The sequence below is a fragment of the Osmerus eperlanus genome, chromosome 19 (assembly GCF_963692335.1).
Source record: "Osmerus eperlanus chromosome 19, fOsmEpe2.1, whole genome shotgun sequence".
Taxonomy (NCBI): Eukaryota; Metazoa; Chordata; class Actinopteri; order Osmeriformes; family Osmeridae; genus Osmerus; species Osmerus eperlanus.
Window position 1 is genome coordinate 7,586,406 of NC_085036.1, and position 129,629 is coordinate 7,716,034.

Here is a 129,629-nt window from a genome sequence, read left to right on the forward strand (position 1 = left end):
ACGCACGTGCTGTCACATGGTCTTTTTGATTTCTTTTTAATCCGTTTTTTTTTGTTATGACTGTAATCACACGCAAAAGTTTTTTTTCTTCCGGGATCGAACACGATACGCATTACCCAGCCTCATCACAGACAGGGAACTAAGATGGAGGAAGCACGACTGAACACACACACATGCAGCTAGCTGCACTAATGTAAAGGATCACAAGGCTTACCTCTGTCTGAAGTTGGAATCCCATTATTTCAAGTATCATTCATCAAGCAGCAAAGCCTCGCAGCCTTTAGGCAAAGGAGGCATGATGAATGCCTAGCATGGGCACAAACAGTTTCCTTTCAGTCTTTGAGATGGTAATTATAACTGCATATTGTGTCCCCAGAGATCCTCTGAAATTACTGGCTGGGACACTGGGTGTCACCTAAACAGTCATCCACGATACATCACCGCTACAACAGCGGACTAAACGCAGCGCCACAAAGTCACATGGAACCTGTCTCTGCAACTGTTGCAATGACTAATGTTTCGAGGAAACCAATGCATTGCAGGGCCGGTAAAGACACCAAATGTTTCATTAGACGCGTGCATTTGCATGTCAAATGCTCTCTGCTATCTGAGTGGGTATGAACATCTGGCAGAAGGAACTTGGATATTTATCACTGACAGTCAACTTTGCCCCTACTGTACTGTACAAACACAAACCACAAGAGCCTGCTCTGCACTGCCTTGCGATTTATTTTCGATTCGGCTGCAACTGTGGCGAGTAGGGTCATTGCGTCGACTGGTTCTTGACAAGGAAGTGGCCAAACTGTTCTATATTGGCCACAACCTCTGCAAGGCAAAGAGGTGAAAGCATTGGTCTTCATAGGGTGCCTCTTTGAAGAGAAAGATTCGAGGGCACAGCCATGGGAAATAACACAGAGCCCACTTTAGCGGTTCTGTCATGGTCTTTATGGACCGCCTGATGGAACATAATTGACTACAGGTATTGTGATCATAGTCATTTCTGCTGAGGCGCATACTTTCATTTTGTTTGGAGAGGCCATGCCGACTGGACTCTCGCCATCTCTCTCTCTCTCTCGCGCTTTCTCTCCATGTCATTTTGTTGTTGGAGCAGTGCTCCAGTCCTCCCACTTTCCTTCCCAACCTCCATCCCTCCTTCCATGACACTGCTTCCACTTTCCCTTGTCCCTCTGCCCCCCAATCTCTCTCTCTCTCTCTCTCTCTCTCTCTCTCTCTCTCTCTCTCTCTCTCTCTCTCTCTCTCTCTTTCTCTTCCCCTCTCTTTTTCCTATCGTAGTGGGATTTGCTTCCCTTGGATGAATCCGGTAACAGATGGTGCTCATGGCTTATAGGTTCTGACTGGCTCTGCATCTGAGGGCTTATCGCGCTGTGACCTGGCCAGTGTGCTTCCGGAAACATCCGGCCAATGGTTCATATCTGTTTATGTGGAGCAGGCGGACCTATGGGACCCCAGTTTCTGGTCCGTCGCACAGGGGGGCTGAGCGACCATTGCCCCCTTCCCTCTGTTTTCTCACTGGGGGAGGCGATATCCCCCCCTAGTTTGACCCCCCCCCCCCTCCAGGAAGGAAGCAAAGAGTCACTGAAAAGAGCAATTTAATATCATGGCTGTGCAACTCTGAACATTGTATATCCTATCTGTCCTCCCATGCAAGGCACTGTGGGTGTTCTAACCCACCATGTGCTGCACAGAAGGGAGATAACGGAATAGAATCGGTGGGAAACAGGAAGTGGTATGAAAATGTGCGGAGGAGATCAACAACACTCTGGAAAAAAGGTTGTAGAGATGGGGAGAACTCCAGCGAGAGTTTCATCTGTTATGGAGCACTTCATAGATGAAGCTCACTGTTTAGAACCGAAGCGGACACAGCAGTTTCCATGGTGACCACATGGCCATGTACTGTACGTAAAAAGGGGCCGAGTAATATCTTATTAAGCTGATGACATTACATTTCCCATGTGACCCACCGCAGGACTATCTCGTTTTCGTGAGCGCACGACTTACAAATCTTACAACCGCAACATTATGGTTCGTATCCAACTGCTCTGACATCACATTCGATCGCTTCTGACAGGTGGCTTTCGGCCCGTGGCTTAATCGGATTGGCTCGGCACCACAGTGGGAGCTGGATGGAAGACATCCCAGGCTCCAAGGTGTTCCAAGGAGAAGCTTAGAAAGCACCAGTAGGTGACACTGTTCCCTGTAGATGGCAGAGAAACCCACCTCTCTTTCAAAACCCTCCACGGTGCGTGTGTGCGCGTGTAAATGCCTGTTTTGTTGTGTGTGTATGTGTGCGTACGTGTGTCTGTGTACAGGAAACCAGGTTACCTAACTTTCGTGTTGTCCTTGTTAACTCCAGTACGCAGTCTTCCAGTAGTGAACACAAATCCATACATGACCAGCCAGGCAGTTCACATTTTACTCAGACGAAGGCCAAAAAGAAACGACGTCAAATGCCCTTCGGTGTAGGTGCACCTCAGAGTAGGATACAATGAACAAGCCCTCTGGTAAAACCGGAATACTGTAGTTCCTATGCTGACAAATGAAATATGTGTGTGGGGTGCAGGGGGATGGTCAAGGGCACTGGTTGCCTGAGCCCAGGAAGTTGTGTACCCGAAGCGCACAAAGTGTCACCAGCCAATCATCATCCGTTTAGCCCCTCCTCTCATCTTCCCTCACTTTGTCGAGCTCCTCCTCCCTCTGGTCTGCTCCCCCGGAGATCGCACATTCCTCCTCTTTGTTACTTCCTCTCTCTCCTGTCTGCTATCACCTTCCACCTCTCTCTCTCTCTCTCTCTCTCTCTCTCTCTCTTTCTCTCTCTCTCTCTCTCTCTCTCTCTCTCTCTCTCTCTCTCTCTCTCTCTCTCTCTCTCTCTCTCTCTCTCCGGGCCAGCCTCATCTCTATTCCTCGACAGAGAACCTTTTTACATCATTCAAGTTTCATTCCATTCCTTCTTGAAGGTGATCCAACTGGAGCCCTCCACCAATGGAATGCCAGTTCAACACCAAGTCAATTAGCAACTGATGGCTTCTCCCTCTGCCCCACGAGGAGCATTCAATACCTCTCCCACCTCGCCCCTGTTAAAATGGTCCAAGCAAACTAGATAGTTCAGTTGTCATGAGTACAGTGTATGCAAAGTGACAAAAATGTATATGCAAAGTGAGCTAATGCTCTGAGATCTACCCACTTCATACTTTATTCATAGCAGGCGCCAAGCCTCCCTAAGCCAATGTTTGACGTTTCAGCAATTTTTGGAAAATGCAGCCTCCCCCACAATATTATTGGTTTCTGAGCACCCCCCTCCCCCCACACACACACACTTCCTCCCCCCCCCCCACACACACTTCCTCCCCCCCTCCCCCCCACACACACACTTCCTGTCCCCCCCTCCCCCCCGCACACACACACACTTCCTGTCCCCTCCTCCCCCGACACACCCACACAATTCCTGTCCCCCCCTCCCCGCACACACACACACTTCCTGTCCCCCCCTCCCCCCACACACACACACTTCCTGTCCCCCCATCTCCCCAGTCCGCGAAGCCAGCTATACTCTGCGGGGTTACGCTCAACGCAGGAGTAGAGTAGCATGCGATCCGCAGTCTCACTTCCGTCCCACTCCGAGAACAGCTTCCTCTTGCCGCGAGGTGTCGAGGGACAGGCCAGGCTGTGCACTTCGACAGGCTGGCTGATGAATAGTTTAGAGAGTTCCATTCCCTAACACTTCCAGGGCCCGACATGTCTCCCCAGCATCCGGCGTTCCCGCTAATCTCCTCATGACTGATGGAAAGGCTTCCGTAAGCATCGGGGAGGCATGAGTGGGACGGAGTCTTGTGACAGGGAACCTCAGAGAAGGCTGTTACAACGTTGTTTGTCTAAGTGTTTGTTTTGAGACATTAGCCGTCACGTTAGCTATCAGCACTGGAAAGGAATGAACCGACAGACGCAAAAGATTGTGAATCCCGGCTCTTAAATCTTCATGTTGTTCAATTCAGGAAATCTAATGGAGAAAAAGAGTGATGGACAATGATCCTCTCTAAAGGTTTTGTGTGATATGTACAGTACACAGATATTCATTGCAGCAGTTCCTGGGAAAGTGTCTTTCTTCAGGTTTTAAAGAACTAATGGCAGCATTTTCATAACTTTAGAGAAAACACTTTTAGAGAAAAAACACACAGGGCACAAGTCATTTGACATGAAAAATAAATAAAAAACCTTTCCGGTTTCTTTGTTACTCTATTTACCATGTCTTCATCTACAATGTACCTTCTCATATATTTTCAGCCTCCATTAAGTCAATATGGCAGGCAAGCCTCACAACAAATGACCAGCCATTCCTTCTCCATATGTAGCCCCGTCTGCTTGGACTAGCACAGCGCAGCAGAAATCAATGGTGTTGTCAGCTTCTACCCCATCAGTTCCTGACGCTCATTCCGAGCTTTCATTCTCCTCCTGGCCCCATCATGGCAGGCGAAGGAGTTGGGAATGAGACATTTGTAGATTACTTTCTGATCCCGCCCAGAGTCGAGCCCTGTGTCAGAGCAAACAGATGATTTTCACATGTGGACAGGAATCACACTCGCTGAAAACAATCAACGTCAGCTCATGGTCATGGCTGACTGTTTATCAGGGTTGCACGGATGGACAAGAGCCAGACATTTGTCTGTAAATTGTTTTGGGGGTGAGCAAGACTACATAACAGAGGAGTACTATTGACGAGTGTCTGCAATAAATCTCCCCTCTCTAATGACAAAACTACAAGTGAAGTGGGGTAGGGGGGGTAGTGTACAAGTGCGTAAGTTGATTTAGAAGCATTCAATACGAATCAATGTTCTCCAGTATTGCATCATCTCTCAATATATAACTAGGCTCTACATTACTGTGGCAATAAGTCAGAGTGTGTCATGAGTACCCTGGAGAAGGAGCGTTGCGTATGGTAACAATATTAGGTTTCATTCATTCGGGCCCGAACGAACCACGGCGAGAAGAAGTGGGTGTTATTTCAGAAAGGTCACATGCGTGGCAGCTTCATGATTCACAAAGCGACGCGATTCACACGGTGGATATAACTGCAAGGACTCGACAACTTCTGTCGCTGAAATGTCACATTGTCTTATGCTCTCTTGCCATTTCATGGGGGGACGGGGATGGACGCGGTACACCCTGCCGTTCTCATTTCATCTCTCTTTCCTCAGTGGCATTTTCGAAATAATTGCCCAGAATGAAGACACTAGCCATTACTTGAGACATTACTTGAGACACATTGTTGTATTTCTTTCGCTAGTGAAAAGAGACATTGCTTTCCCGTCAACAACAATAGAATTCTGTGCTGAACTGGTTCTAATTGGGCTACTAAATGTGCTAACTAGGAAGCTGAACTGTCAGACGTAGCCAACAACAGAACAGGAAACGCTTTCTTTCACAGCCCACGACTCAAAACATCGCTGCCACGTGCGTCCACATTTTTCCGACGGGCTGTTTCCGGTGACGTGTATTCTCTCTTTGATCATCGCCAGACCGTGTTGCTTAACCTGTCAAGAAACACCCGGAATGTGTAATTGAATGTCGTTCACCCTTGAGGCGCAGACTCTGTGCATGAGACGAAGTGTCTCCGTGGCTCTACCTCGCTCTCCAAAACATCTCTCCTTCAAACGGAGTCTCCGTCCCCAGAGCTCCCCCCCTCCACGCACAGAACAGCCACTAGACAAAGACAGCATTTACAGTAGGACTTCAATTGGGTTCGAACGCGGGGAAGCGCGGGGAAACGCTCTAATCGCTAATCGCTAACACGCTAATCTATATGATCTCCCTGAGCAGCCTATATTTGCTCAGCAAACATAATGAGCTGCTTGTGTGGCATGGAGAGCGACGCGCTGCAAACACTGGGCACCAATAGAGACACAGCCTGCGTCCAGCTCGCAATCTGCCATGCCGTTTGTGAGTCACCTTGGAAAAGCCATAAACAATCAGACCAAGATCGTTATCTACGAGGCTTTGAGGTTTTTCCTTGAGGCCTCACTTTGGAGTGTCTGTCTGTTGTTAGAAATTGCCAAGGTTAGCAAGGGTCATGCAAGGTTAGCGAACAGAATTGGCTTTGGACTCAATAAATGGTTTTGTTGAAGAAAAGGGTTGTAGACATGATCCCCTGCAAAAAGCCGACATTTACAGAATATCTGTGCACGACACATGCAACACACATACAGTTGAAAACAGTTTGGTCAACAGGCCAACCATTGCACACCCAATATGTATAATATATAACACATAATGAGTATAGAACCGCTCTGGTAGAAAAATAAAAGCCAAACCAGCAATGTGCTGCAATAGCTAAACATTTGTTTTGATGTGATTTGCCCCGAACTGCTATCTGGTCTGACTGCTTTTTAATGAACACCAATCATATTTGTAGTGGTGGGCAAAATTCCTCTCCAAACACAGCTCGGATTCGTCTTTTTCTCGCTAGCATACAAATATTGATTAGCGTTACAGAGGACAAGTGCAGTGTGAAGGGAAGAAATGACTAAATGTAAGAAGAACAAACGTGTTACTAATGCCACGCAGAACACCAACCGCTCATGAATATTAAACACTCATCTAGGCTGCAAGCCTAGATGAGTGTTTCACACAGAGAGAGAGACGAGAGAAGCGAGAGAGAAGTGTGTGTCTGCGTGTGTGTTTAGAAGAGAGCGATAAGTAGGGCGAGAGAGAGAGGTATGGAGAGAGAGAGAGAGAGAGAGAGAGAGAGAGAGAGAGAGAGGGAGAGAGAGAAAGAGAGTGAGAGAGAGAGAGAGAGAGAGAGAGAGAGAGAGAGAGAGAGAGAGAGAGAGAGAAAGAGAGAGAGGGTCAACTTGGTCAAATGATGAGCAAGCAACAAAAGGTTTGAAAGCACGTCATCCAAACCAAATGGTGGTTCTTCTGGGACCTTGGAATCACCTTCCAGCTCACCTTCCAGTCTCAGCTGTGTGGCTCTCAGAGCCTCACTACATCCAGGCCGGTAATGCCTTTCCGTAGAGGAGCAACCTCCGAAACAGAAGAAGAAATCCAACCCTAGAAGACTGCTGTGCTCTGACGTTGGGGGGGAGGGGGAGAACCCATCAAGCTCAAATGTTAAAAAATTACTTTCCCTTCCTCACGGGACCCCCCCCCTAGAAATGACTTTCTCACCATCTTATTAACAGCAAAGCCAGCTTGCTGTCCCTCCTGCATTGGTGCTGGAGATTGCGTTTACACTACGACTCCCAGGATCCACTGGTAGCCGTAATGTGTTTTCAGGCACTGTCACGCCAATGACAAATGCTGTGGAGACGCCTCCAATTTCGAGTGTGTTTGAGTCCGGACAGTACTGTTGGAACAGTATTGCACCGCAGGGACCCAAAAACTGCACATTAACAGGACCCGCTACAGTAGATAATGTCACCTAATGATTCCATCACTGTGCCATTGATGGATTACAGTTAAACAGACTTTATTAGATGAAGGTACTGTGAGTGTGCTACACTGGACAAACTCAGGCAGATCCCCTGCAGTTCACAGCTACGGGGCATGATCACCAAATGCTTGAGATGTACAAATAATCACACTCCCACGCAGGTTAACAAATGCATGCCTCCTCTCCACCCCCATCTCACACTGCGATCTGTGGAAAAAAACGATCGATAGCGTTGTATCCACTTGCACAGAGAGGGATCTCGGTGTGAAACATGGGCAAAATAACTCGACGTTGATACTGATTCTGGTTGAATCTATGTTGTGTTCGACCTTCTCAGAATAATGAACATATCCACACCCACCACGAACACAAAAAAAACGTCATCCCCACCACCTCCTACTCCACCTTCACCAACATCTTATTCCTTCTCGAAGCCATTTCCATGTCAATGTGTCCAAAGAACACCTTTGTTGTTTACCCAAGAACTACACAAGCAGTGAAGAGGAGGAACGTTCCGGACACCTTCCCAGCCTCCGCACCGGTAGCGGCTCTCAGGTTGGGGGAGTGAGTGGCAGCAGTCTACTGGGCATTCGTCTCTACACAGGTCAGGCGTGAAACAAAGCCAGCTGGACCCCAACAGTTACTTCCTGAGGGGTTCCTGGACAAGGGCAGTCAATAAGGAAGTAAATTACAGAGCACTGGAGGGTGTGCAGGCCGTTCATGTGATATGTGAGTGGAGACAAAGCTTTGGATTGAGGGTCTGATAAGACGAGGGTTAGAGAAAATGCAGGCTAGGGATTGAGAGCACACAGAAGGTATGGAGGGATAACCTTTGTCATGTTTATTCTGTTTCGTCTGCGTTGTTTCTCAGCACTTACAACTTCATCTCCAATGGCTATCGCTTTGGTTTGGGTCTTTGCGTTCCCAGTTAGATGAGTTGGTCCATTCTTAGCATAGGGTCCACATAGCTAACCTCCCTAAATTGGCATCCACCAACCTTTGAGGTAAAAAAATATCGCTTGTTATCACTGCCTCTGTTTCTCTGGTGAGTTCCAGCCTTCAAGGTTCTCTGGGATGCGGAAGGGTTTGTTGACAGACTCTGAGTCACCCCCCTACTGTGTACATAAGTGGCCAGGTAGTCTATCCTTCCCATCAACCTATAGTGCAGATTTCCTCTGGGATTGTTCCTCCGTTCCTGTGTCTGTGTGTTCCTGCTGCATGTCGGGGTCACTCTTTGCCCTGGTGGATAAATACTACACGGTCTTAAAAGCAAGAACTGCGCAGTCATCGATGGATGACCAAATGAGACATTTCCCGGTGGAGTGGCATTCATGTTATTATTCTTAATGTGGACTCGGGGTGTTATTTTGATCTGTGGAATTGTAGTTTCATGGATGTTCCTTGTCTCTGTGTGAGATAATTGGCTCTCTAGGATAGTTCTTTCCAGACAGACTGAGTGAGACTGCTGTCGAGCAGACTATCATGGGGGAGGGTGAACTGTAATGCTTGCGGGAGTAGTGATGAGGAAATGTCAACACAGCACTGGCGAGGAAGGGAACTGCAGGACTTGTCGGGGTCCTTTGGGGCCACACCAGGAGTAAAATATAACACAAACAACATAAATCCGACCGGTGGTCTTACCCTAACAGCGTTACGTTTGTGATAATGAGCTAGCTCATTAATCAAACGTAGCTAAAGTCAAGCAGCAGGGCAGTGCTTGCCGTGGTGGCAGGGGTGCCCATTGATTTTTCACTGGACACGTCAATACGTTGCTTTTTCTCGTCTGATTTTGGACAAAAACAGACAAGGATGTCGTTCTAAAACCCTCATTAATTCAGATTCAATCATGTCGCTGCTAAGTGAACATTTGCATCAAAAGCACAGGTAATGGCATGCACAGCTTCCTAGGTCTTCCAATCAGCGTCCTGCATTCCAAACATGGAGTTTTTGCAGCCTTGAATTGATGATGTTTGTCTCTCCAGTTTATCAAACAATTAGTCCTCCCCCTGAATTCAATACTTACGGCCGACTTAGTATTCCGCACATGATGCTCCATGGATTGGAATGCGAATGTGTCTCCCCGGTTCACCTTGTTCCTGTGTATGCAGTGTACTCTGAGAGCCTGCAGGCCGGGTGGGCTGGACCAGAGGAACAGATCGACTATGGAGGAGCATGGATGTCTGACAGGGGAGATTGAGCTGGCCTCGGAGGAGCACACAGCTCTGAGGTGGAGCACACAGCTCTGAGGTGGAGCATACAAATGAAGAGCTGTCAGAAGGGCTGGAGGGTCCGGTCTCCTCCTAGGCCACCCAGTGAACTGACACGCACGCGATGCATCGCAAGCGGGCGCAGCGCTGACGTTCACGTGGACATCCTCGCTCGGCCCCCGCGGGGGGCACTCGTGCTGGATGCACACGCGACGCAAACACTGCTCCCACTCGCGCCGTCACAACTGTAAGCGGCACAAGGTCGTTGGTACGGTTGCTCTCCTCGTTCCAAAAAAAAAGCGTTGTCGTTCTCCAACGTGTCCAGTATCACATTGCCTTTGGACCAGTCGGACCTTTGAATTCCGGATCATTTACATTATTCAGATGTGAGGGGGGACTGCAGGCAAACGTTTACAGTCATTGGGTTTGAAAAGAAATGTGTTCTTTGAACTGAAAAACAGTGGGAGCAACGCAGAGTCTTAATTGAATCTCCTAGCCAGCTGTTGGGCCTGAACACTCCTTCACTGAGCACGTCATGCCTTTGTTAACCGACCTGCTCCAGGACGGTTGCTGCACTTTGGATCTTAGGAGCTCCTGTGAGGGTGAAACGTCATACTAAATAACTATAAATGAGAATGCTTGTACTCCTATGATGACGTACTCATGAGGGGAATTCAAAGATTGCAATCACCTTGTGAAGCAAAAGCTCAGTTTACACTTACTGTAGCTGGTTGTAGATCTTTTTTTAAGATGCACCAAGGTAAACCAAACTGAGGCAGTACATCTCAGCTATGATTGAAGCACCCTGTTATTTCATGGCAGCCCAATACACTACGTGTCCTGCCAGCAGAGTTATTGTTGTTTACTACAAAAGAGAATTATGCTTGTGTGAAATTCATTGAACTTCATTCCAATTATGGTTATAGCAACTGAGTACAAATGGCTATATATTTTTTTAACTTTCACTGAATATTCATGCTCCATGTAAAACAGATTTAGTTGACCCCACATATTACACATGCATTTTCACACACACACACACACACACACACACACACACACACACACAAACACACACAATCCACAAACACGTGAAGTGTTAACAAGTAAGGGAATTGGATGCACAATTGGCTCACTTCCAGTGAGTCTAATTTAAGGTTTTAATAATTTGTCTAATTTGGGTTCATTAATGAATGTACTGTATCGTGAAAGCCACCATCGTTCTACTTTTGGTGCCATATGGTAATGCTTCAGAAATCAGAAATTCAAAAATCACTAAGCAATATGATGTATGACACTGAATGATGAAACACCCAGTGCTTTCTCATATTTCAGTGGTGTATAAAACACTCCCAGTGGGTCTAGTCACAACTCCCTATTGGCCTCTCCAACATCCAATTATGGTTTAAATATTGCAGTTGATAATTAATCAACGTGAGCTACTTTTCAATGATTGATGAATTTCCTTCCACATTTACCTTAATTATAATGTCTCTGATGCACGTTTTTACCAAGGTTGCATTGTCTCTGATGACCTCTCACATGTTTAAACAGGTTACATGTTGTAATTACCTTGTCGATTGTCTTTTATTTCGACGGTAATATTCTCCCTGAGGAAAAGCTGGAGGTTAATAGCCTCCCACTGTTGTGAAGGTATCTGCTTCAGATATGTGTTCACAGACACTTGGATACACAAAACCAAAACTGTACGTGAGGGAAAGTCGATGCTTTGCTGTAAACGCTCACATATTATACGCATCAGTCCCTGTGGAGTGTGCCATTAAGCAAAGTGTCAAGGAACGAATATAGAAGTATTCACGCCACAGAAATCAACCCATGGAGTTAGGCAAAAGCCTACCTTTCTTTGGAGACAAACGTACCTTTAGAATTAATTATATTTGGTTTAAATGTTATTGTCTTTCCAAAAAGAAACGTACTGTAGGTCCACTTTTATCTCCTGTGAGCATAATTGACTTTTTTAATTGAAAGATTGCAAAAGAGGAGGGAAAAAAACGATTTATATGCAAGCAATTCAATTTCAAGCTAAAATGAAAAAACTTTTACGGATGCCTTTGGAATGAGCGAAGCTAGTTCAGGCATGGCACTCGGGCAGCGCGTGCCATATCACCCATCGCGGTGTTCTCAGCCCATAGGCTCAGCTTGATAGGCGGCGCTATAAAGTCGCACACATGCGCGCACACGCGTCCTCGATTACCTTTGTGTTCTGTTGCTGCCTCCCACCTCCATCCCCTTCTCCCCCATGTTGTCTGTCTGTTCTCCCCGTGGGGGATTTAACTCTTTGCTCCCTGCCTCATGTCATGCAAGCTGCAGTGAAGGCAGGGAGCGCTTCCCCATGTACATCCATTCCGCCAATGTTAAACCATTTGTCATGTGTATGTATAAATGGTGAAATCAACCATGTGAGTGTCTTGACTGAAATGTAATTATTCCACACTACAATGGCATTTGTATTTGATTTATGCGTTCCATTGATAATGGTGGTATGCAAGGCTGTGTTGTGCAGGGAGAGAGCCTCCTTTTCATGCGACCTGAAGGAATTAGTTTGGTCACAGCGGCCTGTGTTCGTTTCCCAGTAAAGGACTGGTTATCTACAGTGGAAGAAATTAAGGACACAAAGAGAGCCGTTGGCGGGGAGCTGAAGGTCACCTTTGTCTCATAAACGCTTGTGACGATAGGAAATTAGGAGAGGCCTGATCTCTTCAAAAGTCATTTTCATTCCATTATTGCCAGTCACAAAGAATCAGAAAAGGCGCCACTTCAAACAGTTTGAATTGGAGTAAATGAAGCTTCTCTCCACACCATCAATCATTCGTTTCAAACTTGGTTCACTCTTTCTGTCATAGCATTTCAGTCCAAAGGGAGAGCAAATGGATTACATGATTATTTTCCTCATTGGAAATCATGGTAGGTCCCCATAAATCGGTCAATTATTCAAAAAAGGGAACAGTCACTGACATGGTCCAAGACACTGCACATCCGAAATGTTGCAGCCGGCTCCAAATCTCGCATAATTTGACACCAGAGGGTGAAACATCACCGACACATCCATGCTTTTTATCATTACGTCATCTACAACCCAAACCAATATGCATACACTCTCCACAGAAGAGGTCAGTCAAAACAAACAACACGGATCGATTTGAGGGAACCTATCCCAGCCACAGAGCCCTAGATCCAATGAAAGCTCCTCCATCTCAGGGTTCAGCCAGTTACAACCCCTCTGACGCGCCTCATTTTAATTACTGCCACAGCAACTCCTGCTTTCAGAACCCTTTCAATAAAGCCACCTCCCCCCCTAAATTCAATTCAGCTTTCTGGCAATCCCAACGAGGGATTGGCTGTTCGCTATGTCTTATTGAAAGCTTTGCAACTGACTTTTCATTCCCACTCCCATGACACCCCCCTCCCCCCCCCCCCCCCCGCCCCTCACACAGCGTTACATTATTGCTCCAATTTTTGGTTTTCAATATCCGAAAAGCTCAAGCATTGGACGGTGTGTGTGTGAGGGGGGGGGGGGGGGGAGTGGTGAGAAACTTCTAAGTCATCTTAGGTCGGCTACGGCGGACGGGCAGACAGTCGGGGGTGGGAGTGAGGCGTGGTGTTGTAAGGCAGTGCAGTGTAGCTCTGGACAACAGTGTGTCCCCACGGTGACAGTCATTACATAAATGACTTCTAAAAGCTTACAGAGCTCTCTGGGCTCCTTAGAGAGGAAAGGCTGAGGTCAGCGGAGGACCTTCTGTCCCTGCTCCACGGGGAAGGAAGCTTGTTTGAAACAGCAACTTCAAATTCGGTTTCTCTCACTCTAAAATGACTTTGGCAGTGCCTGTCCAGTCTTTGCATGGAAGGTTAGTTCCAGAATCAAATTTTAGACATAGAGTAACAGACATTTAAACAACTTTTTTTTGTCATTACATTTAGGTCTACTCCTTGAAATAGGAGCGCTGGATTGATGATTGGAGCTTGTCTTCATCCATAATAATAACAGATCTAGCTGATGTTCCAACAGCTTTCTCATGATTTGGATGTTTGCATAAAAAACGCATGTTCAATGCAGTGAAGCGTTAGCTCAGTGAAGGAAATGGCTGGAATTAATAAAAGACAAGCCCTTCTAAAGTGGTGCAGTCCTAAAGCTCTAGAATGATACAGTGTTCCTTCCAGAGAATGTTATCACGGGACAAAACACGCTACACCGGAACGCAAGCTAAAATATCCAAGGTGAAGAACCACCTCATACTTCATCGTAAACATCTCGATAGGTTACCAACTGCCGTGAGTGAAGTTGGCCTTAGCCATGGCCTTGGTGGTAAACATTACAGTGTGCTTCCCGGCCCTTTCTCCCCATCCTGCACAGGTCTAATTGGTTCCTCTATAATCTATCAGGGGGGGGAGTCACAGCTAGAGTTATCAGATGAACCCTGTGCTCTGCCATTCTCCCACACACAGATCTATAGAGTGGGTCAATGTCCACAGCATCGGCTGTTTGCTCCAGCCTGACATTGAGAGGAGCCCATTACTGTAGACCACACAGTGGTGCTTTCAGGTACCTGGGCTCTCACGTGCACACTGGATGGGTTCACGCTGCCGCTACAGGAGAGTGATCGTTGTTCATAAAAGGAACAGCGATCACTGAAGAAGACCGACGACTGTGTGCCTTTATTATGCGCTTTGAAAATGGATATCAATCTCGAAGTCGAAAGGGAACTCGAAATATGATTCAATCGTGGCCATGCCACATTATCTCTTTAAGCAATTTGTCATTCTTATGAAGGGGCCAAGGTAATTCCAAGACAATGCCCTTTTTTCTAGAACGTTTTGGAATGTACTTTAATGTGATACGTATCATTCACTGGGCTGCCCTGATGGCACACTGCTCAAATGCACATACCATGAATGACCACAATGCTGGGGCCAAAGGGTTTGGTTCGAAACCAGTCTGCGCCACTCCCTGTATGTTTTCTTGTCCTCTCTACGTCTCTCTCTACCATTTCCCATCTCTCAAAACGATATCTAGCCCATTAAAGCAAAAATGTAAATACAACTCTGGACCCTGTTTGATCTTTATTCATTTGTTGGGTGCTTGGAGAAATACACGGGGGGGATTTAGAGGAGTCATTCAACAACGTTGCAGAATTATTTTTCGAAACTTCCCTCACGAGGCCAACTTCCCTCACGAGGCCAACTTCACCCCTGGATGAGAACAGAACATAAGGAATGGTATATTCTACAATCTGACGGCGATATATGCACAGGGCACTGCCTGCATCGACTCAATATAAATAAGCAATAAGCAATAATCTAAAATGAGCATAATGCAATCACTGCTGAATATGGCATGCTGAGATTGAATCGGGGAGTGAGCGGTGATGAGAGGAGGAAGGAGCCTGCTGTCGCTGATGAGGTAAGAGCGCACGCTCCACAGGAACCGTCTGTGCCACGGCGCTGTGGCAGAGCGGACAGCCAAATGGCAAACCACTACCAAATGGACCCTTGTCCCGGCCAAAAGGCACGGGGGGCTGAGTCAGAGCCGCGAGTTTTAATGATCAGAGGAACCAGACGCGGCCACAGAAAAAAATGCGACGTCAAAGTCCCCCCCGTGTGTCTTTGCTAGACGCACATCCTTCAAATAGCTGCGGAAATGTCACGAAAGATGATGTCAACAAGAGGTCACGGGGTGGGTTTGAGAAGTAAACAGTCGGTTTTCGGAGATCTGTGTGAGTCATGTGAGTCAGGTGGCTGAGCAGTTAGGGAATTGGGCTAGTAATCTGAAGGTTGCTGGTTCGATTTCCGGCTGTGCCACATGACGTTGTGTCCTTGGGCAAGGCACTTCACCCTACTTGCCTCGGAGAGAATGTCCCTGTACTTACTGTAAGTCGCTCTGGATAAGAGCGTCTGATAAATGACTAAATGTAAATCTGTTGGTAGAGTCTGGTTCACCTGGGCGCGCTCACGGGGACCATCCGGATTGCAGAGGTAATCTTAAAGTGATGGTACCCAACAGATATGGGGTCAACTCTATACAGAGTCATGGTAAGTTGACGACATTCTCTGTGAAGCCACCATCTTTCACTTTGCCACTGTTTCTTTGGTCCATTATCACATCCCTCCTTGGCTTCCCCTCAGAGCAAAGACTTCATGGAAAGCAACACCTTGAAGATGAACGTTTAAGCACTCTGAACGTGTCGGATTAAGTGGCATATGGTCCCCCCATTGTTCTGTCCTCAGGCATCAGAACTCCCACAGCAAGCATTACCTCATACCCTACCCTGGCTACACACAGAGAGAGCCTCGAAAAACAGTCAGGGGTAAAATGTCAACCGTGGCAAACTTTCTTTCTTTTTTTTTAAGGACAAAACCAAATCGATGGCGGCAGCAAAAGGCATCGACGTAAAGGTCACTAAGCTTTAATCATCTCCATACAAATGAGGGTGTTTATTCATGACTGCAGATGCGTCTCTTCAGACAAATGAGAAGCTGTGGACACTGGGAAGCTATCCTGGGGTTTCATGGAGTAGCTTGAGATAAGAGCGTCCAATCCACACGACTCTTGATACGATAGCTGTCTTCTTTCCACGCTGTGATTATTATTCTGGAGCAAGAAATACTGGGCAAATGAAGCAAGCCTTTTTCGTCCAGCTGTTCATCAATGTCGGGACAGCAAAGAGAGAGAGAGTCTGAATCTTTACCACGTATTTGATTAGTTCTGTCTAAGCATAGTATCGCCACAATCATTGCATTTGGAACGGATCCCCTATTCGGAGGAGTGGGCTCAATAAAGTGTTGTGTTAGAGCTTTTGTGTGATGAAACATTGACGTGCTACATCTGTTACCTGTCATGGCCTTCCTTGGAATAATCGGATCATCCGAGGCGCAGAGAAAGTGAAGGCCTTCCGAATATCATCATAGTACGCGATATCGCCTGGAGCTCACCAGGCGATCAACTCCAACAGTGAAATGAATCCCCATCAAGAATCCATTCATGTGTCTCGCGACACAACATTGTTGGTGCTTTTAATTTATAAAGCGTATTTCCTCAGACAATGCATGATCTATACAACCACTCGAAAACTGCAAGCTAGAGCATGTCTCGAGGAATTACTTTGGTGGATAAGCTTGGGGAACAAATCAACAGCGAGGATGCCTCTTTCTACCAGCAGTTTGACTCAGGACAATCTTATTTTAAAAATCAGTCTGTATTGTTTCTCTATGGTGGGATTGGGATTATATATTGTTTCTGCTGTCACTGGCTAGTTAAGATAATACCTTTAATGAACTGCAATCATCAGAGAAAATGTTTATAATTATATGTACAGTACCAGTAAAAACTTTGGACACATTTTCCCAGAATTCAAGGTGAGACGTTTATGACATGTGGTCATTGCTAACACATACAAACGTTTCATACGCCATTTCATCCTTTCCACCCTTCTGACTTTCCATTTCCATCCCCCAAAAAGACATTACTGCAACAGCAGTCACTGTAGTATGAGGCTCTGATGTGATGGATCACAAATATGTAGAGGGTAAAGTTTAATCAGGTTTTGTTCATGTGCTGTCACGCAATGCAATTAGTGAGAGACTGGGTTTGGATAGCCAGTGGTAATCATGGATATCATTGCAATCAGAGTTGCATAATGTGATGCTGTCGTGCACCAAAAAATGGACCAAGTCCAAAATCCCAAATAAGTGGTGTGTACGTGAAGCAGCTTTGTACAAAATCTTGCCCGATTTAAAATATTTAAGGTGTGATTGGATGAGTTTAAACATTTTGGGATGCTTTTCTCTGGGATCGTTTTTCTTGGTCCATGGCAATGGTAAGAGACAGCATTTTAGAAGTGCTGAACACTCCTAATGTAGACACCAGCAGGATCTTGGCTTCCACCCACTGGAGAGTTCAGTTCCGGCCTTTGTTTCTGTCTGCCGGGCCAGATGAACGTGTAACTAACTATACAGCATTTGTTTCCAGCAGGGGAGCTCAGTGGTACCCACCTGACTAATGCGATCTGGATCGTGGGCTCACAGCTTCCTCCTTCCTTCCACATGCTCTTCAGCAGGAAACGGACAGCACATCCATGTGACCTCATCCTCCCCCCCCCCCCCCCCCCCCCCCGAGAGGGCTGCAGATGTCAGCTCTTGGACCGCGGACAGACCTCACGGTCGAACTCAGCCGAGAATGTTTTTCTTCTTTCTCCAAGTTGTTGTTTTTCACGTGGTACTGCACAATGGAGACTTAATAGCAGATTCCATCGCACACGTTCCCGCATTGTGCTGCGACAACCATTTGAATCGATGTTTTTTTGGGGACGGGATTAACACTCTGGTTCTCCGGTTTTCCGGTTCAGACTTCATATTTACCTCTAATTGCTGCAGTTAAGGGGCCCTCTTTCAGAAGCATGTTCTACAATTATCCTGGTACCTGGCAATCCTCACTCTCCTCAAGCATCAGCGTACCAGCACCTGGGGTTGGCTTCTGTTGCCAAACATTGAACATGGGTGAGAATAGGGAGCAGCGATCCTGTAGGAGGGCATGCGTGTGCGGGCAAGCCAGCAGATGGTGAGAGATCGTGGCGAGAGAAATAATGGATCGACGGCCATGCCCACTGAAGAAAAACACAGGGGAGAGAGAGGGAAATGTGTGTGCCTGCGTGTTTGTGTCGACACGTGACAGGATCCCGGTCCGTGCCCCCCTGGTGGACGGTTAGAGCTCTCATTTTGGTTCAGCTCGCGCTCTCGCCATCAAAGGCATGACCTATTTGCATAAACTGTGTGCAACCAATCTGAAATGGGCAGAAGAATATGCATGCAGCTAGCTGTGTACGTGTGTGTGTACGTGTGTGTGTACGTGTACAGGCATAAGTGCATTATGCCTGTACACGTACACACACACGTACACACACACAAACACACGCGCACACACTCATTCACATTTAACATGGCAGGCCATGTGATTAAAATGTATGATGAAGATGTGTGAGAGGTCCAGGATGGATGCAGGACACATCAAAGGCCCAGTCTCCCATTGCAAACACTTGCGCGGCTAGTCGATGCCCTTCTGGGGTTTCTAAATGTGTTCCGGCACAACCCATCTTCAGCGAAAACCACAGCCTTGGGGCCCGTGGAGAGGATACAGCAAAGATGGCTTTGAGCCTATTTGAAAAGATGCTTTCTCTACCCTGTACTCTATTTGCAATTGGACCGAGGACCTATAGCTTTAGGGATGTTCCTCATCACAGAATCAGCAGGAAACCTATTAAAAACGATACACTGTAGGTTCAGAAGATGGTATCCCCAATGGAGAGGAGAAGACACAGGATGGGGTGGGAGTCCCACATCAAATGGCTTTGGCAGCCTCACGGCAGCACTAAAGGCAGCCCTGCATGACTTTCAGAACCGTCCCAATCTGTACGCGTGGAGGAAATGGAAGTCAGATAGCTGTTGAGTATTGTCTGGAAATGATGAAACCGTTGGATGGAAGTGTGTGTGTGTGTGTTTGTGTGTGTGTGCGTACGTGTGTGTGTGAAAGGGAAAGACAGACAAACGGGGAGAGAGAGAGAGAGAAGGAGGAGGAGGGAGAGAAAGAGAGAGAGAGAGAGAGAGAGAGAGAGAGAGAGAGAGAGAGAGAGAAAGAGAGAGAGAGAGAGAGAGAGAGAGAGAGAGAGAGAGAGAGAGAGAGAGAGAGAGAGAGAGAGAGAGAGAGAGAGAGAAAGAGAGGGTTAGAGAGAAAGAATAAAATATTTATGATTAGAACAGAAGGTTGTTCTCAGGGCACCTCAGAAACATGGTACCCTAGCAGTGTTGGATAAGTGTGTTTATTTCCCATTCCCCTCACAGGCTTATCCAACTCCCAGGCCCCTCTACCAGTTTCAGTGGTGCTATTAAGACAACGATACACAGAATAATCTTAGGTAGATTAATTTTGTTTTTCCTCATTCCTCCTGGGTCATTGGGTTGCACAGTGATAACTAACAAACACCCTATTCTGAATGAATGTTTCAACATAGAACAATACGAAAGGGACAACGACATGGGTGAGACTTGCTTGTAGGTGTCTGCTAGTTTGTTGGTTGAGTTGGCACAGAGCAGATGTCAGATTTCCACCGCAACAGCCAGACACACATTCTCTATATTCAGACACACGGTCCTGGCAGGTTTACGGGAGCATGCGAAGGCCAGGAGCTCTCCTGCTCTCTGGCCATGACGGCAATTTCCTGGACTTGTTCTGTGGTTCAGAAGACCCCTCATCCTTGGGGAGGAGAGCAGATTTCGACGCGGTGAGAGTTCAGTGGTGTCATCGCTGGATGACTCCGGGGCTGACAGACGTGACTGTCCCCGGCACTCGAGCGAGTGTTGTGTTTACACAGCTTGAATTGGCCCCGTTCGTTAAGCGCTTACTCGTCATGATAATGTCAGTCACATCTCGGAACAGCAGTTGGATTCCTCTCGCCTCTCTGCCACCTGAAGCTGTCGGAGCACCTCTACAATTCACCTCCCAAGAGGGACATTTCAAAACGAAACACCCACATGTGCACCCTGATGCGTGGACCGTGCTTGATGACGTATATCAAGCGTTCTACACTCGTTGAGGTTGACTGTTGTAAACATCCGGTCTGCTCTCCATTCATGCCAACATAGTAAACGCCTGTGGAATGTGTCAAGACAGTAATCTCTCAAATGGGACAACTCACGCCGTTCTGAAACTCAGGAATGATACCTTTACATTTAGTCATTTAGCAGACGCTCTTATCCAGAGCGACTTACAGTAAGTACAGGGACATTCCCCAGAAGTAAGTAGGGTGAAGTGCCTTGCCCTAGGACACAACGTCATTTTGCACGGCCGGGAATCAAACTGGCAACCTTCATATTACTAGCCCGATTCCTTACCGCTCAGCCACCTGACTCTCTACACAGTTGAAACGCAGCATAACTGAACCACGCGTGTACAACTACTTCCGTGAAAAAAAAACTTCTCAGACAACCACTTTCACAAAAATACCAAGCGCTCAACCATACCTCGGCCTGAATTTATACAATATAGTGCCGCGCACCCCAAACATTGTTTCTGAGAGCAGAGCTAAAGCCGTGCCTCTGTGTGTCTCTGTAGCTCTGCGTTGAGTCTGCAGCCTGGAGCCGAGGAGTGGCAGCCTCTGTAGACCGGCTCCAACGCAGACACGTGTCGACGCATGTGGCAACTTCAGAGACAGCGGAATTCGCAAGGAAGGTGGGGAAAAGTAGGAGAGAGTCGGTCCGAACGAAGAAACGTGAGGAAACAAAAGGCACCTCGGCCTTTTGAGAGAGAGAGAGAGAGAGAGAGAGAGAGAGAGAGAGAGAGAGAGAGAGAGAGAGAGAGAGAGAGAGAGAGAGAGAGAGAGAGAGAGAGAGAGAGAGAGAGAGAGAGAGAGAGAGAGAGAGAGAGAGGACATAGAGATGTTAACACTGATTATTTATTTTTCAGTCTTCAAGCCACCGTTGCCATGCTGGCTCTACACCATCAGGGAAGCAGCTTTGATTCTGTTCTAGCTGGGTAGAAAACATGGTCTGCCTGCACATTGCAGCCTGCTCTTCCCAATGTGACTGCCACCACAGCAATGCGACTTGAGGTACTGTACTGTGCTTGGCTCGTTGGCTGCTTCCGACCTCATGAGAAGACAGTGCAGGGTTATGTCTTCCTCCTAAATAGATCCCTTACATACAATACAGCGTCGTCCTGTTCTTAGAACAAGCCCGCTTGTCTTTACCCCACACGCTCCTAATTACTGGATCGTTGATGTTGAAGGGCATTTCTCAGCTGTCCACAAGGAATAATGTGAAGAACACAGTGGTCAGCCCAATATTGATCAAATGTGGTCACAACACGAATAGGTATAGCTCTGACCAAACGGATTCGGTCGACACCTGACATGATGATCAAATGATTTGAACCAGCCCTGATGTTCTCCACTTAGTAGGGGCACTGCACACTGTACGGAGCTACATCCTGTTCCTCCAGTAAATGTCATATGGATCTGGTGATTACCACGGCGCTAGGGTGCAGGGCGGGAGTTGTCGTGGGTGACAGTATCTGTGCTCTAATCAGAATGTTAATTAGTGCGGTAGCGGCGGTCCATTAATGTGTATTCTTCCTAATTAGCAGAGGAAATAAAGGATGCTGCTTGATGTTCGCGGTTGGAGATAGTAAAATGCGTCAACAAAACAGGAGGGGGAAAAGCGAGGAAAAGCTGTGCATTTCACAAGAATGTTCGTTTATGTAATTATTGACTGCCACTTTCAGTGGGACAGCTGGTGTTGTGTGATGACATCAGTACCAGATTCCTTTCAAACCCAAGTAAAGAATCATACGATAACAAATAACAAACACAAACCCTTGGGTTTTCGAATTGAACCGACAGCATGACACAAAAAAAAAAGCTTGTGTCTGGTCGGTCAACAAAAAAGAGACATACCAAAATACTGCAGTACACCAATACGCACACCATCATCCCACACACAGTAAAAGGGGTGAGATGGGTTGGAGCCAGTGTGTGGGTCTACAATAGATGATGAGCCATTTCCATCTGTTTTCACTGAAATACAGAGTTGCCCTTATTGTCGGGTGAGTCACCCCTTGCACAAAATCATGTTTGTGTTATCTGGGCCGAGCATGCCTTGTTCCCATTGTCAGTGCTACGCGAGACACAAGGTAATCCAAGAGGGGGTGGGGGGGATGGGGGGGGGCGGGTCTCTGGGAGAGCAACAGGAGCCATCTCAAAGTCAGAGTCCCTGTCCCTTTTGTTCTTTTGTGACCTTGCCAGGCCTGCCCACACACCAGAGCCATGACTCACGCACCTCCTCGTACCTCGTGCATCCAGGCCAGCTCGACTTCTGACGGGGACATGGTGCTGTTTCAGATCCCAGGGAGGGAGTTAAAAGGCATTAACTGTATTGAATGACATGCGTCGAAAGAACGAAATCAAGCGGAAGCGTGAAAACGGGAGGCCGACAGGACGCGTAGGGGGGCTGTGCCGGGTGATGGAGGAATACGCTCCATTCGGAGAGCTTGATCTAACAGAGCAGAGCTCTGACACGACAGTCGTCCACAGATCTTCCCGTATGTCCATGTGTCTAGTGTGCAGGCACAGCCGATAAATAAACATGATCTAGCGGCGGCATGCGCCTTTTTTTACACTTCGAGTGGTTCATCCAATTAGCTGCTTATCCTTATGAGAGTCCATAGATCAAAAGCACAGTCTGTTTGGAGAAAGTACATCACACAAAGTGAAAAATACATCACAGTGACAATGATCTGACATAGTCTGCTTTCAGATGCTGTGCTTTGTGATGCTGCTCATCTGTTTTGGTGATTGAAGTTGATTCATTATTTATCAGAAGCATGACGTATTCTGATGGTGACACATTTATATATTGTTTCCTTTGACAAACGCAAACAGCTTGTGAAGATCACCATAAGGCCGAACAGGAATGCGAAAGCTAAGATGGTTACACAAGTCGTACAATAATGCATTGGATGTGAACACAATGCCAAAGAAGACATGGATGCATTTATGCCAGCTGAGTCAGTGGAAGTTCCAGACCATGATGTTCTACAGTGGGGTGTTTCATCCATTAAGAGAACACTGCTGAGTTCTGCTTGGGGTCCCAGAAGTGGAGCACACATGGGGTCTGCGCTCGCACGGGAATCGCATTTGCCGCCAAACAGAAGTGAAAAAGCACTCTTCCAGCAGATCTCCAGTCCGGGCCCCTGCCCGCCCCTGTTCTCCCCCGAGCTATCCTGCAATATTATGCACTCGTCACATATGTCTTTGACTGGGACTAAACAAATAACATCGTCCACAAAGACCCAGTGAGTGTGAAAACCGCTTTCGGATGCTCGGCTTCGCGTCTGAAGATGGCTCAGCTTGACCGAAAAAGAAAGAGAGAGAGTATGATCATCTTTGCTGTGCAGTATACCCTAACTTACATATTCATATTCAAGTAAACGCATATAAAGAACACGCACTGCATGCATGCTGTTTATCTCTAAAGGAAAAATAACGGGAAAAAAGCCAAGCTATTCCTGAATGGATGTAAAAGCACTACCTGTGTGGGTTTCAAAACAAGTAATGCATGTACGAATAACCATGAAATCAAGGTGGTCTGACAAGCTAAATGTTCTGCAAGGTGCGAGGCATGGGTGTGTGTGTGTACATATCTGTTGTTGACTCTGAGTTGTCGTGACACAATGCCTGGTGGTCGTACTGCAAACCAATTTCCCCACGGGGACAAATAAAGCCTCTATGTGTCTAAGAGTGGGGGCTACCTTGTCTCTAGGTTAGATGGGGTAAAAAGTAGTCTGAGCTGGTCCGGTCCCCAAGTAGCTGTGCATTCTAACAAAATACTATAAAACCTTCCCCAAACGTCCGTTGCCCGGCACCTTAAAGTGCTTGTTAAATATATATAACGTCAGCGGCTACATCACTTTTCCATTCAGTGTACCTGGGTGGATTCTCTTCCTTGTCATCAGACGTGGAAGGCTCTGTAGGGCATATTGCTGAGGAGGCCACATGTTTCACTGCACAGGGCTTTCTTTGAGCGGGTTACTGAAAGAAAACTAGCCGTGTTCTCTGCTGACTCCAGAGGCCACCGACATTGTTTGAGATGACTCACATAGTGCTTGGTACGTTGTGTTAATTTCTGTTGTGTCTCCAGAAATATCTGAAACACGTATTATGGGTTGCCTGCTTCCTAGGTGTCTTTAGAAAAGGCTCCAAGTACAAAGGTCAGTTTAGAATTTTTCCAACGAGGGGCAAATTCCAGTTAACAAAGTTTCACCTTGTTTTCCCAATACAATAGAGCTGTGAGGGATAACCACATCCATTTGTCCTGAGTTGGAAGCTTATATTTATAACAAAGCTGCATTCAATTATGTTTTTTTTTTATTCATTTGGCATTATTTCAATTTCAAGAGTTACACTCTAATCAACAAATGGTTAGTATTTACATGCAGAAATCGTCTGCAAGATATTTATATGTATGGGCATATATACATGTTATAATTGTATACATTTTTGGGAATATAAATGACATTTCCTCACAAAAAATAATATTAAATTCCTCAAGGGGAGCCTACTCCTGTCAGCCCCTTATTTTTAATTAAAGACACAGGAGTGGGTACAAGCTGCACCTAGGCCATTTAAAGTGAATTATTTCGCATTTACACAGAATGTTATGAACCATACATCAGATCCACAGACAATTAGAACACACTGGCCATAGCAATTAAAATAAGAATGTTGTGAAAATGTGAGGTAGAGCATAGTTAGCCCCAACATGTTGTGTTCTTGAGTGGAGATTGGCAGTTTGTTTACCATTAAGTGGTGCACTGTATGAACCGTATAAGGCTAGTTAATGATGCTTGTATGTTTCCGACATAAGCATCTCTCCCAATTTAGATGAAGAGTGAAAATCGAACTTTCATGTGAAGCAACAGTCATTATATCAAGACCAACCCCAGAACAGGAGCAGTGATGCCCCAAAAAATAAGGATGTGGAATCATCGATTCAGAACTATTTACAATATTTATTGACAACGTATTTTCTCCATGGGTTTTTCACGTATTAAAAACACAGAGACTATCTTTCGCCTTTCAGTAAAGAGATCTTTTTTTTTTTTTATAATCTGGGAATGCTCTTGTGAGTGGCACATAGGAGGAAAGGGGGCAGGAAGGGGAAGGGGGGGGGAGGGGGAAGGGGGGGGAGGGGGCAGCGATGCCTGGAGTGACACTGGAGGGAGCGCCAAGGGCGCGTGGCTAAGGCTTCTTCTGTGAGTGTGTGCAAACATACACTGTCACCAAGATGTGTCATTTGGGCTCGGACGTCACTCCGCCCCCCGTCGTTTTGCCAAGAGGACTCTGTTCTTTATACAGGAGTATACAAATATAAAAATATATGACAGGAAAAAAGCGCTGTGAAGTACAAACACATAGTCAAAGTGAAGAGCCTTGATGAAGCAGACCTTTTGCCAGTGTTTGACGTGCCTTCAAAACGTCTCACTGGCTGACATACATACAGTTCACTCTCACACGCAAGCGCATCATACATTTATAACACACTGCAAATACGGTCATAAACCAAGACGGTTAGTACTGTAGCATTGTTGGGCAGATCAAGACTGGTCTAGAACACTTCTGGATTTGTTAGTGCTAAGTGTGCGGACCTGAGATGGGTGGCAGAGAGAGAGAGAGAGAGAGAGAGAGAGAGAGAGAGAGAGAGAGAGAGAGAGAGAGAGAGAGAGAGAGAGAGAGAGAACACAGGTTATCAGAGACAAATCTCCTTGTCTCATTATTCTGTGTGTACTGTATGTGTGTGCAAGTGTGTTTATGTGTGTGTGTGTGCACAACAATGTACCGTATGTCCTGTATTATATTTATCGGATCATAACTAAAAATGCTTAAAATCTTGCCGACATATCACATATATGCTGCAAAATATTATCAACTACATTCTCGCCTTTGATAATGCTTTACAGAAACGGTGCTTTGAGTAACTAGAGCAAAATGAAAACAAGTCATTGTTTCACTCAGTGATACTTTTCAAAATATTTACATTATTAGTTTTACATTATCCACCTTAAACCATTAAATTGCTTGCATTCCCTTCACAGTACAGTACAAATCGGAACGTTGAAATGTCTTTTCATAGGAAACCAGCTAATATGTACAGGAATACCAAGCTCAAATTGATATTTACTGACAGATCATTTTATATATACTCCTGTTTGAACATCTTTTGGGACGCATTCTTTTATAAGCCCAGACCCCAAAGGTGAACCCTGTCCAACCATTAAAAAATTACAACACCAATATTAAGTTATTATCTATAATAATTTACATGAATTCCTAATTAAGCATCAACAAACGTGACAAACATCCTCAAAGTGAGTGGGTGGGTGAGTAAGAATGTATGGCTAGAAGACATTATATTTGAATATGAATAATTCATGGTTTAATTTAGAATAAATGTAGAATAAATGTAGAATAATGTAGGATAAATGTTCATAGAAAAACAATGTACTGATGCGTAGAGTTTCCAACAAATAAATGAGTTTGGAAGCTAAATATATCTCTATTATATCATTAGTCTCCCATATGAAAGATATGCACATGAGATCAATCATGGCCATATGCTCACAAAACCTGCAAATGACATGATGACACATGCGATTCTCTCCAAAATGCAGACTTAGTGTTATGATTATCCTGATAGTACTCATTGGTTGAATCATTTAACATGAGAACTATACCTTTTTTTTTATTTCCCACCCCTTAATTTAAAATCCTGTGTTTCATACAATAGCATTACAGCATCAGTGGCATCCTTGTCTTGGATTGTGGCTATGAAATGATACATTAACTAATTAAATATGAGTGTAACATGAAACATTTGCCCATGCATACTTGAGAAAATACATACAAGGAATAAGCTTATGGAATGCAATAATCATTTTAGTTTTTACATATCTGTGATGTTGAAACGTGCAATAATATGTGTTCATCAATGACACTACCTCTCAGTTAAACAACAATGAGATGTATTGGATGATAGCTTCCTGGATAGCTGTTACCCATCATGTAAGGGATCTTTCAACTAACATCAATATGAGAAACACAACCGAGTTGTTTCTACAGTTTGTGCACATCATGTTCCTGTTTCAATAAGGGAATTTACAAAAAGTTTCATGAATAAATGTATGTCAATTTCGAATTTTGTCAGCTCTCAAGCACCAAGTGTTGCAACACCATCTGTACAGCCTCTATGGCTTTTGAAATGTGAAGAATTGTAGAATGTTTCTGTTTCTAAATGTTAATTCTACTGTACTGGCATTGTATGCCATTTGAGGGGCACTCCTGAGTCTCAACAATGTAACAATTATTTAGAACGAAAACAAGGAAACTGACAGGAAGTCTACCTTGGTGGGATGATAGAACAATGGATAGAAGACACAATGTCTTGTCGAGATATGATGTCAGTCTCTGGTAAATGGATGTTTGTAACAATGTTGTGCTTGTGTTGAGTTCTGTTGTTCTCTATTTGAAATGTATGCAAAAAAAGTCACCAAAAGTCACCCGCTCAATCAGTGAATATGATCTATGAAACCATCTAACCCTGACTACAAATGTCAGCTAAGGAAACAATCCCGAACCGAGTGTAGCTAATATGTTCCAAGTAATTCAGTGAGATAAATTCTGGTGTGGGCTTCATTGCTTTTTAAACGAAAGAATACAGGGCATATTTACATTTAATAGTGGGGGAAAGGGGAGGAAATAGTGGCTTGTGAGGCAAATACTTGTTTGGTCATGATATTCCCATGATAGACCCCTTAACTGCTGGCTTAATGTCCTGGTATTCAAAACAAACTACAGCAAAAGTGTACTCTTACCACATATTAATAGCAAAGGTGAAGGAATAACCACTCTTCCTTTTGTCATCTCTCAACTTCCTCCCTTATTCCCTCTGCCTCTTAAGCCCGCCTTCCTCTTTCCCTGGGTTAGAACACCATATTCTACTTAACAGAGTTGGAATGTTGAATCTCTCAGCAAATAAGCTGCTACAACAAAGATGCTAAATCATTAGACTAAGGCATATCTGTTCGACGTGCTGTAATGTTCAATGTAGACCTTTGAATAACCTTTATCAGCCAGCATTGTTTGTCAGCTTTAAAGGTTTGGAATGATGTTTGTATTTCATTGTTTAATCTACATTATCATACAGTTTCTTTAAATTGAAATAATGCTTTGAAATTAACAATACTCTATCAAAGTAGAAAAGGTTGCTTTTTCATAAAACCTCCAAACTATGATATTAATATACCTTAATATAGACTATGAAAATGTGAAACTTCACAATATAAAGATAAAATAAAGTATCGGATACAAATCATTAAATTTCTGAAGGAATGACTTAGAAAAAATTATGAATGTCGACGTATGTAGTACTTCAAAGGAGCAATAGTCATGGGATCATTTTGAACTATTATAGCTCTAACGTTTTGGCAACAAATCAGATACAGATTTAAGAAAGTAAAAACATAAAAATAAAACAAACATTTATAAATGGAAAAGTACTTATTTCACTAAATATTCGACTTGTAAAATTAAAAATTAGAAATGATAACTCTGGAACAGGCACCATTATGTTCTTAATCTCTCTTCTATAAGGTTTGTCTGTGTTAGCCAGCAATTAAGGTGTTCCAAGGTAAAATGGATTCAGTCCTGATTTTGTTTTGTTATAGTAATTCAGTCTTGTGTTGTACGATCACACAGCAAAATTAAACACAAACAGGAGAATAAAACGAGCAACAGAAATGGTTGCACCTTCTTATTCTGCTGAGTCCTTTTAGTTGACATAGTAGAGCCAATAGACGATGTTGAAAAAGGAAAAAACGGTGGGGAAGATCACTCTCGACCACTTGTCGATAGAGTTTACGTCAGTCAAGTCGGGGATTGTGATCTTCAGCTGGGACGCGCGCCTCCTTAGCCGGCTCTTCTTCTGGGTGACGTGGCGCTCCAGTGTGTTGCGTCCAAAGTTGTGTCTGGCCAGGCCGGCTTTGCGGTACTGAAGGGTGGAGGTGTCGTAAGACAGCATGGTGTTCCGCGGGTCACTGAGGCCGAGGGTCAGCTCCGAGGCTCCCATCTCGTTCTTGATCTCTATGGTCCCCAGCAGGATGTTTTCATGGGGGTCCATCTAGAAGCAGACCACACATTAGACACCGTGAGCTGCACGAAATGACCACATATATTTTCTACTGATATTTTGTATGGAATCATTCAAATTCGAAATCAAAACACAATACAACACCACCTAAGCCTGGGAATTAGCAAATGTATTCTTCTGTATACTGATGTATATACTCAAAGATGTACAAACTAACCACAAAGGTCCTCCCCCATAATTACACAGCCAAAACAACAAATTAAAGATAAAACGTCTTGCTACTTGATATGGCATGCAAACAATCAAGGGCTCAAGAGAATGACTGAAGTGGTTGAAAGAGCATCAACAACACTCCACATTGTAGTTGTATTTCTTAAACATAACACTCACTGTGCATACGGGGACGCAAAACATACAGGAGTAGGGCTAACATTCAAAACAGAGATGGAAATGATGGGTCAGGAGGATGAGAAAAAGTATGGACAGCAAAGACATGTAGGAAAGGAAGGTTAGGGGATACTCTGACAACCTGAACAGGGAAGGAAACTTGACATCTTTATTTCTAAATGATGTGTAGTGCTTTCTTTCTAACATATATGTACTTCATTCCGTTGCCTACTATATTCATATACATTATGCACATGTGTGTACATGTGTAGTGGCAGAAACAGTCAAGGGAAAGTTTGATTCCTCTGTCTTTGAGGTAACACAGTAGGGACGACTGAATGATTGATGGAAACAGGAGTTCTATTGAATGCATGATTGAAAGGAAAAACACACTGTAGAAGTAGTTTTAGAGTTCTAGAAAGAAAATACAGAACATTGCATATGGTCAGTCTCCACTGTGTGAACCAATACCTTATTCTTTTGCTCGCCTAGTCCCATCGCTGCATCGTCCACAAAGATCGGTTCCCACATCGAGTCATGAGCGTCAATTTCCCTCTGTTTCATTCTGGCATACAGAGTATCTTCTCTTTGAACTACATTTCCCACCATCCACTGCAAGCATACAAAATCATCAAGGTCACATGAACTACATTTTACAACAACCACTGCAAGTATTCAAAACCATCAAGGTCACTTGGATCAGTTGCTTTAAGACACTACTCATTTTCCTATAAACATTTTGAGTGGTGTTTTGTGAGAAGTTTACATTAACGTTACACTAACTACCTTATTACTACAATACCTACATGTAGGAAAAAGAATGTAAGTATATAGGATTGCTATGTAATTTAATTATATTTAATGTTAGTGGTGTAGGTTATTACAAAGTGTAAGAAAGCACTGTATGAGGGTAGGATGTAAGGGGTAAGTGGATGTTGTAAAGGAGCATTTGAGGCCAAGTTACCAAAACAAGATCACTGTTTTGGGTGACACATACTTACCTAGTTTCACCTGTGTAATAACCACTAAACCATCATGAAATGTAACTGCATATCAGTTCTTATACTGTATGACTACAATGTTGTTACATTAGGTCTTGCTATGTAGTGACATCATATTTAATGTAACCTCAGTGTAAAGTGTCCCCCAAATCTTGCTATGTAATGCAGGGAAATAAGTGTGTAGTTCAATAGTTAGGCTTAGTGAGTGGGATTCTGAGGCTCAACTGCCCTTCAAGTACGATAGTGACTCTACATTGGTTTACCAACACATTTTCCTACTGTCGGCATTCCATTAGCTTTCAATCCATTTGACTTGATTCGGATAAGTTATTTTCCAGTTGACAAAGTTGTTTCCCTGCGTCTGTATCCAATGCCAACTCAACTCCTTCTGAAGAACTGGCATCTCCTTTTCTCCTTGATGTCACCTCTGAGTTGCATTCATCCAACCCTCCATATGAAGTGGGGACATTCCTTTTGTGAGTATGTGATTAACTTTTGTCTATTTTATTCCCATTTATATACCTTTCAACTTTTGAGACGGTTATATAAATGATTAAATTCCTCTTCATTGAAGTAGAAAGAAAACATCACATATTCTGAGAGTCAAGTCATTGCACTGCATTCATTTGAATGCAATGCAATGTGAACACTGCAATGGGAGTGTGATTTTGTGTCTGTGTGTATGAGTTTGATTATGATAGACAGAGATAGAGAGAGAGAGAGAGAGAGAGAGAGAGAGATAGAGAGAGAGAGAGAGAGAGAGAGAGAGATAGAGAGAGAGAGAGAGAGAGAGAGAGAAAGAGCGTGAGAGAGACAGAGACAGAGAGAGACAGAATATGCCTTACAGTTTGCAATCCCATGTTTGCCTGAGCGTGTGATTGTGTGCTCGTGTGTTCGTGTGATCCTAAACAACACAAATTGAGGTCACAATGGGGATATGAGAACAGACTAGACAGGAACAACTAGCAAAGCTATTACTAAAGTACAGGTAAAGCATGGCCATTCGAGACATGAGCCATATTCAGCTACAACTAAACTTTAAGGCATACAGCCACAACGAGAGTTGAAGCATTTCGTTACCAACACAATCGCAGTGTTGTGCTTGCTTTCCTCAGGACTTTCCTACTTCACGCCATTTGTCATACTGAGGGTAGCTATTGTTTTTAAATCCACCATGTATATGGTGTGGAGACTGACACTTCTTGATGACACTTCCTTTTTTTTTACTAGAAGCAATACTAGTTTCTCTGAGAGGATGGTGACCTGTTGCATTATTATACCATAAAACACTGGAGATGTTCTGTACAATACTACTCTGAACCAGAACAGTAGAGTACAGGGCAGAATGCTGTACCTTATTGGGGTCCATTCTCATCTTCTCGTTGTTGGCAGTGGCTGCTTTCTCTGCGGCTTTCTTCTGGCGCTGGGGCCCTCTGCCGAAGAAGATGTAGTTGACCAAGGCGTACTCCAGTAGCGCCAGGAAGACGAACACGAAACAGCCCATCAGGTACATGTCGATGGCCTTCACGTAAGGGATCTTGGGGAGGGTCTCTCTCAAGTGGGTGTTGATGGTGGTCATAGTCAGCACCGTGGTGATACCTGGGGAAAGATACAGCCCGCAATAAGTCCACAAAGGGTCGTGCAGTGCATGCTCAGGAAATGAAACCGAGAGCATGTCAAGGTTCACATTTTGGCAGCGAGTTTTCATCTAGAGCCTGGCTCATTAGCAGAGACCCCCCGAAGAAAGAGTCTGTTTGGGAGAACTTTGAGAACCCAAGCTGGGGGTCAGAGAGCAGAAGGTGACCACAGTATGTTCCATCCGAGGTGTGAGAAGTTGTCAACCGACCGCTGTGACTGACACAAACGAGCCCTCCTGCTTTCCCTGTCTTCATCTAACGAACCGTGACAGTCCCGGATGAGGTCATCTCAATGCTGATGTCGGGTTTTATTGAACAACTGCTGAGGAACAGCATAGCGCCGCTTCCCTTCTCAGATGCCTGGACTCACACACATTGGCGGGACAGAATAAGTACAATCCCACAACGGTTCATATTGCTTCTGTGCAATCAATAAAATACAGTATGCTCAATTGATGAGATGGGATTAGAAGTAACCGTACATAACCCAAATCAATGTGTGCCTCTGAGTCAGTAGAGACCTGTCAGGCCAATCTGGGGCCGCTAACACGAGCAAGGGATTCGATTTATTCGGATTTTGATTGCAATTGCACAGACTCCAACAGACACACCCACAACCGTGCATGGTAACAAACACAGCGGGCCGTGCTAATGCCTGGAACCAGGTCAGAGAGAGAGATAGAGAGAGAGAGAGGGAGAGAGAGAGGGAGAGGGAGAGAGACTAGGGGTGGTCTACTCTGGCCTGTGTATACTCCTATCTACCTGCCTCCATTATCAAGCATTAATGCTGTTTTTCATTAAATCCTGTGCATGCCTGCCCCTTGGATAACTAAATGCAGGTCAGCCTCCAATCAGAGAGAGTGCTTCTTTTGTGGAGGGCTGGCTGGGGACGGGGGCTGGGGGCCGGGGGGCTGGGGGGCTGGGGGACGGGGAGCCTCCCAGACACGGAGCGACGCGCCGGGTCTAATGCAGAGGCCACGTTGGGCCTGGCAGGCTTGCGTATTCAAGGATGACAGCAAGAAATTGGAACTTCCAAAAAGCGCAGAGGCACTCAAATCAGAGTGAAAACAAATCACCCCAGTCATCCATCACTCTCCTTCAAAAAGCATCCGTCCCTTGAGTACCCCGGGGAGTTCACCAATGCTGCTGCAGCATTATGTCCTGGTCTCTCACCGAGGGGAGGGTGACAGTGAACGTGTAACGTACATACAGTACATTTGGATCTAGATTTTGGGGGTATTTCCTCAGTTTTTCCTCTGAGGAAAGTCTGAAAGTACTGTGAAGCAAAGTCTAGCTGGGACTTGGAAAGCAGTACATAGTTAATGCAAAACCGGCCATGGACACAGTATTTCCCTGTAAGGTTTAGCAGAACAGTTTTCCAGTGCACCATGAAAACATTTGTACTTTGGAAGTTAGCTTTGTCTGGGGGGTTACACTCTTACCCTGTACTGTTGCACTGTCCTACACCATACCCACAGCCTTCATACATCCTGTCTAGGTCTCATGTTCGTCATAGCATGCCTGAAGCTGTATGAGAGCGCAGACAGGTCACGGGGGCATGCAGTCCGTACCCAGGGCTACTCTAGCGGCTGAGGCGTCGTAGTTGATCCAGAAGGAGACCCAGGAGAGGATGGTGATCAGGATGGAGGGCATGTAGGTCTGCAGGATGAAGTAGCCGATGTTCCTCTTCAGCTTGAAGCTGAGTGAGAGGCGTGGGTAGGAGCCTGAGGGGGGGCCACAGAGAGAGAGAGAAAGAGAGCGAGACAAGGATGAATTGAGCAAAACTGACTCAGCGTTGCATCACACACTTCCAACATACAACCCTATCTCCTGGGCTTCCTTCTGTTATCCTATCTTAGAGGCTGTTATATCCCTGTCTTGTGTGGCAGGTTCTGTTGACATCCTCCTCCTTCCCCCCATGTGGGGATTTCACTACGTTGTGTTGATATGCAGGCGTATCTGTGGCTGCCTGGACGTCCCCCCCCTCTCTCTCTCTCTCCACCTCCTGCCTTTCTCTTCTGTCTCTCCTATGTTCTGGACAGAGAAGGAGAGATGCTCAGCGAACAAGATGTTGCCTCTCCATCTAACGCCGTGGCGTCAGCATTTCCCCCGAGTCGCAAGCCGCGCCTGTGATTAAACGCTTCGTCTTTGTGTTCTACTGTGGCGTGGCTATCTGTAAGCGTGGGTAAAGGCCTGTTTTGCGTTGTGTTGTCGTACCAGGGTAGCAACGGGGGAAGCAGGCGTAACATAGAAAGCGTTTGAAGAAAGGACTGCCGCAGAAGCATTCTGAAGACAGACTGAGCAGAGGGAGAGGGCGGGGGAGGGGAGGGAGGAGACAGATTTGCATATGATGTGTACCAGAGAGGACCAAAACAAAGCCTCCAGATGTACAAATCTCCAGTGAGCAGGTCCACAGTCGGCTCTGACGTCACCGGAGCACGTTCCAACGCTCCCTCCCAACACGCTTGCTTACATGGAGCATTTCCCCAGAGGTGTTGCACGAGCGTGTTGACGTCTGCCACGAGCGATGTGCCGGTATGTGCTGTGTGTGTGAGGAGGGGTACATTTACATTTAGTCATTTAGCAGATGCTCTTATCCGGAGCGACGTACAGTAAGTACAAGGACATTCCCCTGAGGCAAGTAGGGTGAAGTGCCTTGCCCAAGGACACAACGTCATTTTTCGCACAACGGGCGAATCGAACCGGCTAAAGGTAGCATTGGGCTAAAGCCAAGCGGTTCTGCTGATGCGTGCGCCGGCGGGACCCTCGGGTCACCGTTGTCGGGCGTCGGCCGGTCGACCCGAGAGGGAATCCTCCACACCGAATGCCGTCTCGCCCACCCTCCCTCCCTCCCACCCTCCCTCCCTCCCTCCCTCCCTCCCTCCCTCCAGCACGTAACCACACTCCAGGACGCTGAGCAAACGCACGTAGCCGTTTCCTAACGAGCTCCGAGGAGCTCTGGACGCAGCTCAGGAAAACATGTGAGTCCTCCAGACAGTCTGCGTGGGAGGCACACTGTCCTTGGGTCATTGTGCCGCTCTTCATTCAATGGAGCAGTTTACCAGACCATCTCTCCGCGCCACCGCCGTCCCTAGACCTAGCTCCCATAAGTAATGGATGAATATGAGAATGTAGCAGATGAATAAACCATTCCGTACAACAACGTTTGCAGGTTGAATAAGTCATAAGCGGGCTGCGTCTGACGATAGGGGTGGCCCTTCCTCCAGCCTGTGGGGCCTGTTCTAGTTTTTGCTGGGATGGGCGGCGACGTCCTACATCTGTTACACCCTGTGACCACGGAGTCCCCTCTTACTCCGACACCGCCCCCCTCTCTATCAACACACACACCTTTAGAAATGGCATTACTCTCACCTTGATTGCACTGCCAAACAAGGAGGCCCGGACCTCAAAATAACCTTTAAATGGAAGCACTTTATGAACCCATACTTAGAACAAAGTGTTTAGTGTATGTGTGTGCGTGTGTGGTTGTGTGTGTGTGCCTGTGTGTGTGTGTGTGTGTGTGTAAACCATCCGTTCCCATAATTGCCTATCCACAGTGTCCACAAGGTCCATTGGAATTCACTAGTAAATAGTTATTTTGTCACACAATTCCCAGAATATCTGCTTTATGTTTGCCTTCTGATATTCGTATTTTTAATTAGGGGTTACAAACTGTGATGTGAGTCACTCGGTGGGTTACAATTTTGAGGGCCGAGTGCCGGCATATTTTGTTTTCTAGATTCGGTCCGTCGATATTACCTGTTGAGAAGACCACGTTCTTGGAGATGAGTTTGTGGTCCACGATGGAGAACTGAGGGAGTTCGATCCTCTCCACCCCTGTCACAGCGTGGTCACCACCACGCCAGTAGAACTCAATATCATCCGTGGTGTATCCGTCTGTAGAGGATACAGAGTGAGAGAGAGAGAGAGAGAGAGAGAGGTTCTCTGATCAGATGAGAAGTGCTGCAAAAGTATCCTCATCACCGAGACAGACAAATGTCATTTCCTGACTAGATAAGGCTTTCATGGTGGACACTCGGTGGATGTACATTATTCATGGTTTCTGAATTATGAAAGGCACGTAGAAATGGTTAAAATGATGAATTATAAAAATAAAGTCATTGCAGGGTTTTACCAGTAATCTATGTTCTGCTGTGGATTAGGGAACATTTGAACATAAATGTACAGTGTTGTTCGTGTTTTTCATTTGATCCTAAATCATTTATACCGATACCGTAAGAACTACTGACCCAAAACAACACAGACTTTGGGACAACCTGTACTTCAAGTCCTGAAGTCATGAATATTCATTTCAACTAAACCACACTGTCACTCGCTAAACTTGCTTGACAAAGGCCTGCGACAGTGTCGAATCCCTACCGAAAAGGGGGAAAAAAAGTCTGTTAGACCATAAAACTGGGCCTAATCCAGTCCCTGAGAGGCTTCCTAGCCCAGTGCTGTCGTCACGTCTTCTGATTCCAGAGCAGAGTGGGGGCTCACTTAGTGAACAGTAGTGAGGCTCGAGACTTCAGGCGTATGGGAGGAGGGGGGCATTTATTAGCCCCCGACACCCGCTGCGTTTCTTGTTTCCATTCTTTGCTTCCGTTCCTTCATCCCCCACCCCTCCTCCCACCTCTCTTTCTCCCCTATCCCTTCCATCTCCTTCCCTCTCCTCTCCCTCTCCGTGATGTAATAACTATGACAGAGAATGGAGGCTAAGGATAATTTGCCAAGTCAGGCTCAACGACATAGAAACAATGGAGTTATGTGGATCAGAGAAGCCCGATCAACCAAGCATAGACCACAGCCATCCAGCCTCTACGCAGGGATGGATGTCTAGAATGTATTCAATGTGTTACGTAATCGTTTTTCTTCCGTTCATCATCGGTAGCTCCATTCTTTGGGGGTAGTGGAAGGAAGATTTGTTGGAAGGAAGAGGAGAAGAGAGGACAAGAGATCCACAGGTAGGGTTTCCCCAGTGCTGTCAAAGGTACTAACGTAACCAATCCAGCGTTTGAAACCCCGGTAAAGCCTGGCTGACTTCACTTTGAACTCTCTGGGAGAGATAGTCAAGCTACAGTAAGCCGGCACAAAGTCTCTTCACATGCATTCTCAGGACTAAGAGCTTTGACAGTCCAAAAATAAATGGAATTGATTACGATAGCATCAGCAGAGATAGCATATAATACTGAAACCCATTTAACAAAGGCTTGGCATCTCACGGCTGCATATGACTGGAGGCGTCTTTACGGAGCTTCTGAAAGAAAGTCGAAATCAATTAGTTTTATTGTGCGGGAAGGGATTGTGGGAAAGAGTTCCGGGTGAGGGGTTAAAGGGTGGGCCTTATCAATCAACAAACAAATCAGACCGAATTTGATGAATTCTGTTCCCTTAGTTCAGTAAGTTTGCGAGTGGGATCTGATTCCTTATGAGTTGGTTTTGAAACAAAACATGAAAAGGTGCATGCCCATGAACATACTGTTAGGGGATACTTCCAGAAAACTCTGACTTATGTCTAACGACTTCACTTTACCACAACACTTTATTCCTACCTAAAAAACAAATCACGTAGTTTGCACACAGCCTTTGGGTCTCATTCTCAGGGTTGGGAACATCCAACGTATAAAGCCTTAACAGTGCACGCTCTGGGAATATTGCCTATTTCCGAAGACAAACACCACCAAAGCCTAAATTCAGAGCAACAAGCTCTCCCCTTGCATGTGCTTACTTAGAAGGCTCTACTCTTATAAACACTGCTCAAATGAATGTTTGATATACCCCCGAATTCAAAGCCACTTTAATCATATTCCTGGTGTCCAATTAAAAAGTGGCTCACAACTCCTGTGGTACCCAGCAAGCCGTCTTCGGCATCTAAGGCTCGAGAATAAGCCTCAGCGTACGAAGAACAGGTCCCCCCCTCCCCCCCAGAGGACATTTGCAGATTCTAAAACAGGACCCCGAGAGCTGCACAGGCTCCGTACCATGTGGACCGCTGGTGCAGAAAAGTGGCACAATTACTTGTGGAGGATGTGTGGACGTTCGGATCGTTTTGTCGTGACAACTCGTGATGACAGCGTAAAAGAGCCTTGATGACAGGCTGACACTGACACACATCTCGAGCGGGAAGCCATATCACAGGTCTGCAGTGATTGGCTGTGGAGAAGTCTGGTTGGTGGACTCACGGCACACTGGCAGCTCGCTCGTCTCAGTCGGGTAGGGTGTCCCTCAACAAGTGCAATTTTCTCTCCGTATTTCAGAGGTAGCTGTTTCGATGTGGCCATGTCTCGGTGAGGAGCCAAATTGGTCTATTCTGGAAATGGTGTCCATTACACCACACGTCGCTTTGAGGAGTCAGACTTGGAGAAGGTCTCAAGATGGCTTTATTTATTAAAAAAAAAAAATCTTTAAGGCTCGTGGTCAGCATTCTGTATAGACCAGTATTCTATTTATACAAGGCTGCAGTCTGCATTTACTCAAAAGGAAAACATTAACAGATACATATTTATTCAAAATATTATATATATTATGTATTTTCTTATTACACAAGGACCTCACCAGAGGGAAAACTGCCTTCTACCCTGGTTGGACTCTAATGCGGATCTAATGCGGGGAGTCAGATGGCTGAGTGGTGAGGGAATCGGGCTAGTAATCAGAAGGTTGCTAGTTCGATTCCCGGCTATGCCAACCAAATGATGTTGTGTCCTTGGGCAAGGCATTTCATCCTACTTGCCTCGGGGGGAATGCTAAATGACTAAATGTAAATGTAAATGTAATGCATTTACTGTGTAACTAGGGGAACATGTCTGCTGAACTGCAGCCGTTTGACACCAAGGCCTGCTCCTCTCTTCCACAGACAAGCAGGGCATATGGCTTGTACACAACCTACAGGACATAGTGGAGACTGAGACTATAGCAACAGCGAAACATGCGTAGGCTGACAGGAGTGTGGCTCGGCAGGTTCGGAGCCTCATGCAGTAGCGCTGACAGGCGGCCCTGCCATGCTGCCCCAGTGAAGGGGCCCAGGTCAGGGCTTGGCTGAACCCCGCACCATTCCTCTGCTGCCGTAGCTCCACAGGTCTGCTCCTGCCAGACTCCTCTCATGCTCACGCTAACCACGCTCATGTGATGTTTCCCAAGCACACAACGTCACTCACGAGCTTGCTGGCGATACACCCGGAACAGGGATGTACCGCAACCCTTTTGCTTAATGTACTTGAAGGCAAAATTGGACCGTGTGCTTGCTGAATCCATTCGGCTAAAAATGGCAAACAGCTGGCGCAGACATAGAACGTGACAGACAGTCTCATCTGAGAGTGCTCATCCTCTCCAAGGCGAAGGAGTCCTCGCTCAGGATTTCATTACGATCAAATAAAATCTCAAGAGTGAACTTCATTACTTGAGAGCAAGCTGGCTAATTGCACTCACACTGATTGTATTACACTAGTATCATACATATTACATCCATACAGTACAGTGCTTTCTTACTGGTGATTACAGGAAGAACATTGAGTGGCTGAGTAATTAGCCCAGATAGTACTGCTAGCTGTGTGCCTTGGCATGACTGTGCACACGCAGTTTTTTTCTTCTCTTTCTCCACAGAACTTTAATGATGTTTCTGACTCCTCATCCTCCCATCCCCCTGTTCCTTCTTCTTGACAGTACTTTCATCTTTCTCAGCTATCAGATATCTTCCAAACTTTACATACGCACCGACCCGGGAGATGACACGAGAAGGAAATTGAATAATCACAAAGTTACTCCACAGAGAGCTGACAGACTGCTCTAAAACAACCTGCGTGTCTGAGTGTCATTGAGCCTGCGGTTGCAAATAACTGTTCATCACAAACAAACCCATTTTCAGAGTCTTTCAGCTCCTACAAGAAGTTGCCTTAAGTGAGAATGTGGTTAAGAGAGGCGATCCGGTGTATAATAGCACCGCAGACAGAGAACTTCCTTCATCAGCGTCTTTTTTCCACAACGCCTTGCTCTTTCCCTCAGGGAGTTCTAATTATTATTTACAAAATGCCCTTTAAGTTGTTGTCGTTGCACACGTCCCCCTAATTTCTCCTTCATTCAATAGGCAGGAGACCTTTCCTCAAGTAACGCCCCCCCCCCAAAAAAATGTATGTGATTAATATTCTATTACCATGTGTTAAATGGTTATGGATTAGCTGTATCCGATGAATGAACATTTCCTGACAAGGAAGGAAGGCAAAAACAAACTATCTAAGGTGCCGTTTGCATAAGGAAGCAAAAGCCATAACTTTGCTGACACAGCTTGTTAGTCTCTGCTTAAAAGAAGAGAATTCAATCAGGACGTTTGTGGTCTGTAACAATTACAAAAAGGTTACCCGAATGCCATGAATATTTGTGAGAGAGTTCTGTTCCTCCTGCCTGTCATGAGCTCACGAAACCCTGGCCGATCTACGCTGGCGCTTCCCAAGTAGCAAAAACGCAAGATTGAAAGCATCAAGCTGTCAGGCTCTCCGAAGAAATGCCACGTAGAGGATAAAGAGAGAGGGCACAAAAAAACAAGAGAAAAGTTAGTATGGAGACGAAAGACAGAAAAAAATCGATGTTGGAGGAGGGATCAAGGAAGCGATAGAAGAGAGACACTTGTGAACCGAAGAGAGGAAGAGGAAGGAACAGTGAGAGAGAGGGAAGGTCAGCAGTACTGAGTCGAGATGGACAGACAGGACAGTCAGATGGAAGCACCCGTGGATTTCTTGGCTGGCGTCGTGTGGCAGGTCCACAAGTCTAGACTCTCAGAGAAGTGAGGGAATATAGGAGGGGCCCTTTGATTTCCCACTAGTTTCATCAGGGGGGACGCACCACACATCCGCTCCACACTTACATGTGCGGTGAGCTCAGCTATTAGCCAATAGCTTGAAATTGGCTAATAGCTAATTGGCTAATATATTGGAGAATTGTCTCTTACCCAATGGCGGTGCTGGGCTGCTGTACAATGACAAAGTTCTCGGAGGCCTGTTTGTGCACTCAACGCTCTTTCTTTCTGTTCAACCTTTAATGAAATCGCCTAGTGAGCCGTGCTCCAACAATGGTTGTCGAGACCGTACTGGAAGTCACATTTGCTTTCGCTGAGCTACACACTCGCAGAGGCATTCCAGGTCCCCAATTAGATTTGATTAGGACAGTTTTTGCTCACTGCTCCCCCCGGCGAGAGCGAAAGTGAGTGACCACTGTACCAGACCCTGCCGGGGACAAAGGTCAACCTCATTAGGATAATGCAGAAAAGGCGCTCCCACCTCGTGCTCCACGGAACCTCCAAAATTGCCTCTGCGTTTCCGAAGGTGAAACGTCGAGGTGAAAACTATCTTTGGCAGCTGAAGTAGGCTCGCTTCACCGGGGCACGTAAGGATAGCGACACACGACGGGGATACAGACGATCTTGAAAAGTAAACGGTGAAAAACAGGCTTTCACCTCCACACGAACAGAGTTTTGTCTTTATTCCTCGTGCGACTTTGTTGAGCGGATATCCCCGAATTGCTGAGTTGACGCAAAAGACAGACTTTAGCGTGTCAGTGCCTTAGGTGTCTCTGTCAAATCTGCTGACAGGAAACCATGGTAATTTTTCCTCTACGGCCCTTAGTTTACTGTAGAATCAACAATTTCTCCGTACGAAGGCATGTTTCTAAGTAGTTTTCGCTGTCCGGGCCTTCGAAAACCTGTGTCGGAGAATTAAAGCAATGGAGGTGGGTTGAGACAGGGACAAACGGAAGACACTCACAGCTCTCTATCTCCAGTGTGCAGTTCTGCTCATCCAGTGGATACCTCCTCAGGTCCATCATACAGGCAGCTGTCGTTGTAATCCTGCAGACACACAAGGTTAGTCAGGGTTAGGACCACTACAGACTATGAGGCCCACTGCGGTAGATCAAGAGGTTCTCAGCATTGATGGTGAGAACCTATATTTACCCTCTAATTGTGTACATTTAGTCTTTTTTTTTTGGTGTGTAAGTGAAGCCATGGTATCAGTACAGCATAGAGCAGGGTTAACAATCACAACCAGGAAGTGAATCACCCATCTCACAGATATGTATGCGATGGAGTGAAGGGAATATGGTTAGCTAATGGCCATGCTTTTTATAGCAGCTGGAGGTTCATGCTAATAAATGGCTTTTATATCCTCTCGTTTTTTGGAGATAAAGTTAATCGCAGAATGCCAATGATATTGATCCCAGCTGGATCGTAACATATCTCTGGATAATCTCTGCCTTAATGAGCTTCTATGCCATCATAGCCTCCCATCCAGAGGTGAAAGCATGATATCAGGCTTGGATAGAGCATAACCTTCAGAGCATAGAGACACTAATCTGATTTCCTATCAAGGGTTGAGGCGACACCTCAAATTTATCTTGGAACTACAATGGTCTTTGTCCTCTCAGTCACCTAGAAAACAGCCTGGTGCCTGGAAATAACAGCCTCGCACATACTAAGTCCCCTGAAATCTCCCCAGTGTGTTAAGAACGTGACGAGTGAATGAGCAGTCTCCTATGGTAGCCCTACAGTACATGATGCTACACACCAAGGTGCCGCCTATGGAATGCAGAGCCAACTCGGATCACTCCCAGTGTTCTAGCATTTATTTCCGGAATAATCCTAGCCTCTTCCAAGACGCCAAGACAGATAATTCCCACGATGATAAAAGGGGGAGTGAGAGACAGTTTTGGAGTGGTTGGGTTTCAAGTCAAAACTATTTTTTTTATCTCACAAAAGTTCTTAAGAGCCGGAATGATTTCAGTGGGAAGAATGCCTGAGGTGAGAATCGGTTGGCATAACTGAAGGAGAACAAAGGAAAAAGAGATGATGTGAACTTGTGAAGTGAGCAATTGAAGATTTTGGTATCAGCTCAATGTACCATGTTATCAGTGTTGAAGACTGTTTAATGACTTTGACAATTACCTCCTAAAACAGATGTGTAAGGGTATATGTTCTGCTAAGGCACTCCATGCTGTATTGGAAAGAATACTCAGTATTATTCAAAGATTTACATCTTTTATCATTTACAAATTAGCATACCAGAATTTCTCTTACCCTGCAGTGTTCATTAACAAAAGGTCTCTGAATTATGACCACTTGTCAAGTTTACCCACACATAGTACTTCAAATGACAAATGGGAATCATAGCAAGTCTGCGATCTATGAAATTGATCTACCTTTCAACCCCTGCTCATCAACCCAAGTTGCAAAGCAAAAATACCATTAAGTGTGGATGTAGCCAGCTAAATTGGATATGTATATTGGTACATAATTAAATCGGTCATTGATAATCTGCATTTTTTGTACGTAGGAAGCCTAGGACAAGCCTTACTGCTTGCCCACCAGAATAATCTGATACAGTAGTAACAAATTAACACATGATCAAGATAATGTGTCCCATTCTGTGGTTACGTGATTGGTTGTCAACAAGCCAGCTATGACAGAATGCCTTATGTAAGCCAAATGTTGTTGTTGTATTAGACAGTGCCATGTGCCAGAACACATTGCAGCTCCGACTCGGACTCCGATCACCAAGGTCACCTCAGTTCACCCGATGAGCACTGCGATCCAAACAGAGAAGTTGATTTCATTTTTTTTGTTGATGTCCTTTACTTCTCCAGCATTCATGAGTTCCTGTGTGACCCAAGGGGGACAAAGCACCTTTTAAACCAAATGAGCTTCCATGTTTACTGGGGCGTAAAGGGCACATGGGTTTAAAGAGTGCTCAGAGGGCTAGAGAGGTTTTAATATTACGAGCAACAACCTCTGAAAATGTGTAAGGGATGTATTTTTTTTAACAACAAACACATATTTCCCTCAAAACGCAGTCTTTAGAGATCATTAACAAGGTTCACACAAAAAAACAAGTCTTCGTCACAGTGAATTGACTAGAGCACTTTATATGTAAATGACTCGGCATGGGTCTCACACACAGGGGGCCGGCCATGCGGGCATGGACGTCATGAGTGGATGTGGTCCTGTTGTTCGTTAGACCAAAGTGACAGCAGAAGGCGGTCATGATGCGTGATAGAGGCCCACTCTTTTTGGCCCGGTTCCCTGCTTTGAAGCCACATTGGGACCTGCACGTCATCACAGGTCATCGTCTAAGCCCACCTGACAACACGGACGAATCTGTGCCAGCGCAGGAGGCTCATCTTCGGCTAAACACTTCCCCAGTTGCCATGGAGATAATCGGAGACCCCTCCCCTGACAGCCCACATACCTGTCCTGTATCACTGCATCCCCTACAGCTGTCTCTCTACCTGCAGAACCTGTCGACACCCCACATCATACAGTAGAAACACCACAGGGTTCCACGTACATGTCTCACTACTTTTGCTGTTCCTGCATCCCTGGCCTGGTAAACGTGAGCACTTGCATGCACAAGCGTGCATATTTAGAGCGCACTGCTAAAGCACCATCCTTTTGCCTTTACTGCAAGTTAGAATACAATCCAGTCAATGTCAACAGAAGCCGTGTATCTAGGCTAGGAATCTGTGTCACCAAGAAGGCCTGAGGGATATCAGGGTACCGGACTAGCAGTAGTTAAATGGGCCACCTTGGTCTGTGGTTCTTTTGACCACAAGCCTGATACATGTATCTGTCAAAGCCTAATTTGGGTGGAAGTATTATACAGTCTTGTTTCTGAGAGCGTCCTGGATAAACCTGGATGAGTTAATTAGCCTCAAATTAATTATGCATTACCTTATCATTAAATGTCATTATTAAGCTGGGTCACTGCTTAGACTAGAAAAGTAACCACAAAATATCATCACAAATACATCTCAGGGACAAACACAGACATTCTGCTCTAAAAGGGAGAGATAATGGTGAGTTGTTATCACGACGGCAAACAAAAATAATGACTGTTTTTCTCAAAGTGGTTACAAAGCAGGGAAATGTAGTTACTGTCCTTTAAAAACATGATAAGTGAGTCGGATTCTCAAGTTTGCAAACAGGTGCCGGTATTTCTATTTGCAATCAGCCTGCTTTAAAGACATAAAAAAAACTAATTACTGATGTTCAAACTCAATCTGCAACGTTGATGCCAGGGATAAACTCTAGTTTATGCTGTACATGAGGATATAACACCGCACAAACAACACAATTCGTCAAAACAGAATACTTTCCATATGTATCCGGTTCAAACTAATTGCAGGAAGAGCCCATGCTGCTTGTACATTTCCTGGTGCAGAAAATGCCTGTTAAATGAACCAAGCTCAAAGGGACATAACATGCTAGAGTGATTGTGGACGTGCTCTAGGATCTGTAAAAGATCATGTAGGGTGCACGAAGTATGTATCTATATATATACACAGTACCTATAGTATGTGTGAGAGATTTGCATGAATGCGTCCCATATAGAGAGCAGCTCCTCCTCTGCGCCAGTGGGAATCTGATCATCACCCATCTACATCCCCCGTAAAACAGACACCAGGTCAAACGCAGCTTTCCACCCTCTCCCGTCGTCTCACGAAAATCCCTTCCACACGGGAACATATGGAAAGCGAGGTTTTTTTTCTTCATTTAAAAGCGTGGATTTACCTAAGATGGCTTGACACTTGAGTTCATGTAGAGCGGTCCTACGGCGCGCGGGGGGGGGGGGGGGGGGGAACGAGACAGCACTACTCCTGTCGTGAAGGCAGGACACCTCTCCTTCAGATAGAGTGGGTTTCCCTGGCACTACCAATGGCAGGGTAGTGGTGCTGTGCTGCTTATTATTACACGCTCCAGAAAGTCTGCCCCTAGGAGTGAGCCTGTACTCTCCCTGTCTTTGTCAGCAGTAAAGCCTCTGATGCATCTGCTGCCAACGATGTGGCCCTCTGGTTCTCTGGATGCGGGTAACCAAGGGTCAAATTGCCGGCCACTTGCCAGCAACTTCCTGATCTTCGTAAAGATGGAGGGAGTCAATGATGTAGAACTCGAGCGAGTCGTTTGAACTCACTCTTCGACAAAGATTGCATTTGGGCCCTGTGTGGAAACTGAGGTGAGACTGTTTTTGGACAGGGGGGCTTTACGGTATACCGTATTTACAAGCAAGTAGTACCATGACATATTTACAAGGAACTGCATGGGTGAACCTCTTTCCTCAACACACAGTGTGTTCTTCTGCGAGTACGTGAGAGGTGTGTGGGTGTATACCTTTCAAGCTAAAGCAACCCAAGACGATACTAGCTTCTGAAATACAGTGGCCCTCAGTCATTCAGCTCCTTTGCACGGGCGATGCCAGCTCCATATGGTCACCCCACCACCAGTGACCTCGAGAATCTGGTGAGCGGCATGGGACCCTGGCACAGGCTCACTGAACGTAGTAGGTTACGTTAGGACCAAGAACACATCCAGACCTCCCAGACTAACAGGGAGAGGCCCAGAGGCCCAGAGGAGGAAAGTTAATCCATCCACACTTCCTGTCGATGCTTGCGTTGCCTTGTCTCGACTGGTTTTGTCTGGTTTGAACGAGACCTCAGCTCCTCTGGCAGCTAGAATTGAACACGGTGTCTTGCTTCTTATTGGTAACGTGCTCACTTAGCTTCACTACCCCTATATGGACATAAAAGTTAGCAGTTTTTCGCTCATAATTTCCCCAAAAAAGATAATGCCAAAACAGCCCAACGTTAAATCCCACATCCGGCAAAATGGTTCTGTATGAGAGTCAATCATTGTTTTCAATTTAAAGAAACAAACTTGCGTTCTGTTTTCTGGCTGACCAAGATGAATCTACAAGCATATCTGCCAGCAAAATAGCAAACATCAGTCTGGCCACACAGAATCCAATAAAGCGATCCACTGAGGGGAGTCGATGATCAGTCTCAACCATTAACGTAATGCGTATTCTGGTGAGGTGAAAGACGGCTGGATTGAACTCTGCCCATCACAGGTGATCTCTATCTGACTGGGCGTCGACACAGCTAAGCTGGGGGAGATTCTCTGATCCGCTTGTGATACGTCAAGTCAAACATAACCACAGGTGATTAAAATCCGATTGACTTGAAGTACTAAGCAGCATTGCATCAAATGTGTGCCTAATAGGGCACTTTTCAGAAGAGTATGCTTTTTTTCCGTGTGTGTGGCCATTTTAATGAAACACAATTCAGGCCTAAGGGGCCCAATTCTCTTCGCTACTTTGTTTGCCTTAGAAACTTGCCAATGGCAGCCTTTATGAAGGGGCTCACCCCACTGTTAGACGTGTAATAACTATCTGTAAAATGAGCTGGTGACAACACGAGGCCTTACCCTTACTGTATTTATCCAAAGGGAAATGGTACCATTAAGATGTATAACACATCTGTTGTCGGGGGGGAAAAGACAAGGAGGAACAGGGAGGAATGCAAGGCTGTGAAGACCAGGATTTCCCTTCTCCTCTCGTCCCCCATTCCTGGTTCCATCCTCCATGTTCTCGTCTGATTAGAACTGCACAGTTCAATGAAAGATGTCGAGATCATTTTGGACTCAGGCAAGCTAATGAAGTTAAGCTATCTACCGTCGGCAATGACGTGGCTTCTTTGGTTGACACGTTTAGTAATCAATGAATCGTTCCATGAAACAATCAGCTAATTGCTTCTGTCTGTTGAAGCGGAAAGGGGGGGGGGTTACGTAATGGTGAGTGCAAAACACCCCACCAACTAACCAAGAGCTAACCTATAGTGTAATCCATGTAAGGGAGGGGAGGGGGGGAAGGAGTGGTTTATGGTGAGGGTTGAGGAAGCTGGAGAGAAAACTTGCTGAACTAACAATTGACCCTCTGAGTCCTGTTATCTCTGTATCGCTTTGGCTCTCTTTCTGTTCTCTCTCCCGTTTTCTCTGTGTGGACCGTGTTAACATTTTGAAACAGCTGGTCAGCTTATTTGATTGGCTGATATCTGCACACAATGTTGTCTTGCTCACGCACGGGAGTGTTTTCATTACCTTTGTTTACCATCGAGATACCATGATGTTCATAATGTTTGGATGATATTCAATTAAAGCTGGTTTCATTAGTCTACTTTGTACATTCATTTATGCATGAAGTCACTACAGAGCTTACAGGAAATTGAGAAAAATGCCAACCCACAGTTAACTTTGAAATTGAGTACTTGTTGCAAGTTATTGTACCCAGAACTAAAACCCAAATCCCAACCACACTTCTTAGTTTTGTGCAGACAGATGTCGTTGTCTCAAGAAACCTGCGATTCATTAAAGTGAATTTGGAAAGAGTATAACAGCCATCTGTTCCACTGTTGGCTAGCTGGAAAAAGACCGGAAGATGGATGAGTACACTAACCACATGACATTACATTTATTCACTGTAGGGTAGCATAGCTCATCTTCTGACAGGGTATTTGAATGAGGCTGCTTGATACATCAAACATGTGTTCTGGAGTGCTGTAGCTAGGATTCAGAATACGTTATCTGGTCTTCCCCATATGCTTTGCTATATAATGTCATGCTATTTAGAGGTACTGTATGGTGAGTTGTTTAAAGGGTGACTTTAAGACATTACCTCAGACCATAGAGGACAGTGCCATCTGGGTGCAGTCGGATCATTCTGTTTTTGACCGTGACTCCGTGGACAAATGACTTCTTGTCGTTCAGGAAGTAGGTATCGGGAACCCACAGCTGGTCAGCCACCCGGTTATCTAGGGTCAGGTTGAGGGGAATCTCCGAGTAGGATAATCGCTTGTCTCGCCAAGCTTGCTGGAAGTACATTGTCAATGTATAGTCCTGGAAAGAAAGAAAAAAAGAGAGTGACAGAGAGAGAGAGAGTGAGAGAGAGAGAGGGAGGGAGGGAGGGAGGGAGACATAAATGTGTTACTGGGCTCAAAGATAGCCTTGTCATGAGGACAATTTCATGAAACACTTCCCTGCTGCCTTTCAGACCATCAATATTAGATGTCGTTCCTTCAAAAGTGGAGCGATTCCATCAGGTAAAAGTGTTTCCAAAGTAACAAAGGTGGAGAAAGCAACAGAGGCAGTAGCGAAATTTGAGTTTTTCTCACATTTAATATCAAAAGAGAGATCCCCCCCCCCATCCTCAGTCCTTATTTATATAACTATGCAAACTTTTCATGTTAATAGTATTGTGTTTTCTGGCTGAGCTAGTGAATGTCATCGAGTTATGATTGTCTGAGTAATGAAAAAGAAATCAGTGTTTTTTGCTTTTCCCAACAACAACTGTTCCCTAGCGTCACAATTCCCTGGCACTGTAAATTCACATCAGATTAAGTCTATCATCAGCGTCTGAGCCCTAGAACTACAGCAGTGTTTATCCAGTCAGCACTCACAGACACAACGCTTTAGCTGAAACTGGGTTCGTCCATTGTGGGAATTACACCATTCGAATCAATGAAACGAAAATGAATAGCCAGCCTAGCCAATAAAACAACAACTGGGTAAAAGTTGCTTTCTCATCGCAGCTCAGACCTTGCCGGTGCATTGTGGGGAACGGTGTGTTCGTAAGACTCCACTTGCGAGGGTCGTCCAAAAAGGGGCGCGGGTGGGGTCGTTTAAGCGCACTGAAACATTGTCACTCGCTTAGTGCGGGCTCGCCGTGCGCTTGCCGTCGATCAGATGATCTGATAGATCGCCGTAGCTGTTGGTGTTCTGGGTGCTGTCTGAGGGGAAGCGAGGGCGGTGACGTGTTCTGGCCCTGCCTCGGTTGCGTTCCCGCGTGGCTCCGCCGCCCTTTCCTTGCGATCCATCCCCGCGGAGGCGTTACATAACGACTGGCGCGTAGATCCGCGCGCAGCGCTCCGCAGCACGTGCTGAGCTTTGGCGCCACGCGGCACCCTCGCCGACAATCTCCCCGTCGACTCGTCAGTACACACTGTGATCTAGCCCAGGATTTGCTGTGATGTATTAAACATCAGGGCGTGGTTTTTTTCTCTTTCTCTCTGTCTCTTTCTCTCTCCTTTTTTCCTCGCCTCAAAGAGACTGAAGATCGTGCAAGCGATCCTGAGCCTATCCGGATTGACGGCTCTGATCAAACTCTCGATATTGATCTAGACAGGCGTGTGCACACGCTCGAACAATACGAGACGTACGGCCCTCAGTGTTGACGCTGCCCTCAGCCTTGAAGCTGCATGGGCTCCGTCCACAGGACACAAATCAGTGGAAAACGTGAACGGAGATCATAAAGAAGTGGATGTCAACAGAGTTTGTTGAGTTTGTGCGTCTGTGCGTGTGTGTGTGTGTGTGTGTGTGGGGGGGGGGGGGGGTTGCATGATAAGCACAATGAAATGGAGCAACTCCTGTGGCCAATTTACAACGCACAGGGCTAGCTCTGCCAGCCTCTGTCATGACTGGAGGAGGCTGTCATAACACCAGTGATAATGAGCACCAGCTAGTAATCACTACTTTAAAGAAGAGAAGTAAAAGAGAAGAACAAGAAAAAAAGATGACTAGATGTACGAACACTGGACTGCCAAGAGAGCACAATCCAGGGTAATTATCCAGCGTCATCTGCTTGGGCTGCCGGTGAGATTCTCCTGATGGCCGCTTGTGTTAGTTCGGTCTCTCTCGAAGACTGTGTTACACCGTAGTAAAAGTTTAGACGTGTTTTTTTTTTAACAGAGGTATATCAGCATGGCCACACATTATTTTAGACATTGAATTAATGTATTTTAAATCTACAACGTGATTTTTTGGTTGTCTATAGACAGTTCTGACTGCTTTGCCAAAGATAAAATGTCGTTTTGGCTGGATGTCCACTACATTGTTTTGGTTGTTAGAAGCACAGCTTGAGCAAACCCAAAGAGTAGGACCCGAAAATACATTGTCTGCCTCAAAATAGAGTGCATTTGTTTATTATTCATGTGGATCCACTCTTTCAGCAAGTCACCTAGGCTGAGGATGCAGGTGAAATGGTGATGTTAGGAGTTCCTCTGTACGTCCTTTCTATTTAATGTGATCTTGGACATCATCGAGTCCTTCTTTCAGTCTCAGCTTGCCAATACCGTTTCATAAAAACAGCCTTAGATTTAAGCTTGAAGTCAAAAAGGCCTCATTCCTGTCCGCTCCCAGGTAAAAGCTTCATGTCAAGTCTGCACAAGTAGAGAAAGTGTTGACCGCAGCTTGAGAGCTTTTCAGTCAAGGCAGGAAACATGGACAAAATACCCAGGGTTAAGTGCTCCTACAGGATAATTAGATGTACTTGTGTGTGTGTGGGAGTGGGGGGGGGGGGTCAAGACTTGATTTGTATATATATTTAACTAAATGAAAAAACTATAAAAGAGTGGCCTTGGCGTGCTCGCTTGGAGGGATGAAGAAACGAAAAAAGGCACCGGAAAGCTCGGCGGAGCCGTGATGCAAATTGCTGTTATTCTCACCACTCTCGACTCGTTCAGCCCCGGCATCCCCCCGCTTCCCCTGTCCTCCCTTTCTCTCTACCCCACCCTCGGCCCCACGATTGTACTCTCGCTCCTTCGCCTTTCACCTCTTTCTCGTGCTCTCCCTTTTCCCCAACCTCTCACCTCTCCCCACTAGCAATCACGCTCTCTATCCCTCAGTCTTTCCCTTCCTCCCCTCCCTCTTTCCCTCCCTCTCCTTGTCTGTCTCCTCGTCTGAGGAGACGCTCTTGTGCCTCCACGTGCTCTGGTAGAAATGAAAAAAAAGGGAAACGAGATAACAGTTCCAGAACATTTTTCCCCACCAAGTGTGAACCCATCAAATCATTACTGAAAAATGGATACAGTCATATAACATAGCAGGTGCTGAATTACATTCGGGGGATTTAGATAGCTTGCAGTCAACGAGCTGGTGAAAAAAAAGGATGAGCTTTAAAGTGTGAGTGTGAGTCTGTGTGTGTGTGTGTGTGTGTGTGTGTGTGTGTGTGTGTGTGTGTAAGGAGGAGGAGCGGTGAAATTGATATCGTAATTCTATGAAAAGGATTTCTGTAGCATGTTGACCTTGACGAGAGGACTAAGGCAGTTTATCACACACGCACGTACGCATGCATACACACAAACAAACACACACACACACACACACACACACACAGGAATGGTATTAGTGACAAGAAGGCAATTTCTCTATGAAACCATATGGCCATACGGTGTTTCAAACAAGAAGCCTGTCTCTCCTCCCCTTATACTCACAGTTCCCCATGCCCTTCTCAAACACGGCTATGAAGTAGCGAAACGCTAAGTGTCCTAATAATAGACGAGATTTACACTACATATACGTACATGCATACATTTATAGTGCATAGACACACACTTACGCACGTCCCCATTCCCCTCGAGCTCTGTGTACCGCCTTTGAACGGATTGTTTAACAGCCCATCCACACTACGATGGGACGCCATATGTTACCTCGGTGCTCCGAAAATACCTGTGTAAAACTTGCGTTCAAAGTAGAAAGAGGGCTAACTAATGGCAACATACTGCATGGGGATGGCCTAGCAACCAGGCGTGCTTCAGAGCCGTATCCTGTGCCACGATCACGTCCATGCCCCTATAGTCCACCGAGACTGTGGATGAGGCAACGAAAGGCCCGCACTCTGGTTGGACGATCCCGTGGCGGACCTCATCCCTCATCCCAGAGGACTGCTCCTGTGGAGGTTGTCATCCCTTTGTCTTCAGCAGACGGCCGCCCCAGAGGGGGCACGCGGGACAGATGAACTGATTCAATAAAGGCTCTGGCCCTTCTTCCTGGATCTAACTCCTCTCTCCGTCTCCTTTTGCATTCTCGCAGTCTCTCTCTCTCTCTCTCTCTCTCTCTCTCTCTCTCTCTCTCTCTCTCTCTCTCTCTCTCTCTCTCAGTGTCTCGGTCTCTCTCTCGGGCTCTCTGCTCTTACTCCTTAATCATTTAGCTTGGCCGGGACACAACTTCCTTTCAGGGCTGCTGAAGGTGAATCAAATTTAGGCAGGCCTTTCAGTGATCTCCCTCAGCAGACGCCCAGACCTCGCCTGTTGGCAGCAGTGCAGTTAACTGACTACATGCAATTTATTAGTTATGATTGCTGCATCTGCAGGCCCTTTTTCTGTCCCCTGAGTGATGTGGAGTTGAGTAGCAATTCAGCGGGCTGGGGATGCAGGGGGGGGAGACAGGGAGAGCGGGGGGCGTGTGTGTGTGTGTGGGGGGGGGGGGTGAGATTATCAGGCTGCTTTTGAGTCCAAGGGGAGGGGAGGAAGTAGATGGAGGGTTCAATCTCATCTGTCACTCAAGGACTTCGGAATGGATGGCAGCCGGAGAGATCCACGCCTTAAGACCCTCCTCCTCCATGTCCCATGTTATCCCACTTTACTGGATATTTTCTTCCTGCCTCCTGCGTGGGTGCGAGTGTGTCTTTCTGCGTGTGTGTGTCCAAATCAAGTATGACTATGTGCGAGGGGGAGGGGGGAGTGTGGGGGTGTGCGTTGCGTCTTCGGGGGAGGGGGGGATATTTGCTGAGAATGGGCCTCGCCGTAGCTTCCAAAGCTCCAGACAGCTCTCCTCTGACACCTACACACACACACACACATGACACGACACACGCAACCACACACCAGTGCCACACACAAGCGTTGGGAGCCTTGGCTGCTCATGCATTATGGAAGACCAAGGAACAGGCTGATTCTCATTCCAGCAGCGCAGCAGAGACACTGGCACATCTACACATTGTCAACAGGGAGACGATGTGATGCACGGCCATCTATAGGATCAATGTCAAGTTACAAAACTTCAATTTTGGAGCAAGTCATCGGGAGGTGAGGCATCGGGAGGTGAGGCATCGGGAGGTGAGGCATCGGGAGGTGAGGCATCGGGAGGTGAGGCATCGGGAGGTGAGGCATCGGGAGGTGAGGCATCGGGAGGTGAGGCGACCAAAAAGAGAAAGAGTTCCCCGCCGTGCCTCTGACCTCCAGGTGGATCATCCACACTAGAGGGCTTTGCGCACATCCTTGGAGAAGGACACCCTCGAAGAAGCAATATCTCCTCTCAGTCAGTATGACCTACAAGAGAGGCAGGGGGTTGTGAGAGGGACAGGGGTGTTGTTTCCCCAATGACAGGAGAGGAGAACCAAGGAGCGAGGTCGTTCTGGAGCGAGATTCCATCTATCCTGCTAAATCCGTTTCAGGCATCCACTGGGGAATTGGAAACACTCCGAATCTGAGAATTGTAACCAGAGAAACATGTCGGCCCCTGCCCTAATCTGTCAAGAGAACATGACAATGTTTGTGCTTCACAGAGTTGGCATTGACACTGTCTTCAGTTCAGGGTCAACGGTAACGTTGTCAGAGGTCGAGCAGATTCAGCGAGATCATCCTCTTATCCCCAGCATTTTCTAATTGAACATGATGACACATTTCTGGTAGATGAGCTTCACCTGGAGACAAGCTGCACGCGATGACACAGAGATCAGATGGGACCACACTGGAGTTGAAGTACTTTTGAGTTCCGAGTGGCACCTAAAAATAAACCACCCGGGCCATTTTGCCGTGCCAAAAAAACTCAAACTGAGACTAAGATAATTGACTGCAGCCCCTCTCCAAATCCTGGGTCCTAGCTGTATTCATTTGCGTGAGATAAAGCCCTGTCGTTTCAAGACTTCATTTCCCAGCCCACGGAATTCAATCGAGGATATTTACAAGCGGGGGATATTTGGAAACGCGGCAGAGAAGAAGAGAATTCCCTTCGCACGACCCACACCCTACTGGGTATACAGGGGTGGCTGAAGTGAGCTTTGGGAGGCTCTGTCACGCACGCACCCCCCCCCCCCCCGCCCCCTTCCCACCCTCCAGATGAAAGACTAATCCCCTACAATCGCTGTGTCATTCTCGGGAGTTGGCCTCCCTCCAATCTGCCCTCCATCGCTCCCGGAGATCCACAGGATAGGAAGCTTAGCTAGCGCTCCTCTCACTGATGACCAAATATGGCAAGAGGAGTGAAAGAGAAAGGGAACAATCGACTAGGTAGGAAGGGCGCCACGTTCTTCTTGGGGAATCGGAGTCTTTCGAGTGAAAAACCAGGCCTCTCCTGCTGGTTACATGCTCTAACATGGCTTTCTTTTTTGGGTTACACCTTAAAGCTAATAGCATAATGGATGTTGAAGCACAACGAGGAGATGGTGGAGATGTTTTCCCTGTGGCGACTGCGACGCGGCACCATGCCTGCATGTTTTCGTCGTCCCCCCCGCACATCTCTCTCTATAGAGGTGCAGAGCATTGCCAATTACCGGCCCCGAAGGCTCGACAAGATGCGACGGCAGACGGATGAAAGCCCACCTCAAGTCAACGTGTGCTCAGCCACTCTCGTTCCAGCCTCCCGTCGGCTCCAACTGTGGCTGGGTGCCATGATAACACCTTGGAAGGGCTCCCACTGTGAGTCTCTCCAGTCCCAACTCGCTACCTTGATTAAAAGACTAAAAATAGAGCGGGTATAACGAGCACTCTCTCCACCTTCCAAGGTGAGGATAGAACTAAGACCAACCCAAAAAAAGACAAAAGAAAGTTCCGTGTCTGGGAATTGATGAACTGATGAAGATACGGCCGCTCGATTAAAACGTTGATCCATCACTTCCTCCCTTTTGGGTAACAGGAAGATTATTGTTTGGTTATTGTTTGGTGGCTGTGGTGGTGGTGGTGGTGGTGGTGGTGGCTGTGGTGGTGGTGGTGGTGGTGGTGGTGGTGGTGGTGGCTGTGATGGTGGTGGTGGTGGTGGTGGCTGTGATGGTGGTGGTGGTGGTGGTGGCTGTGATGGTGGTGGTGGTGGTGGCTGTGATGGTGGTGGTGGTGGGGAGGAGCTGTGCACCACAGGGGATGGGCAGTATTAAAACAAACACGCCATCCAGGCTGAGCCCTCCCTTTCCCCTGCAGCCGAGGTAACGGCGGCGATTAACCCACTTTCATTCGTCACTCCTCCTAATCCAAACGGCAGCGAGCCGGAGGCCGCGGACCATTATCGAGCGCCGCGAGGGGACAGGTGGGCAGATTATCGCGGCGCGACGAGCGAACGGCACCCGGACAATATGCTGTCAATTCCCAGCGCTTGCCCCGTCGACAAGCAAACAACATGCGGCTGCCTAATGCCCGGCCCTGCAGCTGCGGAGGGGCTTGATGGCTGCACATTCACCTCATCGTTCACTGTCAGGCACAGCACTGAACCAGTCTCTAACTAGTGTACTGTCTAATACCGAAGGGGGAATTGATTACATGCCTGCCTTCCCTTGACATTTGTAGCGCCGGCCCTAATTTCATGATAAGCTATCCCCGCATCGTTAATAATGATGTATGCAGTATATCATTAGATACACAGTGGGTCTGTGCGCAGTGTGTGTCGAATGGCAAACATCTATATGCGTGTCATTTCCTTTGGATGAGTGTGAATATAAGTATAGCTGTCCTCCCATTCTGTTTATTGCATCCTTCCAAACCCAACCTCATTGCTTTGTCATATTATATATGGCCAGAACTGTCCATCTTTACAATATCACACATTACGTAAACACTGCACAGAATCCTTTGGTTACAATATGCCTCCATTTTGCACATGAGAAAGAAATGTCCATTTGAAATACAAATCTTAATATATTCATGATTAAAAGATAAAAGATTGAAAGGACAGAATCCTGAATAAAAGACCAGCGCTGAGTTTCAGCTGGGTGATTCTTCGCCCAGCTGAAACCAGCTGTACAGCCTGAGTGTGTTCAGATGTCCCTGATAAAAGACCTCAAACTCAAGCATGAGGAAAACAGGATGAGAGAGAGGGACAGAGAGTGTGTGTGTGTGTGAGAGAGAGAGAGAGAGAGAGAGAGAGAGAGAGAGAGAGAGAGAGAGAGAGAGAGAGGGAGAGAGACAGAGACAGAGAGAGAGAGAGAGACAGAGACAGAGAGAAAGAAATGTCAGGAGAGGGGCTAACTACAGTAAGGGACTAAGCAACGCAACAGATTGTGGTCTTGGAACACGTCTACTGTAAGTGTACAGCCTGTCTACCTCCCCACCTTGCTGCCCCAGCACAGATTGTCTGAAGGTGTATCAAGCCAAAACCCCTCTTGTCAGACTTCAGCGTTTTCGCTGAAACTCCAGACTTGCGCAATGCACAATTCCCTGTGCCGCGGGGACGATTCCCCAGCGGAACAGTCTCGCTCACCGTCCGTTCGCCATTGGCACAAGTCCTTCAGCCTCCTCCAAGCATGGTTACAGGGGAATTTGAGGCAGTGAGGGGGAGAGGCAGGTGGCATTAGGGTGCCACATGCTTAATAAAGACTTGAATTTACAGTGAATGTGATGGTCTCTGCGCCTAATGAGCCACGGCAGGCCCTTCTTTGAGCTGAGAGGACGAGTGGGTGCCTCCAACCATTAGAAGTCAACTTGGTAATTATAGGCTTGTTGAGGCCTCCAGAATGAACCGATGCCAAGGGTGCTAAAGACATGAGTGCTCATGCTCCAACACTTGCTTCCTCTAATTAGGTAGCAGAATGTCATTGTTTAAGTGTGCGAAAGTAATGTGGTCTTAAACGAACATGAAAGGTCCCTGGAATGTGGTGATTATCTGACCATGAGGTCAGTGTATATGTCTATTAGACTTGTTATTGGCAATCGAAACGAAACCGGGAAGCAAGAGTTTTCGGTATTATTAAACAAGCCAGTGAGACATGGACGTTTTCTATTGTACATCATTCGAAGAGAGACATGCCAGTGTTGAAAGTCTATTCATGTTGGGGACGACGAATATTGACCTCAGGCACAGTTACTACAGCCTACTGTCCCTTGAATAATTGAGCCTCAACGAATGATTGAATCCAAAACCACAAGTGTACTAAATGAAACAGGCATGTTTGTTTCATAAAACATAATCAATAATGGGGGTGTGTGTAGGTACAGTAAAGAAACTTTTCAATCAAAGCTGCTGGAATAAGAGATGGTGGATATGAAAGCTTTTCATGGCATCATGTCAATTCCTATTGACTAAAACGCATCCTCAAGGCTGCCCGAAGCTGCTGTGAGTCACTGGTGTAATAGAGGATGTTGTATCATGACATGTAAGATAGAGAACGAAACTGTATGGTCAATGCTGCTAACATGAGTAATTTCTTGTATGATTAAATCTGTCACGCTTTCCTTTACCTGTGAACAATACGTTTCAAATTTGAATTCATGTATAAGTCCCCACACATTCAAGTCAAGTTTACATTTTGAGATCTTTCAGCACTTACAGAAACAGTTGAACCGCAGTGAATACTGAATACTAAGAAATGGGAAGATTTGCTTGCAAACCCCTATGGTTAATACTCACACACAGCTAAACTCATAAATCCCTGTCTTGACTCGGACAACTCTGACCGGCAAAAGTATGTCTTTTGGTGGTAAATCCGTTTTGAAGAAGTTGTTGACATATGAGTGACTATCCAAGGTACTATCACCGTGATACTCTCATTTCAAGGGTTGAAGGGATCAATACTTGTTGTGCATGAGAGATACAAATCCCATCCAATTTCATCAGAAAGCACATGAACGTAAAAAAAAAAGAAGGGATAATATCAAATTGGTGAGTTTAGTTACAAATGAACTGACCGGAGCGTGGCTATCTTCAGCAGCTAGTCACGAGGAAACCACAGGGTGCCGTGTTCACACTCACTCCCGGTGTAGTGGGATACTGGGGCGTGCACAGTGTCTCACATGCCATTCATTCAATTGAGCTTCCATATCGTGTCATATTTTTGGAATCAAAGAGCTGAAGTCGACATACACTGGAGGGTGCCCTAAATAAACTCAATTGCTAAATAAATAAATAAAGCATACATTGGTTTTGTGGTGACGATTCTCACATCCCAGACCTCATATTATAAACCCAATGGGAGCAGAAACCAATAAGTTGGTAATAACTAGTCTGGGACTATGGACCAGCCCTAACGAGTCTCTGTACGCTCAAGTTATGTACTTGTCAGCAAACCTGATTCACTCCTCAATTCCCTTTTGAAATAAACTTTCAATAAAAATATTGGTGATGGTCCAGTGGGTTGTACTAAGCAGCTAAAATATTACTGTACTATAACTTAGTGTACAGTATATCACTGTATTTCACAATTCCTAACCAGCCATATTCAGTAACAGATACACTGGGGGTATCATAGCGGGTATAATATTGAAAGACAATTATTTTTGTTTCAGGTGGTTTCATTGGTTAGGGAATACCCGTCCTGTATTAAACTTTATCTGAATTTCTAAATGTCTGTCATAAGCATTTAATTGCGTATGAGGGTACTGTGCAATTGATTGCGTAATTATTTAAAAGTGATTGCTTCCACCAGTCACTAACAAACCCACTACTGTATTTGTGTCATAAGGCATGACAAAGGATTCATCCTTCCCATCATCATCACCATCATGCTCATCATGACTGTGTTCATCATTATTGTCAACATTGCTAATTGGTTGCACAGTCAACAATAGTCTGTCTGGTCTTAATTACATTTAAACTGGATTGGCATAATAAAAACCCACTTAGAATGTGTCCCTCAATGTAATCTCAAGCATTCTACTGGAACTTAAATAGATTACCAACCTCACAGGGAGGTATACCAACAATAAGTGATGAATAATGCAGGATGCAGTACGGCTGGTTGTTTAGCTGCCACTCTCTGCCCACACAATCTCTCTCCAGTAAATCCCACTGTAAGACAAGCTGTTTCGTCCTGAATGATGCATGACCCAACCACATGTAATGTATACAAAGTCAGTATGTGTAGACCTCCCTTGTGGTTTCCCCTGAAGTCTTCAGGTGGAAGAGGCAGGAAAAACAGACCTCAGGTAAAGCGATTTGTGAGTTAAAGGGACCCGAGGCGGCGTTACCGGTTCAGTCAACTGAACTTGAAATCATTGCGATGCAGGAGACCCGTGCATTGAACTCTGACCCAAAAACCCACGTAATAAATAAAAAAAAGGGGGAAATGATCAAAACGGATTCAATATTTCATGAAAAGGTCCACTGTTTTTGATAGCTGTGAATTCAAGGTCAAATGCCTTGTTAAATATGTCATTTATGGATCCCATTAATCGCTACCTCTGAATTGAAATGTACTGCAACAGTGTGTACATTATTGAGAAGAGTAACCGTATACTGTATGTTTGCTGCTGCTCATATTAGACAACTGGCAGCTTTACAATTAAATCCAGGACAACCACAAAGACAAAGAAGTGAAGTAGTCAGGCAAAAAAGAGCAGCCCTTGGCCTGCATACAACCATCCAGTCAAACGCGTCTTGTTGAAAACACTCGTTTCCATGTACTATGCCCCCCCAACACAGTACTCTAATCTGAGACAGCTCCTCTGGCTATCTCTCTCTGTCTCTCTGTCTCTCTCTCTCTCCGTTTGCTTTCATTACGTAACACAAACAGTCATTCCCCCCAGGAGGCAAATTTCCCATTTGGGGTTTGATGACTAATCCCGAGTGGAGACCAGGGGAGGGTTTAGAGGACCGGAGAGCGACCCAGACTACCAGCCCCCCTCACCAGCACAACACTGAGACATCCTGACATCCACATAGGCTCCAGCCACTGGACATTCCTGAAAGGTTACTATAACACCCTGTCACCTGTGTCACCCCACGCGCCGCAGGGCCAGTGTGACAAACACAACAACAAACACGCTGGGTCCCGAAGACGCCTGCACTTTATGGCTCGCCATCCACAACGGACTTAACGCGGTCACGTGACTTCTAGGCTTATGACGTCACAAGTGGGAACGCTTCTCAAGTGAGTTGAAGCCTCTGTTCCTGTAACTCCAGAGGTTTTACATTTACATTTACATTTAGTCATTTAGCAGACGCTCTTATCCAGAGCGACTTACAGTAAGTACAGGGACATTCCCCCGAGGCAAGTAGGGTGAAGTGCCTTTCCCAAGGACACAACGTCAGTTGGCATGACCAGGAATCGAACTGGAAACCTTCGGATTACTAGCCCGATTCCCTCACCGCTCAGCCACCTGACTCCCTTTCTCGTTCGTGGTTCAGGTGTTGGCCGTTCCCCGGGAGTCTCCTAACCTGGTGCCCAGAAGCCTCTTAAACCATGCCTGTCTTATCCATCGCATATCAAGCCGTTTCACTCCTACTTCCTGAATATTGACCCGCCACCCATCAGTTCTGCTGCAGTTCCGCCCTTGGCGTGCCTTCCAGGGAGATGCCGGGAAATAGATTCAGACAGCGTTCGCAGATGGGGAGTTAATGTCGTTTTAAAGCACTCAGGTTCAGACGAGAGATTATAAATGCCGTATAAACATATCGACAGACTTTCATCTCCTGACTCCTGGCTTAACAAAACGCCATCCAAAGACGCTAAGTCCATTCAATCAATGGCCTTTGTCCCCAAGTCGCATCACAAGATATGAAAAGGAAACTATTTCCACAGAATAAGGAAATATCCCTTAATATCAACCGACGTACAGTGGAGATAATGTATTGTTAAACTGCCTCCACGCTGTACAGTACGCGGGCTTCCCTGGTCCAGTGCAGTCTCTGTGTTTTCCACGACATTTCACAGTGATATCTTGATCTCCTGAGCTGCTGGAAGTGGAATGTGCTCTCTTCTAAAATGGAGGGCTCTGCATTCTAAGCACCTTCCTCTCCAATCAATAAGCTCCTCTTGACCTTTGTCTGCATCAATAATAGTATTTCAGGGTTTTTAGACAGGGATGAGAAGTTGAGCTCATCCTTACCTCACAGTGCCTCTCCCCCAGAGCACACTGTTGGCAATGGCGCGGATCAAATCGAATCGTATTTGTATAGCCCTTTTTACAAGCAATGTCACAGAGGGCTTCACATACGCCCATAGAACTGCCCCTCAACCAACCTAAACCCTCAAGGAAGACAAGGAAAAACTCCCAGAAAAACTCACTAGAGGAGAAAAAATGGAAGAAACCTTGGGAAGAGCAATTTGGTGAGGGATCCCCTCCTCCAGAGACGGTTGGTGAAAGAGAGGTGCAGAACACAGGCTAAACATAGTCACACAGCAGGGAAGTGTCAGTGGGTGTTGAAACACCAACATCCAGTGTTCAACTTGGGTCAGATGGTAAATGTCAGTATAAGCATAGGTAGCCACAGGGCTGGGCAGGGGGTTGAGGAAAGGGACCGGATGTCAATAGGCATGGGATGACAATGGCAAGGAAGACAGAGAACGAAAGAAAGAAAGCGACAGACAAAAGCAGAGAAACACGCAGCAAAGCAATGAAGAAAGGCAAAGAGGCGTCCAACGACGATTCCCTTTCTCCCATTCACGAGCTACGGGTTCGCCTCGCCACTCGTCCTCCACGGTACTGGGTACCCTGTTTCATTTGTATGCTGCCCGTGTCCCCTTCCTCTGTGTGTCTGCGGATGAGTCATGTGAAGCTCCGGTAGCATGAGGTGCGTGACCTTCCCTCCGACGTTACAGACGCCGCCTCTCCAAATGGCAGCCTGTTAATGTCAGCACAGTTCCTCAAGCGCACACACACACACACAGGCACGTGCACACACACACCCACACACACACACGCACTGAGGCAAGCCCGGACTGACCCTGAAAGCCTGCCGTGGCCCAGCCTTACATCTGACCTTTTGCTCTCCTCCCCAGGCCAGGTAGCGGGCCTTGAGGCTCAGCAAACAGTCCGTGGAGTGTGGATTCAAGCACAACACCTGCGCCAGTCTACTCAGGTCCACTTCCGTATGCCTGTGCTGTGTGGGAAGACAACGCAGCACAGATGGGCGTCGGCGAAGTAGGTATAACGACCTCAACAAGCACGGACGGATTTCCGGAACCAACGCCCTCTGGAGCCGTTGAGAATCCTCGACCATGTGTTTACATGATCCAGGCTAGTAAGGTCTAAACACCGAGGTCCATGGAGAGGACAACCAGTTAATAAGACCTTTACTCGGGCTCCAGTTCGGCAGTAACCCCACAGGGGAAACACAGCTGTAACTTCAATCTGTTTTAGCCGGAGCCCCAGCCCCTGCTAGGCTCATATGATTGGACATGTGGAGAAGAAAGCGATGCTCCCGTCTGTGATCTGAAGAGGGCCTGGCAGATCGAGGAGACGGGAGATCAAAGTGGCGCTGCCCTCTACAGGACCGGCCCCTTGCTGGTCAAGCGAGGTGAGCAGGTCAAACATCTCGTTGGTGTGGGAGATGGGCTTCAGGGCCAGGGTTACCGAGACGCTCTAAGAGTTTGATCAAAGAAAACATGCCTCGATGTTTTGATTTCTCTTATCACAGCTGGAGAGGGCCTGATGGGAGATGTAGTAGGCACCACACCACCCCTATGGTGCAATGTGAAGGTAATGATCCAGTGGAGATCTGAAGGCCCGGTCAAACACACATTCTCTGTGTTTACCCCCGCTTCAGCTGTGTGAATAACCACTTAGTAAAGATCCCTGAGCAAATGTGTACAGAGCGTTGAAGGTAAAATCCATCATTATCTAAAACAACATCCCAGGTGCTTCTAAAGGAGTGCCGTTCAGCCAACTAAAAGCACGTATCGGTCCCTTTAATTAGGAGGCTGAACATAAGATGCTAAATCTACCAAGGATAACTTTTGGTCAATCAGACAAACAGGATTTTGAAGCAACACCCATCAGATGGCAGTCCTGAACCCCAGGTGGGAGGGGGCCAGGGGCTGGGAGGAGCAGGGGGTGGGGGAGTGATGGGAGTCTGAGTGCCTGGTGCGTTGCTTTAGTCCCTTGCCTTGGTTACTCGGAGAAAAGTCTTTAATACGGATGAGCGCATTCAAGTCTCAGAGCCAGGCCAGTTGTAGTGTGGAGGGGGCACTAGACCAGTGATTTGTGTGTGTGTGTGTGTGTGTGTGTCAGAAAAACTGTAATGCATGGAAGGCGAGGGGGGTGTTTATATGAGCAGCAACTGATCTATTTCTGATCCAATAACTATGTGCCCTGCATGGTAATTTGAAACACCACCACGACAAATCCAGAGATTTTGGGTGCTGGTGTTAGAAATACCACCATAATTGCTCACTGACAACATACAATTAGTAACTACTAAGCACAATCCCTTCAAAGCAACAAGCCTGACTGCAAACCCATTGGAGCAGAAGAATATCTCACAATGAACACACCTGCAGCCAACAGTTTATAAGCAATGCACTACTGAAAACATAATGATGTTGTCCCAAATTCCATCACAAGGGTTGATGGGGAGGGTGACCTTATCTTTCACATAGAGATTGTGTCCTTCACTGGCATGCAGTTCACAAAGCACATCACTAGGGGATGCTCTTGCATGAAGTAAAACTTTGTAGCACTCAAGAAGTTCCTCCAGAATTAGTATTTCCACCCAACTAGTGTTTCTAAAACTGTTTAGGACAATTCATGCATGTCCGAGTCTCATTAGCAAACAGGTTACCGACTCTCATGTGTATCTCTTGAGTTGTGATCTCATGATCTGCGTCATGCTGTAACGCTGCCGGAATGCTGCTGGGCCGTCTGGAAATGAATTCCAAAAACCTTTGAGAATTGAATGAGAATTCATTGTTCATATATCAACGACGTTTAGATATGAAAAACATGAGAGATAACAAGAAATATGATTTACACTCTCAGTTGTCATTGGTTTGGTAAGTCGTATTCTATTTTCTGACTTAACTGACCTCCCTCTCCAAACATTAAGAATCGGTTAAATGGCACCGCTGTGATTAATGAAAGGGACAGTCCAGCGAATGTACTGAGCGTGGTATATTTGTGGTAACCAGGGGGTTCCCCAGGAGGGATAAACAAGGCTACTGTTTAGGACCACAGATCACAATGCTCACGAATGATTAGGAAGGGGGTGATAATTGAATACTTACCATATTGACTTCTGATACCATGTCTATGCTTGCTATGTCTATGTTCATCCCCACTCCCACTGGCGGACCTGCGAAAAAACATCAGAACGGACTAAAATAAAAAGCGGGTCAAATGTGTGTTTCTGTTGTGTGCTAAAATGTATGAAAGGAGTCGAATATCTACGACTTAAAATAGCTTTATTGTCTGCATCATGGCACAGTAGTAAACATTTAGAAACTAATAATCAGCCAGATAACACGCTGAAGTGTTGCTTTGGATTTAGGTGCGCGCGGAATTCCCCAAAATGTTAATCGCGACGCACAATGGTGTTCATTTAACTGAAGATCTCCCGAGAAAATTGTACAGCGTGCTAACAGACTACATTTAAACAGTTTGTAGGCTATTGTTAACCATTCAAGACAAAGCACCATGTAGCTTTTACACATTTATCCAACAAAATCGGCGCAGGTGGACAGAAATTCCTCACATTGCCTTAAGCTTGTATTTGTAGTAGGCTATAATACAGTTGCATTGTATTATGGCTGTATATGAGTACAAAAAACCTGCCCTTGGTTTGTTGGAAAGTGGTCATAATCCGTGTTGTTTAACACATGTGGAACGAAGTGGCCCGATTAATCTATGAGGCTAGGCTACCTGGGAGAGCCGATGGTTTGTGCCTTTTACTTTCAAAAACCTTGAGACCCAGGGATTCCTGCGATCAGACCAATTAAAGCAACAACTGTTTGTGTTATACGGCTGATGACAAAGCAGTCCATTACAGTTCGTGTTAGAAAATTATTTCAATTACCTCCGAAATCTGGCCTCAAGCGAATGTCATATCCTTTCAGCAGTCTATCAACTGTTTCCTTTACCAATGACATATTGCTAGGGTCATTGACACTAAAGAAAGAAGCAGAAAACATCTTAGATGTAAAGGTGTCTGATCTCAGTAGTATTTTAAGTGTTTTCTACAATGTGCAACACAGTCAGGTAAAGTGATGAGCGTCCACGCCGGCCACTTACCTTTGCGTACAGACCACGGCCACTATTAGGGGAAATGTCCAGACACCAAAGCATCTCATTTTTCTTATTCTCAACACCGCCATAGTTTTGATATGATTTTGAATTTCAGTGAAGGCAGACGAGAACCAACTTATTCTGGCCAGTGCAGTAATTCCAATGTGGGGCGCATGCGCATACTCTACCACAACATCAAGGAGCCGCGGCTGCTGATGCTGGTGGTGGTAGAGCAATTTCCCAGCCACAGAGGAAATTTAAAGGGGAAAGCGGAGCAAACAAGTTGGTGAGAGGCAAACAAAGGTCTCGTTCCATTCATGGCATTGAAAAAGTGTGAACCTTAACGTTCAAACCACAACATTTCTTATTAATTATTTAATTTGAGTAAATGTTTGGAGTAAAACGTGATTTGGCGATTTTTATAAATATCTTCTGGCATGAGCAAGAAGCAGAAACGTGTTATAAGCTTCGTCAAATATAGCCTAACATTTTCATGAATACTTCTTTCCTTGGCCGTAATGTGTGTGTGTGTGTGTGTGTGTGTGTGTGTGTGTGTGTGTGTGTGTGAGAGAGAGAGAGAGAGAGAGAGAGAGATAGATAGATAGAGAGGGGGAGGGAGAGAGGGAGAGAGAGAGCCTGGAAGGATGCGCGTGGGTTCCTGTGAGGGTGTTTCGAGGAGCAACGAGCGAAGAAAGCGAGTTTTTTACTCGTTTTCTCAAGACGGTGGTGCATCTTGAGAAACTGCAACCAACCACAGACCAGTAAACGAATGCATTCTAATACACCTGCTATTTAATTAATCCCCATCTCTGTCTCCCAATTTGTTTATCAATTGCACATCAACCATCCCACGCTTTTCCGCCTTTGATGACTTTGTGGGCAAACGCGCACGACTAATGAGTAAAAGTACATTCATGATGAGCGCATGAGCGAACTATGTTCACATAGGACATACAGAACCCACAGAGATGTGCTGTACAGTACATCCTACGCATCTCAAAGCCAACGCATTTGATGTTCTGCCCACTTCCGAACAGGTCGTGAGCTTAAAGTGAACACCCATAGAGTGGGTCGTTGAACATTATACTTGGAAAAGGGCGGAGCACAAGGGAGGTCTCTGGTGGACAGTAAAAATAACTGATAAGTGAATGTTTTTCTTATTCATTGACACACAAGCCTAGAGTAGAGCTCGTTCTCAAGTGAAACAAGTTTGTTTTGGGGGAATCCCAAATACTTAATGCCTCTGTGGTAACATGTCTACTTCATACTGTTTAGGCTACTCATGCTTACATTTTATTTGGTGGCATGTGGTTTGATCTGCCAGTTGAAGGGTTAGGATTTGTCTCACAAAATTCCCCAAAAGAGACTTTAACAGTTCACATTTAATCTGCATAGCTTTTGATGGAGCTTTCAAATATTCAATTTGTTGATAACTCAGCTTTACCATTCATCCATCCATCTTGCCATCTTTCTATCCATCCATCTGTCCATTCGTCCATCCTTCTATCCCTTCACCCATCTACCTAGCTATTTATTCATGCATAAATAAATAAATTCCCTCTTTCACCCATTAATTAACTTAGATGTTGATTGCTTTTGCCCCGTGGACCCTGTGTCTACAGTAGCCGTTTAAGCAAGGCTTATTTGATGTAGCACTCCTAAGAACTGACCTCCAATGTTCCACTGTAGGGAGTCAGGTGGCTGAGCGGTTAGGGAAGCGGGCTAGTAATCTGAAGGTTGCCAGTTTGATTCCCGGCCGTGCCAAATTACGTTGTGTCCTTGGGCAAGGCACTTCACCCTACTTGCCTTGGGGAGAATGTCCCTGTACTTACTGGAAGTCGCTCTGGATAAGAGCGTCTGCTAAATGACTAAATGTAAATGTAAACTGTTGATTTGGTTTATTCTGCAGAGTGGCTCTTTCCTCCTCAAGGTCAGCCTTTCTCTATTTCAACATAGGAGGGTAAAGAGCTCTGGGATAATGACGAGCGACATATTGCTCACTCTTCACAATCAAACACATTTGCCCACTTTGTCCTGACATGATGTTAAAGAGGTGCTCTCTGTATATACTGACTGCTGTCTAATGCAGCGGTGTTTGTGTGTGGTCATCTCCGTAAACCAGGGCTTGTTTGCTGGAGTCCAGGGCCCTGATGAAGGGGTCTGTCTGGGCTGTGTGTGGAGAGAATCTGTGTACACCGATAACACATCACAGCTCATCATCTGCCATGACTTTGGCACTCGACAATGTTCTATTTGCCAGTAACAGAATACCATTTGAAAAGTAATTTTTCTATCCATGTTGGGACTTACCACGTTGGGAAAATGTTTGGTAAGTCTCAATGCGGCAAAACACAGGCAAATGTGGTTATAAATAATGGTTATAGTTAGCTAAGGATATGAAAACAAACAACTAAACTTGTATTCCAGAAACATCAAACATTCAAAGGTAGCAAAAGTATCAACGGCATGATATGTGGCGAGAAGAAACCAGAGAGGTTGGCCAATGAGAGCAGACACTTAGCTGTGCAGGTCCTGAGCACATTCAGACACATAGAAAGACGATTTTCAAGCCATATCTTGTATATATGAATATCACTTGTATTGTCTCTGTTCAGAACGTTTTCTAGTTCTGTCTGCTATACTGGACACAGACTCTGGTCAAATATCGTGGAAAAAAACCATGTCTACGTTTCAATAATAATTCACCTGTATGTTACACCTCAACCATCTGCTACAAGGCTTGTTTGTACCGTATCTGTGGTTGGTGTTTTTTAGGAACCAACGCTGTCTCCTCAGAACACCTCAGATGTGCAGACAACAGAGACCACTGACTCCTTTGGCTTGCTGGCCCTCTCACTCAACAGGGGGCGCCACCTGCGTCAGTTCAAGGTGACAGCGCCCTTCAGCACCAGCAGACGATGGACATGGATGCCAACCCTGTCAGAGGACTCAGGGTGAGTGTCAGCTTTAGCCACAGTTGGGAGGAATCACCTGAGTTATCCTGCCAAAAAACTGCCTTTTGGTTACTTGGCTTCCCTTCAAGGTTAGCATGTTATGACAGATGGTACTTTACTGTTTGTTCTGTATTTAGTTTATTGTTTTTGCCAGTGTTCCCTACGTACCCGCATTTGACTGAGATCTATGAGTTATTTGTTTTGCGTAACCCAGCATCACGTGAGGGTTAGCTCTCTGGGCGCTGTTCTAGGGGTTCATTGTGGCTGATCTCATGGCTCTGCCCTCCGCCTGCTAAGATGAACACAGAGGAGCCCAGAACTACCGCTGCAGGCAGCCTTGCTGACTTTGACTTGACACCAAGTTTTTTTTTTTGGTAACTAGGAGCGGTTACCATAGAGACTGTATCATATAGCTATTCCTACACCTGCTGTAGGAGGAGAATCATATTTATGGCTCTGCAGTGTGTCTACATATTGTGTTAAGAGCAACGTACAATTTATGTGATTATGTAATGGGTGGTCAAGTGTAAGTTCGGCTTTAACCGTTTTTGAAGTTTTGATTTAAAGCAGACGCACTTAAACAGAATTGTTCTCAGTTCTGTGTTGCCTGGGCGACCATTGGACGCTGTCCATGGTGCTAAAGTGAAAACGCTGTCCATGGTTCTGAAGTGTGCACAGGAGTGTCGTCAGACGTCAGTCTTTTAATCTGTCGTAGGATTCAAACCCAGAGGCATAGAGGTTGATGACAACTCATTATAATGTGTCTATGTGAGGGAGGAGGAGGAGAAGAGAGAGAGAAAACCGAGAGAAAGAGAAGAGAGAGAGAAACAGAGAGACAAAAAATAAATATTGTTCTGACATCCCAACTGACCACACATTCCTGTCAACACCTAAAAAGTTTCCAGCACAAGAAGTTTTGGGTGCATTTCTACCACTAATTAGTGTCACAAACAAAATCTTTCTCTATTGAAACATCACGATCTTCTTGAAAAGCAGATCTGTTACCATAGATACTGAATAATACAATTTGTTTCTACACCATCCTCTGTAGGAGGTGGGTTATATTTATAGCAACACTGCATAATTACCAAATAGAGACACCCAACACAAAATACTTGGTGTTTGGTGATGAAATGCAGCATGGCCAGGACTTTCCTTAGAGATTGCAGAAGTACATAGAACCCAGATGTGGACCTGGGCAGCCTAAACATTAGTGGTGTAGAAGGTAAGTGGCCAGTCTCATACACTTGGAAGAGCACTGTATAACAGTCATTTATACTGTTACATTTGTATCTGTGTTCGGTCCCTAATCTGTGTGATTTGCTCAGAGAGCCAGTGTTAATTGCAACACTTTAGACTGAATATAATGAACTTGCATGAAGGTCAGACATTAAACTATGTTCTCTCAAAGCAATTGGCAATAAGGACACTATTTAACAGAGCCACTAAAATGCCTTCCAGAGGCTCTTTGTTCCGTTTGGCGCTTCCTGACGACCATTGCCAACGCTCTGGAAGACCAGCGGAGCTCAGCGTCCCTCGCAACCGTCTCTGCCTCAGTGCACTCTGGGACACTCATCAGACCCATTTGTCTGTCGCTCAGCCAGGCCAGGCCATCACGCCTCAACCCCCCGACTCAGACACGGGACCACACAGCCCCCCCCCCTTTCTCCTTAATGATGTGTGCTAGAAGCCCCACTATTGACTGTATGTGAATGGACCCGCCCCCCCCAGGCCTCCTAATGGATGATATGCCTCATAAAAGGAGAGATGAATAATGCCTGTGCCCACTGTACGGTGCTTAAAGTTTGCTGCCATGGACGTGGATTAGAGAGTAATGGCCGGGTCTGTGTCAGGGCGATGGTGGCATTACTGTATGTGGATGCCAAACAGCTTCCCGCCACTAGAATCGGCAATAAGCCCTTTTTCTAAGAGGACTCCTGGCTCATGGACGGACAGCCGTAAAGCTGAGTAAATGACATCACGCTGTAATACTGTTATGTTTACTATGATGTTGATTCAGCTGTTGCTTCTGACATAGCTACCATTACTAAGTATGCTACTAGTTCTAAAACTATGTCTAGACATAGTACTAGTAGACTAAAGCAGCATAATCGGTTTGGTAATCCCTATGTAGAACACCGGTACGGTATCAAGTAAAGGACACTGATTCTATTGGATGTGTATTTGGTCCTTGTGTTCAAGATGTTCTTTGTGTATTGAGATAATTTATCTTTATTGTCTGTTCTTTATTGTCTGAAAAAAAAAGAATATATTATTATTATGTAAGATACATTTACAGTACAATACTTCCAGGATTGTAATATTATGTTACATAACTAATTTACAACTGTTTTGAGTTGTCATAGGAATATACTTTACATTAATCTTGGTCCAATGTATCATAGATTCACTAGATAATGTGACCAGACATAAAGGGAGAGTTTAAATCTGACTGTTCTCAACATTTGACTACAAAAAGTACTTTATCTGCAATTAAATTTCCCATATTTACTTTTAATGTAGATTGTAAACTGCTATCCGATTGAAGACAGCAGTCTTCTAGAGCACAGCACAACCAAATTAGCATTGAAGTAAAACAGATGATGGGTTTTGTAAGAAAAAAAGGTTTCAGGTTATATAGCCACCGTAGAAGAGTAGTGTGCGCTATGTCCCTCCCACTCTCCACCACCACCTCCGCAATCTGATTCACACCCGTTCACTTTTATCTACTACTACAGTATCATTTCTATTTGTTGACACATGCTGCAGTGTGTTTGGCTGGGTGTAAAAAGTGTGTCAGCGCTAATGGAATAAGAAGAGTTAGTCGTGACCTAGGTCAGCATGCAATATGGACAAACTCTGTCTTTTACTTGGATAATAATTTAAATCTTTAGAGTTTTCACAAATACATTGAAACCCTCTGGTGTAATCTGTTGCAGGATATTTTTTTTCGAATCTCCAAACGAGTCTTTGTTAATTCCCTGTCAAAACTATCACTGGCTTTCTTTCTCCCATCTAATCTCCCATAATGCCTTATTTGATTATTGTCAATGCCCTCCGTCCCTGCTCTACAGTCTCTTACAGTAAAACTCTTTAGTTTTTCAACTGAGCGAGTCAGATGAGGCGCAACCGCACTGGTGAAGTCACAGTGGACTGGCGCAAATGCCTCGCGCTTCACACTAAGCCTTGTTGTGATCGGTTCTGAATATGCTTCTCAATCATGGAATATGCAAATTATGACAGTTGACCAGAGATTTTTGGCTGTGGAGTTTTGGTGAGGCATGGCGCTCGTTCTCACTTGCTTATTTCTGTCCTGGTAAGTACATACAACTCTTTTTCTTCGACTTTTACGCACGTTATTGTACGTTGGTGATTGATGTGATTTGTGAAACTGCGATTTTAACAAGTTTTATCAAGTGACGCACTGGTGGCATTCTGTATGTTCTTCATTTACAGTGTGAGCAATGTTTGGGGAACTCAAGCGCCACAGGCGAATATTTATTTGGATAACATAACGCGCATATTGGATAGATTACTAGATGGCTATGACAACAGGCTACGACCTGGATTTGGAGGTACAGTTACACATATTTATTTCGAACAGGTTGTTTTAAGATGTGAAATAAAAAATGTCAGTTTAATAAAGTTTTAGTTCTAACAGTTTCGAGGCACGAATTTTCTAGGTACTTGCCTGTGTCCCATCTTGGAAAGTCTTTGTAATATATAATTGATTTCACCATGAAATATTTGCCCTCGAGTGCGTGCATGTGTCTCGGCAATTAGATGAATCACTGACCACTCAGTCTTTCGAACAATGATCCAACCTGTTTGAGGCAAAATGATTGGAATTGTTCTGTAGAGCAATTTTCAACTCCAGCTCTATGGGTATTGCTAATCAGATGGAAAGCAAATATTAACAGTGTACATTATAATATAAATACGTATATCCTGTGTACATGTCTTGCTACCTTTTTGAGGAAGTTTGCTGTTTGTTGTTTGTATCAAAAACAACACTTTTATTTCTAGGTCCAGTCACAGAGGTCAAAACAGACATCTTTGTCACCAGCTTTGGTCCTGTGTCAGATGTTGAGATGGTATGTAATGCACTTGCATAACACAGAACTCTAGAGCCATATATATATATGGCATATATATTGTTTATATAAATATTTCTTTTAGTAGTGTTCACAGTAGATATGTGAAAGTACAGTATTCTCGCATGGGTGTGTGTCCACAGTGGGTGGGATTCACGACTGCATATGTCCACGGTCGCAAGTCATATTCTTTCGACCATCCTTCATTACTATGGCATTTGGGCAGGATGTCATTATTCCAGCTTAGGGATTTTAATCTGGTTGACAATCCCTATCGGAGAGGGTTGGGAAGCGGCTGAGTGTTCTATTTCCCTACACACCATACAGCCTCCACGTAAAGCCACGTAGTTGCTATTCTATAGGCAGGGACAGATGAGGATTTTCAGGGAAGCAAAGCCATTCATTTGATCTAAAAGCATTCCAGATTGAGTCATACAACCGCTACACAGTTACAAAATGTTCGAAACTAAGACAGGCACAGTGTTTTCCATGACATACACAAACACATCAACTATTTCAACCAATGATTGCACCAAATGAATTCGCTCTGGACAATGACCATGAAGCGTGTTTAGCTCAACTGTGAATCATCATTCTGAAAATGTGACCACGCATGCCCTCAGATTTCATTTCCCCAAAACTGGCATCCCACAGGAGTACACGATGGATGTATTTTTCCGTCAAACGTGGATCGACGAGCGGCTGAAATTCGAAGGCCCCATTGAGATCCTGCGGCTGAACAACCTCATGGTCAGCAAGATCTGGACGCCGGACACTTTCTTCCGGAATGGCAAGCGTTCCATCTCTCACAACATGACCACTCCCAACAAGCTGTTTCGCATCATGCAGAATGGAACCATCCTCTACACCATGAGGTATTACTGAGCTACACTGAACATGTTCGGAGCTGCCCAGGACCTGAGCGCTACAGCCTTGGGCTGTACAGGGAGCTATTATAAACACAGACATGAAAGCATATGTTCTTAAAGGAATGGCGTGATGGCCTACTTGAGTGCTTCACAACAAGAGTGAATGCAACACTGGTGTATTAGCATGACACGGTGGGGGGAGGGGGGGGGGGGAGGGGGGGGGGGAGGGGGGGGGGGAGGGGGGGGGGGAGGGGGGGGCTGCATTTACATCAACGCATCTCTCCCTAAATTGGCTTTGTGTCTGTTGTAATATTTGGTCAAATTCATGATTTAATCCCAGACTGACCATCAACGCAGAGTGTCCAATGCGGCTGATGAATTTCCCCATGGATGGCCACGCCTGCCCGCTGAAGTTTGGGAGTTGTAAGTATTTGTTTTCGATAAGCCCCGGTCAGACAGATGGTTACATGATAGCGATTACAGACTGACCATGTCTATCTCGGCCCCCGCTGTCCAGATGCTTACCCTATGAGCGAGATTGTCTACACGTGGAAGAAGGGCCCGCTGTTTTCTGTGGAGGTCCCCCAGGAGTCGTCGAGTTTACTGCAGTACGACCTGATAGGTCAGACTGTGTCCAGCGAGAGGTTAAAATCCAACACAGGTAAGAGAGATGGGTCGTCTCGTGGCTGTTATCGCATTCGAGTCAGACTCGGCACACAGCTAAGCAGGAAAAACCACACAGCTTTAGGAACTGTCCAACTCAATCATCGTATGAAAGATGCCTGCGTGCACATGGACTGGATGTGGGTCCACGTCTTTATTGGAATTGTTTCAATTGAAAACTCTCTTTCTGTCTGTCTGTCCCTGTCCCTGTCTCTCTCTCTCTCTCTCTCTCTCTCTCTCTCTCTCTCTCTCTCTCTCTCTCTCTCTCTCTCTCTCTCTCTCTCTCTGTCTATCTTCCTACATGAACTGAATGGTGCAAATTGATTCGTAATTATTTGATGTGTTCAATTTGCAGCATTGCATGTGTGTCATGCTCGCCCAGTACATGCCATATGTCCTGGAACAGCTTGCTGTTTCTTTGATATCTGTTCACAGAAATCATGTTGTATGTGAAATTCTGTGAAAATACTGATTTGTCGACTCGACCACGGAAAACAAAGTTCAATTTTTGTTTCCCGACAGGTGAATACGTTATAATGACGGTTCACTTCCACCTGCAAAGGAAGATGGGCTTTTTCCTGATCCAGACGTACATCCCCTGTATCATGACTGTCATCCTTGCCCAGGTCTCTTTTTGGATCAATAAGGAATCGGTTCCTGCTCGAACTGTATTCGGTAGGCCTCTTCTGGTATCCTCAAACCTCACACCCTCTTTCACGTCCCCCATCCATGTTCACATCTCAGTGTCAAACCAAGGGGTCCTGACATAAGCGAAAGAACATTGGGCTGGGATTATTCTCGTTCCGTTTTTTCCCACCAAGCTGGATGTACCGATTCGTCACCCACAGCATGTCTTTCCATATTGTGCCTTTGTGTGACAAGGCGGGGAAAGTTTCCCCTCGTTGTTAAGTGGTGTTCCTTGGCAGAACACGCCGGAAGGTTTTCAGCAATGTGTGGAGTGTCCGACTCGGTGGAGCGTTGTTAGCGCAGAACAAAGTCACAGCCACAACAGCTTTTACCGAACTCATTATCTCCATATCCTCCACCTTGGCCAAGTACAGTTAATTGTAAATAACTCCTGTTCTGAAATTGGTCATACCAGGAAGGCAGAGGGGGAGTCTGTTTACTTGGACAGTTGCCGAGCAATCGCAGGTTCCGCTAGTTCGTGTTACATCACGCTACAGTTACCACACATCGCTCTCTCTCGCCTGGGGAGGTTAGAGCTCTTAAGTTCCCATTGCCTTCCTTTTTGATTTTCCCATTTCCAATTTAGTCTCAGTAACATTTTTGCCAAGCTGGAGCTGCTGCCCTTTGTAGATTATGGCTCTCCTCTCATTCCATCTCCTTTCTCTCTCTTCTCTTCTCCTTTCCTCTCCTCCCATCCTCTTTCTCCCCTCCTTCCCTCTCCTCCACACCCCTTTCCTCTTTTCAGTCCCCATCTATCTTCTCTTTGGTAGGCTATCCAAGTTCTGACAAGACCCCTCCACTCTTAGGGAAGAATAGCTACCAATCATTACCGTGTGTGTTGCAACTTTGCAGGCCCCACGCGGAACGCACATCTGCGAATCCTCATTAACCTCCCACATCCTGCTGTTTTCATTCTGCATGGTGAAGGGGATAACAGAAAAGAGAGAGAGAGGGAGAGAGTCGATGTGTCGGTGTTTGGTGCGGTGCTGTCTTAACTGCTGGTTTGTTCTTCAGCAGCGGTTGCATAAAGCTTATTGGATTTCAACCAAAATATACAAGGATGGTGAGGTTTTATCTTCATTCTTTACACAGTTTGTTTACGCTCCCAATGCGCACCCTAAATTGCACCCTAAATTGCACCCTAAATTGCTTCCGTAAGTCTAATGTATTTGATGTTGGCACTGGTTGAACACCAGAAACAGTGATAGGAGACACAGTGAGCTACAAGATAAAAACCGAGAGGTAAATGCCCCGACGGATAAACTGATGAAAGACTGAGGGAGGACAGACAGAGTGGAGGACGAAAGAGGGAAGATAGGGCAGAAGTGGAGTGAGACAGAGGCTGATCAAAGCACATTAGCCATTGTCGTGGCGCCACGGCAACTCTGCCCGCTCCACTAAGAGCTGAAAGTCCCCTGAGCGCAGTGCTCACACGCTTAATTGAGTGGGGCCTAATTTGTGCCTCGTTTTTCTTCGTCTTTTTTTTTTTTTTGCCTTTTTTAAAAGCACACAAATGCCTCGGGCTCTTCGTTCCTCCATTTCTCCAGCTTTCTCCTCCACTTCCGCCTCCCTTCGCCTCCCACCCTCGCTTTCTTTGACCTCCTCCATTTTCCTGACACACTTTCACGTCCATCCCCCCCCCCCCCCCCCCCCCCACACACTGCAATCAAGTGGCTGAGTAAGACAGGCAGCGTTGACAGCCAGTGGGGAGAGTCTCGTTACTGTAATGGGGAGTTGGTGGAATCAGAGTTGAGATGCTGAAAAACATTATTTCATCCACTTAGACACTACAAGTTCCTCCCTCCCTCACACGAAAGATAAGAGCACAGACCACAGTGGCCTATTGGTCCATTTCTTCTATTTTAGCTGGGCGAGAGCAATCTCACTGGACCCGATCTCCACTGTTGTTAATGGCCCATTACACGGCAAGTCGAATGTGTGAATTAATAGCTTTTGTAAGTGGCTCGGTGCAGGATGGTCACTGCTTCATTCTGTCTTTTCAGAAACGCTGACTGTAGCACTCTCTTTTACAAAGAGAGTATTGCAAGTGGAGCACACAGTTTTTGCATGTGTTTGTGATGGGGTTTCATTGATGCTGCTTGATTAGGGGAGACCAGGAGTGGTTGTGACATGGGTTCGCTGAAAGTGACAAAGTGTTCAATACCCGGTCTCCCCTATGATATTTGCTTAGGAAAACGAGACGGGATGTAGGCAAAGATTCCATGCTTTCCTACAGCCGCGGGTGGAAAATGTGTTCTGAAATGAACTAACTCGTTATTTACATTTTAGTCATTTAGCAGACGCTCTTATCCAGAGCGACTTACAGTAAGTACAGGGACATTCCCCCGAGGCAAGTAGGGTGAAGTGCCTTGCCCAAGGACACAACGTCAGTTGGCATGACCGGGAATCGATCTGGCAACCTTTGGATTACTAGCCCGATTCCCTCACCGCTCAGTCACCTGACTCCCACATGGGAGTCAGGTGTTATGTGGGATTGGGCCTCACAATGGCTCCGACATCTGTTCCCTGTAAACGCCCGTCGCGTGTGAAGCCTCCGCCCGTCCTGGAGTGTGTGTGCGGCTTCCTCTTTCACTCCCCTCCCCTTCATCATCATCATGCTCTCCTGTCCCTGATTATTCACAGTGCTCCGCTCATCCATCCTCACGCCCCAAGAGTAAACCCGACTGCTCATCCCAGCCCACATCCCATTCATCATCGCCGCCGTCTCCCCCATGCATGTTGGCCCATGGATGTCCATCAGCGATGGGGTTCACCTGGGTAATGTCGGGACTGGTATGACATCCTCCATCCACCTCCTTTCTCCTCTCTTCGCCAGCTTCTGTCGTGTGTAGGAAGTTTCGATGTGAGGCGATTAACCATAGATATCTGTTCGACTTTCGGTGTATTCTTCTGTTTAGGGATGCATGTGAGATTTTCTCTCAGTTTATCATCGTTGGCAAGCTAGACATTTATTACTTGCTCATCAGCCAACTCTTTATAGGCTAGGAGACTCTCTCGCATGCCCTAATGCCCCCATTGTTGACACTTCCCAAATTATAATGTTAAGCTGCAGATTACATAAATCATCAAGAATGCTAATTGTTCTGCCCCTTTGGCAAATGATGTGGGCATCAATAAGCATCTAAATAAAATATTTAGCATAGATACATTTACATGTATGCATTTAGCAGACGCTTTTATCCAAAGCCACTTAGATAATAGATAAAGCATTTAAAATCATATTCTATTGAATGTACCTGTTCAGCATCTCGTCAATTTTGTTGCACGAGACAAATTGACAATGCCCATGAATGAACCAGACATGAATTACGGACACAATATGTTTTGAATTAAATGAATATGAGCCGGTGCTTTCTAAATGAAGATTTTCAAAGTTGAAAATGTGTCTCCACCCAATCAAAGATATTGTGCTTACTTGTGAAAGGGTAATGGCAGAAATACTTGGAAATGCATGATCTGATTCGACCTATTGGGTTCAACAGAAACCATTCGAGGCCAACTGACATGCCTGAACACAGCCTTAACCATTTACCCTAAAGCTATCCAATGACATGCAAGCCAGTATCACATTAAACTGCCAGTGACTGAGCAACAAACCTACCATTTGTTATTCCCAGTGAACCATGTAAAATACCCCACCCACCAAATGAAAGGGTTAGCGGTCGTTGTCTTTTAGGAAGACAGTTTAGGGAACTTTTGGTGGGGGGGATAGTGAGACCCACACTAGGAATAGTCCGAGCAACAATGAAAAAATTATTTGATAGCACAATAGAAACAAAGAAATCGAGGAAGAATCATTACCACAGAATACTTAAAATATTAAAACAGTGCCTTAACTCATGGTTTTCACTCACTAACCCATTTACAACCTATATAACCTGTATATTTGCATGATGTCAACACACAGGCATAACCACGGTGCTGACCATGACCACTCTGAGCATCAGCGCTCGCCACTCTCTACCCAAAGTCTCCTACGCCACGGCCATGGACTGGTTCATCGCCGTCTGCTTCGCCTTCGTGTTCTCCGCCCTCATCGAGTTTGCGGCCGTCAACTACTTCTCCACGCTGCAGGCCAACCGGGAGCTGCGCAAGGCGGCGGCCATGAAAGCCGCCGCCCAGGAAGCTGCCGCCGGGGGGAGCGACGGGGACGTTACCTCGGTAACCTTAAACCACACTCGCGCACATATACTCCCGCACGCGTACACACAAGACAGGATACATAGGCACACGCACACGCGTGGGCACATGAGCACATACGCGGGCATACCTGCGCGCGCGCACACACATACACATACACATACACAAACACGCACACACACACACAAGTCCAGACACGCAGGCCACAAGCTGACACAGAGACCCACAGTGTTCTGCTTCTCTTTCACCGGCCTCCCGTGTCGCCCCCCCTCCCCCCCTCCCACCCCCCACGCTTCTCAGTGTGTGAGAAGAAGAGCACTTTGACGTGGGGAGACAGCCAGTGGGTCCGTGAACGACGCTGCTGCGGATTATGTAAGCGGAATAGATTAAGGGAATATCCGGGCAGATCATTGCAGGCTCACGAGGAGGCTTGGAGCCGGGGAGGGAGGGAGGGAGGGAGGGAAAGAAAGAAAGGACACAGAGGGGATGGCTTTGAAGGCTCTGACAGAGAGACTGCAACTCGGAGGAGGGTAGTACCAAACCCTCAACATGTTGTGGGAGGATAGGCTGTGCTCTACCCAGAGAGGTGAATCTCAGCATACCATCTGCTGTCAACAGCACAGATCCCCTCACCAGTCCCCAGTTCAAGCACTGCCAAATATATGGATCCCCCAGGTCATTGTCTAAGGTATTTCTCAGTGATGGAATATATGACTGTAGATGAAGAGGTCGCAGGTTCAAATCCCACTCTATCTGTGTCTTTGGATGAAATTGTCTGCTAAATGAACACGTTATTGTTATAAGGATTTTCTTAGGTGAGAGTCTGTTTGGCCTTTGGTAGAATGATATTGAGATGCTGCTGAAAACACGAGTTTACACCTGTTTGTTTATTGAGCTGTATACCAGAAGGCCAGGTTCACCGTTGTTCACCTGTTCAAATTGGATTCCACCTGCCGTCGCGACCAAGCCAAACACAAGCTCAAACTGATTGCACAACCTGCGTATTCTCAAAATGTGTGGCCTTACTGTAAATCCAGTATCTCTCTTCCCAAGCCAAAACAAAATCCGATAGTACAGTATCCAGCCTGCTAGTGCTCTTGTTTGTTTGGAGAGACAGTATGCTGAAATGTAGAGCAGCACAAAACAGGCTTGGCTGATTCTTTTGGGAGTTGGCCAGGAAGAAGCCAAGCCTGTTGTCATTTCTCAAAAATAGCTGCTGAATTACAGTGTTGTGTGAGCCACACGCTCGCTGTGTGATTTCTCACCTCCGGAGGAACCGTGGCGCAGTTCGGCAGCTGACATTTGCCGCTCCAACCTGGTGCTGGGAAGAGAGCCAGTTCAGCCTGCGCGCGCGGACTCCCTGTAAACACACACAGGCCCGCGCTCACACACACACACACACACACCAACAGATGTATACATAATTGTAAATGCGGATACGGCGATATATATATCGTCGACGAAAGGAATCGATTCGACTCGATCTCCGTGTTCAGTCAGTCCTTGTACTAACAACCTCTCTCCATCAACCCCATCTCTCTCTCTCTCTCATCCCCCCTCCCTCCTGCTCCCCCGCACGCGTGCGGTCGCCCAGCTGGACCCGAGCAGCGTGCTGAAGAAGAGGATGAACTCGGCCCCTCTGTTCGAGCGGCCGGCCAAGACGTTCCCCAACCCTCCGGTGAATGCCCAGGCCTTCCTGCAGCAAGGCTCGGCGGTGCCGGACAACAATGTCCTGACGGGCACCAGCATCATCGACAAGTACTCCCGCATCCTCTTCCCCCTGTCGTTCGGAGCCTTCAACCTGGTCTACTGGATCGTCTATCTCACCAAGGACACCATGGAGCTCTCCAGGTGAATGCAGGAAAGGGTGGAGGCGGTGAAGGTAAAGAGCCGGCGGCGGTGGTCGTGATGGCGGCCGGTGGGGATTTGGATGGTGGTCGTGCTGTTGATAGTGGTGAGGATAATAGTGACGGTGGCGGTGAAAGGGATGGCGATGGTGAAAGGGATGGCGATGGTGAAAGGGATGGCGATGGTGAAAGGGATGGCGATGGTGAAAGGGATGGCGATGGTGAAAGGGATGGCGATGGTGATAGTGACGATCATGATGCAGATGGTGGTGAACACTATATTTGTAAACTTTGCACTGTAACAAGGCATTCAACATTCAAACGAAAATCGAAACCGGGGAAAGTAGACAGTACTGTCTCAGTAATTGGCAAACTGATGCGGTTTAACAATCTGAACGACAGAGTTGAAATCTTTGTCACGTCGACGTGCGAGTAAGGAGACAGACAGGCACATGTGATGGAGATAGAGAGAGACAACCACAGCACAGCGAAAGAGAGCGACGCGTGAGCGCGTGCGGCGGTGGCGACGGCGCCCCCCCGACTTGACACGTAGCTCATCCTTGCACACCACCGTCAGCCTAGTGCTTCAAGTCCCCGCACGCGCGCACACACACAGACGCACACGCGCCCCTCCATCCACCCTCCCTCCCCCCGCGGACACACGCGCGCACACGCAGACTCTCTGTGCTGCTTCAGAAAACGAAAAGAAACCCCCCCATGGCATCGCGTGTTTGGCCGATGAGGAAGTGACAGTCTCTTTCTTTCCCCTCGCGAAGCTTGACGCCTGGAAGATCGTGAATTATGCAGCAGTCGCACACAAAAAAAGGCCTCCATGTAGTTCCTGCGCTAATTAATAACTGCAGCGGTTCCGGTTGCGCCACCGATATTGAAATGGCTGCAGGAGAGTGTGTGCACCAGGGTTTGTGTTTTTTTTTTTTCCCCATTGTAATTCAGCCCCTCAAGGTGTCATTGGCAACAGTCTCATTCTCATTCAAGGCCATGCTTCAGAGACTGCCACTGGAGGCTGCCAATGGGAGGCAGTGGTAATCATTTATAGTTCTTTTTATAAACTCGCACACACATACACGCACGCACGCACAAATGCGAACAAACACTCCTACACACACACACACAAATCTCTCAGGCATATATTCTCTCACAAGCAATTTTAGCATCAACCAGGACAAGCTTTTACTGCCTGATGGTAAAGTTCTCAGAACTCAGCCCTCGTATGATTTCTGAGGTGTGTTGTCAAACGCCGGAGATGTATGTCAGAGCGTCGGTGCTCTCACATGAAAGCTTCAAGCTGTCAAACCGGTTCCATCCCATCTCTTTTCACCTGCAGTAACGGCTCCACACATGCACGGCTGTCAGTTGCAAGACAGGCTGTCCAGTGCTTCAACAAGATGCAAAACGTCTTGAAATCCTTTCTAAGGAATTTGGTTAAGTGTAGTGGGTTTTTCAGAGGATTTTTAAGTAAATATTTACTTTTTTTCCACCTCAAACAGCATGCTACAGAACACAGTTGCTGTGTTGACAGTGTGCAAAGGCTCACCTGTCACCCTGGCAGCTGAAAAAAACAAAACAAAGGCTTTTCCTGAACTTTTTCAGGATTTTGGCCTGCTGTTTTTATCCTCTTGGCTTGGGGCTGGACAAGACAAGTGACTTTACACTGCGGTGATGGCAGCTGTCAGGCACTGACAGGACTTCTGTGACGTTTTCTTGAAGCATCGCAGTTAATTGATACAGACTGAAACGGACCAAGCAGTTACGGACACGGCGCGGCATGCGACGGCGCGGCATGCGACGGCGCGGCATGCGACGGCGCGGCATACGACGGAGCGGCATGCGACGGAGCGTCATGCCACGGCACAGCCACGCCTCGAGGGCCGACAAGAGATACCCAAAAAAGACGGGATCAAAAAGAGAATGAGAACCTGTGTGGAGCTATTGGAAGTCGAGCCTCTCAGCTCGAGATGTGTTCGTTGTTCATTCCCCAACGGGCGGCTGCTTATTAGTTATTACCTCGCATTTCTTCTCATAATCCACCACCCCCAAACCCGACCTCGCTTCTTTCCCCCGAAATATACTCTCATCTCGGGCCCCCCATTCACACCCTAGCTCTGAATAAATGTTGTTAGAGCGAAATGTTAAAGTAATCCGCTGCATTTTTGTTTCAATACATTAAATGCTGGTATCCATTTACAGTAACAGGGCCTTCAGCCTGTGTACAGTTTCTCTTTTATGACAGAATCACTCCTGGGAGGCAGAGCCCGAAGGAAGAAAAGACTCTTAAGAGACGCTTGCAGCCACAGGACAAAGTGATCTAAATAGGATTCCTCTCCCCCGCTGTTGGTGCCACCAGGCTGTCTTAGTGTAGCAGTGTAGCAGGCTTGTGGTCACTTTTTAATGAATAGGGCCATTGAGGAAGGACATTAAGGAGACACATTTGCTGAAAAGGCCTCCAAGGGCCCCAGCAGTGTGCGTCTGCAGGCTAGCAGAAGGTGATAAGCTCCCTTTCTTTACAACGCACTGGAGTGCCTCGACTTGAAAACATTTCTTTTATGATGGTGTCGCTCATGAATCAAACACACGAAATATCCCTTTCCTGCTCGGTTCCTATTTAAAGCGCGGCCCTTTCCCTTCACTTGGGTGTGATGACAATTTAAATAACCGGCTCGCGAATGGAAAATGCAGGCTAGCGAAAGCGAATCCCTGTCAGTCCTTCTCGTTCTTATTTATCTTCTCGAGATGGCCTCAAAAGAGAGAACAGCCAATCCGCCTGTGTACCATGTTTGGATTTGTGTGTGTGTGTGTGTGTGTGTGTGTGTACAGTCAATGTGAAGTGTTTCTATAAACATGTATCCCAGTCTGTTCTGTCAGGCAGACAAATGTGTTGGCTTATAGATCCACGCAGGATAAGATAGGCCACGTGATGTCCCCCGTCGCCTTCCCCCCCTCTCGCGTGGTCACAAGGAAGGACATCTATCCTGATGCGACATCCACCAAACCATGAGCAGTCAGCACTTTTGTTTATAAGGCCGTTGTTTAGAAGACCACATAAATATATATATATATAATTCCCCACAGACTTGTGCATCTCACCGATCAATATACACCTTCCTGGCTCAGTGTGCTCTCTCACATGCATCACTGAGTCCACATCACCATCACCATGGGTAACAGGCATTCCTGATGACACACCATGCAATAACAGGGTTGAAAAAAGGCTCCTTGTTCAGAACGAGCCACTGGTTTTTGACACATACCGTACCGACGTAGGTGTGAAATACCTGGCAGAGCTTCCCAGGCAAACGAGGGAAGGCAGAGGAGAGGCGGATGATTTTCGCAAGGTCTTTGTCAGCGGTCCATGAGCGAGGGCTTGATTCAAATGAGCAGGCCCGCATGCCAACCGCCAACCTTGGAGGGGGCGGGGGGGGGGGGCGGGGGGGGGGGGGGGATCACATTAGAACGCCCTCGGTGTGAGGCTTCACGACGACTCCGACACACTCGTTCCGTGCCGGGCCCTGTGTGTGTGTGTGTGTGGGGGTGAGTGAGTGTGTATTAATATGTACTTGTGTTCTCGCCCCCTCCTCTGAACATCACTCATAACACTTAACACAGTCACACGGCGATATATCGGAGTAAAATAGACCTGACTCCATTTATCGCCTCTGATGGCTCCCTTCTCACTCTTTTAATCATTTGTTGTCTTGTTCTTTTCTTACAGTGTGTAAACCTACTGGAGCACCCCCTGCTGTTGCACACATATTCACACTCTCTCTCTCTCTGACACACACACACACACACACACAAAAGCAATGACCCAGTCAGAACCAGAGAGAACACTCATCGCTTGGACGGATGACAGAGACTCTCGCCAAGGACCTTTTTTTTTAATGCCGTTTTATCTTCTTCTTCTCTCGTTCTCCTTGTGACGCGCAAGGCTTTGAGGGCATATACTAGCCTCTTCCAACTACCAACCTGGGAGCCCAGCTCGACTGATAGCCCGTGGGGCTCCCCCTCCCCTCTCTTTCTCCTCCGTCACTGCTCTCTCCCTTCCCTCCCTCCCTCCCCGAAGAGACGCAACACACATTGGCACTTCTCTTCCGAAACCCTGCGTCCGTTTCCCTGTCGCCGCCTGGAAGTGCTGGTGCGTCCCGGGGAGGAGCTGAGTGCTTGCTGCGGGCCTGGGGGGTCCTGGCACCACGAGAGGCATACTCCCAGGGCCCTGGAACACACCTGGGGGGAGAGCGGTACCAAGGGGCCTGGCTGGCCCTCTTCTGCCTCAGTCCCCTGGTGGTTCCACCCTCTCCGTTTTTATTGGGGGGGTTCAGCGGCTTCATTTCACTCGCAGTGAAATGTATTTCTGAAGTCAGTTCTTTCCATGGTTTGTTATGGGATAGGATCCTCACCTAGATTGGTTGAGTATGCATCCACGCACGCACACACACAAGCACCTTTCTCTCGGAATGCCTCAAATGTTTCTCTCTTTCAAGCACATACTGTACTTATCCACGTCGACACAATCACCCAATCCTTCGGCATTTAAAACGGGTTCGCTTTTTCACATCCCCAGATTTCATTACCCCTAGGGGAATTATAAAATGGAAAGTACCAAGAAATGTGTCGTTCAGCAGTCTACAGACAGGTAAACAACATGAACTGGGTGTGTGTTTGCTAGCATCCTCAACAATCTTTTAAAACCTGGGCTGTGGATTCACAATATATGTAGCTAACTTTGCTGTATTAGGGGTATTAGTATGATATCGTTTCCTGGCAACAGGCTGCACACCTCTCTTTAGATTGATTTGTTCTTTAATGCCTGCATTGTTTGTTTTAATGTTTTCTATTTTTGCACTTTGATGTAATTGCATCTGTCATTATAGGACAAGGAAAGGATTCTAAAGTGGTTGGCAATTATTCATTAAAACGACAGCTTTCCCGTTTTCATTTTAAACCGAATCCCTCGCAAGCAATTATGCATCATGCCAAACACGTTCATTAATTAGCTGCTGTCTGGATTTACATATGATTATGCGCCATTTCCAATTAAACAGGGAAGGTAAACCATTAAATCCACCCAGGTTCGTCTAAATATATCCTTCTTCATATGGGACGGTCTTTATTGGGCAAACATGACTGTCTCCCACCAGAGTATTCCCCTCCTCGCTGGCCAAACAGAAGCAGGGACATATACGTTATTTTGTACTCAGTTCCTTAAAGTTCCCCCTGTTGTTCCAAGTTTCTTCTTTTTGATCTCCTCTGAGATTGGAGAAGAAGCTGTAGAGAGGTCAGGTGGTGTAATGGTGACCCCACGGGTGTGTGTACCCTAATAGCTCATTTGTTGGAGTTGTCCAGTTATCCTTGAAGAACTAGTTGTGTTGACTTCATGGGGGTATTTCAGGGAACTCTTTTGTCCACACATCTGGTGAGGTATCACTGGATATCACATCTGGTCTCCCTTTCCCTACTGTCTGTGTCCGACGTGGAGGCTGAGGACCTTGGAGCTCCAATTACAGAAAACCCCTGGAGGCTCCTGGATGGATCATCCCATCCCATCCCCCTATGGCTCTCGACAGCACAGGAGGAATAAACCAATGGTCAAATACAGGGTGCTATACAGTACATGATGTGTATATAGCATATTACCATGGAGTGTTACGTACTTACACTAGTGGATATTTTGTGCATTTCAAAAGAAAAGTGTGTGTATGTGTGGAATGTGTGAATAATGCCTGTGTCATCGACCTCAATTATTTCCTCCAGCCCCGACCCACCAGCATGTCTTCGCCTCATCAATCGAGGTACCAGAATGAGCATGATCTTTAACCCTTAGTGCATTTGTTAAGGGTTGGGCTGTGAGGGTTGTGTGACACAGGCCACAATCACGCCTGTCACCTCTTATTTTTCACTTTATCGTCAATGGGTTTCCGTAGGTTCAGCTACTATTATGCCGTCGTTATTTACCTGCTGAGAAAATGTCAACATGAGCCAATGACGGGTGTACTTGTGAATATTTCACACTTACGTAATGTAGTTTGAGAGTCTTGAAGACCTTGCTTGTTTTATGGCTATACCATATATATATGGCTTATACTTAGATTTACCAATTGGGAAAATGGACTGCAGCTTATGTAAATAATGCTGAATTAGTAGAGCCTCCATGCAAACTCATTATATTCCGTATAAATTACACACTGAAACCCATACATTTTTATTCCCCTCAGAAGGCCTGTTGTTATTGCAACAGTGCACAGGATTTAGGTTCCCAGAATGTTCTATCCGTGTACTAACCGCTCCTTATATCTTCTCAATTCTGCCAGGATTCTATGTAAATTATTATCTTCAATAAAGCCAAATTATGTATGTTTGCTCCGTTCTTTATTCACAACACAATGCATCTTTTCTAAATCAGGACAATATGATTTTAGTTTGCAGGTACTGTAGCTGGCCAACACAGTACTGTGTTCCCAAAGCTCTTGGCCGGGTTTCCCAGATTCTGATTGCGTTCTAAGAGCGTTCTAGAGCGTTCTTAGAACGCTCCTAAGAAGCTCTTAGCGTTAAGAGCTTCTTAACAAATCTGGGAAACCCGGCCCTTGTTAGTAAAGTCTCTAGAATAAACGTTCCACGACCCAAGAGGCTGGTTTACCATGATGAAGACAGGAGGACCAAACAGACCGGTGTTTCACCCGTGATGATATCCCCACATCAGACAGCAAAGCCTTTCGCGAAGACAAGACAGGCAACGGTCCCGCGTAGATCGCCTCTGGTGAGCGAGAGCGGGTGGCGCGACTCACCACACATCATTTTCCCATCTCTTCTGTGAAAGGGTTTCTAATACAGACCTGGGGTTTTCTCTCCTGCGCTTATTGGACGAGAGGCAACACAAACACGCCCAATCAGCGTCCTACGAAGGCGGAGATACAAGGTGGGAGCAAGGCAGCAGCTGACCGCGAAGGTCTGCCGACAAAATCGGCCACTCCTAAGAAGTCTTCCTCTTTCCCTCTAACCCGTCCGTCCTTCTATCTCTGAGACGGCCGACAGGCAGGAGGAGAAAGAGAGCGAGAGAGACAAAGAGAGAGAGAGATGGAGGGGGGGGGTACTCCAGACCGCGGGACGTCCGCCCATGCGCTTCCGAGCATTCTGGGTCACCCGCTCTTGTCAAAAAGGGTAGAGTGCCACCTATTGGTGCACAGCCTGTATCCTCTAAGCACCACTGTGCGAAGGTGCCCACTCCATGCGGCATCACCGCATCTCTGACACTCACACACCCACACACAGACGCACGGAGATGTAGTCATACTGTGCACACACACACACACACTCATATGCAGACAAAGTCTGATAGAACAGTGCTCTGAAGCATTTCGATGGAAAGAATACTGTTCTTTCTCCCAGCAGTGAGCTGCGCATATACCATGAGGGGTATGTGCCTATAAGGCGTACTTGTCAAAACCTTACTCATGTGTACATGCTTGTAGAATCACATGACATTCCGGCATAATCCCAAATGACATCTCCAGCTCCAGACACCTGTAGACACACACGCAGGTGGGCAGGAGGACAAACACACACACAGGCCAACACAAGACACGTGTGGAAATACACCCACACGACACAGACATGTGCAGACATGTCCACACACACGTACTGACATATACCGACACCCCCTCCCCCCGCACCCCACCGCAACACGCCCGTATGCCCACCTAACTAGTGAAGTGAGTGATAGGGGCAAGCAGTAAGGAGATAAGCCTCGACACAATGACGTTTCTGACTCTTTCCATAGGCCTGTCAGAGGCCACCATATTAGACCCATCATGTTCACTCAAATGCCAGACTGTCACATGCTGTCTGATTCATCAACTTCCCCTCACACTGTCAGCGGAGCGGAGGAGGGCTGGGGGACACAGCCACAGAAGGAGGGAGAGAGAGAGAGAGAGAGAGAGAGAGAGAGAGAGAGGGAGGCCAAAAGAGAGAGAACGAAAGAGTAGGATGAATACATAAAAGAAGCATGGAGGCAGAACTCTCTCGTGCCTGAAATGCCAAGCTGGTGCTTGAAAAACACTAGATTGAGCGTCACACATCAGGCAATGGCAGGAATGTTTGAGTCTCTTATATGGAACATGGCGGAACCTTCCATCACCTCAGTGTTGAGGTTTGTAATGTAGTGTGGCATGTGTGGAATTCCAGTAGTGAGTGAGCCAATTCCAGGTCTCTAAAATTCAGTATGCTTCCATTTTGATGAACTCCACATTATTTAATTTCACCAAGCCTTTCTGTCATTCTTAATTAGATGCCAAGCAGCCTGTTCTTTTCAGCATCGCTTGCAACAGGGAGAGGTACCCAAACGTAAAGAAAACACTGTGACAACAGACCCCGGCTTAATGGGCTTCAAAGGTTCCTAAGAGAGGCATGCAGGGAAAGCAAGATGTTCGATTTAGTACGAAAGAGCAGACAGGTGTCTCCTGCTGAAACGGCAGCCTCCTACGCGGTCCCTACTTTAAACAACAACGTCCCCCGAGTCATCAGGTCTGCATTGCCCTGAGCCTCCAGCCGTACCCAGCGCCACACACCGCCATCGGTGAGCCCGACTTGACCTTCAATCGAGCAAAACACATAGCGAGAAGGCCGGCACGCTTTGGCGCAAGCGTGATTGACAGCAAACAATGCCGAGCGATTGGCTCCACGGCTCCGCGGGGTGTTCTCAGGTAAATGTTTGCTCGATCCACCAGGACACGCGGGGTGTCAGGGGGGGGACAGGACCTAGAGTGGTCCTTTCCCAGAGGGCTTCGCTGTTTTCTGCACGAGCTAATAGGCTTTCTTTTTGTTTGGGGGATGGGGGGACAGGACAGTGTGGTGCGTCTGGTACAGGGATGTCTGTCTGTATCTCTTCAATCACGCTTTCTGCCATGTCTTTTCAGGCGTTCTATCGCAACCTAATTATCCAGCTTGTCATTCCTGGAGATCTGGGCTGAGTCACTGGCTTCTTTATTGTCTGTCCCCGCACTTGCTCCTCAACGTGCAGATTCATTTTTATGTTTCTCACCATAAAAAAACGGGCCAGGAGAAGACACAGATGGATTGGAAAGGCTTCCAAGCATTGTTTTATTTCCCATCCAAGGCCTGTAGATCCATGTTTTCGACATGGACATCTTGAAAATGTCAGAGTGTTTCTCTGGTAGTTGAGCCACGGGAGACTGCTGGGAGATATCTCTTCATACTAGCATGGCAAGCAGCAAGAGTTTCACCCGCCTATGATTAAAAGCTCCACCAATACCATGGCAACAGATTTTTTCCTGCCACAGTAGCCAGATATTAGCTCACTGACAGCCGAGTATTGACAGTAGGTGCCTACACGCTGGTGAAAGGCCAAAGGGCAGCTTGTGCCCTCAGGCTTCTCTTGACAACGTCGAGGTGTGTGTGTGTGTGTGCGTGGTTGTGAAGGCTTGTACTGTTCAGGGGTGCATGGGTTGGATGAGGAATTCTCAATGATGGCCTTGACACACTGCCTGGCTGATTGTCTCGGCCCGGTGCCTGAGAGATGAGGCCGGGACGGTTCCTGTTCTGTGGCTACGCGGGGCCATTAAAACCTGGCGATTATATCGATCCGTAGCCAGAAGCCCATCGCTACTCCCCATTCAATTGCTCTGCAGCTCTTCCTCCTTCAAGACACCTCCTTCCTTTCAGACTTTGGTGTCTGGTGCTGATTAGATCTTCAGAGAAAGCTCTCCTTCTGTGTGGAAAATCGAGCTGCATGTTAAAACCTCGGCAATACATCTAAGCTGGGGGATTACTGGATCATTTAGTCATGATGCACCAGCCCCAAGCATCTGCCGCAGATTCGTTCGACATCCCACTGGTCTGCCATCTTTGATACTCGAGTCCGTCTTTGATTTTGAGACGTCAACTGGAGATGGAAGTCCGAGCAACTGAAGCAACGTTTTCACTTCAGAGGAATGATGAGACGGAGAAAGTCGTGGAAAAAGAAAGTTCACCACATGTGCCATTAGCCCATCATAAGCAGCTTACCGCCCCACAAGACCCAGATTGTGGATATCTAGCTGCAGTCTACGAATAATCTCCAAAACGTAAAAACAAGAACTGACACAAGAGAATGGGAAAAGCCATCATCAGTCAAGATGGCGGAGACTTCCTCCAGACCATAATAAGTCTACTCTGAGCACGGTTCAGCACGCTATGACGCTGTATTGCATGCGGATTCCCTCTGCATGTTGCATTTTTGAGTGTGATATCCTTTCCCTTCGCTGTTTCTCCTTTTTCTTGTGTCCCGTTTGCATATCTAAGTGGAAGATTGATGTCATGAGGACAGAACCTATGCTAATCAGAATCACAGGAGCATCCCCTTGGGTTGAAGTTGGAGGAGGCCCCGTCTCTCTCTCTCTCTCTCTCTCTCTCTCTCTCTCTCTCTCTCTCTCTCTCTCTCTCTCTCTCTCTCTCTCTCTCTCTCTCTCTCTCTCTCTCTCTCTCTCTCTCTCTCTCTCTGTCTCTCTCTGTCTCTCCTCTCTCTCTCTCTCTCTCTCTCTCTCTCTCTCTGTCTCTCTCTGTCTCTCCCTCTCTCTGTCTCTCTCTGTCTCTCTCTGTCTCTCTCTGTCTCTCTCTCTCTCTCTGTCTCTCTTTCTCTCTCTCTCTGTCTCTGTCTTTCTCTCTCTCTCTCTGTCTCTCTCTCTGTGGGGTGGGGAAGGGGTGGGGGGTAATATTAGACATAAATAAGGTCAACTTCACATTACCATGGAAACACACCAGAGCGGACTTGCTGTTCCATCTGTTCCAGGCAAATTCCGCGCTGGAATTCGAACACCTAACGCCAGCTGTTCTTAGAGTCCACCCCCTCCAAACATTATTAGGCCTGCTGTTGTTCTTTACTAGTCCTGTTCATCACTCCCCCAAAAAAGTTTGGGGAGTATAATACCTAGTAATTAGGTGGTTATGAATTGTATACAATTTACTGTGTTAAGTGAAAACCCTCCAAATTCTACTGTCAGGTTCGTCTTTTTTACTACAGTGCCATCTCTCTGGAACACCAATGGTCCAAGACTGTGATTGTGTAACATACCGGCTAAAGGCTTTGTAGTGTATATGTCAAGTGAATGTTTTTATGGGCAATTTCGTGCTTTGGATCCTCCTTGATTACCCTGCTTGGCCAGGATAAGATAATGAAGTGTTACATAACGCCCATCCACCCCCAGAAGTCTGGGGGAGAGCAGTGGAGCGCGTGCAAGGGTTGACCTCCCCTGGAGAGGAGAGGATGAGAGGAGAGAAGCAAGAAGAGGAGAAGCGAGGAGAGGAGAGGGGAGGGGAGGAGAGGACACAGAAACAGACCCAGAGGCAGACACTGAAACAGAGACAGAGACAGAGGCAGACACTGACACAGAGACAGAGACAGAGGCAGACACTGACACAGAGACAGAGACGGACACATAGGCAGACACTGACACTGAAACAGAGACAGAGACAGACCCAGAGGCAGACACTGACACAGAGACAGAGACAGAGGCAGACACTGACACAGAGACAGAGACAGAGGCAGACACTGACACAGAGACAGAGACGGACACATAGGCAGACACTGACACAGAGACAGATATAGAGGCAGACACTGACACAGAGACAGAGGCAGAGGCAGAGGCAGACACTGACACAGAGACAGAGACAGAGGCAGACACTGACACAGAGACAGAGACGGACACATAGGCAGACACTGACACTGAAACAGAGACAGAGACAGACCCAGAGGCAGACACTGACACAGAGACAGAGACAGAGGCAGACACTGACACAGAGACAGAGACAGAGGCAGACACTGACACAGAGACAGAGACGGACACATAGGCAGACACTGACACAGAGACAGATATAGAGGCAGACACTGACACAGAGACAGAGGCAGAGGCAGACACTGACACAGAGGCAGACACTGACGCAGAGGCAGATCAAGAGAAAGGCACAGAGACAGAAACCAAGAGCAGAGGCAGACAGGCAGGGACGACGAGCAGCAGCAGCAGGGGGCAAGGCGAGGGCAAGAGAGAGGGGGCGAGTCATCCATTCATCCAGGAAAAGGGATCAAGATGACAAACACCAACGAGGCAGTGGAGACAACGCTGCGCTGTCTTTTCGCAGCTCCCAGTCTTCGTGCAATCGCCACACAGCGGCAGAGAGGGATGACGCGCATGACACGTGACCGGAGACGTGACGGGTCACCTGACCGGAGACGTTTGGCCGCATGGACGCGTGGCCTGGTCGGCATCAGGTTCAACACAGCCCCTAGCATGACAACTAGCATATGGGAGAAGAGAGAGAGATAGACATGTTGAGAAAGAGAGAGAGGGAAAGGGAGAAAGAGAGAGATAGAGACAGGAAGAGAGAGGGATAGAGAGAGAGAGAGAGATGCGACTCCGACCTGACATTTGAACGATGCATCTACATTCCTGTCATTTCGTATAAGTCAATGGACAAACTTGTTAATGCACCACCCACTGCTGCTTCCAAGTTGAAGACTGCGGGAGCAATATGCTAATGTACCCTGGAAAATACAGTATGCTACATGTATATATTTATCTCAGTGGACTCATATAAAGAAAAGGCCATGTCAGGTTACCCTAATCAATATGTTGGAGGTTTCACTTGTTCTGTTGCCCTCCAGGGCCTTATGTAATATGTATAGCCTACTCTGTATCGCTAGTGTTTGATAGTTTTGTAGTATTGCCAAGATAAACCCTTTTAATCATCGATTTAATTCCACATTTATTTATTTGAAGGAACCAATGAGAAGATAAATGTTCATGGCTGGAATTACGAACACAGATTCTCTCTCTCTCTCTCTCTCTCTCTCTCTCTCTCTCTCTCTCTCTCTCTCTCTCTCTCTCTCTCTCTCTGTCTCTCTCTCTCTCTCTCTCTCTCACACACACACACAGACACACCCAGACACAAAGCTCAAACTGATCAATGCTATGATTAAAATGTCCCATTAAAGGCTTAATGTGGCATATCAGCTATAGCTTGGCTGTGAGATGCAGCAGAAGGCGGTGGAACACTCGGGGCTGCCCATGCATACAGCTGGTTCAGCCTGTCAGGCTGGGGTGGATTCCCCAGCGCTATGCTCTGAGCCCTGGGAGGAGAAGCAGACACTAGAGGGCATGTCCTCCTGGGAGGAGACAGGGAGGCAGTTCGGCAGGGAGGATGAGAGGAAGGGAGGGAAGGAAGGAGTTAGGCAGGGAGGATGAGAGGAAGGGAGGGAAGGAAGGATTTTGGCAGGGAGGATGAGAGGAAGAGAGGGAAGGAAGGAAGAGTTGAGGAGAAGGAAGACTAAAATGCAATCCTCCAGACAACCCCCCCCCCCCCTCTATACACCCCCCCCCCATGTGGTAACTGCCTGTCATCCATCATGTGCAACCAGCTGGGTGAACAAAGCCCCTGGGGGGGTGGGGGTGGCATGAGCACACACGAGCATCACACTGTACACGGCACAGTAAACAGACAACATTTAAACGGAAAATTCGGTGGATTGTTTTTTTTTTTCTTTCTTTCTTCGCACTTGCTACCCCTACACTTCCCTTTCACGGCGTACCTTCCCCCCCGTTCTGTCTCTCACATCCAAACCCTGGCGATGGCAGACTGCAGAGTTGGTTGTGGTCTCACACTCTCCATGACGGGACACTCAGCCCACTCCCACACCCAGGGTGTGCTGAGAGGATGTGGCGCTGCAGGCTAGCTGATCCAGGATCAGCATAGATCAAGGAGATGATGGACAGCTAGTGATGTGGATTCAGACCGGACACTGTCACAGGGTGGGGAGGGCTAGACGAATGACCGTCTGGGTATTATAAGCTCAAACATTCACCCCAACCCTCATGCTCTGTGGCCGAAATGGCGAGCCGTATTGACACTGTGCCACGGTAATACGTGATTAAAGGCCCATCTTCCTCTCAGGCCTCTCAAATGTTGGTTCCTCTGTAATAGCATGTTTACAGTGTGGGTCTATTTGTGACGGGGGGAAATTGCTGTATTACGACAGACTGTGATCCGCCTTGTTGCTCCAGTGGACTGAAGTCTGTATGGGGAATCGTGCTTAGGAATCAGGTGCAACGACCCTGCTCTCCTTTCTGATGGCGGAAGTCTCACTCACAGTGGAGGAAGAGGCTCAGCCACTCTCCTTCCGGAAGAATCCGTTTTTCTTTTCTTTTCTCTTCCCCCTTCCGCCAGGAACCACCTGTCAGCATGACTGCAAGCGTGTGGCATCTGCGTCTTCCCTGAGCTCCAGAGACAGACAGGAACCTGGAGTGTCGCTGCTGTCTCCCACATGAGAACAACGGCTTCCTGTTGTCGCGGAGGTGCTGACGGTGGTTTAACGGAAGGGGAAACACTGGAAATAGCTTCCGAATTGTCTGCTTCCGAGGCCAACTCGATCAGAGGGGGTAATTGTGTGTGTGCTTGTTCACTCAGGCTGACTTTGGGTGAGGGCTTTACAGAGAGGCGTGCACTGCGAGGGGAGAGAGTCAATTTGGCCACCCACCAGCAACACCTGCCCGGTTAGCCCTGTATTCAACCATCACCTGAGGTGGAAGGTGACATGCAGAGACAGAGAGAGAAACAGAGAGAGTGAGAGAGAGAGAGAGAGAGAGAGAGAGAGAGAGAGAGAGAGAGAGAGAGAGAGAGAGAGAGAGAGAGAGAGAGAGAGAGAGACAGAGAGAGAGAGAGAGAGAGAGAGAGAGAGAGAGAGAGAGAGAGAGAGAGAGAGAGAGAGAGAGAACCTGGAACACAAGCATCAGGAGATGAAACACATTTCCTTTTACTGTCATGTGACCCTTGACAGTGGGGCAGAAACTCGCCCCTTTGAAATGCATGCTTACTTGCCTATATGTGTGTAGACATCAGGTGGGATTGAGACACATACCTTTACTGGTGGCAGATCGAAACACCATACATGATGGAAGGCCTTGTTTCTGCCTGTGCACTCACCCATGCATTAGTTAGATGGTTACTGTCATCTCATGAAGCTGTCATGGTTAATGGTGCCACACAGCAGTCTCTGCCTCAGGAGGTGAGCTAAAATTTATGATGCTTTAACGTCACGATTCCAACCTGTAAAACCTACTTATTGAATATATTGGATGGAGAGAGCGGGGAAAGCAAGGCAGATTGAAAAGAGGGAGGGAGCGGGGAGGAGGAGAAGGGGAGGAGAAGTGGGTTTGCAGTGGGCGACGCTTACATAGAGAGTAGTTTGGTAGAGATCGTGTTATTGGTGTCCTGGGATTATCGTTTTTTTTTACAGGGCTATATAATGAACAATAAATGATCTAACTATGTTCTAGGGAGATGGATCGTCAAAAACTATTTCAGTTCACGTCTAAATATCAAGTCCTCCACACAATGAACAGCATTCATGAATAACAATGGGGCATAACCAATGCTTATACCGTTTTTGCGACTTATTTTGCCTGCGGTCTGAGTGGGTTGGATTTCACTTCAGACAAAGTCCTGGAGGTGATGAGAGCGCCCAGGGAAAGTAAAAGGAAGAAGCTCATAAGCAGCGGAACAGATGGTCAGCGAGGTTTTAATACCAGGGCCAAACTGTTGCTTTGGTAAATCTCAGGGTCATAATCAGTGTTATGTAAACTGAGGTCTGGAATGCGCTGTGCTGTCTGCCTGCCGCTTCCACTGGCACACCACGCAGCTCTGCGGTATGTACGTGTGTGTGAGAAAGAGAGAGGGAGGGAGGCAGGGACAGAGATGGAGAGAGAGAGAGAGAGAGAGAGAGAGAGAGAGAGAGAGAGAGAGAGAGAGAGAGAGAGAGAGAGAGAGAGAGAGAGAGAGAGAGAGAGAGAGAGAGAGAGAGAGAGAGGGAAAGTGAGACATACTCAGAGAGACACTATCCTGAATCATCCACTTCAAACAGATTGCCTTTGAGATCCATCCATCTCTGGTTTCTCCAAACCATTACATATGCGTTCACATGTTTTAGTGAGCAGGTGTATTCCTGGTTAGTGTGGTAACGATGTTTTGGAAATGTATCTATTCTCCACAGAAGATACTGTATAAACCACACATAAAAATAAGTAATAGATCATTGATGTGTGTTGTAACAAGTCCCGATTTAGCTGAAAACATAGACCTGTAGTGACAAAACTGGATCAGCAAACCCACTTGAAGAAGCTGTTTATAACAACCCCCTCTCCCCCCCCCCCACAAACACACTCACAATCACACACAAACACACACAGACACACACACAGACACAGTCTAACAGCTCATGGTAAAAGCCTCGACATACTGTGTGCATTGGAACAGTGAATCAATGAGAGTCACAGGGCTGGGAAGTATGGGGCCAATCTTCATCTTTTTCACGACCCTCTATCTAAACAAGGGGAAAAATACAACATGGAAAGGGTTTCCCGGGTTTATACAAATACAGCTTTTTTGCCTCCTGCTACTGTCTTACAGTAATAACCTTAACTTGCCTATAACAAAATCGGCCTGACTGTGTAAGCACGCCACACTCGTTCCTTAATGAATCAACACGAAGAGATTGGCATTCCGATAAGTACAGGCCTGTAGACAGAGCGTGTGCACGAGTGTGTCTGTGTCTGACTACAGTGTGTGTGTATGTAGGCTTGTGTCTGTGTGTGTGTGTGTGTGTCTGACTACAGTGTGTGTGTATGTAGGCTTGTGTCTGTGTGTGTGTGTGAGTCTGACTACAGGTTGTGCATGTCGGCTTGTGTCTGTGGTGCGGTGTGCACCTGTGTGTGTGTGTTTGTGTGTGTGAGTCTGACTTACAGGTTGTGCATGTAAGTTTGTGTCTGTGGTGCGGTGTGCACCTGTGTGTGTGTGTGTGTGTGTGTGAGTCTGACTACAGGGTGTGCATATAGGCTTGTGTCTGTGGTGCGGTGTGCACCTGTGTGTGTGTGTGTGTGTGTGTGTGTGAGTCTGACTACAGGGTGTGCATGTAGGCTTGTGTCTGTGGTGCCGTGTGCACCTGTGTGTGCGCGCGTGTGTTTTCCCCCCTCCAGACTCGTGGCCCTTTCTCTGGGGCCTCCGAGACAAGAAGCCAGCGGAAGGCTGATTGCTGAGAGAGGCTCACAGAGGGGGAACCCTCTCCACTGTCTGGAGGAGCCTGATTTTCTTCCTCCAAACGGATCGTTCAGACGTGTTCACAGCTTCTGCTCCAAACAATTGGATGTGACAGGAATGGCTGTGTGACTGGCACAGGCTTCAGTTGTCTTGCCTGAGACCTGAGGACTAAACTCAGTGAACTGGCATGGCAATGTGGGCTCTGTGATAACAAGGCGTGCAGGTATTGTTGGTCACGGGTGTATCCGAGTGAAATTGAACTGGAGACGGCGTGATTGTTGCCCCAGCTGTACCTGGCTGCATATATTGTGGATGGATACCAGTTTGTATTTGAGAGTGTGGAGTGAGTGCTTCACAGCAACCCGTAATCATTTTCTATATGGATGGCAGACAATACAGCCCATTGTAGAGGTGACCAACCCAATGCCAGGAAGGAAGCTTCTTATGTTCCTTTGAATGCAAAGCGCATTGAAGAAGCAATGATTAATCCCCATAACCTGCACATCAAACAAGGCTCTCACATAAATTACCATAATCCATCACGTTCCCGTTTAGACCAATACAATTCTACACTCTACTAAACTACTGCTCCCTTTACTTGCTCTGGGAGCCAATTACTGTCATTTCCTTTTTTCTTATCAATACGCATTTATAACAAAACGATTTGTTGAACTGTGATTTTGGGGGGAACTGTCCATGGTTCTGAAATTATCTGTAGCGGCGAATGAACTTAAGTGGGACAAAAGGCGTAGGGCAGTTCTTGTCCCTTTTTCTCTTTCTCTCTCTCTATCTGTATTTGTGTGAGTGTGTGTGAGTGTGAGTGTGTGTGTGTGTGCGTGCGCGTGTGTGTGTGTGCGTCCGTGTGAGTTTCTCTTTCTTTCTCTCCTTACTCACACACACACACACGTTTAGCGCGGACAGGCAGCACGCAGTCATACAAATTGACTCGCACCGCTCGGATCTCTGACATTGAACAGTGGAGAAACGTGTCCAATAACTTGCATTGATTACACTGACATTAACTGCTGTTGTTCCCGATGGTTGTCTCGCTAGTGATTAATGGGTAACGCAAACATTAACACACATTATTCAGTAAGATAATGTGTTGACTTTGAGCGCAAGACAGACGGACGAGAGACAGAGAGAGATGGTAAGAGGAGAGTATGTGAGAGAGGGAGAGAGAGAGAGAGTGATGGACAGAATCGTCACTGAATGCCAATGCATGACGTCTCTCGTAACTAATCACACATGCACTATTTTAACGTCATGTATCGCAACACAGAGCTGCACACGAGGCAAACCAGACAACAATCCGCCCCCACCAGTCCCAGTCTAAAATGTATACACTCAACATCACATCGATGATACATGACTTGTAACTGAATGGGTTACTGCCTTGTAAACGTATCAAAAGTAGTCTTTTATATGGGGGTTGTATCCTATTATATGTATACGTGGAAGGCATTCCTCCATCGCTTGTCCTTCGTGATTAAAATGTCCTCTGATTTGTAGTTTAAATTGAAATACGCAGATGACTACAAAAATATACGCTTGGTATCATCAGGCGGTTTCTGCAGATGCAGTGAACAGCACTGCTCCTCTCTGCTCTGAGCTCAGTCGTGGAGTGGAAGCTATAGCAGCATAATATTTGGCCGCTGTCTAAACGTATGCGGTCCTGTTGTCTCGATGCGAATCGTGGGCTTTTAGGGTTCGGTGAGTTGTTCAAGGTGATTGTTTGGAGAGGCGCATCTCATCGTTTTTAACGGGTGAGGGAATATGCATTTTTAACAAGACTGTCTTAATGCATGCATGCGTGTGCGGGATAAACAGTAAGTCACGTTATTTCCGTAGCCTTTGATGTTATACATGTAATGTGAAGTGTTGCTCTCTGTGTAAAAGACGATGCCTTGATTGTGTTCTTTCTTTAAAAGTAAAAAAGGCAATTTTTGTACCTGGCAAACATCAAACATCAGTCAGAGAGAGAGAGAGAGAGAGAGAGAGAGAGAGAGAGAGAGAGAGAGAGAGAGAGAGAGAGAGAGAGAGAGAGAGAGAGAGAGAGAGAGAGAGAGAGAGAGAGAGAGAAAGGGGGAGAGAGAAAGGGAGAGAGAGGGAGGTAGACAGAGAAAAACAAGGGATCTGGTTGAAAATGTAAGAGGATTTGATTTTGCAGCCACTGAAAAGAGATTAAGTCGACAGCAGTGGAAGTTAAATTGTGCTGCATATTTAAAAAAATGGGCGGATTGGTCTTTAGATGAGAGATTGGTACCACCTTCCATACTAAAATCAAATCGTCCTGGCATGAAGTAACAGCCTATTTCACATCCGGTTTACCCAGGGACATGCTACTATTGTCCTGTAAAAGTGAAGCTTTATTTTACTGCATTCTCTTGTGTTTAGAGTAGATTTTGCAGTTAGATCACCAATTTGTCTATGACAGAGTTTGACTCCCCTCACCAATGAATAGTGCGCGAGACCTGCGCATACTCAGCGTCGTCAGCAGCCGCTTCTCGAGCCTCAAGCTAAAATTCGGCAGATCTGAGATCTTTGAGGATTTTTCTCATCGAATCGGTGTAGAAAAGATATCCATAAAAGTTTGAGGACACGACGCCATCGAATATCTCTGGCGCATCGCTGTAAGTGTACATTCATCGTTTTTCATTTTGCTCGTCCCGGTGGCAAAAGACGATAGGGAAATAACAGTTGGATTTAGAACTGCATTGAGTTATGATGAGCAGTGGTAGGATCCAGTAAGACTAGACGTAAAGGAGTTTCATTGGGAGTGGATGAGGTAGAGTTTGCTTATGAAATGAAAACCTTTTGAGGACATCGGAATCGGTAGGTTGTATGATGTTTCTACAGAGACGATTACAGAACTGGACAGCGCTCCGAATGTAGCATCATACAGTTGGTTTATCAACACCCATGAATTGAATTACCGGGCATGGTTAAAGCTCAGCCTCAGTGAAATGCCAGTTGCATGCTAAATATCTCGACGGACACAAGATATCCACACTGCGGCTGTATTTCCACGTATTCATTTAAGTGTGGTTGCGCGGAATTTTTCTTTTAATCTGCATCATCCCCGCTTCATCAAATCCTGGTGAACTAACGGAATTTTAAGCGAACATTGCACGTTTGCTGCTCGTCTTCGCTCAGCGCATATCCAGTGCGCCTTGGAGGAACTCAAGCAAGTAACGGGCGCAGCTTCTAAAATGCATGTTTTATTGACGGGTTATTGTGTTCAATTGTGGTATAGGCTATAACGCCACATTTTTGGATTAGAGCCTATTTGTCTTAGTTAATTACTAGTCGTGGGAACATAGCCGATTTCAAACGAACAATTGTTCTGCATAGCGCAGTAACAACTCGCTGAAACTGGATTGCAAGCGTACAATGCACACAGGTGATAGAAGGTGAATATCGAAATGCAGGTGGTTTATTTAAGATAGTGTTTAACTGCGGATCGACCAGTTTCTACGTTCAGGTTATGGGTGAGCTTTGTAGGCTACACATTTCAGATTTACAACCGGCAATGTAAATTTCTCCTTATATGCAATTATTACGCGTGCACATCCTGAGCCGTTGGGCCATCCTAAATATCTCCTTGAGAATCCTACTGTATTTAAGGCGACCGATGCACTAGCATCCAATGGACCCTGATGCCAAATGCATTAATCTTCGCTGTAATGGTTTTTAACCATGGGTCTGGGGCATTTCTATAACAACATATAGGTACTGCACTGACTTAATGGGAGCGGATGGTATTTAGCGGCTGTGTATGCGCGCTGCTATCTGCCAGTGTTGTGACAAGACCACTAGATTTGATTAATTACGTACATGTTGGCACATCTTGTTAGATGGTGAGTCCACGAGGTGACATATCAAACCTCATAATGTTATGCTCGAGAATTGGAAACGACCTGATCGGTAGATGAATCTTCCAGCTTGATATGAGTTGGGGTGGCTATTGCAAAATATACCAAAGAAACATAAAGGAAACACCATTAGTGAGATACAGTCTATCATGATGCGTGGGGATTGTAGAAAGTTACATTTTAGGACGCTTTTAGATGTTGGTCTCCTGTTGGACATGCTCTGGATATTCTGCTTGACTGTTTTTAGCCATAGCTACCATTGCTCTGTCCTGTTAGTTTATGCATAGTCTCTCGCTACTATCGAATGCCATGGTTTGATGTGTTTTGTCTGTCCCTCAAATCTAGTGACAGATCCTCCTGCGGCAGTCATGTGTGGACGGAGAGTGTCCGTCCTGCTGTGTGTGTGGGCCTGCCTGCTGGTGGCCAGCGTGCTCGGGGGCAAAAGGTAAGCACCTTGGGCTTCGAACACCCCTTCCATCCAAACACACACACATCCCCCCCCCACACACACACACACACCCTGTCTTGACCTTGCTGTGGAGCTTCAGGTGTTGTTGCAGGGAAGATGTCCACCGCGTTTCCATGGTCTAGTTACAGGACAGAAGCCACATTCATCAGAGACAGAGCGTTTTCTCAGTCGCAGACAAGAGCTGAATTAGAAACAGGGTTTGTTTTTGAGCAGCACGGTCCTGTCATGTCGACGTTTGAAGCTCGTCCTCGGCTGTCATGCCCATTAGTAAACAGCTGATCATCTATCCGTGGGAGGTACGATTGTAACGATCATGTTTGGCCCGGATGACCATGTTTTTTCCTGTGGTTTATTTCTCGCGGAGTGAGGTAGTTCTGCCCTAGGCCCACAGTAATTGGGGCATCACTTCAGGACACCACAGCGTAATTGCAGTAAGGTAATAAGAAGCGCAGGGAAGCTAAGGCGGTTTTGAACCAAAATAGCAATTACTGTGCCGCGCTTCCCTTTGCCTGAGCAGCCTCATGGGACAACACTGAATATTCAGAAGACGACGCGTGGCTGCGTGCGTTGTCGTACAGTGCGCTTCCTGTCGTTCACTCGGGGAATGTATGTTTGTCAAGTGGCACACTCGGCGCAAGGCTAGTCCCATTGTAGCAAGTCCCACTTCTGTATGTCAGTCACAGGTCCCACTGCCGTGACCAGTGCATCACTGACACAGACGGATAGATAGACAGATAGATAAAGTGAGGGAGAGAAAGAAAGCGTGTCACATGGTACGTGTGAGGGAGAGATAGGGAGATGAGACGAGAGCTGACAGCAATATGACCCACGGGCGAAGATGGGATAGGGTCAAATGGATCTCCAGGATTCGGGCGAGAGACGCTCGTTTAAAGACATCTCACACATAGTCTACTCCTCAGCTTAATTGACAGAACTTTGACATTGACCCGAAATGTGAACAAGGTATCAGGGCTACGAAGGAGCCGTCAAATGCTCAAACTCAACGGTGCATGTTAATGTACATGAAATCTTATCGTCTCCTCAATAGAAGGCCGACACAGTGGTGGGCTCTGAAAGATACAGCACACAGTCTTGTTTTTTTTTCTACGGGCCTCAAATTATTTAGGTCAACTGTCAGAGTCACTCATTGATGCTGACTTCAATGGAAATACATTAGGATGCTTTGGTCTCTTACCTTACTGTGGCAACTGCAACCTAAGAACATGCAGCATGCCAAAGTGGGTATGCATCTGCTTACAATTTGCAGAGTGAGCAGACAGATAGAACGTTTGCCATTTCAGATGCAAAATTCATGACCCTACTGCAGTGCAATGCATATCTAATCAATTCCAGAAATTGCCATCATTGGTTGATTTTGAGCTGTTCTGTTCCCTTCACTAATCGGTAGAGGGACTAATGTATGTCTCCTTTGCAATGCCTATGGCATGTTTATTTTCACCCTCCTAAATCCACCTGATTGCTTTACTGAAGAACTGCCTGTGTAATCTGCAGACCAATTGTTATATAGCGATTTGATGCGCGTACCTTCATAATACAAATGCACACTATGGGAGGTTTCATGTAGGGAAAACAATCTCAAGGACCATCACAAGCAATGTAAGGAGTAGTCCTCCGGTCGTTAATTGGAAAGCGTGAGAGAGAAAGGGAGAGTGGTAGGGAGGGAGAAAGAGGGTGAGAGAGCGAGCGTGAGTGAGAGATAGAGAGAGAGAGAGAGAGAGAGAGAGAGAGAGAGAGAGAGAGAGAGAGAGAGAGAGAGAGAGAGAGAGAGAGAGAGAGAGAGAGAGAGAGAGAGAGAGGAGAGAGAGAGAGAGAGAGGGGTTCATCTTCAGTGGTCTGCCAGCGTTGCGAGCTGTTCTGTTGCTGTTCTGATGACCTGTAGATGGTGATGGTGTACAATGTTTTATGAGACAGTGGACCACGCTCATAGACGTGTGATGCTCTGCCTTTCCCTGCATCCCCTCTCCCTGTCCAGGCTAGCTATCCCACCTACTCCACCCCCTGATCCAAAATACACCGTCAGTCAACACTATTTCATTTATCAGTCTCTTTTAGGGTGTTATTGCTCCAAGTATTTTGGAGTGGAAGAGAGTAACTCTGTATTGTGTGTCAAGGTTGAATATACATTTTTTGATGAGCTTGAGTAGTTGTTCTGCCTTACAGCCAGTCAAGTGTATTTGCAGCATAGCATAATATCGTCTTGTTGTTTTATTTCGTCACATGTCACATGACTCACTGTACAGTTTGCATGCTGGCCCTATCGTGTGTCTGCCTCGGCCTCAAGCTTAAGAGACTTTGCAGTCTGCATTTTTGTTGTATCCCTTCAGATGAAGATTATGGTAAAACTGTCATGGTTTCAGAGTGGCCATCTGTGAGTTATTAGATGCTTAATATAATTGCTCATTACAATGTTTGTGACATTTCACTAAGCCTAGTGGTATCGTCTGAGAGCGGTTTGGCAGGCAGAGGGATTTGAGAGAATGTTCTAGTATGATAGCAGAGAAATGTTGGCGTATTAACCCTTCAGTTGTCCCGGAGATGTGAGGAGGATGTCCTTATTGAGACAATCGTTTAGCGGCTCCCATTCAGAGTGATGTGATCCACGGCTAGCTCCCCCTCCCCCTCTCTCCGGTTCTCTTTTTACTCTCTCTATCTCTCTGCATCTCGGCGAGCCTCCCTTTCGCTTTCTTTGTGCACGCTCTGTTTGTCTAGCTCTCTCGTCTTTCTTCATCGTTCTCTCTTATACTCCCCCTTTTCTCTGACTCGGTCTTCCTCTCTCTCTCTCTCTCTCTCTCTCTCTCTCTCTCTCTCTCTCTCTCTCTCTCTCTCTCTCTCTCTCTCTCTCTCTCCCTCTCTCTCTCTCTCTCTCTCTCTCTCTCTCTCTCTCTTTCTCTCTCTCTCTCTCTCTCTCTCTCTCTCTGTCTTTCTCTCATTGTAAACCAGCTCATCTGGGACCGACATGCATTTCCTCTCAGCTCTCCTGTCCTCCTCCTCTGATGTGGCATCTCCTCTTTACCCCCAAACACCCCCTGCATTCCACCCCCCCCCCTCCCCCCCATTACATGTCCGTGCTAACTAATCTCGATGACCTATCCTTCTCCTTGGAGACGCTGTTTGAGCAGAGCTTGTTTCCAAACACTCTCGCCTGTTTATTTAGCTTGCAATCAAAGCAGTGCAGCCTGCTATGGGGCGGGAAAAAAGAAGATGATTGCTCGGAGGCATACAATTATTTATGAGAGAGACACTTTCTTGTGATTATTGTGTGAGGAAAAAAGACCCTTCTCCCGTCTAACGAACTATTCACACACGACACTTCTCTCCAGTCACACCTTCTGATACATGTTACTGTAACACAACGTAGTTGCTTCTGTAGAGCTAATGATCATTGTGTTTAAATATTGACACAGTGAAGATTGCCTCACTCTCAGTATCATTGATTGTGAGTGTTACGGCTTTGCTCAAAGCATTTAGTTTTGTGCTCCTCAAAGAGAACATTCAATGAGGCCTTTGCTGTTTAAAGACCATATTAAGGTCTAAATAAAGCATTCATATTACTGTGTGTACATTTTTCTGCCTGAGGATGAAAGAAATGTAACACATGCCTTTATAAAAATTCTGCCTCTTCAGAGGAAGTAGATTTTTAGGAGCAAGATGTTCTAGAACATTCCTGCACGCGCTATCGATTTTTACAATATCTCTGAATATTCAACTGATCTATAGTCTTCTTGTTTGACCAAGTTCCGGCTTCTTTTTGCAAACGGTTTTACAAAGCATAAACCAATGCAGATGGTAGCCTGATGCACCCACTATAGATAAGCTTCATCTTCTCTGAGCGCTTATGGTCCAACACCAAGACAAACATCACTTCATGTACTGCGTGTTGAGGACGACGGTGATTTCAATTCGGACCTGTTTCTTGCTTCGTCAGCTCCGGACAGAACGGCATGACAGACGAACAGAAGGACAACACCACCGTGTTCACCAAGATCCTCGACAGCCTGCTCGACGGCTACGACAATCGTCTCAGACCAGGACTAGGAGGTTAGTGCACGCGGTGTGTGTGTCGTCATGGTCCCCCCGTCCCCCCCCCCCCTCGCACCCTCCTCACACCTCTCACAGGCGGCGCCGTGGGAACGAAGAGCAAACCAGCTAGCGCGGCGGGAGACTGTAACGAGACCGAGAGCACGTCCGAGCCGAGGTCTACGTGCTGTATCCCGCTGTCCTGCTTGGGGAAAGACATCCACGTTTTGATTTCCAGATCAACTCGAACGTTCTGATATCTTGTCGTCTGTAACCTAAATGAGAAGATAAATGAATAGGAAGAATCTTCAAGACGGGGATTAATCAATAGAGCAGGTTGTTTCCTCTGAAGCACGCGGTGATATCAAATAAACAAATCTCATAGATGTTTTATGTAGCCTCTTTCTGAGGACGGTGTAATTTTTGTTGGAACTCAGCTTCAAATCAGTTATATTGTGGAGTGAACCGAACGGTGGTTAGAGGCTGTTTGTGTTGGAGTGTGAAGGGCAATGAAAATTCAATGTGTAGAAGGACAAATATCAACCAGACGATGGAATATCAGATGCCCGTCTAACAGTGGGGGGATATGAAAGATTATGATGATAAAAATCCTTTTGGCAATCACTGTGCTATTTTCCACGTCAAAAAGAGCACCCCATGGTCTTTCTCAAATGTAGGAAATTGGAATTCTAAGACGGGTTTGAATGTTTTTTGTTTCATCATGTACATACTGCAGATATTTCAGGATTCCAAAATAGGTCTCATCTGACAATGGACACTGAAATCAATAACTGCAGAATTGTGTGGTAAATGTGTGATATTTGTGTAGGCTTGGAGAACATGTCGAATTGATGAGATCAAAGGCTTGCAATGCTAGCTGGGATTAAGAGTCCTAATGAGGGGCCACTGATCGACAATCACTCTCCTCATTTCTTGCTTCAACAGAGCGTGTAACTGAAGTCAAGACTGACATTTTCGTGACGAGTATTGGGCCCGTCTCGGACCACGACATGGTACGCCCCTCCTCCCCTATCTTTAAATGTCAGCGCTCCTGTCTGCTTGTTCTGTACCTAACTTCTTTCAATGTGCTCCAAAAGGTAAACTGTTTATTAATTCTGTGAACCCCATTAGTATATTACATGCTGTAAATAAAATGTCACGGCCATGAAATTGTGCTCGTGATCTTTCCCCAGATAAATGCCACGTTGCGTTGATAAATATACGTCGTTGTTGGTTGCATATCTCAACCCCAGCAACTGGCTCTGCCTCTAATTATATCAAATATTTATAGGCGCCGTTTCTCGTTTAGCCGTGGTTCACAGTGTTCGGATGCAAGCGGTGAAGCCAAAGGCTCGTTCAAACAGTGAACAGATGGGTAGGCTTTAGTCACAGACGTCACTTTATAGCTGCGATGTAAAATGGATTGGGTTCACACGCTCCGTCGCTACTGTTGCATACAGTATGACTGAGGAGTTACGTTTTGTGTTTGTGAGAAGTGCTCTAGCAGATCGACTGTTCGTGTTTTCACATCTATTGAGCCGAACAATATCAGTGAATTGGGGAGATATGTGAACAACAAAAATGGAATAGAATGGGACCTTTTGTGATCGAATGACAGATTGGCAATTGTGGGCTTGTAAGTGGTTGTCCTCTTGAACACCTACAGTCTATTCAATGCTGTACTATAAATGAATAGCCCATCTGGATTTACACCTAATGGATATTAGACATTTTATGACTATTGAATAAATGTTCTGGCCACCATTGTCTCCCAGTCGCTCTCAAAGCGCAGTTCTGTTCACTTTAACTGGGCTTATTTGACATAATCAGACTTAATTACTTTTCCTGACATATGGGCCTGCAGTTTTTGTGCTGCTGATTTGGGCTAAGTCATGGAATGGGCTTGCCAATAGGCACTGTAACCACTTTTCTTCTCTCCGTCCACTTGCATTACCTCGCAGCTCTGTTAACGTTCACACTAATGATCTCACTCGGGAAGAAAGGAGCACGTAGTAATTCCAGTGGCTAACTCAGGCATTCGACAGTCATTAAAAGCCGCCCTCAGCTTCGATATCTGAAACGGAATATAGCTTCTTAATTCTGTGAATTCTGTAAATGATGTAATAACAAATTCCAAATGTGTCTTTAAAACAATCTGTTCATAAAATATACATGGAGACAATATCTGTGTGAAACGAAGCCATGTGTTATATTCATTCTGCCATATTTAGGTGAAATGTCGAAAGCACGTCCCCCACCAACTAAACGGAGTAAAACATGCACGGTCAGAGTCACTAATGTGACGAGACAGTGACCAGCAGGCAAAGTAGGGCACGGCTCGAATATGGAAGCTAAAGTGACACGAGGATGATGGGGGAGAGAAAGAAAAAAAAAAGATCAGAAAGGAGTGGAGGAAAAAAAAGAGGAGAAAGCATTACTCAGCAGCATCCCAGAGCCATGTCACAGGTCTGGCAGAGAGAGGTCGAGAAAACCTCCCTCGGGATCTGACATCTGCCTCACCCCCCCCACCCCCCCTCCCCCACACCCCCACCTCCCTCACCGTCCTCTCTCCCACTCGCAGGAGTACACCATCGACGTGTTCTTTCGGCAGAGCTGGGTCGACGAGAGGCTCAAGTTTAAAGGGCCCATGGCGGTCCTCCGCTTGAACAACCTGATGGCCAGCAAGATCTGGACCCCGGACACGTTCTTTCACAACGGCAAGAAGTCGGTGGCCCACAACATGACCATGCCCAACAAGCTGCTCCGCATCACAGAGGAAGGGACGCTCCTCTACACCATGAGGTAAGGGCCAATCCTCCACACCATGAGGTAAGGGCCAATCCTCCACACCATGAGGTAAGGGCCAATCCTCCACACCATGAGGTAAGGGCCAATCCTCCACACCATGAGGTAAGGGCCAATCCTCCACACCATGAGGTAAGGGCCAATCCTCCACACCATGAGGTAAGGGCCAATCCTCCACACCATGAGGTAAGGGCCAATCCTCCACACCATGAGGTAAGGGCCAATCCTCCACACCATGAGGTAAGGGCCAATCCTCCACACCATGAGGTAAGGGCCAATCCTCCACACCATGAGGTAAGGGCCAATCCTCCACACCATGAGGTAAGGGCCAATCCTCCACACCATGAGGTAAAGGCCAATCCTCCACACCATGAGGTAAGGGCCGAACCCTGATCACCGGGACATCTGAACACGGAGGATGGATTGCGTTTGCGCTCTGTCGCACAGAATGACTCTCTCCGTTTGAGTTTGCATTGGCTCGAGACCAAGGATTTTTTACATGGTCGGGAAAAAGACGGCCTCCACTGAACAAATGTTTGTCATGTTTACCGTTGACCTTTCTCATCAGTAGTAGACATGATGGTATATCGCTTTGAATTACTATTGCTCCGTACTAAAAAATAAAGTTGGCATATACGGAGGGATTTATCAGTGTAAGTATTGGATGCGGCAGTCAGGAGCGTAGAGATAAGGCGTGGGCCCACAGAGTACGAGCAGACTCACTGGGAGTTCTTTTTCCCTGTCTTTATTGGAGAGGAGACATCGTAAATAACGTGTCCGGGCGTGAACCCTGGCGATCCAACCTAACAGCGCTAATGTGGGGGTCAGAGGGGGAGAGCCATAAAGCATCCTTTAGCATGTTTAGTGGGAGATAAGGGCACAGTGGGGAGTTCATTATGATGTCACCGAGATGACGGATGGAGGGGCGTGTCCGCGGGGGGGGGGGGGGGGGGGCTGACGCGTCATATTTCACGCGGCTGTCGGAGGGGGGCCTTGGGGGCTCGCATTGCGGCGTCACGTTGTCTTATCTGTGGGGAACGAGCTGGAATGTCTTGGACCTCATATCTGCCTCTCCACCTGCCCACCCTTTTCTCTCTCCCTCCCTCCCTCCCTCCCTCCCTCCCTCCCTCCCTCCCCCCCTCTCTCTAGACTGACAGTGAGGGCTGAGTGTCCCATGCACCTGGAGGACTTCCCCATGGACGCCCACGCTTGCCCACTGAAGTATGGCAGCTGTGAGTACTGCTACGTGGCCTTTTCACCCATAACATCCTTTCTCTCTCTCTGTCTCTCCGCTTGTCTGTCTCTCTATATGTATATTTCTCTCTTGTGCTCTGTCGGCCTTCCTCCGTAGACACAAAGTGAACACCACGACTACTGGAGGTCTATCTCTCTCTCTATTTCTCCTCTTCCATCCGATACGCCAGCACCAGTACCTGATCTGAGCTGAACATTTGGTGACAGATGTTCTAAGCGAGGGACCTGCCCTCCCAGGCCCCCTTCCCCCAGGCCCCCTTCCCCCAGGCCCCCTCTCAGACCCTTAGAGGCCCGCCAGCCACACCAGGCTCACAGACCTGTGTTAGTCTGAGGCAGTACTTTCTGTCAACCTTCCAACCCAGCGTGCCAGCTGCTCCATGCTGCCAGGTCCTCCGACCCCGAATCATCCTTGAGCGTAGAGCAGAGAGAGATCGAGGGAGAGAGAGAGAGCGTTAAAGGATAGAGAGAGAGGGCGAAAGATGGGAGACAGACCGAAAGAAAGGAACGACAGAAAGAAAGGGAGGGGGGGAAAGAGACAGAGAGAGAGAGAGAGAGAGAGAGGGAGAGAGAGAGGGAGAGAGAGAGAGAGAGAGAGAGAGAGAGAGAGAGAGAGAGAGAGAGAGAGAGAGAGAGAGAGAGAGAGAGAGAGAGAGGAACACATCGTGACTGAACAGACCAACCCCTCTCAACCCCTTAAACCAAGCTCGGTCTCTAAATATTTTAGTGATGATGAGGCTCTTCTCTCGCTCGGCGCTGCAGTGCCGACCAGATCTCTGCAGCACTGAGGGAACACTGCGGCTGTGTCCTGACAGGTCGCCTCAGGGCGAGGATGACTTGACAGTTTCGAGGTCGGATTGAGACACTGTTTGGTGGTTTGTTTGTCTTTGCCCCTTCCCCCCCCCCCCAGATGCCTACACCCGGGCGGAGGTGGTGTACGTGTGGACTAGAGGGGCGGCCCAGTCCGTGGTGGTGGCAGAAGATGGCTCCCGACTCAACCAGTACGATCTCATGGGCCAGAGTGTGGATTCTGGAGTGGTTCAGTCCAGCACAGGTTAGTTCATGTTACTGGATAAGTCTTCCCTCGGCTCCTCCACTTACTTGGAAGGAATTGAACTGTTTAAATTCCAACTCCCACGTACACTAGGCGAAGCCCAATAAATGCGTTTCACTTTTAGCTCGCTCAACGCAGTTGATACGTTTACTTTGAGAACTTGTCCCAGTTTTGTAATTTCCCTTGAGGGCATCACTTTTTTTTTGGTCCATTGATACTGGCAAAATTAGTGACAGCATAAAATGGGTGACCCCTTTATGGCATCACTAGCCAGAGGCAGAGCAAGTGAAATAGTGCTTAAGACAGCCTTTTCCATACTTTCATTATTGGTAGGTCCGAGTGTCAATACCCCCTTCGTTCAGTTCCTTATGCAGATTCTGAGCTGAAATTGATTTATTAAACCAAATGTAATTAATTTGGCAGACCTATCGAATGAGCACATATCGATTCTTTTGTGTACGCATATGTCAAAAATAAAATGGCCAATGTATTGGAACCATTCCCGGTCTCATTGAGTTGTCTGTGTTATTTCCCTAAATGCCTTGATAAATTGGGTTGCGTCCGGTTATTGAGTTAGTTGATAAATGATGGCCCATAACCAGCCCAATGAATCTAAATTTCAATAGAACACTGGGCTCTTAACGAACAGTAATCCACATCACAGCAACTGAAACAAATTTCATATTCATGTTAGAATAGCTGGCTGACGCCATAGCTGGGAATTACATTAGAGCACACACACGGCACAGCACTTGATCAGATTGGTCACCTACAATATCCAGTATGGTTTTATTTCCAAACAGCAGTTATATTTCATTTTGGAGAATGAAAATGTCTCCACAGCAACTGTATTGCTCTCAGTTACATTTAGAGCAAACAATAAGAACAGATATTTTGACTGCATGGAGGTGGAAAGTAATTTCTCATGACTCATGCACCCAACGTCTTCCGATGCAATCTTACCCATATTTTGACCAATATAAAATCTGTCGTCTGTCACTCTCATCCAATGTCAGGACTGTAATACAAATATTGGATGTTGGAAATTGTCAATATTTGGAAGAAAAATAATAACAACATTTGAAAGGCATTCGTTCCTCTCACTCTCTCGCCCTCTCCTTCTATCTGCACCACAGGAGAGTATGTGGTGATGACAACACACTTCCACCTGAAGAGAAAGATTGGTTACTTTGTGATCCAGACCTACCTGCCCTGCATCATGACAGTCATCCTATCCCAAGTGTCATTCTGGCTGAACAGAGAATCTGTCCCTGCTAGGACTGTCTTCGGTGAGTCCTCACTGTTCCTCCGCCGTCACACTATCAGCCAGGACACAGCTCATTTGACTGAAATGAAAGGACCATTTTCATTTCAAATTTTTACAGCTGACCATCTGGTTGCCAACCTACCAGCTTCCTTTGTTATGTGAGGGCTTATGGGCCGTCTGGAGCTCCTGTTGTAGGAGGCTAGAAAGATGAGATCTTATAGTCAGTTAGCAAAACAGACAGCTCCAGTAGATTTTGGATTATGTCCTAACATAAATTGAACTAGTTTAGCTGAATCATATTACTACTGTTTTGGGAATGTTAAGCCCAGTGTATGTGTGTGTGTGTGTGTGTGCGTATGTGTGTGTTTTTTGTGTTGCATTTGTCTGAGATGTCTTATGTAACACGGACCCCAGAGGAGAGCTGTCGCTAGTTTGCAGCATGCTCTGTAGCAAAGACTTAGCTTGACAGTCATTGCTTTCCTCATCCTCCCTCCCTCCTTCTTTCCTCTGCCTCTCTCTGTCTTTCTCAATGTTTTCTCCCTCTTCGTTTCTCCCTCTCTCTATCTGGTCCCCCCCCCCCCTCTCTCTCTCTCTCTCTCTCTCTCTCTCTCTCTCTCTCTCTCTCTCTCTCTCTCTCTCTCTCTCTCTCTCTCTCTCTGTCTATCTCTCTCTGCGCATCGTGTCTCCCTTGGCCGAGTATTTTATGGGAGCTTTCCCACCAACGTAACGGGGCACGTGCCCAGTTTTACAGTGACATATTTTCCGGGAGGTTCTTCTGCAGTGCCTTAGTTAGTGTACCTGTGCTGTGTCTCACGTGGAGAAGAGAGAGAGAGAGAGCGGTGCGTGTGTGTGTGCGTGGATGACCTAGATGCATACACACAATCTGGTCCGCGCGTGTCCCACTTGTGGTTTTACTGCGCTGTAACGCCTGTGTCTGTGTGCAGCGTGCCTCCCAAACAGCCCTGCTCACTCCCAATGAGATGCCAGGGAATTTGATCCCACCTGCTGTCAGAGCCCATGTCAGTGGTGATGGAGAGCAGATCATGGAACATGGATCTGATAGTGACACCCAGGATGGTTTATTGTCTGTTTCAGTACCGGTTCCTTGGTAGATGCGTTACTATAATAGTACCATCAAGCCTTTGAACAGGATTTATTGCTGTTTCACTTCACACCTTGGACCTTAACGTATTTATATTGTGTATCCGGTTATATAGTTCCGTCTCCCGAGGGTTTTAACCTCTGCATAGGTTTGGCCATGGAAGATATTCAAGATACACATACATTTTTTTGTGTGTTTACTGGTGCATCCATCCACAATGTAACTTCCATAGTTTCAGCAGCAAACAATGATCTTTTGCATTGTGGTGCAAGTCTGGATTTGTTGTTTTTTTGATAGCAAGCATACACTGCCCAAACACAACACACAGCACCCCCCCCCCCCCCAACCATAATAAATAGGCAATTTAAAATGGCAGCAGTGAGTACAGTTATCTATTTTTGATTGTGCTGATTAAAGATGCTGATAAATTCATAGCCCTTTCAGCGCAGTTGAAAACCACAGTATCTACAATGTATTTATTTACTGCCAAAATAAAACACAAACAAAATAGATGATGACGATAATATCATCAATGTGGTTCTGAAGGGAACATTTAATTAATGTATTCCATTACGTTTTGTTTTGAAGCCTGTGTCTCTTGTCCCATTGTACACTGGCTGACTGTCATGGGCATCAACAGTGCTCGGAAGATTAGCTCTCTGTCCTCTTTCTGCTTTCAGAGGTTTAAAGGGTATTTACTGGCTGTTCCAAACTGCCGTTTGATGTATCGACTGATTGTGTGTGTGTGTGTGTGTGTGGAGGGGGTGTATGTGTGCATATGCGCGGTATCATGTGACGTTTGCATACACGGGCACGGGCTGTGTGTGTGTTTTTTTTTATTGGTGAGATTTACCAGGCCCAGTGATTGCAGTGTTGCCAATAACAGTGGGCTGATCTGTCATCTGCAGACATGGGGAGTTGGCACACATCACTCACGCCGCGCTCTCTACCCATCCGGGCGTCTCTCTCTCTGAAAACAGAGGCGAGAGTGACGGCTCTGAAACCAATCTGACCCGATAGCTCCCGCAGTCAAACGACGGCAGATGAGGTCGTCGTTATTGACAGGGACTTGAACCAAGCAGAAGCCTTGACGTTGAAAGCCACACACACACGCGCACCACCATCTTCTGATTGGAGAATGACGAGACCCACTCTACACACTCCACTTGCATTCACAGCGGGAACGCGAAGAGACGGATTGGTCGTCATTGATTTGGATAAACCCGATAGCTGGCCTGTAAATTCTCGATCTCTCAATAGAAAGGGAACTGCATCAGGATCCATGTGATTACTGTGTTAAAGTGGGATGTGTAGCTCAAAGTTGCCCAGTTGGGGATTGTTATAGCTCTATGCTAGAGTGTTTGACTGCAGATCAAGAGGATGCAGGTTCAGATCCCCCCTGGTATTTCAGTTTGGATAAGAGCATTATGCTAACTACATTTATTATCTTGAATTGATCCGGTAGATCTGGAAATCATCTTTTCTGTAACAACATGAGTTAATGTCTCCATCTGGGGGTTCATCTTTGGTATTCATATGATACAATTGTCGTCCTCTCTCCATCTTGCCAGCCTTGGCTCTTTGTCTCACGCCCCACCTTATCATTTATCATCTGCAAAAATTCATTTTTGCCCGGTGCTTTTTCATGCCATCTCTCTTACATTTTTCATGTCTCAGCGGCATGTGTGCAGAGACAAACCTTGTTAAAAGATATGTATCATCGAAAGCCACTGTCAGGTCCCATGCACACAGAGCTAAATGGAATGAAGGGGCTCCTAACAATTGAGTTATCCCACGATTAATCCCCTCAGAACTTTCCAGATGGGTGAATATGTTCATTAACAGGCTTCAAACTCCTGGGAGTCTATTAGTTTAACTTGTCAGGGTGAGTCATTTAAGACCAGTGCCAAAACCATGTTTAAAATGAATCACTTGCTGCTGTTATAGATCATTTTAAATAGGCCACTGCTAACAGCTTAACAGTTCTATAAGTAAACATTGTCAATTAAAATTTGCAAGCCATTCACAAGCCATCCTGACTTATGTTGTTGATCATTTGTAACTTTCTAATGGAGAAAAAAAGGGCAAAGGGGCATGTGCCCTGTTATTCTGGTGGAGGCCTGTGTTTGACCCTCGGTATTAGTGTGACAGTGTGTTATTGTTGACAAGTATATGGCGTCAGACTGAACAAGGGACTAAACAACATTGTACCATTAAAGTAAATGAAAATATGTAGTACAAAACAGCATTTTTAGAAGTACCCAACAGTTTTAGAGGTCTCTACACAAAACTCTGTCAATGGTGGAGATTATCTACAGGACTATTTAGCTACTAAGAATGTATTTATTTTTAAATCCATCCCATTTTTGGTAGTCAAAAAAGGGGAAGTTAGGAGCGAAGGAGTAGTTTCCATGGCAACCCGGCTCACTGTCCTCAACGGATCCTTTAAGAATCTTTATGCAAAGAGGAATCGGTCCTCGACCGGCCCCACGTTCATGATGGATGCCGGCCGCTCTCCCCCCAAGCCTCTTCCTCACCACCCCCCCCCCCCCCCCTCCCGCTTCCTACCCAACCCAACCCCCCCCTCCACTTGCCTCCGCCTACTTTTGCCCCCCCCCTCCCCGCCTCCCTCCCCATGGAGCTTCTCAGGCACGGAAGCAGTGGTTGTGATTCTCCTGCCCCTCAGGCTCCAGGGGCTCCAGCTGAGCCCCTAACAAAATGGTGGCATGCAGGGGACCTCGGCTCCGGATCACCCCGGGCCAATCTCATAGCATGGAATTCATGCCACTTCCACTAGCGATCAGACTGATGCTGCTGCGTTTGTGTTGGCTAAAAAAAGCTCTCTGAGCACCAAAACACCATGAGCCGTGGGGAGCTACCATGCCAAAATAAAGGTTGTAGATCAGGGGAGGAATATCTTAACTCACTACCCAAGGAGATTGAAGGAAGAAGAATGGAATTCATCTAATTAACCAGTGGACTGAACTGACCTTCAGGCCTCACCATGCTGTTCTCGGCTAACCCTTGCCCAGTGGCATTCATCTCCTACTGAAATCCAGAGGCCCATTTGAACTTTGTCTGTCTTCAAATGAGCTCAAAACACTGACATCATTGCATGACCAAATCATTAATTATGATATGATATTTCCACGTACGCCTCACAGAGCAGAAGGGAACTGCATGTGACTTGCGAGTGGAGGAGGAGGGCGAGTGATTGATTCATCAACACCACAAGCACAACAAAGGAGAATTCACAATTCTGACGTGAGATATCTTTCAACGCTCGGAGCGCAAAGTTAAATGCTCACTGCCGGTCGCTTTCACTGCTGTGATGTGCGTGCGCTATCTGTTTTTTTTTTAATAAAAATGGGCGGTGGTTCTACTGTAAAAACAAAATGGGCCATAAGAGAGTTAGAGAGTTACACACAGCATAATGGGTTTATTTCAAAAGGTTGTTTCTTATGTGAAGTCCAGAATATATTCTTCGGACCGAATTTGAAGGAGAATGAAGGAAAACCTTTGAAAAACATATCTTTTCATGGTTTGCATTTGTTCTCTCCAACTAATATTATGAAAAGAGGATTCATGAGAAAAATCTTGCATTGCCATGCATACACTTAGCCTCAAGGGCCGGTGAAGAAGAAAAGTAAGCCCTTCTCAAATGTACTTTCAAATAGTCAATATTACACTGGTTAAATGCCAGTGTACTGCATGACACTACTGAGTATGGGCTGACACGGGCAGATATTGATTGTGGTAAGGAAGGCTCCTTGTGATTTAACACTTGACATCCCTGTGAGGAATTTCCGTCATATAGATTCCTGATAGGTCATCATTTGGATTGCCATAAATCATGGACCAATGGGGGCAGAGGGGGCTCGTGTTTGAAATTCAGGAGCCGTGTCTCAGCTCCTTGCCTGGGAACGCGACCTCGCCAGAGTTCTCCGGCGAAAGCCGCTGGGCTGTTGATGTCTGAGGGGTGTAAACAGCTGCAGTAGTTTGTGTGGGTGAGCGTTACACCATCCGACATCCTCTGACCTGCTTCCTCGCCCAGGTCTCACCTCACCGATTTGCTATGTTTTCATCACACATGAATCATGCTCTTCCAATCGGTGTTACCGGAGAGAGGATACGCCCTCTTTATCATAATGAAGGTGCAGCCAAGTCATGATTATTCTGTTGTATGGTTGGCCTCTTATCGAGCACCCTTTAACCCAGTAAACCTTTACATAGACTTGATGCATTGTACTTTATGTTAAGTGTTCTGGGACGTCTGCCACATGGATATTTCTTTATGTATGAAGAGACATACATGCTGTGTTTAGGTGCTGCATCATTAAAAGAAACTGCTATGTTTCCATGCTATTACCCAGCATGAATTATATGTGTTCCCTGGCACATGTGGGATTTTTTGTTTCTTGGGAGGACCCAGCCTCATTGTTCCTCAATCCATGAAGTTGAGAACCGGGAGGCATTGGAGAAGTTGGCAAGCTTTGCAGCGGCTAATCAAAATGTAATGCCCAGGCTGCTAACATAATGGTAGCTTATGCTTCATCCATTTAAGCAATTTTACCCAGTGACCAATTGTGCTGGTACTGATTCAAGATGTGTAGTGTTACACATGTCAACGGCACTGGGGTTGGCTTGTGCGGAAAGTCCCCATTTTGGAAATACCCTGTCTCGCTGGATTAGGCTAGACTGAGTGGGGAAGTTGTCGGGTGTCGAAGCGCAGACATACTCACAGTACCAGAAACTCAATATCCAATTTTTGTATCCGACAGTAAATTAGCACTTGGAGTAGTTCTTGCCACCCATAACAATAACGTATTTTCAAGTCATTCAGCACACTTGGTTAGTACCAAAGACCAAGTTGTTTTGTGCTCCTGCATTTCATGAAACGGGGAAGCTCCAGATCTCGTGTTGTCGAGCGACAATTTTAGGATGCGGTTATTGTAAATGATGCTAATCCATTCTGCCTTCTTCCAATCCCGACAGGAGTGACCACTGTGCTGACCATGACCACCCTCAGTATCAGTGCTAGGAACTCCCTGCCCAAGGTGGCCTACGCCACGGCCATGGACTGGTTCATCGCCGTGTGCTACGCCTTCGTGTTCTCCGCCCTCATCGAGTTTGCCACCGTCAACTACTTCACTAAGAGGGGCTACGCCTGGGACGGCAAAAGTGTTGTGCCAGAGAAGGTATTGTCCTTTCCTCTGCGTTATACAAATAGTACAGTGCTTTTGTTTGGAATATGGGACTATGTAATTGGGAAGTAGATTCTCAATTCAGTTGTAATGTGTTTTTTATTGTATTTATTTATTTGACCTTCATTTACACAGAGGGAGCCCCAGTTAAATATACATCTCCTTTCCGAAGTTGATGCAGGCTAAGGACATCAGAATAACAACTGCATTAACGTTTGCATTTTCAGATGGGTGAAAGCAGGACAGTCAGAGCTCCATTGTTGGAGAAGCATAAGTGTTAGGGTTCATCGGATGTCTCCGACTCATCTCACGGCAAATGAGATTCATTGGACATGACAAGAACATCAATAGTTTAGTGTTCCTCCAAAAGCTTTCGGGTGCAGGCTGTCTCGCTGCAGGCACACTACCTGGTGGCCTCTGGCTCCCATTTGAAACATTGAAACTAATAATATACTCCCTTATGGACCAATGCATTCACAGCAGTAACTGGGAAGGGCCAGGCTTGCTGACAAGCCGTGGGATTTATCAGACGCCTTACAGCTTCTTAGTCTGAACATCCGACTGAAATAGCTTGTCTGAAATCGTTGTCCTGTATGTATCTGTTGGGCCGTACTCTAAAATGAAAGCCTTTTCCCCTCCACGCAGCAAAAGAAGAAGAAGGAGTCTCTCCTAAAGAAGAACAACACCACAGCGTACCCGGCGGCCACAGCTACAGTCTTTGCCCCAAACATTGCCAGGGACCCTGGTTTGGCCACCATTGCCAAAAGCGCCCCCCCTCCCCCCACCGAGCCCAAAGAGGAGCCCAAGCCCAAACCACCGGAGGCCAAGAAAACCTTCAACAGTGTCAGCAAGATCGACAGGATCGCCAGAATAGCCTTCCCACTGCTCTTCGGAACCTTTAACTTGGTCTACTGGGCAACTTACTTGAATAAAAAGCCCAAATTGCAGGGGATGGGGCCCCACTAATCCTGATCCCACCTTCTTCTTCTTTCTTTTCTTCCTCTCAAATGTTTATTTTCAGAAAAAATGGTGTCCATACTGGTCAAATTCCCAGTTGCCACATTGCTTCAGTGTCATCTAACTTCTAAGAGATAAGAGAGAAAAGAAAAGAGAGAAATGGTCTTAGGGTTCAAATGATGTGGTGACTTTAAATGGGAATTGTTAGGAATGGGGATTGTGCTACTAAGAAAATATCCTATTATAAATATATATACTGTATATATATATAGGCAAGAGAATGCTATTCTACAAATGCACATAGCCCGACAATTGTTAAGGATCTATTATTTCTAAGTTTGTTTGTTTTGTTTTCTGATATGTTCAGTTGATGTTTAGCATCACACCATTGACCCTGTAAAAGAAAATTGTGTACTTGCATGGACCGGACACATTTTCTTTTCAAAAACAGATCAACTTTTGACAGACGCCCTAGTTTGTTTGATATTGGTGACAAAATGCTACCTTCAATTTCTGTCAAATAAGCTTCCATTATCCGTAGATGGTGTGTTTGGGCTATTGGTTTTCTCATTTGAAAAGAATCACAATAGGGTTTCAGCAATAGCAATAAAACATGTCTCAGTGAAAACGTCATTCATTCATTTAAAAGATAAATATAAAACAACTCAATCATTAATGTGCTTAACGTTATGAATACTATTTATTTAGTTTTATTGTAAATAATATAAAGTGTTAGAGATGTCAATATTATGTTTATGCGTTGCAAAGTGTAACTAAATGGTATTAATATAGGAAGGGTATTTAGAGGTTGTTTTATATGAAAATGGTTTATATGAAGAGAGTATTCACTGGTTCACTTTGAATTGACTGTTTCTTACCAAGTAACTGGTCGCTGGTCAAAACAGCGATGCTAAAGTACAAATTAAAGTAAAACATTAAATTTAATTTTCACTAACGACATTGTATTAAGGAAGGAAGTCAGAATGTAAAACTGTCAAATCTAAATGTTGGAATGCATTTTATATTTAGAATTAAAACACTCCTATTCTTTACTTTTCGGTTTCTGATTTCTATGGCAGAGATGTGAGAGGTTCGCAGGGTAGGGACCTAGATGACAAGCATCATGGTTTTTTCCGTTGGTTTCAAACGTTTGATAACAGCTTCATGCAGGCAGATAAGCATTGCAGCGGGGTGTGTGTGTTAAGTGTGAGGAGCAGTGCCTTTTCCATTTCCAGGGTTGATCCATTGAAAGGCTACTACTCCACTGGTGGTGCAGCAAAGGTTTTTCCATACCACTGTATTGTACGACTGTGTGCTGTAGTCTCCATCTTCTGTCGATGTTTCAGAGAATACTCAGAAAGTACCAGCTACACTGCCTTCAGTCCCACATGCTTGTTGAGGTCAGTTAGTCTTGAACACCTTTGTTGCTGCTTATAGGAGCGAATGATAGAGAGATAGAGGGAGAAGACGAGAGAGTTACAGAGGGAGGCGATGTGAAGGGTTTTAGACCACGTCGGCGAGTGTTGTGCTCCATACACAGGAAATGTCTTGTAGTATTTTTGGTTGTAATGAATCTCTATTTTTGTAGCATGATGTCAACCCCTTCTCAGAGACAACAAACAGGAAATGAACAAAACCCGTCAAAGTAGTGTTATTTCCTCTTCTTTTTCTTTTTTCTTTATGACACATATCAAAACATAAGATGTTTCCTCCGACGTGGCACAAATTTAGTTGAGCATTGTCCATTGCAAATTATATTTATGTAGCAATATTAATTAGCAAGGGCTTTTTTGAAACTTTTCATCTGAAACACTAATTGTCTAGGTTAAATATCTATAGTAGCTTTATGTTGAACTCAATAATTGGAGTTCCAGAGTGATTGTATTCAAGCAAGCGTTTGGGTTCAACATTGTTTTCTTCCTTTCTCTTTCGAAGGCATCGATACCTAACTTTGTTTCAGAACTCTCTGATCCAAATTAGGGCAGGGTCATGGCAGGTTTTATTAAACAGTGTGCAGAGATGAAGACCAGGTTGGAATTCTGTAGACTTTGTGTGTTTACTGGCATGCACAGAAGGAATGAAGAGAGTTTTGGTTGCATTGTGATCAAAGTGAACTGCTGAGTTGTGGTCTTGGTATGCAAGTGAACAGTTTGAACAGCCTGCACAGGGTCTGTTTCGCTTTGCATCAGGAAGAAAGTCATTGTGAACTGCTGTATAAATGTGAAATATATATATTTAAATATATACATATATTTCAATTCAAGACTTCTATGGATGTCTATCATCATAACAAAAAAGATACATGTAATATAGATAATGCATATGACTATATGACTATTTAATAAAGATACTAAGATATGAAGATGATGCTAAATATTGTTTGTATAAACCTATTGTTATGCATTTTGCACACTCCAGGCATCCTTTACATTTATGTAGACAGCTTTGTGCTATGCAAGGATAGCTTTTAATCACATTAATTTGCTTATTTTCCCCTGGCAATTGTGTTGCAAATTAACAAGGTATGGTAAAAAGAAAAGAAAAAAAAAGACAAAAACTTGTTACTCAACCGTGCTCCCAAATAACGTTTTTCCTCCATTTAGTTTTTGCTTGTTTTACCATGAATAAGATTTTCACACGGGGATTTTTCAATGGTTGACAGGAAAATGGCTTTGAAAGTTAATTGCACAATTTTCAGACATGGCAATAAAAGGATTCTAGAGGGGGAAAAAATGATACATTACATTATTATTAGGCTAGTATAATGTTTTTTTTTCTTCTTCTATTTATATAATACAATACAGTTGGGTCATGGTATACTGAAGGTTAAAAGTTGAATAAAGATGTCTTTTTGTTTGATTGGCTCTTTAGACAAGGCAAAGTATCTAAAATCCCCTTCTGTTCAACTCTAAACCACAACCACTGCTATGATACATCTCCTGCACATCACAGTTAAGAAAGACCCATCTCTTTTGGTGACAAACAAAAATGTGTAAAAAGCATTTGTAAATTGTATGCTCCAGATCACGGAATGTTAAATAAGTGTCACACTGAAAACATGAGCTTCCGACCCTAAACCTTTCACTCACAGCAAAGATATTGTGTATATAATGCATCGGTCTACATATTTAACAGGTCCCTTTTATTTACATAAAGCAGAGTCCCCCATTGGTGATGATAATTCTGGACAGTTCTTGATTTTCAGAGTTGGTTCTTTGATTAATGTTACTGTAGATACCTGTGGGAGTTTTTAGTTGAATTCTTGTGTTATATTATCTTTTATTTGATTGAACTGTAAAAAACGTACAAAAAAAATGAACAAATAAATACTTTTGTAAAGCACAAACGTTGTCTAGAGTTAGAGTCAAATGGATGATGGTGACATATTTTACCTACGGTACACAGATACAAACCTACACACACCTAACCACACTGTACAGACACACACACACACACACACACACACACACTGCTGATATATGTCAGTGCCATACGAGACATATGTTGAAGTTCATGGAAAGGCTTTGTTGGATTAGCTGAAAGGATGACCTTTGTGTAAATGTTTGTTTTTGTTATGATATGGCCCTGTAGAATGCGATTCTCTGCCTAAAGTCTTTAAATAAAAGAGGGAAAAAAAGAAGGTCTTCCTGAAATATTTATCAATGTCCTGATAATCCTTCTACGGTACACTGTAGATTTGTTTGTGTGAGAGCAAACAAGTACAATGCCACCTTGTTTACCTCAAAATCTTTGAAGTTCTCTTTCCTTCACTGTCCCTCACTCCATCTCTTTCTCTCTTCAGCTGAAATATCTGCAAGACTAGATCTAAACCAGCCTTCTGTTGCCCTTTAAACATGCCACTGCCTGTTAGAACTCTCTCTACACATCCTGTTCCTCTCTCTGTCCCTCTCTGTTGTTTGACTCAGACTTTTATAATAACAGTTTTTGCTCTGAGTGAGAGACTCAGGGGGAAAATATAATGTTTAGAATGCAACGACACAGACAGGAGTCTAAAGCTTGTAAGAATTCAGTATTTGATTCTAGAGCTGAGGACGGGAAGGCTTTCTCATCCTCTCTCTCTCTCTCTCTCTCTCTCTCTCTCTCTCTCTCTCTCTCTCTCTCTCTCTCTCTCTCTCTCTCTCTCTCTCTCTCTCTCTCCCTCTCCCTCTCTCTCCCTCTCTCTCCTTCTCTCTCCCCCTCTCTCCTCTCATGCCCTTCCCCAAAAGAATCTTCCTCTGGTCAAAGTAAATTAGCCGAGACCTCCCACGCAGATGAAGGAAAAGCAGCTCTGGATCCATGCCTCCCTCGACATGCCGTCTCTATTCCCTTGCTTACACCCCCTCCCCCCCTTCACAAACACATACACAAACACACACACACACATCCTTCTCACTCCTCCCACACCCCACTGCATGACTTCAGGTGCAGGGAAACGTGCGCCTTCCTCAAAAGCATGCCAGGGAGGTTCTGAGACGGTTACGTAACATAGTCATAGTGCTTCTTCTACTGGCTGAGCGGAGACTAGTCTCTCCCTCTACCTCTGACTCTCTCTCACACTCACACACGCGCACGCACTCTCCATCCCTCGTGAAGTCTGTCCTGCCTTGACTTTTCTTCTCTCCTCTGGTGTGCGCTGTGCAGGGCCGCCACGCAACCAGAGCAGCCGACAGGGATGAAGCACCTCTCTGTCACATCCAAGCCGGCCTCGTGCCACGTTCAATCCCGCCGCCTTTCAATCCACGGCGGGGACAGCGGGGGACTGTGATCTCCCAAGATTCCGATTAGTGCTCCCTCTTATCCTCCACGCTCTCCCCTATTTTTTGGTCTCCCTTCTGGCTCTCCTCTCTCTCTCTCGTTCTCTTGAATACATCACAGATTACTCTTTCGGGTACAGAGGGACCTGTGATTTGCTTTCCTCCGCAATTGAATACATGAATACACAAACAGGTGAGAAAGTGTTTTGGAAAAAAAGAAAGGTAATTACAGTCCCTCGCAAATGCCTTTCCATGTTGTGTCTGTTAAAAAGGTTTTTGCGCCTCAGGGCAACATAGTCTCCTGTGTCAGGTATACAGTGTGCATGTCTGGGTGCGTGTGTATGTGTGAACAAGCTTCGCCAACTAATTTGAAAGTCTGAATGCGGAAGATGTCTTGTGCTCCATTTCTCTCACGGGCTATAGACCCAGTCTTCGGTTTCTGTTGAACCAGGGTAGTCTCATCTACCATTGTGAATCTCACAGAAGGCAACCAGAGAACTGCCAAGAGCTATTTAGAAACCAGCCAAAGCCAATGTATTCCTTGGTCGCCGGATAGCCTAGGGTTACGAGTCATTCTGCTTTCAATTTCATCTTAAAGGCTCAAACAGTCCACTTCCCACAGTGGGGCTCATCAATAATGAGCTTAAGCCCATACACAGAAATACACACACACACACACATACACACACACACAGTATACACACGCATGCAGACTCTCACAAGCCAATCACTCACATGCACACAATGACAAAGTCATCTAAGTTGTTGGCCTGAAGTGTGTGAATAATGAGACAGGCCCTAAGGTCTTGTTATCATTGATGTCTGCGATGCTAGAAATCTCACCGATTTACATAGCGGACATAAACAGGATAGCACACTCAAAAGAGGTTAGCCCGCAGGCTGTTTTACATGACCAGCATCCGAGATAATGTTAGTCATACTCCTTGGGAGACACATAGTGACATGCTTCTCTAAATGGACTTCCCACAACATTCTTGAACTTTCCATGGAATCAAAATCGGCTAATGAGGGTAAAATATGCCGACAGAGAAAAGCCGAGAGGCTGGAATGATATCATCAGCAAATTGTCTGTCCTTGATGCTTCTCATTACGGCACACTACACTCTCTGCCCCCCTCTCTGTCTCACGCTCCTTATTTCCCCTATTCATCTCTTTCCCTCCACCTCTGTCCATACCTCTCTCGCTCTCCCTCTCTTTTTGACTCTCGAATTTCCCCGGCGCCCCGGTTTTTTCTTCGAAAGTTGCGACTCAGGTCGGTCCAACCGCGGGGCCATTGATCTCTCGCTCAAACATCTCATCTGTTTTCTAATTCCGTCATTGACTATTTGCTCCCGTGGCGGTGGGGGGCCGGGCGAGGGATGGGGGAGAGAGGCGGGGGGGGGGAGACAGTGGAAGAGAGGCGCGAAAGGGGTAAAGACCCGAGAAAGGCTCAGAGAGAAAAACCTGAAACCTGACTGTGTGTGTATGTGTAGTGTGTGTAATGTAAAAAAAAAGAGCGCACAAAATGGACGCGCATGCGCGCGGGCCGAAGAAAACGAACGTGCGCTATCGTTCCCGCGCGCATGCGTGTCCATTTTGTGCGCTCTTTTTTTTTCAAGGATGTCTGGGAGTCAAAGATGTGTGTGCTTTGGACGTGGAGTCATTACATTACACACACTACACACACACAGTTACATTACACACACACACACAGTTACATTACACACACTACACATACGCACACAGTCAGGTTTCAGGTTTTTCTCTCGGAGCCTTTCTCGGGTCTTTACCCCTTTCGCGCCTCTCTTCCACTGTCTCCCCCCCCCCCCCTGACGGCGGTGTGTGTTCGCGCGTGTGCGGATGAGGGTGGCTGTAAGCTCCCCCCCCCCCCCCCCCCCCCGTCTGTTTTGTGTGGGATCGTGCTGGCACTGCTATGCCAGTTACGTAAGTGTATTTGTAAATGGGTAGGGTGAGAATGGCGACGAGTGATTTGGCTGATCGGGAGCACAGGAGCGCACTGAGAGGGATAGACTGGTGGTGGGGAACCTTCACTTTGGTGCTGCTTCCATCTCCTTTGCGTCTCCAGCAGATCTTCCAGGCGTCTGTCCCCGGGAGACCATATGACACATCACAGCGGAGGAGGAACACGGACGCCCTTCTGTGATTAGAGACGGGCAAATTCAGTTATCCAGGCTCACCAGCTCCTCCCCTTCTGTTGGCTGTCTCTTCTTCTCCTTTGCTATTTTAACCCCTCGATATGTTTGATAAAAAACGCGTCCACCTTTTTTGGCTGGCTAAATAACAAACCTTCTGTTGCAGTCCATCCTTACAATATGTTTTTGTAATTTCCTGTTGCCAACTGTCTCAGGATTCTCGATTCAGACATCTTAAGCCTCTTTCCCTGCATGACTGTCTACTGGGATAGTGTGTTTTTTTTACGGTGATAAACACCCTCCGCCCTCTCTTAAAATCGAGCTGAGGGCTTTCACATGACAAAGATTCTGCCCTCTTTGCAAACACACTCACATTATCTCCTGTAATTGAAGCTCCCCACTCACAAGATTGAATAGGAATAACGATAACGTTATTTTAACAATGTAGGTTGATAAATCACTGTGGAAAGCAGACAGTATAACCCACTCAGTAGTGCAACTGTTGCTACTGCATGAAACCAGTACTGTACATATAGTATAGAGTACATATAGAGTCCCTGGGGAAGTTTACCCTCAGGGGAGAAACCCTGAGAGCGGCCCCTGCTTCAGACAGGGTTCAACAGTGGACACAGAGACCAATACCTGGGCAGTGGTCCAACCCAGAGTCTGGCATGGTTAACTTGGCTTCACCTTGGCCAGTGCACAGTACCAGCACAGCTTAGGGCTGTGTATCTATTGCTCTGCTGTAAATCACCATGCTAAGCTACAAGCACTGCGGTCTACCCCCAAAACCCTCACCTGGCTTCACTCCCTCTCAGAAGGTTCTAGCAAATAAACATGACATCACTCCTTCCGGGGTCATTGGTGTTCACTGTTCCTCGGTTGTCCGGATGTTCTTTATCACGTCCAAGGTTTACTGTGTGCATCTCTAACAAGAGCTGTGGTTCAAAAGGGTATAATGCTCACTTCTGCTCAGCCAAACATTTCGATTCAATCACGTCCTATTATAAAAGCGCTTCTCTCTGAAGTCCTTTTATTTATGGCAAAGCTGCAGCTCACGAAGCACAAACTGGAAGTTGATCACCAGAGCAGAAAATCAACCTCAATGTCATATTGTAGGTGACAATAATAGTGCCATCGCATTTCAGAGAGTGCCTCTCTCCTTGGTGATAGCCCTGACACAAGGGTCAGGGCTATCACCGGTCCAAATGCATCGTAAGACCAGTGACCGTTAAACATGAACAGGAGGACACAAGACTGGCGGCAACCATCCGAGGTTGTCATGATCATCAACTTTTTTGGGGGAGAGAGAGAGAGAGAGAGAGAGAGAGAGAGAGAGAGAGAGAGAGAGAGAGAGAGAGTGAGAGAGAGAGTGAAGAGAGTGAAGGGGGGGGCGCGAAACCGCAAACCACATGTAGACCGCGTAGCCGGTTTCCAAGCAAGTACGATGAGTCGGAGCCCGTTCGACGGCAGAGGAACATGGAACGATCGCCTGGCGAGAAACCGAGAGCGCAGGCATCGGTCTGTGGCAGCATGAGGTCAGCTGATTAGCTTATCTGCATGCACATTCAAATCACTCCTGCTGTTGCTCTGAACTTCCCCCGGTCCACTCAGCACACCCGGCTCACGCCTACCTCCGACACACTGATCTGCTTCCAATACGAAACGAAATATGTTTCCCGTCCCTCCAGGCCACAACGTGGCCCCACACCCGCATCCAAGGTCACCTTGAAGATGGGGATATCAAACATGTGCCATTTACATTGACTGGTGCGCTCTTTGCATGCCCTTGCCCTTTCCGTACACGCAGACGGTCTATGCTGCTGTTGTTGTTTTGTTTCCCCTGCAGATATTTTTGTTTTTCTCTTTTTGGTGAACGATTCACGTTGTTCCGACGGGCTCAAAGCTCCCAGGTTTTGACGACAGCAGGTCTGAAAGAGAGAGAGAGAGAGAGAGAGAGAGAGAGAGAGAGAGAGAGAGAGAGAGAGAGAGAGAGAGAGAGAGAGAGAGAGAGAGAGAGAGAGAGGGGAGAGAGAGTAAGAGAGAGAGAGAGAGAGAGAGTGGGAGAGAGAGTAAGAGAGAGGCAAAATTGAAATCCATAAGTCTTTATCGTGTGGTAAAAATCGAATTGAGATGGGTTATCCTTTGACTAAGAGTGTGACGCAGCGCACATCGCATGGATACCGATGGGTGACTTTGAGAGAGCCGCCAGTCCACGTCAATTAATATCACAG

The 129,629-nt window shown here is 46.2% G+C and overlaps 3 protein-coding genes across 10 annotated transcripts; 2 read left to right on the forward strand and 1 right to left on the reverse strand.

The window, feature by feature from the left end:
- Nucleotides 1–28,043: 28,043 nt before the first annotated feature.
- Nucleotides 28,044–66,248, reverse strand: LOC134039947 (gamma-aminobutyric acid receptor subunit beta-2). The gene is made up of 10 exons (XM_062486157.1): nt 66,107–66,248; nt 65,892–65,983; nt 65,104–65,171; nt 48,862–49,082; nt 42,130–42,212; nt 36,140–36,277; nt 33,952–34,104; nt 32,098–32,342; nt 30,214–30,354; nt 28,044–29,385 (listed from the first exon to the last, which is right to left on the reverse strand). The coding sequence occupies exons 1-10, from the start codon at nt 66,187–66,189 to the stop codon at nt 29,038–29,040; spliced, it is 1,572 nt and encodes a 523-aa protein (XP_062342141.1). The 5' UTR covers nt 66,190–66,248; the 3' UTR covers nt 28,044–29,037.
- Nucleotides 66,249–72,011: 5,763 nt separating this feature from the next.
- Nucleotides 72,012–87,744, forward strand: gabra6b (gamma-aminobutyric acid type A receptor subunit alpha6b). Of its 2 annotated transcripts, none has more exons than XM_062485899.1 (10): nt 72,012–72,370; nt 72,511–72,629; nt 73,081–73,148; nt 73,803–74,023; nt 74,358–74,440; nt 74,535–74,678; nt 75,203–75,355; nt 79,296–79,549; nt 81,123–81,410; nt 85,106–87,744. In XM_062485899.1, exons 1-9 carry the CDS (start codon nt 72,336–72,338, stop codon nt 81,381–81,383), a joined length of 1,338 nt encoding a protein of 445 aa, XP_062341883.1. In that variant the 5' UTR covers nt 72,012–72,335; the 3' UTR covers nt 81,384–81,410; nt 85,106–87,744. The 2 variants fall into 2 exon arrangements, with proteins under 2 accessions (XP_062341883.1, XP_062341882.1); XM_062485898.1 differs by having other exon boundaries at nt 81,123–81,379.
- Nucleotides 87,745–100,038: 12,294 nt separating this feature from the next.
- gabra1 (gamma-aminobutyric acid type A receptor subunit alpha1) lies at nt 100,039–120,626 on the forward strand. 7 transcript variants are annotated; one of them, XM_062485467.1, is made up of 10 exons: nt 100,039–100,232; nt 102,687–102,786; nt 106,757–106,869; nt 107,794–107,861; nt 109,430–109,650; nt 110,803–110,885; nt 111,815–111,958; nt 113,095–113,247; nt 119,323–119,525; nt 120,177–120,626. In XM_062485467.1, the coding sequence occupies exons 2-10, from the start codon at nt 102,710–102,712 to the stop codon at nt 120,495–120,497; spliced, it is 1,383 nt and encodes a 460-aa protein (XP_062341451.1). In that variant the 5' UTR covers nt 100,039–100,232; nt 102,687–102,709; the 3' UTR covers nt 120,498–120,626. The 7 variants fall into 7 exon arrangements, with proteins under 7 accessions (XP_062341451.1, XP_062341446.1, XP_062341452.1 ...); XM_062485462.1 differs by lacking the exon at nt 100,039–100,232 and adding an exon at nt 100,253–100,295; XM_062485468.1 differs by lacking the exon at nt 100,039–100,232 and adding an exon at nt 100,628–101,099.
- The last annotated feature ends 9,003 nt before the right edge of the window (nt 120,627–129,629 follow it).

Coding starts and splice junctions, on each gene's coding strand:
- LOC134039947 (XM_062486157.1), bottom strand. CDS start 66,189: ATGGCGGTGTTGAGAATAAGAAAAATGAGATGCTTTGGTGTCTGGACA. Junction 65,984..66,106: donor GCCGTGGTCTGTACGCAAAG/GTAAGTGGCCGG, acceptor TTCTTTCTTTAG/TGTCAATGACCCTAGCAATA. Junction 36,278..42,129: donor CACACTGGAGATAGAGAGCT/GTGAGTGTCTTC, acceptor TATCCTCTACAG/ACGGATACACCACGGATGAT.
- gabra6b (XM_062485898.1), top strand. CDS start 72,336: ATGGCGCTCGTTCTCACTTGCTTATTTCTGTCCTG. Junction 72,630..73,080: donor GCTACGACCTGGATTTGGAG/GTACAGTTACAC, acceptor TTTTATTTCTAG/GTCCAGTCACAGAGGTCAAA. Junction 75,356..79,295: donor TCCTGCTCGAACTGTATTCG/GTAGGCCTCTTC, acceptor GTCAACACACAG/GCATAACCACGGTGCTGACC.
- gabra1 (XM_062485462.1), top strand. CDS start 100,268: ATGCATGCATGCGTGTGCGGGATAAACA. Junction 113,248..119,322: donor CCCTGCTAGGACTGTCTTCG/GTGAGTCCTCAC, acceptor CAATCCCGACAG/GAGTGACCACTGTGCTGACC. Junction 119,526..120,176: donor AAAGTGTTGTGCCAGAGAAG/GTATTGTCCTTT, acceptor CCCTCCACGCAG/CAAAAGAAGAAGAAGGAGTC.